The sequence below is a fragment of the Mchenga conophoros genome, linkage group LG13 (assembly GCF_057382185.1).
Source record: "Mchenga conophoros isolate Kocher_MC1m ecotype Shallow Benthic linkage group LG13, M_conophoros_male_GT1.1, whole genome shotgun sequence".
In the NCBI taxonomy this organism is placed as follows: Eukaryota; Metazoa; Chordata; class Actinopteri; order Cichliformes; family Cichlidae; genus Mchenga; species Mchenga conophoros.
The window spans coordinates 27,901,201-28,018,155 of NC_140538.1; the positions used below are offsets into that span (position 1 = coordinate 27,901,201).

Below are 116,955 nucleotides of genomic sequence, written 5' to 3' on the forward strand. Positions count from 1 at the left end.
ACAGGGCAGGCTGCCACACGCCACCATTATCTCAATCACTCTACAATAAAGCTGACATTTCCATGGAAGCGTGACAGACGGAGCGAAAAGAAGACGGAGAGAGACAGCCTAAAAGTGCTTCATTCTTATTATGTTTGAGTATGTTTGTCAAAGCTGTATTGTATAACTTTCTGAATGGGACATCACTGCAGCAGCCAGGACGGCCGGCTCGGAACAAACCTGGCTCATTTGGCTTTATATTTGAAGCTGGGAAAGATGAGAATCCCAAGGCGAAGGGTAATGTGACATCCTGGATGAGTTCAGGATCATTAGAGAACATACAGTACTGCTGCGAGCACTTGAGCACTAAGAGGGTGGTGCTGCGTGCCACACCATCTGCTGAGTCATAATGGGTTCCCACTTCACCCTGCAGAGTGGCTCAGTGGTCAGAAAGACAGGCTAATTCCCAAAATGGTTCAGGTTGTAAATGTCTGGTTAGGAACAGCCAAGTAATAATTACTTGAGTAACCACATACACTTTCCAAGTGTAACAAGCTGTAAATCAGCCTGCATAAAATAGAATATGAAGAAATTTTACACTGAGAAGCTGTCAGAGAACAGGACTGCGAGTTCTGAACGTGTCTGATGAGGCTGCAATGATGAGAAAACAAGACTGGAATGACTTAGATTCTACTTGGGAGGCTTAAAGACTGGAAAGTTTGGCCTTTGGATAGTGCCAAGAGGAAAGGCCAAATATATGTCCAAAAGAAAATTGAATAAAATCTGCTTTATTTCGTTAGCTTTATGGCTGCATGCGAGCATTTGTGTGGGATGAAAGGTAGTGTTCATACATTTTCCCATGGAAAATGTATCGTACTGGACACCTCATGATGGCCTGCAAAACAACGAGCTAACTCTAAACAGTTACAGCAGAAGTGATAGTAGAAGGACATTTAAACCTAAAACAGAAATGAATTCATTTTGTGTCCAGATGTGTGAAGATTTAATTTGAAGTCATAAAAAACTGACAGCACCTAAAAACTGTCTGGTGACCCCCTGACAACCCATGTTGCCCACTCCTCAGTAAGGAAAAATCGCTATTGGCTGTCCTAAAAGTCGCTAAATGACATCATCCCTTAATTTGCATAATTGGTCATGCTTGTAGCCTAGCTATAGGAGAGAAAAATAACATCGTAAAAAAGGAAAAAAACACTCTAAATGCATTTAGAGTGTACATATTAAATTCTTTAAGCAATTATTGTTAAAAGCGAGAAAGTAGTTTGGACGCATAGGTGTGAACATCTGCTCTGACAGCAGCTGCTTGCCATGGCTGGGGGCGACCGCTGCGTGAGGACTATCTGCCACCTGTGAGCGCTTTGACATGGGCGAGGTGCCCATGGCAGCACCCGCTGCTTGTTGAGTGTAAGAGCGATCCGTGCTTTCACGTCAAAAAGTCATCATAAACTTCCATTAACACCAGAAAAAGTCACCAGATTTGTCGCTAGTCGCTTTTTAGAAAAACAGTCGCTAAGGGGGTCTGAAAACTCAAAGTCGCTAAGTTGGCAACACTGCTGACAACCACTGGTTAGCGGTTGCTGGAGGTTGCAAAAAGCTATACAGTGTTTCACTGAAATCGTCCTTGCAGTTGCTTTGTCGTTAGCAGATTGCTGCAGTTGCCTGTAGTTTGCATGGAATAAGTGAATATAGTTGCAGACTGGTCTGCAAACATTTGGCAACTACTCGTGGTAATGAAACTGAGAAAAGTGCGATCCAAACTGGAGACGGAAAATGTTGAGTAAAAACTTTTCCGTCTTTTGAAACGTGTTGGTTTCAGCTGTAAATGTGAACATTCTCTGTTTCTGTGATGTCACTACTCGTGACACTATTGCTGGTTAGCAAATATTTGCAGACATGTTACAATCTTCAATGTAAACTACAATGGTTATCTGCTACCAACCACAGCAGTCACAGGACGGTTCTCGGTGCCTGACCCTCTTTGCGACAGACTACACACTCGATTATTGATTGTTTATTTCTTTATTTGTCTTTGTTAGCTTCATTTTGTTATTTTTGTTTGTATTTTGTTTACATGACTGCGGGTCTGTGGTTGTTTCACATGGGGGGAAAAACGAGGGAGTGTTTCTCAACTAGTTGGGGGTATAAAAGCTGTTCTTCTCACCCTACAGTACTGTATGTTTCTCTGTCTGTCCTCACACAGCTGGGCCCACACTGCTCTGGATGGATGAGGGGGTTGAGGGGCTGAGAGCGAGATGGGGTGGGGGGGTTGAGTTACATTCCTTCCATCGGGGCTGTGCGTCTGCCAACCAGGTCACTCCCAGTTCAGTCCCGGGAAATTGGGAGGGAAGAATTTCCTCTGTGCTGTCCATGCTGGACACGAGCACAGCCGCACAGAGACCTGTATGCACTGGGGGCACGTGTGTGCATGCATGTGTAATGTTTGAAACTGAGCACCCGGTATAATATAACTTGCATGTTATTTTCTTACCACGCAGGACACATGCACACATATGTGGTGTGTAAGTGCGGACATGTTTGGAAAGTATCAGATTGTGTAGGCACGTGTGTACTCTCCTTCAACTATAGCGCCATATTTTTCACAATAAGTTCTGCGTTGATCGGCTTGATGACCTCCCACGACCTCCGTTTTGACACAAGCTCAAACAAGTTGTTGTATATTTATTGTTTTTTCCTACTAGGAATCCCTGCATCTCACCTCCTGTTCCCCACTTTCACACGATGCACAACAACACACAGATGAGAGATACTCCCAACAGATTCCAAGTCGTCTGGCACAAGCTGCAGCCCAATAATAGAAAGATGGAAAGATAAACTTACGGGAACAGAAAAGGGGATGAAGTTTATTCTTTGCTTGCTATTGGTTTGTGCTGCGTTAAGCCCGTGTTGTAACAGGCCAGCAGGGACAGCGGTGTTCAATATTGCATTTGCTGTGACATGAAAAAGGCATGAATCACGTTAACGTGCGCAAACAAAAAGCGACATGTTTGCAGATAAAACGCTACGCACAGGCCTCCAAAGTGTTCACAAGCCATTTCACACACATGCTCCCAGTTACACATCATCTGCAATTTGTCAAGACTGTCACCTTCTAGTGAATCATCCTCGCCTATTATTCCAATCCACTGCTTTTGTGGACTTTTCAGGATATCTGCAGTTTGGGTTTGAACTTAAGCTCAAGAATAATGAAGCTTTTTAAAAAAGAATTTTTAGCCCACCATCACAGTTTGAGACTGTATTTAAAGGACGGACCTGAAAAGTAAAGCCAGGCTAGACGGGCCTTAAACCTGCATTCTTTTAATGGTCAGCAGGGGGCGACTTTTCTATAAATCTGTGCCGTAGTTATTACTTGATGTATGATCTCAGTAAATATTTTGCAAATAGTGTTATGGTCTCAATTGCCAGATTTCCAAACACAAAATGTCATTTGTGTGGTAAATTCTGCACTCATAGGAAAATGGCCAGTAAAGCAGCGAGTGACTGAAGCCGTTATGCTGAGTGACGTTGTGTCTCTGACGTGTTTCTCAGTCAGAGCCAAAGTCCACTCATTCAGTATTCTGCTTTGCTAAAACAAACTCCAAAGAATTGCCGTTTCAGTTTTTGTTGGGTTTTCTAAGCCTGTTTTTCAGACGACAAAACAGAAATACCAGATTGAATTAGAAAGGAAACCTTGACACCCTTGGAGTGCTCAGAGTAGAAAAGTGCTATGTAAGTATCACTTAGTTATTTCAGCTGCTGCCTGCAGAGTGCCCGGATAAACTCACTAGCTGTTTAACACTAAACATAAAGTAACAGATCCCAGAGGATGACAGTCAATATTAGACAACAACAAAATATCCAAGTGAACTGTACACAGAGAGAATATGTTGTGTCTGGAGCTTGTTCATTAAACCCCAGGTTACCACAAATGAAATTAACAATCAGCCAATGTTACATTAAAGCAAGGTAAGCTATTTAATAAAACAGTTAGTGGAAGATCAGCACAAAGCTGCACAAGAAATACATTTTTTCACAGGCAGTTCTTCTGAAGGAACTTTAGTGTCATCATCTGATTCTTTAAAGCAGTGCTTGTGTTCATGTAAGTGGTCGGTGTTATCATTGTTCACGTAAAACCTGCGTTAGCTGTTTCACATTTTTGGCCTCAGGATAAACAAGCCGTGAGCACAAAATTAACAGCTTTAACTGGATATGTGGAACCTGTCAGCAGAAGCTGGCTTATTTCCACATCCAGCCTTTGGTTCCACTTCTGGTTAAAAGTTATTTTTAGTGGCTTAAATGAAGTTTGCGAAGCTCCGCATCTGGGACGAAGAAGAAGACGTATGATAACTTCCCCCTTTCTCTGAAATATGGCTTGGAGTTTGTGATATGGATGCTCTGTGCATTAAACCTCCCAGGAGTTTATTTTTCTCCATTGTCTTTAAACAAAAAAAGAGAAGAAGAAGATGGATTTTAAGAACGTTTTCCACATTTCAAGGAATTATATTTATTAAGAAGATAAAAGGAAGTGCAACTGCAAGTAAAACACACAGACAGGCTCGGGGGGGTTTCTGGAGGGGTTTGTGGCTGGGTTGTCTGGAACAGGAAACGTGAGCTCTGAAGAGGCTTGGCACATGTGCATGCACAAATACACACACACACATAATGCAGGCAGGATGGAAGCTCTTCCTGGACACACAGGATTTGGCCCTGGCAGACGGCATGTCACAAGGAATCAAATTATATGTTAATACGCTGAGAACCCAGAACAAGGCGAGGGACTTTCTCAAGGAAAAGTTGGTTCAGACGATCATGCAGGCCTTGCTTATACAGTGAGCCATTCAATCACTCTACGTTGTCTGTTAGACTTTCCTGGCAGGGATCCTGGTCCCAGGCAGGACTACGATCTGCTGGATCACACACATGTAGAGTCCAGCATTTGAACTTTTGATTTATTGGTTCTTGGGAATTGCACGTATGGCTCAGGCCAAATGGCATCTTATAATATTACACAAGGAGAGGGCCTGCTTAGAATGTACTCCTAATGTAAACGTGTAGTCTAATAGGGCCTCTTGCATAAGCTACTTAACAGTGGATATGTATATACGGAGCACATGTACAAACAAATAGCATTGTTCAACAAATATAGCGCGTGATGAATGGCCGTCTCGCGCTGATAAAAAGCCAGCTGCTGCTCTCCAACTATGTGAGCTGTCTTCTTGCTGCCCTGTCATGACTCAGTGCTGAGTGGGACATTAGTGGGTCTCTTCCTGGTATCAGGGCCATTCCTCTACACTGGGCCTGGACTCAGTTTAGCATCATGGGAATTTCTGAGAGCAGCTGAGGGTCCCGGGAGGTTACGCTGGAGTTCAGCTGAGTTAATCCAGCTGACGGGGTGCTCTTTCAGTCGGGAGACAGTGAACCGAAGGCTGGAGGTGACCACGGAGGGGTTGGGTTTATGGAGGATCCCCAGTCCCCCACCCCCCTACAGGCACCACATAAATCCATATGAAAAAATGTTTATAATTCATGTTCAATCTTTGCCTCAACCTGACAGAACAGTGCCACCTGGTGGTCACATAGAGCAAAGAATATCCTCTTTAGCCCACATGTTCAAGTTTTTATTCCACATGTTCAACTTTCACTCAGTATATTTATTTCATATAGCTTTAACATTTTTTTTTACATATACACTTTTCTATATTTTCAGCTTTTATTAGATTTTTTTTGCATATATTCAAGTTTTTATTCCACATGTTCATCTTTCATTCAACATATTTGAAGTTTGGATTTTACATTACTTCCCAGATTTGGATGTATATATTCATCTTTCACATATTTTCAGTTTTCTTCCCATAAGGGGAAGAAAACTGAAAATTTTTGTAATTTTTGTATATATACAGGGTTTTTTGTATATATTGATATTTCATTCCAAATATTAAACTTTCATTCTGTATATTAAAGGTTTTTAATTTTATATGTTCAACTTTTTTGCTAAAGACTTAATGTCTTGTCATGTAGTCAAGTTGTTATTCTAAATACTCAACTTTCATCCCATATATTCATGTTCTTTTGCATATGTTGACAATTTTATCCATATATTCAAGTTTTTATTTTATATCCTCTCTACATATGATACATTTCTTGCCGCTTTCTACTGAAATGTGCATTCTTTACGTTCAACTTTCTTTGCATATATTCAAGTCTTTGCAATGGTGCACTGCAAAACTGTAGATGAGCATGAAGCTACTAGAACACAACCGTTGGTTTCTGTGCTGGACCAGCAGAAACATACGGTGCCTTTCACTCAACCGGCCCACCAACACAGGTGAAGGTAAAACAGATGGGTGGGACATGTGACTTTAAGTTTAGCTGCGTCTGTGTGAGGGGGGATCAGAAGTGAAGTGATGGCCCAGGTGAAGGTAGCGGGAGAGAGTGTGAGGATCCACCAGGACAGCACGGATCTTTACTCCGACATGACTACAGTCAGCTCCAGTGCAGGTGAGTCAAACAACATCCTAATGACCCCGTTCTTGTGTTCTTCCACAGCATCTACATTAAATTAGTTCTAATTTTACTGACACACGAGTCGCACATTGTATATTGTCAGCTTTGTTATAAAGAGTTAGCAAAACCACTTTATGTAAAGAAGTGGTGTTATGTTAATTCCCTTTATTATACTGTCATCCTGCTGATTTGGTTTACTTTGCAACCTTTGGATCACCTTCTTAGCTTTTAAGGCAGTATTTTCTATGTTTACCATTGATAGATTATTTAATCAGCTGCGATGCTTTGTTGTTCTCGTACTCTTTAATAAACAGAGTATAGTAGTGTTGGAAAGTGATGAACACACGATATAAAAGTTTAAAGCTTTAGAAAAATAAACTGTTATATAAAACCTCCCTACTTTCAGCTTCTCTGATTTTCACAGCGGGGCAGCTCCGCATGTTTGATTTGGCAGATTTTTTCCCCCCGCTGGTTGCCCTTCCTGACACAATCCCCCCCCGCAAGTTACCAAGTTTGCTCATGTAATCATAATAATTGCCTCTGCCATTCGACATCCAGCTGTTTTATAATGTCATCTGATACCAGCAGACCAAGTCGACTCATTTTAAGGAGATGAGTCCCTTTGCTGGTGATTGTGGTAATAATCTTGGACAAATCCTCCAGTTTCTGGTGTCTGTTTCTCACGAGCTTGTGTTTGCCAGCTAAAGCTCTCTGGCTCTCAGGTTGCCTGATGCCAGTGGGAACCAGAAAGTCGGGTAATCCCTCCTTTTTTTGAGACAGTCATTGGTGAATTGCTGCTTTTTCAGTTAAGGCTGCATTTCTTGTGTCATGTTGAGGAAGTGAAGAAATAAGACCTGGGAAATTTTTCCCTAAAAAACAAAAAAAACAAAAAAAAAGGATCCACACAACCCCTTCCCCTTTTCTTTTCTCGCCCCTGAAAACAGATATAGGAGAGTCGGTGAGGAAGGGGACATTGTGCGAGACCTCTGTGGCTGTAGGATTCAATAGACGGAGCAGAGCATACCCCTCCCCAGCCAGAAGACGTCACCGCACCACCTTCAGCCACAAACAGCTGGAGCAGCTGGAAGTGGCGTTTGGACAAAATCAGTATCCTGACATCTACTACAGAGAGGAGCTGGCTCGAATCACTAAACTCAATGAGGCTCGCATACAGGTGGGATGGTCTTCATGTTAGAGCTCTCTGACAACTGTGGCTTTTTAGGAGTTGGGGTGTGCAACTCTAAAAAAAAGAAACAGGGCGGGGTGTTTTAGGCACAAATGCTCAAAACTGCTAATAAAACAGTTCAACAAAAGAGCTGGTCTACATCTGCAAGCCACTTTGCAACCCACCTCTAGTTCAGCTCTTTTTGTTCATTCTGTATCTCACTAAATCAGTAACAAATCACTGATACCTTTTGCTTTGGGAGGACCTGGGACAGTTACAAATATAAGGGACCCTGACCTCTGTGGCGTATCATTGTTGGATGAATGCTTCAGATTTTTGTCCCAAAGTTGTGTTGCAGGAATGCTGCGTGCAACAGTCTGATCAATGATCCTGATTTGGTTCAGTCCAATTCAGTGGTGGCCCTATTTGTTGCTGAACCCACCATGCTTTGTATGTAAAAGCCTCGACTAACCCATCCTTGTCTCAGCAGGTGTGGTTTCAGAACAGGAGAGCCAAACAGCGTAAGCAGGAGAGGGCCTCGCAGAAGGTTCTCCCAGTGGGAGTGATGCCAGGCCACAGGGCGCTTCTGGGAGGCGTGCACATCCAGCCGTCCGGCATGTCTCGGCAGTACTACCCCCAGCCCCTGCCCCACATCCCTCGCCTCTCTTCCATGTTGCCCTCAGGGGCATACACCCGCCACCCGGGGCCAGGTAGCCAGTGCCCATGTCCCGGCGCTTCCACTCAGCCAACCTCCCAGCGGCAGCATGATGACTGGTACGGCTCGCTGAGGAGCAACCTCACCTCGCCCATGTTCTCGCTCACCTCCATGCCTCCTCTGGATCCCACCTCTCACTGGAGCTAAGAAGCACCAGATGTTTCCACACAGAATACTAAGAAGCCTCTTTTTCATCTTCACAGTTACACACATCCTGTTTGCTCTCTCACTGCTGAATTTTCCAGCTAGTCTGTAAAATAAAATGTATCTTCTTAGCCACACCCAAGCTTCCCCAGTCCCTTGGCTGGAAACGACTGATGTCTACTGGATTTATAGAAATGCAATAAAAGGTTCTTTGAACATTAAGGATACTTTTTTTTTTTACTTTGCAAAAAAAGGTTAGCTCAAGGAGCACACACTAGAATTTGTTTTTAATTTTATAAACCTTTCAGCTTCATGTCATGGCTTTCATAGTTCCCTAATACACCTACAGGTAACATTACTACAATCTAAAGTTGGGATGTTAAATGAAATGTAAATAGAAACAGAATGCAATGATTTTCAAATCCCTGTTTGAATTTGACAAATTCAGGTAATCTGGCTTCTTCCCACAGTTTAAATACACACAGTTAGTGGGGTTAGGTGATTCTAAATTACCCATAGGTGTAAATGGTTGTCTGTTTCTGTGTTAGCCTTGTGATAGACTTCTCTCCCTGTGACAGCTGGGATAAGTGGAAGAGGATGGATGGAGTTTAAAACTATGGTGAATGCAACAATGATGGTTCATGAGATTTGCAAATCACTGCATTCTGTTTTTCCATGTGTCCCTGTTGCAACACACATGAATACAATTCATTAGCAAGACACTATAGAACTTGCCTGCATGCTTAGGTGCCAGTTCAGCCATTTGATTCATGTTACAGCAGCTCATGAGTGAATGAACATGGTGCAATAAAAGTACTTTTAGAAGTACATTTTTCCAAACACTTACATTTACCTCATTTTACTTAAGTAGAGTTAGTGGTTGCCACTTCAGCATGCAGTCAAGTTCTATACTCTTGCTAATGACTTACTAATTTTATTCAGGTGTTGCAACAGGGACACATGGAAAAGTTGCAGGACACCGGCCCTCGAGGACTGGAGTTTGAGACCCCTGTGAGAATATCTCATTGGCATAATGCTTTCCCTAGCCCAGGGGTGGGCAACTTCAGGCCTCGAGGGCCGGTGTCCTGCAGGTTTTAGATGTGTCCTTGATCCAACACAGCTGATTCAAATGGCTAAATTACCCCCATAATATGTCTTGTAGTTCTCCAGAGGCCTGGTCACAAACTAGTCATGTGTTTCAGGTGTGCTGACCCAGGGTGAGATCTAAAACCTGCAGGACACCGGCCCTCGAGGCCTGGAGTTGCCCACCCCTGCCCCAGCCGCTTACCCCAACCATCAAAAATGAATGCCTAACCCTAACCCTCAGCCTAAACCTAACCATAACCTAACTTTAACACTAAAACCACATTTTGAGCCTAAAAAATGTTTTCAAACTCATGTGGATGGGCACTTTGTCCCCACAAGTATAGTAGCATGCCAATTTTCTGTCCTCACAAAGATGTCTAAACATGTGTGTGTGTACACACACACAGACACGCACGCACAAATCCTTAATAGCCTCGCTGCCCCTGCAGCTTTGACATGAAATGTAATATTTATTTAGGATATGAAGACGTACTTGTTGTCCCCTTAAAGGAGGTGGAGTTCCCGCAGTATGTCTATATAAATAGTTTTATGTCCTGATATAATTATAATTATGTCCTACATAGAAACTGTGGACATACCTTCTGGATCTGATAATTGAAGCCAATGCACAACACTTTCAAGCTGCATTCTTTCTAGTGGTCAGCAGAGGGCGATCCTTCTATCGTATCTTCTTTTTCCAAACGTGACCAACAACAAATAACACAGACAGCACTACATGAAAAAGGTGTGCAGAATACAGTCTTCTTTTAATATTTCACATTACAGAGACAACACAGTCGCATCTGTTATGCTTTTTAAATATTTGCACTCAGAAAAACCTGAGTTGACCGAAGAGTTAATACTAGATGGCAAAAATATAGAGAAGTCATCAACGTGTGGCAAAAAAATAAAACTACTTCAGAAGAAATCACAGATGAATTGAACAGACCTAACCTGACATATTATACTCACGTCTGTTTTAAAGGCAGCTAAAGTCTGAAGCAAATGTGTTGTGTTCAAGTCCTTTCCTGAAGGCCCGTAAAACAGAGTCCGCTTTAAAAACTAACGGCAGTGTGCGTTTAGTCTAGCTTATCCAGTGATGAAGAATCTGCAACACGCCGCTGCTTTACATTCACTCTGCGAGGACAGGTGTGCGTCGAGCTCCTGCTGACTCTGCGATTATCACGCCGGCTCATTTTTTTTGTCGTTTTAATCGGGAAGGTGTCACAACTGAAACACAGACAGTATTTCTGCTACTGTAACCTGCAGCCTCGGGCTTCACATCAAACATACGGACTGTGATCAAGTCAAGGTCACTTTCTGTTGTCATGGGAACCATCCTCACACAAACAGCAAATTAAACAGATTGACAGGAGGAACCATTTGGCCCGCTGTGTTCAGCATGAGTGTGCTTGTAAATGAGTGTGTCCGTCTGAAGCAGAACTACTTCACATAAAGGGGACCCATCATGTCATATAAATACACTTTTACAGTGTTGGATGTTCTTGGCTGTATATTAAAGTAAAGCTCAGGTTTCAGATTGATCTAAACGCTCCACTTACCTTTTTTTATTTTCAGTATGATGTCGATGAGAACAGATATCCTTAATGTGGTTGTGCAGTGGCCAATCAAAGATCAATAAGGCATATTCTGAACTCTGAATAACACAAAGCTACTCTCGAAAGTCCCAGAATAAAAATATAGAACTGGAAATGAGTAGAACAGGTCCCCTTTAATGTGAGGACACTCTATTTACAGACTGTTGTGCTGCCAGAGAGAATCAAAGTGTAGCACCACTAAAAGAAAACACTCTACCCAAGCTTTTGTACATGTCAAGGATCAGTTCACCCAAAATCAAAGGCAGCTTTGCTTAGAATACAGTATTTAGAATATAGTGAAGTCCAAGCTTCACTGTGGAAACCGGAAGTTACAGGCGGTTAACCAGGCCTCAGTTAACCACCTGCTTGTTGTACCTTAATCACTTCCTGTTCCTTTGTTTTTTTAATCCACACACTCGGAGTACTGCTCCTCCAGTCGTTCAGGGCTTGTGTGTGAATGAGGCCGCCTTAAAACTCCCCACCTGCACATATGCAGCTCCAAAAAACAGGGGATTCAGATCTGAAAGTATACTGCTAAGGATTAACTAGAAAAATACCAATTTAGGTGAACTGGCCCTTTGAAATGGCATCTACACACACACACACAAAAAAGGTCCTAATGAAGTGGAAGACTCCACCAGACTGAAACAAAGGGCATCCTGTGTTCCACCCTTTTTGTCATTTATCAGATTACTGCTGATTCAGCTTGGAAAAATCATCCGTCAGAAGTTTCACGAACGATCGATACTCCTGACCGATAATCTGTAAGAAAGAAATCAAAGACGGTCCTCTAAAAAGTTGTGCGGCTTCTCAGTTTTGGCTGCAGGTACGCTCACCCTCCAGCCTCTCTGCTGATTCCTCGCTGTCGTCGTGGACGGGAAGCAACAGAAAGACGCTCTACTCCAGCGATTTGGCGAACTCTGCGTAATCTATGTAGCCGTCATTGTTTTTGTCATCGTCCTTCAGAACGTCATCGATGAGAGCAATGAGTTCCTCCTCTTTCATTGGCTGGCTGCTCTCTCCTCTCTCCTAAACAGAGACGAGCAGAGCAGCGAAAACGATTGGACCTTTCTGTGCGCAGGAATCGTGAGGCGAAAAATGTGTCACAACAATATTTTTAATCACAGCCACAGAAATAAAGGAGCAGAAAACGTGTCAGCTAACAAAACTGTTTTTTAATCGCTTTGGTGTCACGTTGCATGAATTCTTTGTTTCCTAAGGGGTGATGGATCCGCATTGTCACCGATTTTGTCCCACACACACTTCCTGACACCTTCCTGAACATTTAAAAAGTTAGCGGGATAACAAAGATGAGGCTCAAAACCTACCAGCTAATTAAAGCTAGTAACGGGCTTAATGGGAGACAGTGTCAATAAAAGATTCAGAGAAGTCTCGGTGCACAAGGGACAAGGCCGAAAATCTGTACTGATTAGCTGTGACCTTTGTGTGTATTGCAACTTGTGCCTTTGGTGAGAATACCTTATTTGTGCAAGACAATTCCTAACACACTGTGCAAATATTCCAACAGCATGACTCCCATATAAAGAAGTCCTGGAGCTTAAAGACCGCCTGCAGTACTGACCTGTCACCCACTGAAACATCTGGTGCGTTATGAAACAAATTTTAAAAATATTATGATGAGAAGAGACCCTGAACTGCAGACATGCTGATATTCTATATAAAAGAAAAAAAAAACACTAGAGCAAAGCTAACATTTACAGAGTGCTGCTAAAAGATAGGTAAACATGCCCCTGTCCCAACTTTCTGAAACACAAAGCATTTAAATGTCTCAGTCCCATCCCACAATAAGAAGGGTATGAGGAAGTGGGAAAGTAACCGTTATGTATCCTTTTAATGCCAACTATGACAAAAAAAACGTGCTCACACATGAATTCTCACCTCTCTGTGTACATGTGAGATTGCTGTTGCAAGCTCCAGCCCGTCCAGCAGGTTGTTCCCATCGTAATCGTGCATTTTGAAATAGTGCAGCTGGAGCTCCTGGGGCGTCATGTCTTTCTCTGGTTTGTCTATGACGCCCTCTAAATGCTCCATGATGTGGCTGCCACCAGAGGAACAACAAACAAACACAGCTACTGATTAGACAGAACCCAAAGTTCACCTCGTCCTGAGTCGTGCACGGCCATGCCACTCACTCTTTGTCTTGAACCATGTTTCTATCCAGGCGATGTTGGCTGGCTGCACTTTCTACGATCTGCTGCTGATGGTGGTGGTCTGGGTTCATCTGAGCGTGAGCGCACAGAAAACAGCAGGATATAAAGAGGAGCATACCCCCCCACTGCACACTACACCTGCTGCTCCTCATTCTGCTGCGGAAAGGCAAAGACTGAGAGTCAGCAAGTTCAGGAACACAGCTCCTGAATATCTATGTTGGACATCACCTTCTTACTACTCAAATGTCCTCAGTTTAGCACCTCACTTACATCCAGCAACACATTTGAATGTCCTTCTTACCGATTAACATGTTTCTCCTGATCAAACTACATTCACACCTGTTTTATAAGTTTGATATCTGGCTCTATAAGACAACAGCAAGGTGCTACAAATAAGCACCATGTGTTTATGGCCCATTTTAACAAAAAACACCACAGACACACACAGTGCATGGACCGCACTAATAGGGATGTTTCTGCAGTAAACTGTGAGATTACACTGCTATGCTAACTCAGTTAAACAGCCACATTAAAAGAGGGATGTATGACCGTTAGCTTGAGAGCCATTATAAGATAAATACAGCAACAAGCTGCATCTCAGGGCTACGCTGAAATAACATAATTTCATGGGTCATGACTTGGTGTAACTGGTAAAGAAATAAAAAAGATGTATATGTACTTACGTTTAAATAATTTCTATCTTCACCTGTATCCGCGAACAGTTGTGCGTAGTTTGCTGCTTTAATGATCAATCCGAGCTTTCTCGGACTGAGCGGCTTTCCGTAGCTTCACTTTGACACGACAGCTCATTGTGATTGGCTGCAGCTATCCGAGAGCGCTCAACTGGGGCAAGATGATTCCCTCCACGTTATTCTGAATTCTTCGTCTTTCTCTGTCTAAAGCTAAAATTAGTTTTATCATTTTGTTGTGGGTTACAGTAAGATTCGTGTACAATTGCTATACATTAATAAGCTCAAACTAAACCTTGTAGAATATTCCGTATAGAATAATTTTATATATTTCTAGTGCTTTCCGTTTTCACGAACTAGCGTTTTGATCATTTGACAGAATTTACGAATTCATGCGACAGACATGCTGTTGAATCACCTTTAGCGGTAATAACTTGAAGGTTTTTTGTAAACTTTTAGTTTTTGTATGACTTTACAAGCCTCTCTCGTCATCGTGGAGGAATTTTGACCCCAAAAAGTTGATTCTGTTCATCTGGACGTAGCGTTTTCAGTGGGAGAAACGTTTCGTCACTCATCCAAGTGACTTCTTCAGTCTCAGCTGACTGCAGGTTTCCCCAATCTTATATTTGCACAATGACTAAAACCAGACCACTGAATGAACGAAGAGCTGTGAGGTCAGTTCCAACCTTTTGGGATTTACCTGGATGATTGAACATGCATCAAGAATTTGGTTCATTGGTCTTTGGTTGCATTCGTTTATGCACAGCTCTCCCAAGGTCCCAGCACAGCCTTTCAATTAAGTTTCAATCTGGACTTTGATCCAAACCGTCACCACTGTGCATGACACTATGAGGTGTTCGTGCTCTTATCCTGTGTTTGCTTTTGGCCAAACATCTCCAGTTTAGTCTTGAATCTCTTTAGTTCCTCAGAATCAGTAAGAATGTACTCCCCCCCCACAAGACTGTATGTGTCAGTGTTGTCTTCCCTAATAAAACATTAAACGATAGATGGATTTAAAAGAAAAATCTCAGTAAAGATTTCCTGTCACAGAGGCAGGCATATTTTCTCTAATGTTGGGTGTTTTTCACATCTCAAATATGAATATGCTTAATGACAAGTTTATGGAACCAGTGAATCTTTTGAGGCCAACCTAATTATTCCCATCCCACACAGCATTTGTGATCTCAGCCAATAGCAGCACAGCGTCAATTCCTCTCCTGTTGTGCTATGAGCATGCAGGGGTCACCACGGGAAAAAGATCCACATTGTTTCACTTCCTGACACAACCTTTGCCAGCTAAGGACTGGTGTTGTGCCAAGAAAAAAGTGATTTCCAGTATTTAAACTCTTATAAATGACCGATAACCTGTCAAATAGGGTTATGTCAAGAATCATATAAAGTCATTTTAAACCACAAGCAACTTTTCCTACCAGAAGGTAAAAGCAGCAATCAGTTTTTGGCAAAGTGAGTTTTATATATATATTATATATTTATCCAGCTAAAAAGACACATCAACATTAAAAATGTATTTTCTAAAGAGGAATATGGCCAAGAGGGCAGCAGAAATTGCAACAAATATAATGTAATAGCTCTCAAGAGATATTTTAAGTGGCCAAAAAGCACTAGATTGAATATAATGTAATTACAATAAGGCTGGATCATAAAGATACCAGCAAAACATGTCATTTCTTTCCTCTCCATATATAACCCCTCCATAAATCCTGTTGACTACAGTCTTTTTTACCAACATAATAAAATACGTTACCCATAAAAAACACACTCTCTTTTTTGGCACAACACCAGCTGAAGGAGTATACACTAGCTTGTGACCCTCTGATGTTGGGCTTTTCTTTGTCTGTCTCTTCCTTGAATAGAACCAGCAAACTTCACATCAAATTGTGTGACCCACCAAACCACGGAGCCACTCTAGAATTTGGGGTTGGCGAAAATTCCCACCGGGGTTCAGAGAGGCCTGGAGAATCCAATGATATGTCCCAGATATTTACATATGTAAAAGTATTCCTACCATAAAGTTCTAAATATCCATGAACACACACATACACACCTCCACTTAAAGAGCCCCCTTTTTGTATGCTCAAACGAAGCCACGCCCCTGGTGGCGGACCTATCTTATCGGGTCACTTTGAGTTGAGACGTTCTCTACGTCAGCAGGGGGCGTGGCCGCTCAGCTGTGAGGTCTGTCAGCACCGCACGGCACAGGGTGGTGGACACGACAAGAGGGACGAGCGTCGTTTATGTCAAGCAAATGTCAACTTTCCAGAGAGAAAATGAAGCAGCTAAGTCTCTGTTCAGGAGGCTTGAGGTTTTATTTTAATGTCATAAAGTAGCTGATAGATCCTGAGTAGTCAGTGACCCTCGTTTCCTCTGTATGTGCACCCTGTGCTGTGGTTTCATGGGTAAATGCTCACTGTGTGATTCCCCCCAGCGTCCCCCATTTAGTTGAATTATATTTTACATCACATTCCTGAGCTTGAGCTTGATAAAGCGCAATTACACCTCACAGCGCAATAGCTGTCAGATGTACTGATCCAGCGTCAGTGAACCAAAGATTTACAACAGATTTTGTTTTTCACTCATTTATTTTAAAAAAAAACAACCCACAATATGTGTCTGTACTGTATATCCTGCCTCGGCTGGGTTGCCCACTTTGCTGCAGCATTCTTTGCATTGCTGTTTCTTAAGCTCTACCTGATCCAGTTAAAGTGTTGACGGCAAGAGATTAGGGGCATGGGTTTTAAGAGGACTTCCTTCCCTTCAAACAGCTACAGATCAAGTCCTCTCCAAATGCCACACTCATTTGAAGTTGAAGGGGGGAAAGCTTTAGACAGAAAAGCAGGAATGTGAATGTTATAATAAACACGAGCAATAGTTCCTGCACAAACAGAGTGTGCGGGTTCTTGGGGCTTCCTACAGATGTGTAATGTAACAGCAATTAAACCCATGTTAACGCCTGCATGTATTTCTCTGGACTTTGCTGCTGTTGACTTTCTGTGCCCGTAATAACCCACACCCCACCCTCCACCAGTCTCCCTCCGCACTCTGTGATTACACATTTATTTCTCCTGGTCCTAGTCTGCAGTTACTCCCATCGTGTCCGGGGAGTACAGTCACCATCGGGACAGAGCGGCGATGGCATCCCGGATTTCTTTCACTCAGGCCCGGCTGGAAGCGGAGCTGGAGCGCTACCGGGCCGAGTGCCAGTGGGACAAGATGCCGGCGATAGTTGAGCAGATGCAGGCTGCGCGGATCCACGAAGACGGTGAGTTGATGGTGGTATGCACCTGGGTTTTTTTTTTAAGTTCAGGTGGCTGTTGTCACTTCCTGGCTGTTTTTTAACTGTTCATTGATCTGTACACTGTAAAAAAAAAAAGGAAAAAAAGAAAAAGTTTTTTAAGTTTCGGGAAGCTGCTTCCAGGGGAGAAGCGGTAAGAAATTCTCTTAAACAATTAAAAGTACTGAGGATTTATAGCAATATCCACGAGCTTTAGTTCTAATGATTTGCACAAAACACTCACTGAGTGTTGATCAAGCATGGACATTTTTTGCAGTGTTTTTTGCGCACAGGTTGGACCTTGATCTCTCAACACTGGCTTCTGCTTGTTGAAGTTTTTCTAAGCAAATCTATTCAAGCGTTGATATTACAGCAATAAATGTGATGTGCAGAGAGGGTCACACAGGGCAGTAGGATGGCCTCAATGAAAGTTTACAGTAGACACACTGAAAGGGTATATAAATAATTAAAGGAACTGAGTGGCCTTCTGCGTGCAAGATGAGCAGTATTGCCTGCATGCAAAACAAGATTTTTCCAACAGGTTATTAGCTGCCTGCCTCTGCCCTTGAAATCACTTGACACTGTACACGTGCTCAAAGAAATGCAAACACGCATATTGTTTCTGTGCCTCATAAAGCATTCATTTGGTAGCTCACTAATGCACCTGCCTCCAACCCTCACCTTAGCAGAGTAAATATGGGCTGAGGTCCTGGCTGATAGTGCAGACCAGCAGTTTCTCCTTGCTCGCACACGCGCTCATGTGTTAAATTAATGTGGTATTTCTGTGAGCATGCATGACTCACACTGTAGCTGATCTGTCAGGAACTGTGTGTGGAACGGTTTTTCTTTTTAGATTAGAGATAGAGGAACTTTGTTTCAAGTAAAGCAATAAGCTGTTAAACTTCCAACCAACTGTAAAACTGTAAAAAAGCAGTAATAGGTGGTGTACTCTGCTTTCAAGTTTCAAATGTTTTTCTTTGGGGAGTTTGCTGTAGGTGATGTTGTGAGGAAGATGTAACAGTCTGATTTTATCTCACTCAAACAGAAAGGACAGATGGGGGTAATGCGCTACTTAAAAACAGCAGATCTTTTAGGATAGCTACTTGGATAAGGTGTGTAAGGCAGACGAAGATTTGGAGCTTTTAGTAAAATACGGGAAGTACAGTATATTCTACTGTGTAGTAAATGTATTTATTTATTCATTTTTATTTGTGAATTTAAAAAACATTATGTGACCATTCATTTTATTCCCCACAGGTATCGCACGTATCCTTAAAGCTACTTTTTGTAAAAACCCTTTATAAATGTAATAAAAGCTTTCACCACAAGGTGTCTCCATTTTACCAGAAAGTTGTAGTGTAGCATTATATTCATCTGTGTACATCTGAAATTATTTCATATTAGAGCATTGAAATGTTGCTTCTAACTAATCTAATGTTTCAATCTCAATTTAAAAATGTCAATTTCTTCCTTAATCAAAAAAAATTGTGTTCTTCAGCTACTAAAACAGACCTCATAGTAACACAGTGTCTGGTTTCGTTAATTCACAGCAAAATCTCCAGTGTTAAATTAACACTAGAGAGTGTCTAAATGGGTCCACACCTCTGAGTGTTAAATACAACACTGTTGAGTGTTAAATTAACACTTTTGACAGTGTTATATGTTTAAAAGTAACCTAGTCAGTTTTGAAGATTAACAATGGCTAACACTGAGCAGTGCTGATTTTCTAACACTGGAATATTTCTAACATTTTGAGTTATTTTCCAGTGTTAGAAAATCATGGACGTGAGGCTTCTGAAGTCTCATTTTGAATCCTCAATATTAGCATTTTCACCATTACAGTTTTGGTTTAAAAATTCTGGGTGTAATGAGGAAAGGGATGTTGGATGTTATAAACTAAGCTGGAAAGTGTGTACTCAGGTCAAATTAGAAAGCTGTTTACCCACAGAGGTTTAGCTTAGAGGAACACAAGTTATTTTACAAAACAGGTGGCTTTCAGACATACCAGAGTGGAAGGCACGCCTGCACAGCTAACATCTTAGCAAACATTTAGAGTGGTGTTTCTGTCCACCTTAATGTTAGTGCAGTGCGTGCTATCTGTTACTCCATTTTGGTCTGCACTGACTTCTAAAGGGGTTATTTGGCTACTAAGCAACCAAATGCTCTACTACTTTAACTGACTAGCTAGCTAGTTGCTATACTTTATCTGCCTTAAATCACTCTTAGCATATTATTAGCATATCTGGTTACAGGGCTAACCATCAGCTAACCAGTAGTGTTTGAAAATTTGCAACTACCTCCACTTAATGTTAACATTAACTAACTGGATAGCTAGTTGCTGTACTTTATCTCCCTGCAAACCCTGAGTTTATAATCTTCATATATTAGCATATCTAGCTATAGGGCTAACCTTTAGCTAACCAGTAGTGTTTGATAATTTGCAACTACCTCCACTAAAACACAATGAAAAAAGTAATTTAGTAACTTCAGTGTTTCAAACAATCTTGAATGAGCTTCTTTTTTCCTTTTTTTTAAATTTTTTTAGCAAAAATAAATAAATAAATAAAATAAAAACAAGAAAGAATGCTGGCTCCCAGAGGGAGATGTCTGACAGGGACAAAGTAGGAACAGAAGAGACCAAATCAATGCTGTGAGTTTTTCATAAAAGAACAAGCAATGGGTTGAAAACATCCGGGAATTAGAACTAAAAAAGCAAACTTTCTTTGTGTTTATCACTATGAGTGACCTCTTTCATAAAGAGATCCATGTGCTACTATGAAAATATTGAAACCAGCATTATTACTCACGCTTCAAACAAAGTAAAGCTCATCAGTAATAGCAAGAAACGCTTTGATCCTATTCACAGGAGGTTCAAATGTTTATTGAAATCCAAGGAAATTGTTGACTAAAGGGGAGGTGATTAGTAGGAAATGATAAGGCTGCTCCTAAAATGAAAATAGAGAAAATCAGATAATCAGAGCAATGATGATATTCAAGAGAACTGAGTGTGAGCAAACTACAGAGTAAATTTGATCTTTCTACTTGATAAGTCTTGAAGTGAAACCAGAATGTTTTTGTTTTTTTATCTCAGTCCTTACAACACCGATTCTTGCCAAAGTCTAGGCTCCAACTTGACGGTGCAGTTATTACATTGCTCCTAATGTGGCCACGGGCTGAGACACGTCCTGGTGTTTAGCCCCCACCTTCCCCTCGCAGATATCTTCAGCCTTGACTGTGCTGATAAACCAAACTTGCAAATATGTCAAGTATATCAGGGCATAAACACTGCGCACAGAGCTGGCAGTGGTAAACACACATACGCACGGTGAAAAAGCCAAACAGGAAAGCTTTAATCGAGTGTGTGTGTGTACACAGACACTGAGGTTTACTACTGGACTGTAACTGAGTGCAAGGCTCCATCTGAAGCGGGTTGTTTTACTACACATGTAAACTTTAAATCGCTGTAGGTGGATGGGAGTGTTTATCTGCTGATACCGAGATTAAAGTTCTTTAGGAAAAATATTAGGAGAAATGGAAACTGTAGTTTCTAAACAGACTTAAGGACTCAGGCATGTTTAAACTGCTCTCCCTGGGAATTGCTGTTTTGAATGGACTGAGGGAGGTTTGCTTTGGCTACAGATACAAATGACCTGTGACCTTTAGCTCAGACCTTCAGCATACTCCGCTCACTGTGAACCTTTTTGATGCCGCCCCCTCCTTTAGATGATTACGGGACGCTGCTGATGGCAGAGGCGCTGCTGGAGGAGTGCGTGCTGGAAAACATGGATCTGCTACGCAGGTCCAAACCTTTGGTGGACAAAACCCAGCCCAAACTGTGCAAGGCCAAAAGACTCCTCAATACCATCCTTAGCCGAGGCCGTCTAACAGTTAGTCTCATCTAACTTACTTCTGACATCTGAGTTTTAGACTTTGCTCTGCTTTTTAAAAAACGACTTCCTTCATTTAATCAAACAAAGCCCTAAAGCCATTGTTTCACAGAGCACCGACAGCTTCTATAAATTCCATCCTTTTCCGTGGCTTCTTCCTATTCAGCATTTCTTTATATTGCTGTCCTGCAGCCCCGGTACTTGAACGAGGCTCTGCTGCTGATGGCCAAAGTGCACTACGTGCAGGGACGCTACCGGGACGCCCAGGGAATGTGTGCCAGGGTGGGGCTGGAGGAGCTGACGCAGGATGACCAGCCGACCTACCACCTCCGCCTGCTGGCTGAGGCGTTCGTGATTAAAGGTAAAAAATGTTTTTCTTTCCTATTTCTAAGAGTTTAATTGGTTGGTTCTTGATAGCAAAGAAAAGAAAAACTAATTTTGAAGAGAAAACAAAGATAAACACTGCAGAGAATCCAATCTGTTGCATGTGCAGTAGGGAGTGTGTAGTTTTCTGCGCATGCTCTCTGCTCAGTTTTAACTGAATATAGTTGGTTACATAATCTTTCTGCACTTCCTGTCCTGTATGGCTGTCTACTGCGTGACTTTGTTTCTTTAAGCTGCCATGATCGACAGTCGTTGCAATGGGCAGCATTAAGAAAGAGATTTGCACATCCACTTTTTTGCAGGTACACCAAAGAGAAAGAAAATCCTACAGTGTCTTGAATGCATTTAAGTTAAGAGGAGTGAGCTTTAATCTTCGTACTCACACGGTAGTGGCTGTTTTTAAGCTGCAAGGCTGAAAGGTCGATGAAAAAGCAAAATCACTGACAACACGGCGCACTCACCAGCACCAGAGGACAACGAGGGGACAGCAGGAAGCAGGAGGGCTCGTGGGAAATGTCATGGGGGAGAAACTAGCTTAGTTTGGACCAGGACTTGAGGTTTTCCTGATCATTTTTATTTAATTTTAAAGGACGTTGGCAGTAGCTCCTTTGGGATGAGGGGGGTTACAGGGCAGGTAGCTCAGGTGTGTTCCACTTCATTCTGCAGATGCCCCTCAAAAGCATTTAGGTATGTGTCTAAGTAACGATGCATATGAACCCAAGGACACGAGGTTTCCCAATGCATTTCACTGTAAGGCGACAGCGAGTGCATGTGATTCACCTCACCTTCCTGTGATTTTGACTTGTGGCCGATCAGCGTGTACCGCTAACTGCAGCCGTGCTACTGGTTCTACACTATGTCACTGACTGACAGCTGGTGGCAGCAGCGCACCGACAGCAGAAGACCGCTAGCTACCAAGGACACGTAATAATAATAAAATCTCTTTAGACCTTAATTGATTTTTTCGCACTCAGCAGCAATAACATTTCTTTTAATTTAGAAACAGGATCATTACTTAAAAATATACCTGACAGAAGCCATTAAAACTTTTTCCTCTTACAAACAGTAGACTCTACACTTTAACGCTCCACTAACTCCAGGAACTCCTCTCTCCACTCCTGAATGTGTGATTTTAATGCCAACTGATTGTAAGTGTCACTGGAGCCTGGCTGTGCCCACAGTCTTTGTGTGAAAGAGTGACGATATGTCCTTATTAATGAAGCCTGTCCCAGTGAGCTCCATAAACCTCTAAAATCCTTGGAGGCACAGTTAGTATAAAAATGTCACGCAGGAGAAATTTGACTGCTTGTTAATACTGCCAGGTATGAGTGCTGAGACAGACCCGTGGTGGTTTTAAAGAATACTTGCGAGGTGGAAAGCATACATTATATATTGCAATCTCAATGTTTTCAGGACGTTCCACCAATGTCGCATCTGTGCAGTGGTCTCACTCTAACCCTATCTACATGAAATATAATGCACTTCATAACACAGCTGACAGTGTTTCAGTATGGCTTCTGGATGTCTGCTACACCGCTGCACAGTTTACATTTACAGCACATCTCCTGCTTGTCAGCCTGCACCTTCAGTAAGCAAAAGCAGCTCTAAGAACTGGCAGGTTTCCTTGAAAAACACCAGCAGCAAGGTTGAACTACTCTCGTCATACATTTCCTTAATGATCCCTTAACTAATCCCTCTGATAGGAGCTGTTACAGCCTTAAAATCACAATGACCTTTTATGGGGTTTGGAAGTGGAAATGGAAGGGAGGCAACGGGCCAGACTGTGGATTCAAACGTTGCACGACTGGAAAACATCAGCTTGATTGGGCACGGAGCTACTATTGTGTTTTAACCTTAAAGATCCTGATGAAGCGGTGCATTTTCTTTCTATGCATCGCTGTTCTGTCCCGCAGACACCTCGAGGGAGCAGATTGGGAATAAGCTAACAACGTAAAGCTCGTCTGGAAGCTGATTTCCCACCTCTGGTCTTTGTCTTGACACGTTTTTCTACAGATGCTTCTTTTAAAAGCACAACAATCATGAGTCATACGTGAAGGGAGGATTTACAGTTAGTCACAATCACAAGCTGTCTCAAGCCCAAACATGAACGCCCCCCTCCCCCTCCATCACTTTTTATTTTGGAGTCATTTTAAAAATATGCTCTTTCCAGTCAGATACAGCCTTAAGTGTTTTGTTGTTTTTTTTTTTGCTCTAATGTGACTCACTGAATACCAGCATCATTAAAGGTCACAGATCACATTCACAGAACATTACACTGGAGGCCTGGATAATCTTGTTTCACTCATCATAATCATCATTATTACGCGGCTACACTCCCTGTTTCCTGATGATCGGATGTGACCTCACGCTCATCAAACTGGAGAGAATTTGTTGCAATAACTGTCAGATTTCTTTTGATTGCTTTGAAGCCCACTGAAGGATTGTCTTTGCAAACACTTTTAACGTAGATCAGATCCTCCGGGAGCTGCTTGTCTCCTTCCTGCACTTTTCCCAGGGTTGCTTTGGAAATGAAGTCAGATGTGAATACTTGGATGATGACGTCTCCTTATTTGATTTAGCTTGGCGTCTGGCTTGAGACTGCTGCCCGTCACAGGCCTCCTGCGGTCTCGAGAAGTTCCCCCCCCCCCCCCCTCCCACTTGTTTGTACAAATAAGTGCACTAGCAGACATCATCTGGACAGCACCAGCCTGTTAACGGCCGCTTCTGTACTTGTGCATCAGAAATGCAATTATAAGTAGAAAAAACAAACAAACAAAAACAAAAGGACAGTGTTCAGTTCAATTTTTATGTATACAGCACAAAGCTTTAAATTTTAAGGTGAAAGCCCCTCCACAAAACCAAATGGAAGAAAGGAAGAAACCTCTGGGTGAACCAGCCATCTACCACAACTGACTAAGGGGGATTAGGGGAAAATGTAGGCAGGAAGGATGTTCATGAGCATAGAAATGCAGAAAGGAACTAGCCCTAACCCTCCACAGGAAGACAATCAAAGCCCTAAAGGTGATGCCTTCGTTTGTATAACTGAAAATGGCCATGCAGACAGGATAACCATAGTTATTAGATGCTCATCCTGAAGGAGACGCTAACATTTGTACCAATTTTCCATCCAAGAACTGCTGAGATACTTCACTTGAAATCACAAATACTAACCTTGAGAGATGCTCGAGGAAAAGTCATGGGATCATCTAAGATCAGGATTCATCCTCTGGGACTAGTAAATATTGTCAGAGCTGTCCAACGCACATCCGAGTCTCATTTTAACAGACTAAACTTACTTGTATTTTCAGATCTATCTCGGTGAAGTCTGTCAGAGCAACTGAGCATTGCAAGTGCAGACCGAGTAACGATGAATGGACAAACAGTTGAAGCAGTAAAGTTTGATTATCGCCACTTTCAGTCTATTTTGTGAGGCTCAGCCTCCGTATTTCACATATACGTCACAACATTTACCCCTAGCTGCCACATTTCGAAAAACCCTGTTTGAAATGTTGTTATTAGTAATACTAATGATTTTATCAGGTAAACTGACCTCTTCCAGTCACCCACAGCTCCTGTATTACATTTTCAGCTTAACCTGACCAGCTGAAAACTAAAGCAGTTACATTTTTAATGGTAGCTTTTGTTAGTTTGTTTGCTTAGTTAGTCGCTGAGAGCAGGTTCTCGTAAAAAAGCCACGATCTCTCTCCGTGCGTTTCAGGTCTGTCTCTGGATCACCAGACGCTGTCTGCCGTGTCCCGTGTTCGTCTTTCTGAGAGAGAGGAGGAGTCCCTGTCCTGTTACCTCAGGGCCTGTGACGCAGCTCTGTCCTACCTGCAGGAGCTCGATAAGGTGGGCTTTTTATGCCCGTGTGAGAGCATGAGCGTGTGTGACCCTGTTATGGCTGTGTTTGGTTTGGCATTTTACTCCATTTTACTGTTTACTGAGTTGTTGTAATAATCTTTTGACAGAAACTTTAAATTTCATAGGGGGTTAATAATCTTGTCTGTTTTATCTCTGTGTTTTCAGGTTGTAACAACACCCCACATCAAGTCAGCCAAAACCATTTTACTTCACTCACCCAGTGATATTGAACTGGGCTACTTCCTGCAGGCTGCATTACAGAGTGCTTACCTTTGTCTGCTGCATAGGGGGTGAGGGTAGCAACCATAACAACCATATTATTTTTCAAAAGCAAAAAATAGACCAGCAAACATCTTTACACATGCTCACATGTGACAGTATAATTCCAACGTCTTTGATAAGAGTACAAGTCAGATGATTTCAATTTTGTTCTGATTATATTTACATAATTATTAAATAGAATTTGTTACATGTGTAGCTGCAGATTGGATTCTTGTTTTGTGCACTGCAGAGTTTTATTGCTGATTCCTCCTTTGATCACAAGACTCGCTCTGCGGAGCAGAGAGCCGTGTGCTCTGTCGTTTAGCTTGTGTTAAAGTGAAGAGGAGAAGAAGAAATCAAGCCTAAGCTTTCCAGCACCACTTGACCTTAGTGCACCACAGATGCATTTTTACTCGTGATCAATAGGTGGCAGTGTTGCTCTTAGACATAGAAAAGCAAGGTGCGTTTGAATGGTCACATAGGAACACCATCTCTGTAGAAAGTATAATATTATGTCTTACTCATTCATCCACTGCCCATAAATGAGGTCGCTGTCAGTAAAGAAGAGTTCGAGTGTGTTGTCTCAGTCAAAGAAAAACTTTTGCTTTGATTACATGGCAACAAACGTCCTGCAGGACTTTATCTCTGTAACACTGTGATACTAGATCGCCTAACTTCTTCTTCTGCACATTTATTTTTGTTTAATGTTACACTTTCACACCTACATGTCACACTGATATATGCTTACTGTGTGTGTGTGTGTGTGTGTGTGTGTTAGTCATCTTGCACAGGGTGCTCACCAGCTGCGTAGAGTGCTGAGGGTGGTGGAGTCACGAGGGTCTCAGAACTTCAGAAAGGTGGGCCACCTCTCACACACACGCATGCACACACACATACGCACACACACACACACACACCCACACACACACACTGCACTGTATTCTAATACTTAACCATTGTGACATACTTCAAGTCCATTTACTCGACACCAGTCGTATGCTTTCACCAGCTTTCATGCAGTTTGTATGTGTAATATTATGCATACATACACATACATAATAACACAAGAACAAGTACTAACTGACCTGCTGCCATATGATGTGCAGGTGATTGGTTCAGCACAATTTGTAATCTAGAGAGACTGTAGGCGAACGCGCCTTCCACCAAAGCCAGTGACCTGTCCACATTCAAATGTAATATTTTCTTTCTTTGGGACTGTTCCAACTCTGCACCAAATCTGATGAAGTCCAGTGTTTTGGCTTTAGAGAAAAACACTGAAAACACATCTTTATACGGGAATGTTTTCTGTAAAACGATCAGTAAAAAAAAAAGAAAAAAGAAAGTTATTTCTATTCTTATTATTATTATCATTCAAATTTTCAAGTGGACAGATTCTGCATTTTTCTGTCATGTGTATAAACTGTTACAGCGGTGAGTGGATGATCATATTAAACATGATCACATATAGTCAGATATGAGTAATCCCTGTAAACTGAAAGTTCAGGACTGTTCTTGAATCTGTATGATGCCAGTGAGAGCGGAGCTCCTAAAATACAATCAATTCAGTTACAAACTGTGGTTAAGAAGCCTTTGCGAGGGGCAGCCAATCAGGAGACAGCGCACTTAACAGGAGGGGGAAGGGAGTTAAAATAGTTTGTTTCAGACAGACTTATTTATCGTATCCTGGCTGCTTGAGATGAATAAAGATTGAGAACTGAGAATCATACAAAGTTAAACCATGAAAGCTGAAAAACAGCATAAATACAGGACTCAAAGTATCAGTATTCCACACCTGCACTAATACAGCATCTGCATGTGGCTCCATCCTAGTCTGCAGCGAGAAAACTAGCAAAAGTGTTGCTGAGCTCTGTGAGCGAGGACAGCTACTGGCCCCCGCTGGGCCCCCCACCCTCAGCCTGGCTTCACAGAGAAGGAGCCGCCGCCTCCAAAGACGCCATCTACCCCACTGTTAAACCACCACATCGCTACAGCACAGAATGGTTTGTACACTCTCTGTTTTTTTTGTTTTCATTTCAGTATTTTTGGTTTTCTGTTTCAGTCTGCTCTAGTCTAATCGTGCTAAATGCAATTACTTGAGTCATGCTAAGTATTTAGCTTATAAAGCTATACATGACTGCTATGATGGTGTTAGTTACTTCACCGTATCAGCTGACAATAGTGGACAAAGATTATCTCACTAAGGAGTGTCGCTTTAGTACTTTGAGCCCACGAGTATCTCTTTTGTCTAAATTACCCTCCTGTTAAGACCTTGGTGCTTACTGCAGTTTGACCCGAGTGTTGACCTGCTGCATGACAACCTACATTAACTCCCATGTCCACTGACTTAGCAACACTAAGATGAATTTCCCTTCCATCCATTTTCTTAACCACTGATCCAATTTCAGGATCTGGGAGGGCTGGAGTCTATCCCAGCTGTCATTTGGAGGGAGGTGGGGTACATGCTGGGCTGGCTGCCAGTCTATTAGAGACAAATGTGAAACAAGAAAATAGTTTTTTGGTTGGACACCATTAAGATGGCCCCCAAAAAACAATATTGTTCTTAATAATGTGATGCCTGTGATGGGATTTTGCTATTTTTGTCTCTTCTGTAAACACAACATGTCCATCAGTCATGGGTTCCCTCCTTTGTTACTTTCCCAGAGGCTGCTCTATTTTCTCTTTTCTGGGGCTGGGAGGGACGGTCTATATTCTTTATAGATTGTGAGATAAATTTGCTTTTTTTGTTTCCTAACAAAATTAACCTGATTTGTAACAAAACATAAGCATCGGAGTTAAAGAAGAACTATTACTTGTCAATAGTTTAGCTGAAGGTTGAACTTTTAAACAGGTTTTGTCTGGAGAAACAAAACAAATCACACGGTCTTTCAGGTCGTCTGTGATGTCTGAAGCTGATTCGGGTGGTTTTCACTGCGCCTGTGGTTCAGCTCTGTCCTGGAGAAACCACTAGAATGCCACTAGAGGTCATCACATCCCAGGCTTAATTAACACTGGCTGAAAACCTGCTTTAGAGGAGGTTAAAGGGCTCAGAGCGAAGCCAGACTTCAGTTCATTCATTAGTTCATTTCTGACACCAGAAAGCAGGCTGCTGTTTTATCTGTGCTATAGGGCGGTTCTTTGAACATAGTGCTTATATAACATAACATGTCAGCGTAGCGTAACGGCAGAAGGCAGAAGAAACCCTTGGCCAGCCCGGACAGGACAAACTGGTTATGTGCAACAGCACACAACAATGATCACCACATAGTTGTCTAGTTTCTGCCCTCTTTGCAAAGGAATCCTGCGCTTGTTGCTCGGGCCCTGCAAGCCATACTTAGTCACCGCAACATGACTAAGCTAGCCCACACTATCATAAGTGAAGATCTAAATCCATGTCTGAGATTTGAAGGAGAGAGGAGGAACAGGAGAAACAGGCTGTGCTTCGGCATTGTTCGTGGCTTTTGTTATCAGTTGCCTCCTGAAAAGGCCTCTGTGGTGTCTGGTAAACGTGTCCTTTAAAAGGACACGGAGTTGATGAGAGGGGCAAAGAAAGTGATGAATAGAAGGAAAGTGTAAGACCCAAAGAGTGTGTGTTTGAGAGAGAGAGAGAGAGCGAGAGACATCTGAGATACTACTGTATAGTGATATATCCAGGGTGGTCTGTATTATGTTACAGCTCCACAGGTGAGACAGAAACGTGACACTCACACCAGTGTACTTCTGGATGTGTGTGTGTGTGAGTGAGAGAGGGATAAAATTCCCATTCTTGGTACTATTTCCTGCTTTCTGTGTCCTGGCAGTTGCTTCTGTCCTCAGGACGTGGTGGAGGAGGCCATTTTGCTGCTACTCATCACAGAATCCATGGTGAGATGCTCTCTCACACACACACACACACAAACCACAACACACACACACGCACACATTCGTTTTCATATATTTGTGGGGACACCTCATTGACATAATGCTAACCATCCAAAATGAAAGCCTAAACCTAACCGTGACCTAACTGTAACCCCGACACTAAAACCACATTTTGAGTCAAACTCGTGGGGACCGGGATTTTGTCCCCATTAGGGCTGCTGGTCCCCATAAGCTTGGTAAAATTCCAGTTTTGGTCCCCACAAAGATATGTAAACACGCACACACACATCCACCTTTCCTTGCTTCCTCGTCTTCCTCATCCCGCGTCTCTCTTTATCCAGGCCAGCGGTGACGCGGTGATCAGTCGTCTGCCGGATCAGGCTGAGGCTCGCAAGACCAGTCTGCAGGACGCCACCTCAGTCTATGACCTGCTCACCATCGGCATGGTCAGGAGGGGGCAGTACGCCATGCTCTCTGAGGTGTTCTGACACACGCACGCATGCAGACGCACACTATGCTGGAGGTCTAAGGGGAGGCGAGCAAAAGAGGGAGAGATGAGATGTGTTAGTGAGAGCTTTGCCTTTGCCAAACTTTTTAATGAATGTCCTTATCACTTGGAGCACAGGGATTATGTGTCTTTTTCTCTCACTGCCTCTCAGTCTTTTCTTCATCTCTCACCATCCCCCACACTGCCTGTTCTTTTCTAGTTCTTCTTCTGGCTTTGAATTCCTCCTCCATTTTCTCATTTTTTGTTTAAACTGTCCCCCCCCCAGTGTGACTTTCTACCCAGATGTGGGAAGTTTAAGAGGCGGAGGTTAGCGGGGTTGTCTCAAATTAGGTTTGTCCACAAGTCTCACTGATTCATATATAGCATATGGGAGACCACACACGCTGAGGTAGTTCCACCTACACCAGTGGATCAATTTGCTGATGTATGAGGCCTGCATGGGCCATTTATTTAAAATCAGGTGTCAGCCAGTCAATACATTCCATCTTTGACGTCATGAATAAGACTGATTGCATCCTTACTGTAGCATCAGTCAGTCCATGGTGTCTCTGTGGTAAGAAATCATGTTTTAATTTCATACCAGGAATTCATATTATTGTTATGCTTTCCCTTCATATTCAAGGAAAAGGAAAATAAGCAACCTATTCCAAAGACTTGTCTATCAAAGTAGTAATACTAAGGAATATAAACGTTATCTCTTATTCATATACTGTAAAGATTTTATCTTACCACTGATGCATTTAAAAAACATAAATCTCTAGAGCTAGTTTACTCTTGTACGCATTCCAGTTCAGTTCAATACCCTTCCTGTCAGTGGAAGTCAGAGTCAAAGGTCACGGTTCTCATTTTGTGCACAGAATGTTTGTCTGAAGCACAAACTGTCACAGTCCTGGGTCGTAACCCTGTGTTTTTTCATTTTCTTATATTTTGATATTCATTGTTTATGTGCTCATGTCTATTTTGCCTACGTTGCCTTGTTATAGTTATCATCAGATTCCCCTTGTGTCTTCATCCCCTGTGTTTAAGTCCCCTTCGCCCTTCGTGTGTTTCTGCGTGGCTCATGTTATCAAGTTCGTGTCATGTCTGTGTCCCATCATGTTTTCTGTTTTACTTTGAAAGTCTTGTTTATATGTTCATCGTGCTTAGTGCTACTTTTCCCTGTGGCGTCATGATGTTCATTTTTGTCAGCTGTTTCTCCATATGTTTCCACTTCCCCTGATTACCTCCTGTGTGTATTTAGTCTGTGTGTTTTCATTCTATCTTTGCCAGGTCGTCTGTGTTACCTCCCTCACGTCTTCTCATAGTTCTTAGAGTTGAGTCACAGTTTTCATAGTTTTTCGTTTTCCCAGTTTACGTTCTAGTTTAGTTTCGCTACTGTCCTTGTTGCTTTGTTTTGCCTTCTTGTAATCAGCCATGATAAAGGCTTGTTTTCCGTTTGAAACTTAAGTCAAGCTCCGCCTCCCTTTGTATCTGCGTTTGGGTCCACAATTCACAGCTCACACAGTCTGCTCCCGCAGATCGTGACAGTAACTTAGTAACCTGAGTTGAAAAGTTCCACTCTTTGCGTGTCTCCAAACAGTATTTCAGTCTTGAGCTGTGGAGGAGAGGAAAAAAGGCAAATGTTGTACTAAATAATTGGAAATAAAGTATCTGAATTTCAGAAGCGGGACCACGCCCCCAAACATGCTCCTTCCGGTTCTCATCTATATAGGTTCCCCCAGTTCTACAAGCTGTTCGTTCTTGTTTACATGCCCCTCCCTCACTCCCCTTTTAATTCTTTAACTTCTTCACTTATATTTAGTACACGAGGATCTGCCAGGCCCGGGAGCCGCGGCCAGTCCCCTTCAAGGCCTTCCCCAAACCGCAGCTCAATTCATGCCCAAGCCATTCACCTTTATCTACTAAAACGCTATCAAACCTCAAATGAAGACGTGGGCCCAGCAAGTGAAACTGAATGATATCCCTTTAATCTGTCAAGTGGGGCAAAAAAGTATTTAGTCAGCCACCGATTGTGCAAGTTCCCCCACCTAAAATGATGACAGAGGTCAGTAATTTGCACCAGAGGTACACTTCAACTGTGAGAGACAGAATGTGAAAAAAAAAAATCCATGAATCCACATGGTAGGATTTGTAAAGAATTTATTTGTAAATCAGGGTGGAAAATAAGTATTTGGTCAATAACAAAAATACAACTCAATACTTTGTAACATAACCTTTGTTGGCAATAACAGAGGTCAAACGTTTACTATAGGTCTTTACCAGGTTTGCACACACAGTAGCTGGTATTTTGGCCCATTCCTCCATGCAGATCTTCTCGAGAGCAGTGATGTTTTGGGGCTGTCGCCGAGCAACACGGACTTTCAACTCCCGCCACAGATTTTCTATGGGGTTGAGGTCTGGAGACTGGCTAGGCCACTCCAGGACTTTCAAATGCTTCTTACGGAGCCACTCCTTAGTTGCATGGGCGGTGTGTTTTGGATCATTGTCATGTTGGAAGACCCAGCCTCGTTTCATCTTCAAAGTTCTCACTGATGGAAGGAGGTTTTGGCTCAAAATCTCACGATACATGGCCCCATTCATTCTGTCCTTAACACGGATCAGTCGTCCTGTCCCCTTGGCAGAAAAACAGCCCCATAGCATGATGTTTCCACCCCCATGCTTCACAGTAGGTATGGTGTTCTTGGGATGCAACTCAGTATTCTTCTTCCTCCAAACATGACGAGTTGAGTTTATACCAAAAAGTTCTACTTTGGTTTCATCTGACCACATGACATTCTCCCAATCCTCTGCTGTATCATCCATGTGCTCTCTGGCAAACTTCAGATGGGCCTGGACATGCACTGGCTTCAGCAGCGGAACACGTCTGGCACTGCGGGATTTGATTCCCTGCCGTTGTAGTGTGTTACTGATGGTGACCTTTGTTACTTTGGTCCCAGCTCTCTGCAGGTCATTCACCAGGTCCCCCCGTGTGGTTCTGGGATCTTTGCTCACCGTTCTCATGATCATTTTGACCCCACGGGATGAGATCTTGCGTGGAGCCCCAGATCGAGGGAGATTATCAGTGGTCTTGTATGTCTTCCATTTTCTGATGATTGCTCCCACAGTTGATTTTTTCACACCAAGCTGCTTGCCTATTGTAGATTCACTCTTCCCAGTCTGGTGCAGGTCTACAATACTTTTCCTGGTGTCCTTCGAAAGCTCTTTGGTCTTGGCCATGGCGGAGTTTGGAGTCTGACTGTTTGAGGCTGTGGACAGGTGTCTTTTATACAGATGATGAGTTCAAACAGGTGCCATTCATACAGGTAACGAGTGGGGGACAGAAAAGCTTCTTACAGAAGACGTTACAGGTCTGTGAGAGCCAGAGATTTTCCTTGTTTGAGGTGACCAAATACTTATTTTCCACCCTGATTTACGAATAAATTCTTTACAAATCCTACCATGTGAATTCATGGATTTTTTTTTCACATTCTGTCTCTCACAGTTGAAGTGTACCTCTGGTGCAAATTACTGACCTCTGTCATCATTTTAGGTGGGGGAACTTGCACAATCAGTAGCTGACTAAATACTTTTTTGCCCCACTGTATGTGCCGCAGCTCCATCTTAGTTTTATATAAGGTCTAACGTGTTTTTCCTGCTTACAGCACTGTTATGTCTCCTAATGTCCACTGTGAGTAGTAGCAGAAACACTTTCATTATAACATAAGCACCTGACTGAAAAACTTTAAAAGGACTATTGCTAATAAACTTAATTAAACTTTAGTAAATTTTATTTTTAAAATTTAAACTCTAGTAATTAATAATTCACACTAATCACTGGTGATGTCATAATTTATGTTTATTTATGTCAGTTTTTCAAACAGGAAATAATCATTTTATGAATTATACCCACTGGGATGGACTAGTGACCTGGGAGTACCCCACCCTCTCACCCAAAGTCAGCTGGGATAGGGTCCATCTCTCTAGTTAACAGGATGTCTGGATGGACAGATGGATAGATGTTTGGTCAGTCTCAGGGCTTCAAATGCTGCCCTTTAGTCGACACAGCTGGTTTCTCACCTGTACGGTGTCTCTATGTGATAGTCAGCTTGTCAAATTTTACCTTAACCCACCCAAACATTGTCATTAACCCAGTCATGTAGTTTTGGCCTGATTATGAAACCAAACATGAACTGTAGTTTCCAGAATCAATGTTGTATAATTTAAACCTCCCACCCCCCACCTGCCTACTTGTGCACTCTTTAAAGGTACACCGTGTAAAATCTCACCGATAGAAGCTTGAAGACTGCAGTCAGCTGAATTCGGTTTTCTTACCCCTCCCAGTTCAAGTGCATAATTCTGGTGGTTGCTGTAATCCAAACAACTGTAGTCATCATTCATCTATAGTGAGTGTCTGTTGTTAGACCGCTGTTTATCCCACTTTTAAATATGACTGTCTGATGACAGCGATGCTAAAGAGAGTTACTGAGGATATCCTGAACTTTTCTGTCAGTAAGAGCTGCTGTTTTAGCCGCTGTTTTAGCTGCTGTTAGCTGCTGTTTTAGCCGCTGTTAGCCACTGTTTTAGCTGTTAGCCGCTGTTAGTGAAACTTTCTTTGAAGTTAATTGAACATTGTTGGACTCTTAGTGATGTTTAGTAAATAAACTCATACGATGTGGGAATGTAATCAAGCGATTTTTAGGATACTCAAGCCTAATATTAGCCTGCATATTGTTAGCTTTTAACCAACTGTTGTTTCTTGTTTAGCCAGCCTGACAATATCTAGGAGTAACTGAAACGATATCGGGAATAAATAGTAATGTTTTTGCATGTTCCCTGACTTCAGGCATAAGGTGAATTTCATGTGGTGGGTTGAAGTGAGGAGGAAGAGGATGAAGTGGAAGTGGAGGAAGACATAATGAGAAAACGATGATGAAAACATAGCTGTGCATTTATTAGATGGTCATTATAGTTTAAAAGATTTAAAAGCTATTTGTGATATTTATAAGGTGTAGTTACGTAAGTGGTTGGAAGTTGCTGTTGGAAGACATAATTTCACACTAATGAATGAACACAATTTTATTTTTTTCCGTTACATAATTCAGAAAATTACTTACTATATCCTTAAAACAAGTGGCATCCTTGCAAACACTGTTCATAGGTGGTTCTTGAACCAGTTTTTAGAAAAAGTTATCAATTAATAATATCTAATTAAATTAATTCCATCAATTTTCTTAAACACATATGTCTCAGCTGACACATCTATCACAGGGCTAATTGTCATTCCATTGTTTGTTAATAGTGCAAAACTGTAAGCATTTAGTCCAGTTGATACAACAGTTATATATGGTGCAGCTCAAAGTACTGTACAGTAGGAGACTTAACGCACTTGTATCTTTTAACCTCTGTTATTACAATTTGGCTGAAGCTTACTTCGAGCTCTATATATTAACCCTTCTAAACAGAGGTTAAGTAGGGATTTGTAATGGTTTGGGGCCTGATTTAGCTGGGTTAACAAGGGTCAGCAATACTGCCAGTAGCAGCAGAGACAGTTGCAGCTTCATATAGCTTCATAAAGACCTGCAGTGAACCATTACATTTCTTACACGCTTCAGTTCATGTTAGAAAATACAGAGCCCATTCACGACTACAATTAGCTACATATTCCACACTCTCTTATTCAATTAAATCCTACAGAGGTTGGTATTGTGTGCCTTTGCTCTATTCAGCATGGCATCTTTGTCTGCATGTTACTTTGTGTGCAACCTTTCTAATAAGTGCACATTTTTTAATCCTACTACTTGGCAGACCTTTTTTCTTGATGTAGCTCGCTTCTGCATGACTGACAACATCTGCTGAGCGGCGCTCCACGCCATCCTGTGCTTGTCCACACACACATCACTCACATCATTATGTACTGAAACAGCACAGAGTGGGTGGTGAGCGCTGACTGACAATCGATTTTGAGCGAGAGGAATGTGACTACGAACACTGGCCATTCAGCTTTGTGACTGTAAAGGAAAACAAAAAGCTTAATGTCCACACCGAACCATCCACTCTTATCGGCGCACTCTACTTGTACAAAGTTTCATAACTTAAACATGTTTGTGTATTTGTTTTTCTCCTCGCAGTGTCTGGAACGAGCCATGAAGTTTTCATTCAACGAGTTTCACCTGTGGCACCAGTTGGGCCTGTCACTCATGGCCGCCCGGAAAGTGAGCTCATTTCTCCGTTTAAATCAAACACCACATCACACCCAAAGGAGATAGCTATCTTCTATCTATTCTATCTATCTAGGTATTCATGGTAATGAAATGTAATCTTAAAAAGGCACATTTTTTAAATGGGAGTCCTCAGAATACCTCACAGTGCTCTTTCAGTCTCTAAGTGTCTGTGTCTGCGTGTGTGTGCGCACAGAGCCATGCGTGTGACAGAAAAATTGATGTGGATTGCATGATAAAGTGACAGCAGATCAATGGTGAGATCTAGAAATAGGCTGCTCCCTAGAAGGAGAGGGACCGCCTCAGTGTTGTCAGATCTGCTTCTATTTAGGGCCCGCGGGCGTGCACGCGCACATGTGCTCACGCATGTGCACGTGCACGTGGTCCATTAATGATTGACCTACATGTATTAAGTGACCATGTGTCTAAATGGGTCTATTAGGGCTGTGTGAGGACAGTTAATGTATGTTTGATACAGTCGCTCAAAAGCGATCCATGTCATCTGTGGCTGAATGATAAGTGGCTGCTGTTTGCTCATTAATCACAATTTGTCATTGACATTTCCGTGTATGTGTGTGTGCGTTTCAGGGGGTTGGTGCTGTATCTGTATTTAAAGAGTGTGCCAGGATGAGACCAGAAGACCCTTCGTTGCCCTTGTTGGCTGCTAAAGTCTGCATTGATCAGCTGCATTGGGTAATTACACACGTAACATCTACTTGCAAAAAAGGGGGAAAAACTTCAACTTAAATACTTTCAAATAATTTCTGGCTAATTTGGCTTTTTGCAGCTGCTACTTGCGGAAGCATGATTGGTCTGCAGCTCATTCAGGCAAAGAGCTTTAGGCACGGCAAGTTTATATATATATATAGCACAATTCAACAACAAGGTGATTCAAAGTGCTTTACAGAGACATTAAAAACAAAAACAAATAAAAAGCATGATTTAAAATTTATTTAAAAAACAAATAAACAAAAAAAAACAGTATATAAAATCAAAACAGATAAAATCAGAACACTAGATAAAATCAGTAGTTAAAATATAAGTTTTGAAATTTAAGCTTAAAAGTGTGGATTTGGTGCTTTATTTAAATGCAGCTGAGAACAGGTGAGTCTTCAACCTGGATTTAAATAAACTGAGTGTTTCAGCTGATCTGAGGCTTTCTGGGAGTTTGTTCCAGATATATGGAGCATAAAAGCTGAATGCAGCTTCTCCGTGTCTGGTTCTGACTCTGGGAACTGATAAAAGACCGGATCCAGATGACCTGAGGGATCTGGAAGGTTCATACTGGGTCAGGAGGTCACTGATGTATTTTGGTCCTAAACCATTCAGAGCTTTATAGACCAGCATCAGAACTTTAAAGTCTATCCTCTGACGGACAGGCAGCCAGTGTAAGGACCTCAGAGCTGGACTGATGTGGTCCACTTTTTTGGTCTTAGTGAGGACTCGAGCAGCAGAGTTCTGAATGAGCTGTAGTTGTCTGACTGATTTTTTAGGTAGACCTGTAAAGATGCTGTTACAGTAATCAAGCCTACTAAAGATGAATGCATGGACTAGTTTTTCCAGGTCCTGTTGAGACATCAGATCTTTTATCCTTGATATATTCTTGAGGTGATAGTAAGCTGATTTTGTTATTGTCTTAATGTGTTTTTCTAAGTTTAGGTCTGCATCCATCACTACACCCAAATATCTCACCTGGTTTGTGGTTTTTAGGTGTATAGATTGAAGTTCTCTGGTGACCTGTAATCGTTTTTCTTTGGCACCAAAGACTATTACCTCAGTTTTGTTTTTGTTTAGCTGGAGAAAATTGTGGCACAACCAGTCATTAATTTCCTCAATGCATTTACCAAGAGCCTGTACTTTACTTAACAGATGTCTATGCTTCTGATCAGTTGATAGAAAAATCTATTCAATGCTTAAATAAAGGAAAGAGAACTTAAAAAAAATGGTTGAAGAATGCTTTGATTAGAATGCTGATGATTTCCTTTGTTGGCATGACATGTACTTTTAGGGGCAGATCTGTAAGACTTGCCAGTTATATAATCATAATTATTATATTTTTAAAAAATGTTTAAGTTGTTTGACTTTCGCTGCGATGTTTGGACTAAATTTCCCAGGCACACATGTTGTGGTGTAAATTTACTATATATACACATTTCTGTAGGTGGAGCTGTTTTCCTTGTCTGTTTTGCAGTGTGCTGGAAATTATGCCATTAACTATAAAGAAGTGACACAGAGATGCAGAATAACAAATATATCCTCATACATCCTGTGTCCAGGATTTCCAATATAAACATCAAAAGAAATTTGCATTAATGAAACAAAGTATGACTGATTTATTGTTACATTGACTGTTCTCTCATTTCGGTCCTACTTTTTGAACTTTTTGTTTTGCAAATCACATCTACACATGGTAATAAAAGTAAAACATGACATACACAATGCTATTATTTGATTATCAAAACCAATGCAAAATTCAAAAGCAGCAAACTAAGTGAAAAACCAAGTACAACCATATTGGACCCATAGGAATTAAAAGGGTAATTAGCAGCAATTGATGGTTTTGACCATTCAGGTGTGTGTTAACTCAATACCAAGGAGGAATCTGCAGAGAAATTTCAACCATAAACATCATAAACTCTACAGTTACAATGTTAAAGTTCATGAGTAAAATTGGAAAAAGATTGAAAAAGTATGGCTTGCTTGGAAGTGAGAAAGACATGGCAGCACTGCTCAGCTTTGTGTTGCATCTGGACAAACCACACAACGTCTGGAACAGAAGTGTCCAACTCCAATCCTAGAGAAATACTGTCCTGCAGCTTTTAGATGTATCTTTACTCCAACACAGCTGAATCAAATGATTGGATTACCTCTTCAGCATGCCATCAAGTTAGGAAAAGGCCTGGTAACAAGCTATTCATTTGATTCAGGTGTGACAGAACAAAGATGCATCTAAAAGCTGCAGGACAGTAGCTCTGTAGGACTGGAGTTGGACATCCCTGGTCTAGATCATGTTTAGCCATGATACACAGCGCCACGTTTGGCCAACAACACCTCATATCACATGTCAAGCACGGTGGAGATCTTAAAAATCAAGGTTTCTATATTCACCAAAATAACTGTGATTATTATTTTTGCCATAATGAAGCAGCCCTGTTTGCCACATGACAACGACTTTCACGTCTCTTCTTCTTAAAACGGATTTAGCAATTACATTGATACATACTAATTAGCTCTTTTCAATGAAGTCATGCACGCACCCCTGCATCTGCCCTCAAAGCTTAACATTTACTTTACATCTGGTAACATCTGCATGTCAGCACTGTCACGGTAAGTATATTAGCAGTCTGGTATTAGCATTTAGCTCAAGGCAAGGAGCAGCTAGCGTGATTGAGTGTTATTTCTTGATAATGTGAACGCTCATAACTGACAGAGATGCTGACAGCGTAAAAGGCTTGTCACACAACCAGCCTGCAAAACAGTATGCAAAAGTGTGGGACGCCACAAGCAAATGACGTAGTTCATTAGTTTTAAAATGAAACAACGTGCAGGAAACAAATCTTAGTGTACCGTTGCTTTATTTTAAACGTATTTAGAGAGAGATTTTGTGTCATGATACGGCTGTGTGGCAGGCAGGATGAGGACCCAATCGCAAAAACTCACGGACTCAAGGGATGAACTCAAAAGGCAGCTTTATTGCTTAACAGAAGATGATAGGCGATACAAAACTAGACTGGGGAAAAACTAACATAAAGCTCACCAAGGAACACAGGGAAATCCACGCAGCATGAGGGAGAACGCGACACAGAACTGAGGGAGACGCAGACATAAATACACCAAGGGTTAACGAGCGGAGTGGGAGCACACGGGGAACACAGGTGACACTGATAATAATCACGAGACATGGCAGGAGTGAACACAACACTGACGGGAGAGGTGAAACAGGAAGTACAGAGGTTCAGACAGGAGGAGAGAGAGCACGAGTAGAACACCAACATAACGGGCAGGGGAGACACGGAATAAACACGAAAGGGGACGAGGGCTCATGAATACACAGAGGGGCACACAGGGGGTGAGAGTCACAAAGGGAAAGCACTCAGGGAACAACACAACAGGGCAACTCAGGAAACAGAGCCTAAACAGGGAACTGAATACAAAGACACATGAGAACTAAGAATACTGGGCCAACATGGCCCAGGATCATGACATTTTGAGCCTGACTTGCAACCACAGCCTTTTTAAGATCTCCTCCCAAATTTTTACTGATGTTCACATCCGGAATCTGTAGGGACTAGTCGGAAAACTTGAGCTTGCGTTTCTTGTTTGTGCGTCAGAGCTGCGTTGTGAAATGGTGCACTACCACGCTCATGTCAGTTAAACCTTCTTTTAGCTAATTTGCAGTCATATGGGGGTTTTACGTTGCTTTTCTACCCAGCAGCCATGTAAATTTGTTCTTCCAGAGCTTGCCTTTCTTTTCACAGTTGTCCTTAACTGACGTTTCTTAATGCCATTTTGGAAAGTGGGAATTACAAGCTGGAAGCCATTTGATATCATTTTATAGTTTTCCACTGCTTTGTGGGTGTCAGTTAAAAACATTTTTACACCCTCAGTCAGATGCTTGAAACAGCCCATGGTTTAGTGCTACTAAAAGATTTAAGTAGTTGGAAAACAGAACAGCTTTGCTTTTTAAACAATTATAAAACTAAGATTATTGGGATAAAATGACTTTTTGTGGTTAGTTTTTTTGCTGCAGAGCTCTAGCTTTGTCACAAAAACATCACTCGACCCAATTGGCAGACCTTCCAACTAGCCATACTTCTTCAGTCTTTTTCTAATTGTACTGTCATGAATTTTAACATTTAACATGCTGGCTGAGGTCTGTAGAGTCTGAGATGTAGCTGCTGGGATTTTTGCAGTTTCTTTCCCTCTTGGGAACATTTAGCTTTGTGTTAAGAGATGCTCATACTTGCTGATGATTAGTTCATCAGGTGCATTTGATTAGCACCACCTGGCTGCTGCTTACCTTCTTAATTCCCATGGAAGCAGTTTTCTTGCACATGGTCAGCTTTGGCTAGTACTTACAAGAATATAACATAAAATCGAGTCACAGAATTGCATAGTGCATCTAATGTGCTGATCAAAAGTTGTAAGACGACATCACCGGGTCCTTAATATTTGGCAGGGGTCTCGAACTCCAGACCTCGAGGGCCGGTGGCCTGCAGGTTTTAGATGTGTCCTTGATCCAACACAGCAGATTTAAATGGCTAAGTTACCTCCTCAACATGTCTTGAAGGCCTGTTAATGAACTAATCATTTGATTCAGGTGTGTTGACCCAGGGTGAGATCTAAAACTGCAGGACACCGGCCCCTCGAGGCCTGGAGTTCGAGACCCCTGATATTTGGGATTAATGCTGGGGTCAGTCAGGCAGTTACACACTACTACTGTGAATCCCGGGCCTGCTTGGATACTCCTTCAGTGCATGATCTCAGCAGGAAAGAGAAAATAACATCAACAGTGTTATTTAGTGTAGAGGGAGAGAGGGAGTTGGAGAGAGAAAGTGGAGCTAACAGAGGCAAATGGAGAGAGCACATCTGTCAGTGGCTGGAGATCATGGCAGGCTGGAAACACTAAGGAGCTTACAGCCGTAATCACAATGGGACACTATGGTCGTAGTGCAGTGTGGCATTACATAAATGTGCCACTGTTATCCACCATCAGCTCCACTGGACAGTCTGGGCTGATATTTACTGCAGCCAACAACGTTACGTATTTTAACATTTTTTGCTCTTTTCTGTGGTTTTTCGTAGGTTTCTTGTAGACATATCTGAAATCCCCCAAACCAGTGACATCACCATGAACTGTGGGACTCTCGATCTTGCACGTAAAGCTGCTTTTCTAAATTCCTGAAGAGCAGTTTTTTGCAGATTCAAGGTTTTCCACAGACAATGGCGACGTGTTCTTTCTCCACACTGTTCAAGGGGAGGAGAAAAAACAAAACAAAATCATAATCTGCCTAAAACATGCACAGACAGGGTCCGCGTGTAAATGGCTGGTCTATTGTGCGCAGGCTTTAAAAGAGCGAGGGCTGGATTCAGAGGAAGGGAGAGAGAACAGAGGAGGAGGATGAAGGGAGGAGGAGGACATGAAGCGGAGGGGGGGGGGGGTGTCAGAGCAGTTTGCTTGCTGTTGCACTGGTGTGCTGTCAAAGGCATTACCCCCCCCCACCTCCACCCACGCCCATCTACCCACCTGCCTGCCCGCCACCAGCCATACCTCACACGGAGTGACACACTTTTTCCTCAGCTCAGAGCACCTCGGCTCGGCTCAGCCACACACCGCCTGCAGTCTACTGCTGTGTGTGTGGGCGAGCGTGTGTGTCCTTCAGCAAACTCTGCGCTGTCCTTCAAGCAAATCTGTCCGGACTGTCCTCGCACTAAACTCACGTCCCTCCCCACTGCATCGCAGACACATTTTGCTGGACAGACTGGCAAAGTTTTCAGCTCACTTTACAGTACCTCACAATTCACACAGCAAATATAGATTTTTTTTATTTTTTATTTTATGAGTTTTATCAGTCTTATCCATCATGCTCACCCATGAGGGAGGCATGTGATTGATCCCAGCTTCGCAATCAGAGTCTCAAAGAGCCACAAAAGCCCCAAAAAGAACAAGAAGTCGACTGAGTCGACTGTAACAGATGGTATGGCTTCTACAGAGCACTGATCTCCACATCACAGAGTCAGCTGGGGATTACGCAAAGAGATCGAGGACAAAGAGACAGTTCTGCGCGATGCTTCGAACAGCCCAATCTCCATGTAGCTTATTGTTTCACCAAAAATTGATTCAACTTGGGTGTTTTTCCTCGTCCCTCTGCCGCATATTCATCCCAGCTAACATCCTTCAGAGGTAATGTGTTTATGTGTGTATGCAGATCAAGGAGGCAGAGGCTCTGTCCCAGAGTGTGGTGTCTATGGGGGAGGAAGCAGGAGAATTTCTGCCTAAAGCCTACCTGGCTCTGGGACTCTGCTGCAGTCTGCAGGCCTCTGATGGTAAATCTAACCACACAATCTGAAGAAATATATGGAGAACATCCTATCCAAAATAAAAACAATACCACTGGTCATTTGTTTGGAATTCCCTGAGAAAAGCAGCAGTTTGTGGTCATGCAAAGAAGAAGGCAGCCAGCTACAGAACCTTGTAATGAGTTCAGGGCTGATGTTGGGTTCACTTGATTTCCAATGGACACAGTTTAAATTGTGTCCACTGCCAGCAGGAAATAGCTTAGTCGACAAGTGTTAACTAGATCTTACTGTCTATGGGACTTTTTATTCTGGGTCTGTGAGAGTAGCATTGCCTGATTCAATAATTCATGTTTGCCTTATATTAGACTGGACCTTTATAAAACCTGTCAGTTCATCCACTCTCTGAAACAAGTTTATTTCCTGTAGGTGAAGTGTAGGTGAAGGCAGCTAGCTAGAAAACCTTGCGATGAATTTGAGCTGTTCCATAGGACACAATTTACCGTATTTTTCTGACCATAAGGCGAACCGGATTATAAGGCGCATTAAGTGAAACAAAACAGTCAGATAAGTCAAACTTTACTCAACTCATTCTTCTTGCTTCCTCCTCTTCTGTACCATTGATCCATTAATGTAGAATTATCTCACAGCTGCTCTATTCCCATGTTGTTGCTGTATATTAATGACTAACCTCGTATTGTGGATGGATTATCTCATTTGTTCTCCCGACTGAAGTTTGATCTGTTTACAGCATCCTGCCACGTTAACTTTTATTGTGATAGCAGAGCTGTAAGTTTTAATGTTTCAGAAATCTCTCAGTCAGAACATGGTATATTATATTAAGGTAAAAAATAGCGAGCTAACTTTCTGCTAACTCCGTAAAATTTCAGAATTTCCGGTTTCATGGATGCCTGGATGTTAAACTTAATTGTTACACCTGGTTAAGCAGCAACGCTGATCATTTTATTAAAGATGAAAGAAATTAGACAGTTTTTAACTCTCAGTGTACCGCAGTGTTTGTTTGACTTTGGGACCTGAATATGACGGAGTTTTGGACCCAGATTACTCCTCGAGGCTCCTGACTACGGCAGCCGTAATGCTCCGGCAAGCCATCAGGCGGTGCGGCTTCGTAGCTTACCAAAGTCGTACTAAAACATTATTTGACTAAAACAGATTTTTGAGCGCCGTGTACCACATAAAATTGGTTCAAGGCCAGTAAGCACAACCAGAATTCATACATGTGGTGCACCGGATTATAAGGCGCACTGTCGATTTTGAGAAAATTAAAGGATTTTAAGTGCGCTTTATTAGTCCGAAAAATACGGTAGGTCTCATTTCTGGCTAATAGGAAATAGTTTAGTCAACATCAACAATGATGGACTGTCTAAGCTACTTGTCAAGACACAGGCCTTCATATAACTGCCCCTGATTCCAACTCTTGTTTTAACTTGTTTGAACCGTAGTCCATCATCAGCTTTTATTTTTATCTGAAATTGTAAATTTCCCATTTTTCCTGCAGCTTCTCTGACCACAGACCGAAACGACTTCAACAAAAAGGCACTAAATGCTTTGAAAAAGTAAGTCAGGCTTGTTTCATTCTCTATCACGTGTTTCAGCCACGCAAGCGAGCCACACAGTTCAACAGTCCACCCTCACTGAGCTATTTGTCTTCCCTCTACAGAGCTCATTCACTGGACCCTCAGGATGCGCAGATTGCCATGTACCTGGCTCTGCAGCTGGCCATCGTACGCCAGGTAAAAGCAAGCCAATGGAATCAATACTGAAGCATATTTTTTTGGTTTTTTTTTGACAAACTTGTTTTTTTTCTTTTTCTTTTTGACAAATTTGGTGTTTATCTGGCAGGTATCAGCAGCTATGGAGCCCCTTCAGGCAGCTTTATCTCTCTGTGGGGATGACTTACACTCCCTCCACCTGCTCACTCTGCTGCTCAGTGCCCAGAAACACCACCGTCATGCTCTGGACACCCTTACTTTGGCCCTCGGCCAGCACCCTGACAACTTCAAGTAAAACCTACTATGCCATCCCACACACACACATGCACACACGTACGCAACAGAAAATGTTGGTGGACTGAGGATAATTCAATCGATCGCTGCACTTCTAACACTTTGTAGATTGTTTTTTAAGTGTGTGTGTAAGAGAGCTCCAGAGAGCGGTGCAGCCAGGTTCTATCCTAACACCAGTCCTCTCCGTAGGGATAGGGTGTCTGCTCCGCTACACAAAAGGCCAAGCACACACCACACACACACACACACACACACTTGAAGCCTTATTTAGACGTGCCAGAGTGGAAGTCTGCATTGCGGTACCGATGCCCCTCATACACCCTTACCCTTTTAACACTGCAGCTCTGACCCAGACCTAAGCACTGCTGTCCTGGCTGAGCTAAGACATCCTAACACATAAACCCACCTGTCCGCTACGCTAAGCACACACACTTTGACAATTAAAGTGAACTCATTTTGGGCATGGAGGAAAGTAGTGATGTGAAAGGACATGTTGCAGGTTTAAGGGCTTGAACCTTTGACCTTTGGCTTCAGGGCTGGTATTACTAACCATTTCTTCACCTTTGTGCAGAATCATATTCGACCAAGACTTTTAAAGTATACCAGAGTTAATAGATAAAGTATTGTAGTAGGCAAAGTACGCAAGATCATAAGTATGAGAAAGTGATAAGAACGATTTTTAATTAGAATCCGGTTTGATTTGAAGCAGGTTGGTTGCAGCATGAGCCCATAGCTCTAGTTTCTTTCCTAACAGTATTTCACTCACATAATTCTAGTCATCCGGCACAAAAACATCTAAAAAAAAAACAAAACATGCTCATTAGCAGTGGGAAAAGCTCTATTGTATCTGACACTGACAACATTAACTATCAAGGCCAATTATTTCACACTAACAATAATTTGGAAGCATGTTGCATCATCTTTCTGATGTGTTTTCTTTCTATCTCAAAGCCCAGTCAAGCATTACAGAGTACAGCCATTTGGGGTCAGTGTTGGCCTCCATGGTCGCAGAGCAGACAGATGGGGTGCATCCATAGATCAGGAGGGAGAGGAAATGCAGACAAGAAAAAAAACAACAAAACTGATCAAACAGCGAAAGGAAGGAAGGACACGAGAGCCTGACAGAAGGAGAAAAACACAGAGTGGGAAAATCCAGGAAAGACACTGTTGATTACAGAACTGATTTACCGATCTGTGCTGTAGGTACAGTCGGTAGCTCGCATTCGTTCTCCCACTGTCTCGATGCACAATCACAAACTCTTAGACACACACACCTCCTTCGCAGAGACACTTGACTGCTTTGACCCATTTAAGAGCTCTTTTCCGGGCTCAGCCAATCACATCACTCTCTGCGCCAGGAATCCCCATCGCCCCGGTAACCATGAGGTCATATGGATAGAGCAGGCAGCATCGTTGTTGTTTCCAAACTGTTGTTACAGATCACTACCAAGACACTGAGTCAGAAAAAAAGGAAAGAAAGAAGGAAACATATCTTTTTGTTGGTAGTTTCCTGAAAGGAACAAATGAACCATTAATCGAGGTTTGCCAGATGTATTATTTGTTATTACCTGTAATAATAATTTACTGTCAAGTCAGTAACACATTGAAACTAAGCCATCAGATTAGTGGAGAGAGAGGCATACAGTAGCGATGTGAATAGGCTGGCTCTAGTTGCTTAAGCCCAAACTATTAGCCAATCAATAATCATGAAGTGCATAATAGCATTAAAAACATTATAGCTAAAGTGATAGCTGGTCTAAGTTGGATTACAAAGATAAAGTTATGAGCAGGGCACTGGTGAATATTTTTTTTTTGCATTAGCTTTATACTGAAAGATTTTCTAGTGTCAGTCAGTGTTGCCAACTTGGCGACTTTGTCGCTATATTTAGCTAGTTTTCAGACCCCTGAGTGACTTTTCTTCTAAAAAAAGTCGCTAAAAAAAGACGTGAAAGTGCGTATCAACAAGCTGTAATGCAGTCAGTTCTTCTTTTACTCTTATGCTGTTTTGTGGATCACAAGGTTTAAAACTACTTATAAACACACACAAAGTAACTCCACCAGAGTGCCTATTTCGGGTCACTTTTGCCGGTCCAAGCCCGGGTAAAGGAGCAGGGTTGGAATTGTGACATTAAAAAAACAACAATTGCTAAAAGAAATTTAATTTGTAGTTCTAAATAAACTCTAAATGCATTTAGGACATTTTTTACTCACTTTATGTCTCTTCCACGATGTTATTTCTCTCTCCAACAACATAGGTTACAATTAGATTAGCATGACCAATTATGCAAATTAGGCGATGACATCATTTAGCGACTTCTAGCGACTTTTAGGACAACCAATAGCAATTTTCCTTACTGAGGAGTTGGCAACACTGGTGTCAGTGTGTTCCCTTCTGCATCTCCCTCAGCTGCTCTCTTAGCAGCTGTTTTAGCAGCAGCAGCTAGCAGCTGATTAGCTTCTTGATATCCTCTTTCTTATCCTATTTTTATTTGCAGTAACTGTTTTTAGGTTTTTTTAAGTGATGTATGTGAAGCCAGTCAGATGAAGTGGAGCATTTTGGCAGCTTATGATGAAGTAGGTGGAGACCAAAAAAAGAGCCAAAAGAAGAGTCACCAGAAGTGCAACTCAAAATGCTAGTTGCTAGCTGCTAGTATCTGCCTCAATCGGTTCATTTTAACTATTCAAAATTGAATCTATGAAATAATGACAACCTTGTAATTCCCCTTTTCCTTCTTTTCACTTTCTTTCTCACCCTTAGCCAGCCAGCCTTTACATAATAAATTAGTGAGGAAAGCCAGATAAATTTAGTTTCAGTGCTAGCTATATAGCTAGCAAGTTGTAACCTGGTGGTGTTATTGAGTTGTGTGGATATGTACAGGCAAGAATAGCTTTTCCTAAAAAATTAACTAAATTTCTATGCAGATGACACTGTTGTGTGACTGTGTGGCAGCAGCTTTTTAGCTCACTGACTGAGCCATCTAAGGTTTTTCATAGGCACACCAGTGTTAAATCTCAAATTTATATAGTAATGCATCAATGTCTCCACCTGAACCTACAGAGTATGCTTGTTTCCATACTGTCATGCAGACAGAGAGGAATAGTCAAATATTATGACGGACTTTTGCAAACACTGTATCACTGAACTTGCAATGCAATGCAACCAGCCACTGCAAACAGAAACATGGTCCTAAATCCATCCTAGAACATTCTGGACCATCTGGACTGAGGCCCATTTTCAGACCTCAAAGTCAGAGAATAAAAGATCCAAAAGACTTGGTGTGAAAGGATGTGTTTTCTCAGTAACGAGCTCATTGAATATCATTTGCTTTGAAAACGTGAGCGAGCATCTGAGATCAAAGCTCGCATTCCGCGACAGTCGTGCATGTGTGTGTTTTGTGTGTGTACTTGTCTGCTGTGGAGGGGGCGAAGAGGATGCGACCGTGTGTTTGAGATCGTAATCTTGCTCACGCATGTTTGTGTGTCACTGCATGTGTGCATGCATGTGTGTGATTCTTGTTTGCCACTGCCTCTCTGCACCACAGCAAACTGTCAGCTCACTGTAGCATACACAATTTCTCCTTCCTCCTTTTTCTCCCACATCCTCTACCCCCGGCTTCTGCCGTCTTCTGTCTCTCCGTCTCATCCTATCTCCTTCTTTCTTTCTCTTCCTTTTCTTGTCTCTCTTTTTTTTTTATCTTTCAGTCTCCATTTCTCCCTTTTCTTTGAAATTTTAATCACTCAGTAAAGAGGCATGCATTTCAATGTGAAATGGGATTCTGCTACAGATTGAGAGAGCTGAGGCAATACAGGGACGAGGGGGAGGGTTGCATGTGTGCATGTGTGTGTATGAGAGGGAGAGAGAGGAGTAGAGACAGTGATTGTGGTCTCACAGTTTGTACTAAAGAGAATGATTAATCCCAGCCTTTGATTCTGCATTCATCTAACGGGATGTTGCAGCAGGAGCGTGTACTGCTACATGTGTGTGTGTGTGATTCTGCACAAGCATGTGTTAGCCTGCACATGCAGGCCTGGATTACTATGTGCTCTGAGCAAGCATGGGTCTTGCGTGTTATTCTCTATGGATGTGCATACTGTATAACTGTATACTCATTATATACTCGAGTGTGACGCACACGTGCACTTTTCTGTGTGTGTGCGTGCACCCATCTGCCTGTAGAGTATCCGCACTCTGATCTGTGGGAGTGCAAAATGAGTAATACTGTACATGTACCACTTTTTCTAAGGAACATTATTAGCTATTTTTATATGGAGTTTACGCTGGTGCTCACCGCTCTTAGCCAGCCACCACTGAGCTCTTACTCTGAGCTACACTACTCACTGCTATGCATCCTCAAACACTCCACTCTGCACACACCAGGCTCACTCCCAGGAGGCTGGAAATGACAGCCTTTGTAATTTCATGTGCAGTTTTGAATGTTGTAATCTTGATGAAATCTGTCTGTTGTGGAGCTGTGAGGGAGAGCACTGATTGTAATAGAGGAAAAGGCTCTATCCTTGGATGACTTAGATCAGTTGATATTTCTTTTTTATGTTCACAGTGAATTAATCGTGCAAAAACACGCTGTAGAATGAATATATGACTTTACTGTGCTATATTTTCAACAAACTTGTTTTTTTTATTTTTATACCTTCTAATATGCCATATTAGAAGCCCTATATCAGTGACGGTGACATCTTTTCCTAATTTTACCAATTTCATATGCCGATGTTCCTGTTTTCTGATTGCTACAAGAATAAAAATGTCTTGAATGCAAACATAAGTCTTTTTCAACCTTTCCGTTGTAACAGTTTGCTTCACTTTGCTGTTTTTCAGATGACGTTCATCATGTTTGATGCTACTGAAGCCTTTCACTAACCGAAAGGGCAAAACACATCCCTTTTTAAGCTTTTAATCTGAAAGTATATTCCAGCTGCTTTTACTTTTACCAACAAGTAAAAGATATTGGAATTAACTAGTAAATGATGACAATATTTGTACATAAAAGATGCAAGTAATGAAATTAATTGAGCTTTTCCCATCATTTTAGCTCCAGTTTTTATCAAAAGTAGTGCAGCCTAGTGAAATTTAGCACTACAAACATTATTCAAAAGCCTTTCAACACTTTCCAGAGGTCCGAAAACTCGCGTTTGATTATTTGTTACAGTATCAGAATATAGTTAGAAACTGGCATCTAGGGAATGATGATGGTCTAATCTAGCCATGAAGCCTACAGGTAGATGCCGGGGTGGTGGATGGGTTGAAAGAGCAAGCAGCAATGCAGGGCAGTAGTGGCAGCATTGACATATCAGCGGGAAATATGGGAAATTTACAATTAAATAGACCAGCAAATCGGGATGGTGTGTTTGCCATATTGTATGAGGGGAGCGAGGCGTGTAATTCACCATCCGCTGTCTCCCAAAAATATTTTTTTGATGCAACATTGCACCTAACAATGTCTGCAAAAGGCTCACATATAGTGGGAACTCAAGAGCTGAACTCATAGTGTTTATGCAGAGGAACACTTGAAGCTCTACAAATAAGATTTAGTTGATAGAAAATGACAACCATCTTCTTGAAGATGGTTGTTGTTGTGGGTGTCTATGGCTCCAGAGGTGGAGCAGGGTATCTACTAGTTTGAGGGTTGTTGGTTTAATTCCTGGTTGTTCTAGTCTGCATGCCAAAGTATTCCTGAAGAAGATACTGAACTCTGAGTTGCTCCTGATGAAATCATCAGAGAAAACACTTAAATATAGGGGAAAATTCTTGGGTTAATGACACATGTTGTATAAAGCACTTTAGGCGCTTCAGTACAATGGAAAAGCGTTATATTGAGGTGAGCCAGTCCTTTGAATATTCTAAAAGATGCAGGATATTAAAGCAGCAAGAGACATTTCTTTTTAGTTTTATAGTTTTATCGTTCATTGGATTATATTGTATCCATGTTTTCATGTTGTTTAGGCCAAATTGTGACGCTACCATCATAATGTTGCAACAGAGCAACATTTTTCCAGTCCTCTGTGGTCCAGTTTAGGTGAGCCTATGTATATTGTAGCCTCAGCTGACAGGAGAGGTACCCGCTGTGGTCTTCTGCTGCTGTAGCTTGTCTGCTTTAAGGTTTCATCTCTTGTGTGTTCAGAGATGGATGCCTTGGTTGTGGCGATTGGTTGTTTGAGCCCCTGTTTCCATCCTATTAGGTTGAAGCACTCTGGCCAATCTTCCCTTGGATCTCTGGTATCAACAAGGCATTTTCACCATTCCCTGCAAAGCTTAGAGATGGTTATGCGGGAAAATCCAAACAGATCAGCAGTTCCTGAAATACTCAGACCTGCCCGTCTGGCACCAACACTTAAATCACCTTTGGCTGATTAGAGAGTGATCAGTGAGTGTGCACAATATACAATAACTTGAACTTCATTAAATTAAACAAGGGATTCAGAACAACAGGGTATCTTTGCTGATTTCAAAGCACTTTTTTAGTTATGTAGCTCCATTAACCATATTAATGGCCTCCTATGAACTCCAGTTTTCTTTCAGTTTCAGAAGAAACTTGCAAATTTATTTCTTTGCAAGCTCTTATTTTGAAATTACCATGAAGGAGTGGGTTTCATTAATGACAAATTGAAACTGACTGGAAGAAAAAAGCAAGATTACTGTAATTTATCTGTGAATGAGTATGAAATTTATATTATTTGTTGTACAAACATTACACAATATAAGTTTTACATGCTCATTTGAAACTCAGCAGCTTTATTAGAAAATAATTACAAACTTTCAGGTTACACGGTTCTTTGTTCACGTGAGAGACACCCACACACACACTTTGTCACATCTTAACACTTAGATGGGTTTACATCATCACAAAGCTTCTAAACGCTTTGTCACACCGGTAACGGGGAGTCTAGAGAGATGCACATAACCACACGTACACACTCTGGTGGACTCCTACTGGCAGGCGTATCCTTAACTCAGCGTCCCTCGGCAGCACTTGTCATCTGCATGTCAGCAAATCCAACCCCGTTCCTCCCACACTCGTACATTTTTTTCTTTTCAAAAATCCCTCCATCATTGCTTCACACCCTCCGCACACACTCCCTTCTCCCAGCCGTGCACCGACCCGTGAGTCAGTAACGAGGCGCATTTCAACAAGAGTTTTCTCCCCTGACACGAACTCCTTTCGCTCAGCCATTGATCCTCACCTTCCCTCCATCACTTCATCCACCTCTTCTTCATCCCACCGCCTCCCCCCTCCAGACTCCCTCCCTCCCCCTTGACAGGAGAGCACAGAATAATTGGAGGAGCCTTCAACAGAGGCAGTGGACAGCTTGGCGTCAGATGTTGCAAACACCATAGTCTCTCTGCCTCTTTCCCTCTCTCCCTCCTCACACTCATGGATGAGTGATGCCCATGACAGACCCCATCCTCTGAGAGCCCCTTCTGGCAATTACTACACACACACAACGGCAAACACACACAAACACACACACACACAAACACACAGACATACAGACTTTCACATCAGAGACTCCCACATCACTTAACCAGTTGTCTTCAACTAAAAGGGCCGAGCGGAAACACTCTACAGCCTCCTCTCATCAGCCTCTCAACACACACACAACTCTTAAAGGTTGTTGTTGATGACTATCTTTACTGTCTCTGCTTCTGTTGATCCATATGTGCATTATTCTACATGCAATATGTTTATGGGCTCTAAGCTCCCAGGTACTGCACTAGCACAAACACACATGCTTGCATGCAAATTTATGTCTTGTGATGTGTTTTCTAACTCTTGTAACCAAATAAGGTTAAAGTCTGTTGCAGGGGATAATAGCTGGTAGCTTTTACATCCCCTCCAATCTTTTATGTAACAATAAGAACTGTTCAAGGCTTTCAATCTCATGCACTCAGTTTACAGATTAACGTGCATATTAGTTAATCTTATATGAACAGATGTTCTGGTTATAAAAACAAAACAAAACAGTTCAAATTTAAACAAAAATGCATTGTGGCTTTTTCTTGTTCCAGTTTGCTGTTCACAAAGGTAAAGCTTGAAGAGGTGCTGCTCGGCCCGGCTGCAGCCCTGCATACCTGTGAGGAGATGTTGCAGCACTGGCAGAGCCGCTATGATGTCAGCCGCTCCAGGTGAGCATGCACAAGAGAGATAAGCATTGGCGCTACTTTGTTTATCGTGCGCTGCAAAATGTGCATTACCGTTTAGCTCAAATAGTTTCTGTGCTGTTGTGCACGATGAGGCTGGGAGGGGGCGGCTGTCTCTGCTACGGTGTTATTCAGTGTGTGTGTGTGTGTGTGTGTGTGTGTGTGTGTGTGTGTGTGTGTGTGTGTGTGTGTGTGTGTGTGTGTGTGTTCACGCATTAATGCTTTTTCTGATATAATGTTCTACCTGTGACCTGAGTGCTTTTGAGATGTTGACCTTTTTCATGTTTTGAATACCAGAACTGACATACAGCAAAGCTCATTATTACCCTTCATAATAACTGAACACTAAAGGCACTACCAAAACCAATACAAAAATACAAATATAAAAAAAAACAAATGCAAAAATTATATTTATTTATAAATGAAGGCTGGTAGAACGATTACAGACAAAAATTTGCATGGAATTTGTATTTTCTTTGTAAAAATTTCCCATCTAACTCTTTATTTTCACATAGTTCCTGAAGGAGCTAGGAGGATGAACAACAAATATACTCTTTGACCATTTCTTAATCAGAGTTTAGCATGAAGTCAGTTAAAAGTTTTAGCTCCTTCATGCCATTGCTCAAGAGCTCTCTCTTGGTGGTGGGTCAGTGAAGGTCTGTAGAAGCGTATCTGAGGAGAGACACACAGGCCTTACAGGGTAGGCATCAGCACCCTGACTGCCATTAGGTATTGGGTTAAAATTCTGGTATGGTGGGTCCTGTGTTTCTTTTGGTGCACAGCAATTCCTGGACTCATGTGACGAGAGTATGCAGGCAGCTCCTGGAGCATGAAGGAATTGATACTGTAGAATAAGTATCAATATCCCAATATTCTGAACCTTAACAATACCAACGACTGTCTCGTGCTCGCCTGACCAACATTTGGACAAAAAGTGGTGCACTAAGTTAAAGCATCAGCTAATGCTAGCTAGTTTGCTAAGCCAGGTACCTCCATAGACTCTATTTATGTATTACACAAACAAAATTATACCTAATAATAAATACTAAATGTTGACACATTAGAATTTCACTGACCAGAACACAAGAAAAAATAATTTAGATGGTCCATACCTCACATCAGGTGATAATCATTGCATCCAGTACATTGGAGAGGGCCACTTCAATGACTCAAAGTAGCTGATGACTGACTCTCAGGCATAGCTTCCACACTAAACTCCTTGTAGACGTGTGTGGGTAACACCAGTAGGTATTTTTTTGAAATCTCTATTTAAATTAGAATAAAGCTCATTTTAATAACTCCAGGTTTTAAAAAACTACATCTACTGACTCACCACTTGAATCTGATTAAAAACGGCTTCACATTTTATGACTTTTTCCAGAAATAAGGTTTCAAATATCTTTTCCCCCTGAATGTTGTGCATTTACTATGCATCCACAAAGCTGAGGCTTCACTAATGGCTCAGTCAAGTGGTTCTTGAATAAATGGCATGCTGGAACTTCAGGAAGTGCAGTTTCTGCTACAGTAACAAGTATAATGCTCGACATCACACTGGTTACACTGTGAACCTCTGCATGGAAGCATGCATTAGTGTTGCTACACAGTAGAGCTGGGCGATATGAGATTTTTTCATATCACGATATGTTTTTTTCATTTCAGGCGATAACGATATCTATCACGATATAAGCCAAATAACTATATTTGTAAGATTTAAATGTGCCGTTGCTCACAAGTAAAATGTGAAATAATCAGCAGCTTGTTTTGATTTAAATATTTATTTCCCATAATAAGTTCAACAGGGTAGATGTAATTAAGGAACATGAGACTTTTTCAGATAAATAAAGGCAAATATTGCAAACTACACAAAAGGCAGCCGCTAAAGCGTTTAAGTTTCAAAATAAAACAAACGAAACAGACTACTAAATTGTCAATTCCACTTAGAAACAAAATATTAATTCTAAAAATAAATCTTAGTTTGTTTTACAGAAGAACAGACAAAACTGACTAACTTTTGTCAATATCAAATAAACTGAGAACTAAAAGGAAATTCTCAATCTCTCCTTGTTGTATAGCTTCGCTTTTCAAACAGTTTTAACAGTTACTTTAGTCTGACAAAAGCCGAATGACGAATTAGTGCTTCCAGTCAGAGACTGAGCATGCACCGGTTTATTGTATTTCCAGACTTGCTTTCAGCACAATTTACAGTGCACGCTACTCTGTTTGACTTGAAATAGCCGAAATACCTTCACACTACGGAACTTCTATGGCTCTTCCATTCGACAATCTCTCCAGCATTGGAACCATCATCTGTTTTCTCTTCGGTAACCTTCAGTCACGCTCTCGGTTGATTTTTCTAGTCGGCACACTCATTTCCTCCATTACCCAGGCGGCACGGCGGCTGGCTGCTTCCCAAACAAATACACATGTGCGGCTTGGCACTTGTGCTGTACGTAACAAGTCACGTGACGTGACGCTGCGGCTGTGATTGGTTCGGCTCTGCGCTACTTAATTTGGATTGGCTGTTCTTTTTTTTTTTTCTTTTTTTTAAGAGGACAAGAGCAGTGAGGCCTATCGCAATAGTTTAATTTTTCTATCGAGAAAAATTTATTTCGCAATACATATCGTTATCGTTCTATCGCCCAGCTCTACTACACAGTTAGCTCGCTAGCTCATGTTTCATTGGCTTTTTTCTTTGACCTCTCCTTCTAACTTGATACAGAGAAAAGATGCAGGAGGAAAGAACTGAGGAAGCTAATAAACTTTAATGTGCAATTTTTGAGACTGCATTTATTAAGGAAAAATGTTGTACAAATATGTATTTTTAAAAATGGACAAATACTTTTCAGAACAATGTAATTTAAGCTAGCCTAGCCATTTCAAAATGTTTAAGAATATCTATCTATCTGTTGACCATTTCCTGACTTATTTTTCCTTTATGCTGCCTTCATGTTAAAAGTGAGTCATTGATACTTTTTAGCTTTAGCATAACCTTTAGCATAGCAAAATGCTAAAAGCAGAAGGAGGACCTGGCTATTGCACACCTTTGCTTTTCCTTTTCATTATTAGCAAGCGAGCTGTAATACACAAATTATGTGTATTAAAGCCAATTTATTTAAGATGGACTTGATCTTTAATTTCAGTCACAGGTGGAATCTCACGGATAAAAACAAAAACAGTACATGTGAATGTCCTCTCTGACGTGTTACAGCGAGACAGATGACAGCAGCAGTATACCGATGCCTGAGAGGACAGAGGTCAGCCCCAGCGGCAGGAAACCCTCCATCCACCTCATCCTGCCTGACTTCCAGGACACCTCCACTGGTCTGTTCTCTCGCTTGCTCAAATCTTTTAGAAACGACATGTCACTGTGCATATTTGGATTGCAACATGCCGAATTGATTAGTTTAAGTTAAACACATCCTGCTCTCTCTATGGCTTTGGGTAAATAGCAGTGAGAAAGGTGAATTTGTAGGTCAGTCTAAATCCCCCAGCTTTTGACCTATTCTGGATTAAAAGCCCTGTTTGCTTGTCTGCAACCCAGTTCCGGAAACCAGATGTGCTGTTTAAATATCAATGATGTGACTCACACCTGTGTTTAGAGCAGGATCTGCAACCTGCACATTTAGTGTTCAGGGATTCAGGACATTATAGTTACTGGCTTTGAAATATTTTACTTTTTTTTCTCTACGGAAGAAAACACAGTTTCTGTCTGCTTCTCATCAATGCTAACATATGCATATTCATTGTTCAGGTTGTAAATCACCACTTTAGTGTTTAGTTGGTTTAATGTGCAAGATGAGGAAACATTTGCAGCACTAACAGCTCCCATTTCTTACCTATGATCCTGCTTCAGGTTCACAGAGTCCTTCGTCAGTTGCACTATCCCGTCTTGAAGCGGCTCTGTCCGAGGTGTCAGACCTCAGCTCTACCCGTCGCCATGGGCCCACCTATATTTGGACCATCCTGGAACGCATTTGGCTGCAGGCTGGTATGAGAGCGCACACTTGAATGAAAATGATATTTCAGGAATTATTGTGGTTGGGATCTTTTGGGATTTGAACCTCTTTTCATCCTCATCCGAGATACAAGGTCAGCCCATATCGTGAAACCATGTTGGGGTCCATGAGCTTTAACTTACTGGTGAACTAAAAATGAAATAAAGACAAAGCTTGCATTAACTTTGCTGGACAAATGAATCAGATTCAATGTTTTATCCTAGTGATCTGAAGCCCAACAGTAAGAAACCATTTTAGTCATCCAGTTTTTTTTAAATAAAAGCTATGAAGTAGACAACGAGGCCACAGCTCAGCAAAGCATGACAGTGTTTTCATGAGCAGCACCCGTCTGCTAAAACACCATGCTAACACGTTAGCTGATAGATTACCTTGTTCACACTGCTGGTTCAGTATACTGGCATGCTAATGTTTATCAGTAAGCACTAAAGCCAGTCTGCAGTTCATGTAAAAAGATTGCAAAAAGATTGTGACTCGAGTCACTAAAGCCCCTTTTCCATTAGTACCTACTCACCCAATGAGAGTGGTTGTTGTTATAGTAATGTGTCCGTGCGTCCCGTGACGTAATTAGCGTGATCCACGAACGCTTAAACAAAGGTGGATGTCGACGCAACAGTATACCTGCTGGTTGGTCTGTAGCTTTTTGTCAGACTCGGGGACCACGGCGTTGTTGGTGGTTTTGATTTTCGTGAAGGAGACGCTCTCATGGCTCACTGAGTGATTCCCCGACCAGCCAATTGTTGGCATGCAGTCTGATGATGTCACATTTTAGTACCTGCTCAGATCGCTTATAACCCCGGCCGAGCAGGTACTATTTTAGTATCTGGTACCAGGTACTGTTATCTAATGGAACACCCTTAAACCGTAGTGAACCGTGCCGAGTCAATCCGAGTGGGTACTAATGGAAAAGGGGCTTTTAAGCAAAATGAATGACTGAAGCAAATTACTGGTAAACTGTTTGATAGTTATTGAAAACCTAAAACTTACATTGTTGACTTCATGCTGAGGCAAATATTAGGGGACCTTCAAAGTAAGTAGTCTTCATCCTGTGGCAACCATAAAAAATTCTGTGGTAGTCCTTTCAGTGAACTTCGACCAATGTCATAGATCTGCCTCGCTTTCTGTACATGATATTGACAACAGAGAGCGATCACATCCACGTCGAACGTGTGGAGATTTTAGTTCCTTTATGCTACTATACACTGTAAAAGGAGCATTTGAGTTGTAGTTCACATAATGTAGTGTTATAAATAATTGTCCATGATGCTCTGTTAATTTAGAGCAGCTTGTGGCATAAATCATACAGTGTGTGGCAGTCTAAGAAGTTATCTAAGCACTGTGCGTAGGTCTTTCTGGTGATGTCACAGAGCAGTACCAGTACCTGATACCACAACAGGGCATACTTTTCAAAATAAAACAGGAAGTAACTGGAAATGGCAACTGAGTTAACTCACTCAGACACCAGATGCAAATGTGTCTTTACAGTAATTGCCTCAATAGCTACTGAAACATTCGACTATGTGTCAGTGATGCCGTCACCAAAGAAATCCAGGTAACCCTACAGTAAATACAAATACAATCTCCGCTGGCACCTTTTAATGAATGTGCGATGTTGCAGTGAATGAAAGCTGTGCAGCCTCGCTGTCTTCCAACGCCTTGCTGACCTGTTTATCAGCTCAGATGAGTTTCAGTCGCTCAAGGGAGTGAGACACTGTTTGTGCGTTCGGTTCATTGTGAGCGTGCGTTTTTGTTTCGGGCACAACAGTCACTGAAATTCTCAGAGAATATTAATTTTGCTACATGCGAAACCCTGGAGAACGCAGCGTTACAGTATAGCAGATTTTTGGAAGAGAATATCTATTTGCAGGCTTGTTGGTGTTTAAAATGAAATAGCTGAATAGTTGACACTGACGTGTCTCAGTGCTTAAATACATTTGGCCACTGCTCTGTTAAGGAGACAATGCTCAGTTATCCACATTGCTGTTGCCTCCACCCTTCTTCAGCCTACCTGAGGAAGTTCACATAAAAGAGCAGAGCATGAGCAGGAAATGAAGGCCGAGGATCTGTTGCACTTGGCTTGAGTGGATGAGCCATGAGAGGCAAGAATGGAAATGCACACAGCGAAGATGCCTTTGCTGTATTCGATGCTTTACGACACAAGAGGGGTTGAATGGAGCCAAGCGGTCACGTCCCCCGTGGCTTTGTGTAATCTGAAGGTTATTTTCTATGTGTAACCTCTGAGCCTCTGCTATTCATCTGCTGAGAGCAGTGTGTGTGTGAGAGAAACCAAGGGTGTGGCCCCTGGCTCAAGGCTGGACACCAATCCCCCCCCCCCTTCATTCTTTCATAGCATTCCTCTTCTCATCGGTCACTTCCTCTTCTTATCTTACATTCTCTTTGGCCTAACAGAAACACGCACACACACACACGGCTCTTTAAAAGGAATACATTTAGCAGTATGCGAGACTCACATACTTAGCTCTAAACATATAAATATTCTCTGTGCATGCAGGCACTGATCTAACAGTTTTTTCCTATGAGCAGCAGGAGAAAGTCTTACATAATCGCTCACTGAAACCTTTTTCCCCAAAATGAAGCCATGAAAAGGAACCCTGAGGCAGCTGAAAAGGGTTTTTGTTTTTTTTCTTCCATTTTTTTGTTTTCTCATCTCGCAGAGGTAGCATGCGTGCACTAAGTATTTCCCATCTGTGCATCTCTGAGACACAGGTAAACAAACAAAACATCCGCTACCAAACACACACATGGGTTCTCTGCACTCGGGAGCAGACGGCTCTCTCGATGTATTTGCACAACAGCCCTCTCTGTAACACGTGCGCACAATGCTGTCAGTGTTTTAGAGCTGAAGGGTTTCCTTCTCAGGGTTTCTCTGCCTGTTGACCCAATGTCCTCTCACGTAAATGATTGACAGGTCTCGCTGAAGCATCCGGTCCGCACATTGGTCTGCTCCAGCTGAGGGGGCAGGTCCTGTGGTCAGCTCTTATTTTTGAGGTCTTATTGGAGAGTAAAGTGCTTGTGGGCGTGATTCTGACTTTGTGTGTGTGTAAACATTTGTGTGTGGGGTTTGTCCTCATCTTCCCAGCAGCAAAGAAAGGAGGCAGGCAGCTTTAATATGTGATGGCCATATTAGGCAACAGCTTCATGACTTTCAGCCACTACATCGCTCCGACTCTCACTTTCATGGTTTGCGTGTGTGTGTGTGGTTGTGTGTAGTATTTGAGCACTGCACAGATATTATTTTTACATGATGCTGCTGAACTCACAGCAAAGTTCATCACAGTTACTGTCACAGGGTTACTCAGGGCATTAATACTCTTATTCTCCTCTTTTTCTTTCTCTGGCTCTCCATCTTTGCTTCATCACTTCCTTTCTTTTATTGTTTTCCCTCCTCTGTCATTCTGTCCTTTTTCTTTCCCCCCTCCACCTCCTTTTCCTCTCTTGACCTTTTCACCTCCTTTCTTTACTTCTCTCTCCGTGTCATCCTGCAGGAGAGCTGTTCATGGCAGACAGTCGGCTTAAGGAGGCTCAGTTCTGTATAGCCGAGGCCAGTTCGCTCTTCCCCAACTCTCACTCTGTGCTGCTGCAGCGGGGCCGCCTGGCCGAGCTCCGGGGCCACCTGGACGAAGCCAAAGGCCTGTATGACGAGGCCCTGGCCATGCATCCTACAGGAGAACGGATACTGGTGCACACGGTGAGAGATAGCGGATGCTTTAGAGGCTGCAAAATTAAGTTAGAACTTATGTAACGCTCTGCTCTTTCAAGTGTCACACATGCAAACATGGTGTTCAGTATCCTCTCTCACACACATGCACACAAACACATGATTGGCTACAGTGACATGTTTAAATGCTATAATTTAGTAAATTAAAAATTCAATCAAAACTGACGTAATATGCAAGCGGAACATGTGCAAACACTTATTTGATGTCTGCTAAAAACACACACACACACACACACACACACACACACACACACACACACACACACACATATTAATGAAGTATTTGCAGTACTTCTAGTTGACTGAGCAAAGTTATATAAAAGTGTACTTCACGCGAGATCTTTTACATTTGGACTTGCTGTGGATTAGCTCACACGCTCTGACTCAGACAGTGTAGGGCTGTTTAATGAAGTTAAAAGTTTTCTCAAATTCACCAAGTTAAATTACGTCACAATTAAATTGCATCAGCTGCCTTCAGCCTTCATAAACACGCCTCCCAGAGAGTAGGAAAAGGCTTTCCTCGCAACAACAACAGCAATACGTGTAGATAAAAGTACATTTCAGGGGACTTTTGTCAGTCAGACTAAACCATGTCCCACTGTGGTCACATGTTCTTATATACACAGTAGCAACATGGCAGTGTGCGCACACATTTTTAATTTGATATTTAAACAATTTTTTGAGTTATTATATAGATTTTAATCCATCTGATCAAACAACTAAAGACAGCACTCAAGACACAGATGAATTTGAGCTCTTAGCACTTTTATATTCAGTTACTGTATTAAACTATAACCTATACACTGTATTAACAAAAGTAATCACTCACCCTTCCAAATCATTGAATTCTTGTTTTCCAGTCACATCCACTGGCTGACCTCATCAATGTGCTTCTGGGAGAACGGTCAAAAACTTCAATAAAGCCTTCCCAGATTAAGCTGTTATATCACATTTCGACATCATTTTAAACTCTATAGATTATGAATGTGACGTCACTCAAGCTCATATGTGTGTGAATGCAGACCAGTGAATACTTTTGCCAGTATAGTGTACATAAAATGAAGCGGCTGCGGATTTACTTTAAACCTGCAAACCAGCAGGCGGCGACTGCTCTGAATGCAAAAATGAAGACAGATTCTGTTGTGGTTTCTCACAGGGTGCGATTTGCACATTGCATGAGAGCTGTCTGCCGTGCTGGATGTGGTACAATCACTGGCTGATAGAGAAGAATGTGCATTTGCCCGACTGGTTGGCAGTGGTTCCTAGAGGTTGCTGGCTCTCACTGGGTGAAATCGGATTTAAAGAAGGTGCTCCACCAAAAAAACAAAACAAAAAACCCTACAGTGATTGCTTTGGTTGCTAACAGATTGCTACAGTTGGCGTTTGTCTGCAAAATCTTGCAAACTACTAGGCGAGTGGTAGTACAACTTAAAGTGTGGCACAAATCAGAAATGGAGAAGGTTCACTTTCAAAGTAAAAGTTTTGCTCCACAGATACAGTCATGTTTAAGGAGTTTTACTTCTTAAACACGACTGGTGAACAGTCTCCATTTCCTGTTTGTTTTGCACTTTTCACAGTTTCCTTAGAGCTCGGAGAGTAGCTGTGTTTGTAGACAAGGACTTTGCTTCCATTCAAACTACAACCACTGCATTATGTTAGCAAGCAAAGCAATAACGAGGATGTTTTCACCAACCCATGCAGGAACACACATTTCTCCCTAGTGACAGATGGTTGCCAGGAGGAACACTTTCCATCTCTATGATTATGTGACTTCCTAGCGACTCCCATCAACCTGCAGCAACCACTTGCAATCATTCAAGGAATTTTCCCCTTGTGATGGGTGCTTGCCACATACTCGTGGACCTGTCTGTACATGTTCTCACTCCCAAAGTGTAACATTTTACGCTAGGTGACAAATCGTCGATATGTTACGCTTCCGGGCACCCAACATGTCCCTATATTACGAGATCGGAAAAATGAGGAAACATGAGAACCGTTTGGAATGAATCTACACATGCTTGTTCATTTTACTTAAATCGCTTTGTAAAACACTATCTAATGTCATTAAAGTTCTGGTTAACGTTAGGGATAAGGTTAGGGTCAGGGCTGGAATACATGGCTGGAACGAGTAGAGTCATTCTACTGGATTTCATCCATAACCAGGCGTGTAGCATAAAAACGCAGAAGGTTTTGCGTTCGCCTCTGGAGTGACAACGGGCTGGTCTGTAGGCCAGTATGACTGGCTTTTTCTTTTCATTTGAGCTTAAATAGTTGATTGTCACATGTCAGAAATGGTGGAAGAGTAACGTCACGTGGTTAAAGGTTATGCGTCTGCAAAACCTAAGAAGGAATCTGTGTGAAAGCAGCCCTCAGCTTCATCTATGACCTCAGAACACTTTTCTGACGAGTTTATGGTCTCATAGGCACAGCTTGAAGCTTCACAGCAGGACAGCAAACCAGTGGGTGATGTTGCCTTTATCATAAAGGCTATAATTGTAACAGATGCTTATTAGCTGCTAATATTAGCAATGGTAGCTTCTTTGCTCTTTTAGAAGCAAAACAAATCCCTCATGTTTCAAACGGCTGTAGATTATATTAGCCTCAGAAACTTAGTTGTACTGCAAGTTAATTTGGAATTTTCTTGTTTAAGCGCATTTTTTAAAGTTTGCCATGTGCTTCTAATAGTACTTACACTGTTATAAGTATAGTACACTTATACTGCCTCATACTGTTCATACTGTAATCGTGTAGTCTTTCTCTCCTCTGTGGCGTGCTGTACTGTGTCATTGTCAGAACTCTGAGTGGTTCAGTCCTGTTTATCGCAGTGCGTTGCTGTCGTCCTCTGAGACGTGCCAATTTGTTGCAGGCAAACCTGAAATTTCAGAAAATAGAAGCAAACAAATTTCGCTCCATCACCAGCAAATGAAAAATAGCGCTTAAAGACTCACTCTCTCTTTCCTGATCACTCCCCCACATTTCTTTCATCCCAGCAGATCCTCTTTCTCTCTCACTGCCGCACTGTAAAGATCCTCTCTCGCCCACTTCCACCCACTCCCTCGCTTCTCTCTCGCTCTCTCAGTCTGTCTTCCAGATGATCCACAGGATTAACCACAGCTCTTCTGACCTTTGAACTGACTCTGTTGTCACAGTGAACGAACCAGAGAGGGATATTCCTCAAATCCAAACGCAGCACTCGACACTCACACACACACACTCACACACAATGACTGCGGTCTCCATAGTGACCGGAGATGTGCTGGCTGATATCACTTTAGCCTTCTTGTGACCACATAAGGCTAGTGCTTTTGCTCCTGCAGCGCACTTTTGGATGCATGTGCGTGTGTCTGTGTGCGTAGAAGTGCAGTCCCACTGGGTTAGACAGAGGTACGCTTCTCTTCCATATTTGGCCTGTGGGAGAACCAATCCCAGGGGGTGAGAAGTTGAAACAAAGCCAGCTGGCAGCGTCCGTCTCTGGGTCTCTTACAGGACAGATGTGTTCTCAGTCTGAGTGTTTGAGTACGTGTACGCATGTGCATGTGTTTAGGCATGACTGTGTTTGTGTATGCCAGCCTTCCTCCACGGATTTGGAGCACATGTGGACTACTTGGGCTTGCTTTTTTTAAGTAAACTATATGTGTACACTTGGACAGAGGCACACATTGTAATAGACACAAATTGACCCAAATACAAAAATTCTGCTTGTAGAACACTAAAGTTTATGGACTATACTATGTTAGGCATGCTAATGGAGGCTTGCAGTAAATAACTGCATTCTTGCATTGTTATGGAGCCTGTGGGACAATGTGTGGGACATTTTATTTGGAGCTTCGCCCATATTTGTGACTTGCATCAGCCGGCCAGAAATGAGCCTACAGTTACTCTGTGGTGCTGTGCGGCTCTGCGTTCATCCATTTATTTTTACACAGTATCTGCTGTGGACATTTTGTGTGCCAGTGGCCCATTTTCTGCTGTGCCTTAAGGGGAATTCTTAAGATATTCTTGGTAGATATTCTTACACCTCAGTTATTATTCTGCAAAAGTACCTACTGTACTTTCCATGAATGTCCTAAGATGTTTTCATGGTAACTATACTTTAAAGATGTCACCTTTCTGTGGCTCAACAGTTAATGTGATCTGATATTTATTGTGGAAATGCAATTTCATTCGGAGCCTGTTTACAAGTGGTTTCCGTGGGCTTATCATGCGTGCTCAGTGTGTACTGCACTGTACATTGCTTTCACTAGAAGATCGGGGGCCTTTCTTAAAGTCATTTAAGCTGCATATAAACTGTAAAAGATACGTTGCTTCCAGATTTAGGAGTGAAGCCAGTGCATAACTACCTTAAACGTGTAATGTTTCTTACATCCAGTTGGGGGAGACTCATCGGATTGCAAGAAGCAGTGTATGTTTAGAAGTCAACAGAAAAACGGCTGCTGACTCGATCTATCCTCTCAGTAAATGCTACCTTGCTAGTTTCACGTCTTATTTAAAACAACATGATGTTAATTTTGTAAGCTATAGTCTGTTTTTTAAGTTAAAAAGTGTGACAAAGCTCAGAAGCTAGTGTCACCATTCAGCAGTCTTCTTGAAATGCTGCAGGCGTTGTCTGAATAATTTTCATTTCAAAAGTCACTGACATTAAACTGTTAGCTTCGATACAGTTCAGTTTAGTTCAGTTTTATAGATATAAAGCCAAATCACAACAACAGTTGCCCCAAGAGCCTTTACATTTTAAGGTAAAGACCCTACAATAATACAGGGAAAATAATCAGACGACCCTCTGTGAGCGAGCACTTTGGAGACAATGGGAAGGAAAAGCTTTTTTTAAAAAGGAAGAAACCTCCAGCAGAACCAGGAGCAGAGAAAGGTCTAAGTCTCCTAACAGCCTGTGAGGTTTCCATGGTGGGTTCTTGTCCTGCCTAATTGAATCCTACAGCAAGGCTTTGTGAGTCTGATGTTCCATTTGAAATCACATTTCCTCTTCAAGGAATACTTTTGTGAAAAAAAGTTATACTGTTAGATTTAGCTAAGAGCGTCAGGCCCAATCCACATGCCTGCGCATTAAACCAGAATTGAAAGGTGATTATGTCTGATTAGCCGAATTATCCAAAAGCCACCAAAGTTTTTCAAAGTTCTAAGACATTTTCTTTGACATGAGTCCTTTATAACACAGCATCGTGTAGATTTTCCACTCTACCCATGTTAGACGGGGAAAGGGAAATGTGAGTAAGAGAAACCCATTACTGGAATCGATGCAGAAGCTCACCAACCCATGCAATGTGGCTACCATCTTCCCTTATTCACCCGCACACTTCTTTACTCACTGCACTTCATGTTAGCATCAGCTGTGTCCACATGGTTTCTCTGTAAGAGAGGGAAAGAAACAAAGCCATCAGACGGTGACTCACTGCTCTGGTCAGCTGCTGGTTTTGGAGTATTTTTGGATGGATGGAGGGTGCGGTAGTGAGGGAAACCAGTATATGACTATAGTATGGTGTTTGTAAGTGTGCAAGTGTGTGTGTGTGTGAGACCAGGATTTTCAGTTTAATTTCTCGATCGCTGCAGTCCACTGGCTACAACTGAGCATGCATTACGTTTGTCTATCATGGGAGTAGCTATTACACATTTGTCTGTTTGTGCTGTTAACCTCATTATGGTAAGCATTTGGTCGACTTGTGCGTATGTGTGGCATGTGCGCGTGTGTGTTTGTGTTCTGACAGTTAGCTGATCCTGAAACATGGCCCAGCCTTGCTTCCGGCGCGGTATGCAATGAATCTGACCCACTCCCATCATCCTCCACATCTCATCTCTCCTGCTCTGTAGTGGAGCCTGCTCTGAGTCAGCCGCACACAAACGCACGCTTTACTTTCGGCCCTCTCCAACGAACCCATATTCGTACACAGCTTCACATATGCATGCATACTCTCAAGGACGAAGGCTTTGCGCTCAATGAATTAATCGCGTTCCAATTATCAAATGCCCCCCCATGCCTGTCTCACTCGCTCGCACTCTCTCTCCTCTCTGCGTGTGGGAGGGGGTGGTTGTCAGCTGATTAGATAATGCAAATACATTATTTATATCACTTTGCTCGTTCTCGCCGCTTTATGGGATTGCCTAGCAACCAGGGAAATTTATTCTATTGAGCACGACCTCTGATAACCATGGAGAGAGAGGGAGAGAGAGAGACTGACTGTATGTGAGAGAGTGAGAAGATGGGGTGGGTGAGTTGATGGTGGTGGTGGATGCAGGGAGGGGTGCAAAAAGAAAGACGATTGGGAGTTGGCTGGTGCCTCCGTTGCTATGTATGGCTCATCTGGGCTCACTTATTTTTTCCTTTTTCTTTGACGCCTCTCCTTTTTTTCCCCTTCCCCCCCCCCTCTCTCTCTGTTCATTGTTCTCAGTTTAGCTCGTTCTTGCTCACTCACACTTCTTTCCTTCCTCTCTTTCTTTCTTTTCCTTACTTCTGAGACTCCAGTATCAACTCTGTCCTTCATTCTTTTCCTCTTTCCAAGTCGGTACGTGTGTTCGTGCAAGTTTGTGCGTCGGTCTTTGTTCCAGTATATATTTATATAGGCGATGTAATGTGCTGTAAGGTGAGAATGTACTTGAAGGAGTCAACCGTAGCCACACTGTATGTGCTGCTTTTTCCCCAAACAAACACACACAAACATGCCATCCAGGTGCGTGAAGATTTGTGTGGTCATATCACCCCAACAAAAGTGAAAGTAATTAATTAAAATGTTTTAATCTCGGTAGGAGTGTGTGTTATGTACTAAATTCTCCTGGACATCCAAATTAACCAGCGATGCCAAACAGATCAGGATGGGACAGCAGGCCTTTTGTACACTTTGAGGAACACCTCTACCAAAACTTGCTTATTCCCTTTCTGTTTGAGAGCTAGGAACAGGAATATTACCGCTCAACTACTTGAATGCTGAATATAAAATCACAGCCAGTCGGTATGTAGATTATCATGACACACATGAACCTTTTGGCAACCTTGAGTCAGAATATTTTCTACAGTTCTCAGTTCAAGGAATACTTGTGTGAAATAAGTTATACTGTTAGGTTTAGATAAGAGCATCGGGCCTTTTGACAGTTTCTTGAGTGTCCTGTCAGACACTCAAAGCACAACAGAAAATAGTCCAGCTCAGATTTTGCACTACAGGAAGGTGCCTGGATAGAGGGTGCAGGAAGCACCTCTAGGAGAGTATTGGCGCACTTTTTGCACAACAGCACAATCTCACATCGAATAGACTGTAGTGAGCTGGGAAGTTAAAGACCATCTTGCGTCCGATCCAACTAGACATTTGCACCTCTGTCAGGTATCGCCGTTGAAAAGTTCCCTAATTATCGCACTGTATGTTGTATTAAAGGTTAAAGTATCTCGAGACAGCCGGGGGTTAAGAACCCACTGTGGAGGTCCTAGTGGGACTAGATACCTTCTAACCCTTTAGTACCCAATGCCTTCAAAATATAAAGAGATATAATGGCTGGCCAGCAGTTGGCAACACAATGTCACCCCCCGTTTTGGACGTTTGAAGCTGTACATGTTCATTCTACGTTGGTTTGCCAAGTGGTGGATGACTCTGAGCAAGCTGATGGGATCTGTATAAAGAGTTTCATATTTCACTGAAGTCATAGTTCTCCACACATCTGGACTCTGCCTTCGGTTCATTTCTCCACGTATTGTTCTTGGTGTTTATTTACTGTTTGTTTGTTTGGTTTTTTTAAGGGTAACATTAAGAGCTCTTGCATACCAGCATTAATATATTTTCTAATGATAGGTGCACACACTACATTCACCATCTCATCAATCAACATACGTTTCCACAACTCAAAGCTCCTCTTCTGCTTTACTTTTGCTCTATGAAATAAACACTGAAGAATGGCGGTACGTCTAACAACCTCGAAAAGCTGCTTCAACTTGCCTCCCAAAATACTGAGCTGTCAATGGAAGAAACAGTAAACTTAATATTACTGCTGTCAGCGTTAATCTAGTTAAAATGATATTAACGCCATAACCGCATTATCGCGGCAAATCTCCGTTAGCTCGTTAACGCGGATTGCCGCGTGTGAGGGCTGCACGGCGTCAACGCTTTAGCGCGGTTAGCTCGTTAACGCGGTTAGCTCGTTAACGCGTTAGCGCCATGCAGCCCCATGCACGGGGCGATACGCGTTAACTCGCTAACAGAGATTATCCGCGTTGATGCAGTTATGGCGTTAACGTCATTTCAACAAGATTAATGCTGACAGCACTACTTAATATTAATCCAATAGCAGTCAAAGACAGGTCAAGCCAACATAGCAGAGGTAAATACTAGAGATGGACTGATCCGATATTACGTATCGGTATCGGTCCGATACTGACCTAAATTACTGGATTGGATATCGGAGAAAAATAAAAAATGTAATCCGATCCATTAAATATCACGAAAGCACCTCACAAAACTTGCAACACGCCATAACTCGCCTCAGAACGTTAGCACGTCGAGCAGTATGCATCACGTGATAGAGCGGCTGTGGCATGCGGGACCTGTCGGTGGTCTGGATAGCATGTGGAGCTTCGCTAGCAACCCGGCATTTCATCTCCGACAAAGTTATCCCCGAGAGAAGTAAAGCAAGTGTGTAAGTCCATCTTTGAATGTAAAGCATTCCTGCATTAAGCTTAACAAGCGATATATGGAGCGACTGCCTCTTCTTGCTGCTACTTCAATCATGAAACTGCTTAATGATCAGCTGATCGGCTTTTCTGTCGCGAGTCCGTTTCTCTTGTTTGTTTTTGGCCCACTTTGCACCAGAAAGAGGAAACCAGCGGCTGAACAACAGCAGCACGTTTAAGCTTGATCAGCTGTTGTTAGAATTTATTTATTATTACATTCTACTCGAGGATCTTTTTCTACGTAGCTGACGCTGGTAACTGTGCAGGGGCGGATCTAGCAAAGTTTAGCCAGGGGGGCCGATAGGGCATTAACAGGGAAAAGGGGGCACAAAGACATACTTTTCTTTCTTATTCTCATTTAAAATGAGCTTTTAATAAGCTTTTAATAAATAATTATCTGACACCCAAAGTTTTAATTTGATGTAAAATGAATAGAAGTCAATTACTGTATATAGTGACTATTAAGTCTAATATATATACCCTAGTAAGCTATAGTACTTTTTCCTTTGGGAAGGTACCATCTGTGCAGTCTGCAATTTTGTTGAAGAAAGATGTTGAATCTATTTAATATTTCCTGAAAAATAATTGATTTCTGTGCATTTTTTTTTTCACACTGCATCAAATTAAGGTTGATTACGTCGATTAAGCATCATGAGGTGGAGCGTGAGGGGTGGTTCCCTATTTTTTATTTATTTATTTTTGTTGTTGCTGGGAGTTGGAACCCTATTAGTTAGGTTGCTTAATATTTACGCTAAGCACTCTTTAAAATACCAAAATAGGGAGGATGGTGTAGGTTTAAGTTTATTAGATTGATCAGTATTGCTGAACTATGAAATATTTTTTTTTGCATACAGGTATAACAGAATAGCTTTAGTGTAGTTGTTGTTTTAAACTTGAGTATGAACTTATACAAAATGCAGCAAGATATTTAAAAAAAACAGTTTTGTTGACTAAAAAACACTATATCGGATTCATATCGGTATCGGCAGATATCCAAATTTATGATATCGGTATCGGACATAAAAAAGTGGTATCGTGCCATCTCTAGTAAATACAATAATCTTGGCTCACTGTGCCCATACCTGCCCGTCCAGACTTGACTGATTAAAAGTTCAAGTAAAGTCTCTCGTCTTGGTTGAATGCGAGGGTATTATGCCATGACTTGTTCGTGTGTAGTTGATGTGTATAGATCAGCAGATGGTTTTGAGTGCTATACCAAACTGTAGGATCATTTAATTCTCTCTAGATCAGGTCTATATAGCCACTTGTACCTTAACTTCTAATTTCCTGGATTGTCTGGACAGTCACAGCTCTGTAGGCGGCACGGCTGACAACAGCAGATTGAAAATCCAAATTTAGAGTTCATCTGTCTCTCCGCTGTCTCAAAGACGTTAATTTTTTTATTCCTTTTTTTAAAACTGTGAAAATATTCATATGATCATCTTATCCCAAAATGATTTTGTGTTTATGCCCTTTAAGTATGTGACCATTATTCTACCTTCACAAACCTTTTTAATCTATGTTTGGCTTAAGAGTTAGGCTGCGTTGTATCCAAGTACTTTGTATGCAAACTACGATGACTACGGACAATTGAGGCAGAAAAAGTTTTTGGTAATGAAGAAGTTATCGAATGAATATTATTCTTAATAAATCTCCGGGGAGCCTGCTTAGCTGCGGTTGGTATGCTAGAGTATTACAAAAACCTCTTTTTGTCTTTGTACTGTATGGAATATGAATAATATAATAATGCTGACACCAAAGAACAAGAACTCATTTCCCCAATGCTAATCAATTCTATAATCAAATCTCTGTTGGTTGTGCTTGTTTGCGACATCCAGGAAGCCTTTTTTTCCCCCCTTCTCTTCAGTCTAGTCGAAGGACGTTCACTTAATTAAATGTTGTTTGTAGTTTGAAGCATTTCAAAAGTTTGCTTAAAAAAATTGGCTTGAAAGACTGATGAAAACACCAGTGCCCACTCGTAGAGTTTGGCTCAGCTCAGTTCGGTTGTGCTTAAACGGCATGAAAAGAAACAAACCTGTGCTGCCAAGCTCACTGAGATCAGCTTTAGGTAAAACTGGAGACAGATGGCTGGGAGTAATTAAAGACCAACTATTAGATACCAGTTTTCTCCACGTAATGCCAGAAACATTTGATGGCAATTGAAATGCTTTTGAATTTGTTTGTTCTCTCTCCCACTCACTCACAATATATTATTTGTACTGGCTGAATTTCTAATCAAATTTGATCCAAAGACAGACACACACACACATGCACACCAATGACACTGGGCAACAATGGCTTAACCGTCAGCATTTTTCACTGTGTTTTCCTCAGACAAGTGGACAGCAGGAGTGTCGGCCCTTTGATTAGTGGATGTCCTGTGTCTGGATTTCTCTTCTTGTAATAATTCAGCAAGAATCTGTCCTCTTCTTCTTTCTCTAAAATTATTTCTCAGTTTAGTAGTTTCATAAACATGCATTTGCTTTCCTTCCAAGGACATTAATTTCAGTCTCATATCTGTGCATTCATTGCCAAAGAAGATGTTGCAAAATGCTTTCTTAAAATCTTGTCTGGTCAGTAGTGAACAGTCACACTGGGGAATATAGTTGTTGGAGACTACGGTGCAACCAAAACCCCTGCGAGCAAGTACAATGGCCATGTGATCTTGTTGGCTTTGTAATGCTTGCTTCAAAGATGGGGACCAGGTTTGTAAATAATTGCAGCCAGTTGGCATCTTCAAAGCATGTTTGGTGTGTCAAGATGAAGATAAAATATGATGTCAGTCTACTATCAGTCTGCTACCGGTCTGCAATCAAATGAGAGCTGTTACCTGTTTAGGATAAAACAGTGATTCACTGTGATAAATTGGCAGAAATTGCATATCTAATCGGTTATGACTTCAGAGATTTAAAACTTAAATTCAGAATTTAAACTTAATTTTAAAACTTAAAAAAGAAAAATGACAGTGATTTAACTTCAGGGTGAAATATGAGATTTGCAAAAAGTCAGAAACCAGCAAAGAGATGCATGACAGCTGAGTTGCACTCATTGTCTCCAATTAACTCAGATTGATGCCAATGCGTTGACAATTTGTCTAAATGTATGAATGAAATAGCAATTATTTCAAAAATGTGTTTCCAGTCAGTCTGAGTCAGACTGCAATTATTTGGCAACAAGTTACCTCCCATCAAAATACCTGTTCAATTACCTTATTAATCCACAGTGGTCACCATTTGTCATTTATTCCATTGCTGGTCAACCTCTGTGCAGTAAGTTTGTCACTGTAACTGTTTACAATCAGTCACAGAAAGAAAACATTTCAGACACTGATTTTCTTACTTGTCACAGGTGGTTGTTGTTTTTATTCTACTGTGACTGAGACATAACTAACACTGTTGTGAGCCAGATGCTGGTGCTAATCATCTCTTGAGTTTGTGCCAGTCACATTCTGTTTTGTTCTCAAGAAACGTTATCGTTTCCTTCACTAGAAAAAGAGGGGAGCCAACTAATTGCTAATAACTGTCAATTAGCAAGCTCTAGTTTTGATTTGGCCTTCTGGTCCTGGAATCACATCCATGTGCTTTTTTGGATGGCTCAGTATCCTAAGTGTGAATGTTGTTCTTTCCCCTTCTGTGCTCGTCTGTTTTGAAGATAAAGGCTTTACCAGACTTGTTATCAGAACTACCGCTGCAGTAAATATACATTTTACCCCAGAGACCGGAGGTTTCCAGCCGATTGCATTGTTTCTAGGCCTGTTTCGCTACAGCAGTGAGAACACTACTTACTACAGCCTTAGTTAAATGATTGCATGTTCATTTTTTACTGACAATACATGAATTTAACTGGGCTTACGTTCTTCCTATATATTGTTATTCTGACTTGAGGGGAATTGAAGTTCATATTTCATTTACTCCATGAATGCACTATAAACCATCAGCATAATATGTCCTAAATGTTGAGTGGATGGGGCTCATAATCGTTATGATTTTCCTCAAAAAACAACAGCGATGGGATGCAATTGGTCAATTTGCTCAAAAGTGGAAATTCAGCTTCTGGTTTTTACAAGCAAATCCAGCATTATGTTGTGTCTGGATCTTAATGTTGTCACTATATTTATTAATCATATTGACTATTCACCCTAACTACTGTTCCCTGCTGCAGCCAGAGTCGCCACACAGGAGTGTCCTTGGTTTCACAGATAAACTGTCAACAAGCAGCTTAGAAACATACTTCCTCTAAATCGCCTCATACCCCTAAGTTAGACATTTCCCATCTGTTATTCTGAGCTTACCACATTCCACAAGCTGCCCTTTTATCTTACTTAAAGAAGAAAAAACAGTTTTTCAGTGTTTTACAAGAAACACTGAAATTTACTGGAACCCAATGTCTGTCAGTTAAATACGGAAATGGCTTCCTGTAAAACACAGTACTGTATATTAAGTACAGTACGGTTAAGCTGACTGACCTATAAACATCAACTTTTCCATAGTTAACAGCCTAAAAGATATAGGTTACAGTGGAAGGCTAAGACTGTTGGTGTGTGTGTTAGTCCAGTAGTCAACTGTTAATACCAAAAACATGTTGGAACAATGTAGCCAATGTGAGTTTGGAGACAAGGGCACAGATAGTGAGATGTGGAAGCTAGTGACCAAACCAGCAGCAAGGACTGTATCATACATCCCTGCACATGTGTGCACTGATGCACACGTTTGTACACACTTTTACAAGCTTGGAGACCTGTGTGCACATCCTGCATTTCTCCGTACCAACAGTTTTGTTGTTTTTCCATGTATTCCACCCAGCAGAAGTGAGAAAAAGGAGAGCAGAGGAAAGAAGGAAGGCAGAGTGTGCACTCTTATTGAAAGTTGCATCAGAGCCCCTAGACAGCTTTGTGAATTTCAGCCCAATTAATCTCAAGCTTGTGAGCAGAGACTGCATAACAAGACTCGTCTGTCTGACCTCAGGCCATCTCAGAGTATGTGTGTTTGTGTGTGTGTTTGTGTGTGTGCCTGTGTGTGTGTGTAACAGATAGAGTAAGTCAAGGGATGATTGTGCAAGACTCGTTCCCTGTTGTCACCTTGAGTATGCATGTGACACTGGAGCTTGTGTGCGCGCCTTTAGACGATACTTATATGTGAGGCAGATTTGACTCTGTGCAGTTGGTCAGTTGCATGAGGTTGTGTTGTGTCAGACTCCCCATGGAGCTGTGCTACAAAACGACAAAACCTAAGCAGTGGTATGATCTTTAACATGGTGACAACAGTTATCATCCACAATGTTCTTCTCTTTTGCACATACATTTTTTAAATATATGCACATCAGTGGTAATGATCTTACAGATTACCAAAAGTGCCAGCTATAGCTCATTCTTTCCTCTCCTCAGCTTTTTGTAAAGGAAAACCGTGGATTGTTTATGAACATACTGTATACATAGTATATAGAGTATGTTCATGAAGTGCAAAACCAGTGGGTGCATGCATACCTACCACAGTTCCTGGTCTAGCCTCAGGTAATAGTCACCCCCCACTGCAAATGAGCTTTTTGGGAAAATAACGTTCTGTACAGGACCATACCAATGTCTTTGAATGTTCTGGACAATTTAGTACCATCTGTGTAAACTTAAAAATTTGCCAAAGTTTGGAACTTGTGAAGCTTAAAGAGTTTTTCCTTATTATTGTTATATTTCCTTATTTTTACATAACAACATGACCGCCCAGTATTAAATAATAGAGATGGACCGATCCGATATTACGTATCGGTATCGGTCCGATACTGACCTAAATTACTGGATCGGATATCGGCGAGAAATAAAAAATGTAATCCGATCCATTAAATATCAAAAAAGCACCTCACAAAACTTGCGACATGGCGTAACTCGTCTCATAACCGTAGCACGTCGGAGCAGTGTGGTCACGTGATACAGCGGCTGTGTGTATTTGTAGTCTCGCTACCAAACCAGCATTTCATCTCCGAGGAAGTTATCCCAGAGAGAAGTAAAGCAAGTGTGTAAGTTCCTCTCTGAATGTTTGTAAAGCATTCCCACGTTAAGCTTAACAACTGATATATGGAGCAAGTGCCGCTACTTCATGAAACTGCTTAATGATCAGCTGATCGGCTTTTCTGTCGCGAGTCCGTCTGTCTTGTTTGTTTTTGGCCCACTTTGCACCAGAAAGAGGAAACCAGCGGCTGAACAACAGCAGCACGTTTAAGCTTGATAAGCTGTTGTTAGAATTCATTTAATATTACTTTCTACACCAGGATCTTTTTCTACGTAGCTGACGGCTGGTAACTGTGCAGGGGCGGATCTAGCAAAGTTTAGCCAAGGGGGCCGATAGGGCATTAACAGGGAAAAGGGGGCACAAAGACATACTTTTCTTTCTTATTCTCATTTAAAATGTCTAGCTTTTAATAAATAATTATCCGAATCTTACACCCAAAGTTTTAATCTGATGTAAAATGTATAGAAGTCCATTACTGTATATAGTAACTGTTAAGTCTAATATACCCTAGTAAGCTATAGTACTTTTTCCTTTGGGAAAGTACCATCTGTGCAGTCTGCAATTCTGTTGAAGAAAGATGTTGAATCTATTTAATTATTCTTGAAAAAATAATTTATTTCTGTGCATTTTTTTTTCACACTGCATCAAATTAAAGTTGATTACATCGATTAAGCATCACAAAGTGGAGGGTGGAGGGTGGTTCCCTATTTTTTATTTTTTTTTGCTGGTAGTTTGCAACCCTATTAGTTAGGTTGCTTAATATTTCTGCTAAGTACTCTTTAAAATACCAGAATAGGAAGGATGGAGCAGGTTTAAGTTTATTAGATTGATCAGTGTTGCTGAACTATGAAATATTTTGGGCGCAGTGTACTTTTTACACACAGGTATAACAGAATAGCTTTAGTGCTGTTGTTTATTTAAACTTGACTATGAACTTATACAAAATGCAGCAAGATATTAAAAAACAGTTTTATTGATTAAAAAACACACTATATCGGATTCATATCGGTATCGGCAGATATCCAAATTCATGATATCGGTATCGGACATAAAAAAGTGGTATCGTGCCATCTCTATTAAATAATAGGGATTATTCACAACAGTGAATCATGCAAAGCTACTGTAGTAGAGTCCAAAAATCGTGGAGCTGTAAATAAGCAAAAAAGGGACATTTAAGATGACTAATGACAGCGATTGCCAGTAATGGCCATAACATTGTTCTGAATACATGAAACAGTGAATCTGATATAAGCTGGTCTCTGTGTTTTTGGTAAAAAGTCTTTTGTTGAGGCTTTGATAATATTAGTAATGAGTAAAACTTACAAGAGACCAGTGGAGGATGCATTTACCAGTGGTTTCACTTGGAGTGCACAGCTTCTTGTGTGTAGTGAGACGTAAGCATGACTAACATCAGTGGTATGTGGCTTGACCTCGATTTTTAAAAAGTATGTTAAATATATTTACAAAATAAAAACTACAGCTGAATTGAAAGACTTGAAAACTGTGTGACATGGTTAACCATCAGTGTGTACAGGTGGATTAAAACGATTACTGAAAAATGAAAGTGGTATATTAACAAAACAGCTGGTTTGATCTTGTACATTCAGTCAAGCAAGTGATTTATGTTAATGTTAAAGTGTTGGTGGAGTCTTTTGGCCTAGGTAGATAGTAAGAACAAACTTATCTGTTAGATTCATAAATCACAGAGGTTTCCACACAATGGCCAGACGGTAACTGATCTCGACAGTGAAAGCAGAGCTAACAGCAGCTTGTCTAGCATGCTCGTCTCGCATCAGTTTCCTGCCAAAAACCAGACGTTTATCCACGTTGTGCATGTGCAAACAACCAGAAAAGGCTGCCGGTCTCCTTTTATTGGGACCTGGATACGGCCTGTGGGTGAGACCATTGTGAAACGGAGTTAAATTTTGCTTCCAGAGACAATAGGCAACAAGATAGTAGTTATTTCAAGGATTGATGCAGACCACTCTTTAACATGAAAGGAGAAAGATTCCTTTTACAATGGCAAATTTTAATGGTCTGTTATGAGCTCTCGTGGGATGCCACTGGCTAACAGTGGTGGTAAGCAAATACTCCTAGTGTGACATGCTAGCTGCATTGTAAACCTTTATCTTTCCCTGTAACCTTTTACCTACAAAATCTATCACATACAGTGGGGCAAAAAAGTATTTAGTCAGCCACCGATTGTGCAAGTTTCCCCACCTAAAATGATGACAGAGGTCAGTAATTTGCACCAGAGGTACACTTCAACTGTGAGAGACAGAATGTGAAAAAAAAATCCATGAATCCACATGGTAGGATTTGTAAAGAATTTATTCGTAAATCAGGGTGGAAAATAAGTATTTGGTCACCTCAAACAAGGAAAATCTCTGGCTCTCACAGACCTGTAACGTCTTCTGTAAGAAGCTTTTCTGTCCCCCACTCGTTACCTGTATGAATGGCACCTGTTTGAACTCATCATCTGTATAAAAGACACCTGTCCACAGCCTCAAACAGTCAGACTCCAAACTCCGCCATGGCCAAGACCAAAGAGCTTTCGAAGGACACCAGGAAAAGTATTGTAGACCTGCACCAGACTGGGAAGAGTGAATCTACAATAGGCAAGCAGCTTGGTGTGAAAAAATCAACTGTGGGAGCAATCATCAGAAAATGGAAGACATACAAGACCACTGATAATCTCCCTCGATCTGGGGCTCCACGCAAGATCTCATCCCGTGGGGTCAAAATGATCATGAGAACGGTGAGCAAAGATCCCAGAACCACACAGGGGGACCTGGTGAATGACCTGCAGAGAGCTGGGACCAAAGTAACAAAGGTCACCATCAGTAACACACTACAACGGCAGGGAATCAAATCCCGCAGTGCCAGACGTGTTGCGCTGCTGAAGCCAGTGCATGTCCAGGCCCGTCTGAAGTTTGCCAGAGAGCACATGGATGATACAGCAGAGGATTGGGAGAATGTCATGTGGTCAGATGAAACCAAAGTAGAACTTTTTGGTATAAACTCAACTCGTCGTGTTTGGAGGAAGAAGAATACTGAGTTGCATCCCAAGAACACCATACCTACTGTGAAGCATGGGGGTGGAAACATCATGCTATGGGGCTGTTTTTCTGCCAAGGGGACAGGACGACTGATCCGTGTTAAGGACAGAATGAATGGGGCCATGTATCGTGAGATTTTGAGCCAAAACCTCCTTCCATCAGTGAGAACTTTGAAGATGAAACGAGGCTGGGTCTTCCAACACGACAATGATCCAAAACACACCGCCCGGGCAACAAAGGAGTGGCTCCGTAAGAAGCATTTGAAAGTCCTGGAGTGGCCTAGCCAGTCTCCAGACCTCAACCCCATAGAAAATCTGTGGCGGGAGTTGAAAGTCCGTGTTGCTCGGCGACAGCCCCAAAACATCACTGCTCTCGAGAAGATCTGCATGGAGGAATGGGCCAAAATACCAGCTACTGTGTGTGCAAACCTGGTAAAGACCTATAGTAAACGTTTGACCTCTCTTATTGCCAACAAAGGTTATGTTACAAAGTATTGAGTTGTATTTTTGTTATTGACCAAATACTTATTTTCCACCCTGATTTACGAATAAATTCTTTACAAATCCTACCATGTGGATTCATGGATTTTTTTTTCACATTCTGTCTCTCACAGTTGAAGTGTACCTCTGGTGCAAATTACTGACCTCTGTCATCATTTTAGGTGGGGGAACTTGCACAATCGGTGGCTGACTAAATACTTTTTTGCCCCACTGTATGCATTCAGACAATTTGCAGTTTTTATAAGGCACCATTTAGCGTGGGAGATGATTAGCAAAATCATACTTGGTAGAGCAATGTCATTATAGCGGTAATACTTAATAACTCATGAATTAAACCTTTTCAGGTAACTTTCACATCAGTGAGGATCCTTTTTTTTTAATGCTGCTTAAGGGGAAAAACTTAAATTTTTTGTCTAATAGTTATTGTAGTGGTGGAGATGAGTGTCCTTCAAAGGGTGGCTGGGCTATCTCTTAGAGATAGGGTGAGGAGCTCGGTCCTTTAAGAGCCGCTGCACCTCCACATCAAAAGGAGCCAGCCGACTTGGATGAGTAGGATGTCTACTGGATGCCTCCTAGGCGAGGTGTTCTGAGCATGTCCTACCAGGAGGAAGCCCCAAGGCAGACCCATGACTTGCTGGAGAAAATATACCTCTCAACTGGCTTGGGAACGACTCAGTATTCCCCTGGATTAATTGGAAGAGGTAGCTGGGGTGAATAAAATGTCTGCGTCCAAATGGAGATAAGCGGTAGAGTATGGCTGGATAGAGTTACACAGCATTCTGGGAACATGTGACTGTTGTTATAATAATAAAGAGGTTCAAATGAGTCCGCAATAATTCTGAGATTTCTCACGGACTTCGATTATCGGTGTTGGGCATGCATTTGTGCTAAAAAAAAAAAGGTACACAGATGCTAAACAATACAGTTTTTATTATTTCCGTCTGAAAATATTTTAATTGATAATTATGTTATGACAAACCCAAACCCAGTAAAACACAGTTAAGTCATTCAAAAAGTGACAGTCTGCGTTGGCAAATCATCTGCAGGAAGAGCAAGTAACTCGCATCTACTTAAAGGATCCCTTCAGGCCGTCTCTCTCGCTAACCCTAAGCCCGCTATCAGTTTTCATCAGCGTATGTGTGCGCTTGTGCACGTGTTACTGTGTGCACACTAACATACTGCATCATCTTTCTGCAGAAGGTCGCTCCTAATCTCATCATTTGTGGATTTTCTCCCTTCAGCTGTACAATCCCAGCTGAATACATTTTTGTTTTTTGTCATCCTGACTCGTCTGCAGGACAGCAGGCATTCTAATCCAAGATTTGGGTTTTTAGCAAAAAGCCACCATCTGCTAGCTTGATCTTATCATGCCATAAAGCGTTTTGATGGTAGACATTTTGAGTAAAAACATAATATGAGCAACTAGGTACTAAAATTAAATGTAAAATCTCCATTCTGTGAAGAGTATGCCAAAGGTCATCTTTTATCCTCCAACTTTTTGAAAGTGATTATTATTCAGTTTTAATGTGTCAAACCCAGCTATCTTAAAATAAAAATGTAAACAAGTTTACTCGTTAGCAATGTTCCCTCTAAGCTGCTCACGTGCGCAATTGCGCACTGTTGGCACGGTCTCTGCGCACAGAAAATCTGCGTTGTGCACAAAAAAAAAACTAACCTGAAATGAAATTAAAATTAATACTTCAACAATCATGTTTTGCAGTGTTAGTCAGTAAGTGACTGGCTGCTCCCATATGGGATTAGAACAATGCCACCTTATCCCATAGTTCAGCCGATGCGTATATACGCAGCCAATCAACGTCATTGACAGGCTATGACAGCGTCCTTATGTGCCGACACCGGTGTTTTAGTTAGCAAAGCGGCGTGGCTGATGTGGAGTGAAGCCACGTTAATGACAACGTGTACAACCATTGGAGATGTGAGCAGGACAGACGGAACAACTGACGGAAAAAGTGTGGACTTTATACCAGTTTTTAAATTGTGTTGATAGGCCACGTAAAACCAGAGTTGTGATAAAAATATGCAATGTTTGGTTTTCTTCCTGAATACTGTCGTTGTTTATATTTACTGCGGGAAGAAACGGTAAAAACGGCGTTTTATAAGCAAAAAGGCCTGTGAGCAAAAACACCCCCCCCCCGTCCCCGCCTTTCCTATTGGTCCAAAAAAGTACCATGTCGACCAATCAAAAAATGGTATGGCAACGTGGCATCTTGTTGTTAAGAAACGGGGGGAAGTTTTAGGAGTGACGGCGGTGTTTTGAGATGTGAGAGATTTGAGACGTTTAGCACAAATCTTGTGTAGTTAGTGTGTAGTGTAGTCAATAGTTTTGTTGTGTGTGTCAGAACAACGAGGCGACTGCTGAATGTTACAGGTGTTACAGCAGTGATACATCTCCTGCTGTCAGGCCTGCAGGTATCAGGCTGTTGTTCTCCTTTATCTCATAGTGGACAGAAATTATGTTTTGGAGTGGCACAAATAATTTGTGTGGCATCAGATTTGATGCAGAACAGCTGATTGTTCTGTAAATAGTTTGAAATGTTTATTTTAAAAAACCGCCTTGGCTGCATTTAGAAAAATAGCTGCAAAAACTTTGTTGTTTGCCAAACTGAGTTACTTTTTTGAAGAAGTAACTATATAATTAATTGCCCAACATTGGTCATCATATACTGTATTTTGCAGACAGAGAGTTACAGGACTCTCTCCCAGACCACAGACTCATACTCATAATACAAGTCAGAGCTTTATAAAAAAAAAATTATAAAAAAAAAGTAAGTTGTGTTTTTACTTCCAATAGTGTTAACATACTACACAGTTCATGAACAAGATTTATTTATTAATTTTTATTGTAAGTGGGCTAAAGCAGTTAATTAAAAGTAGTCTAACATAAATGTAAGTGCACACGTCTGATGTCGCTCACATTGGTCAAAGGGATCGCTCAGGGAGTTTGTGTGTTCGCTCAGACACGTGAAAAATTAGAGGGAACATTGCTCGTTAGTTACTTTTTTCCCCAAAGGTTTTAGAAAAATCCAGTTTTTGTTTTCTAAGCAGGACACTTCTTTCTGTGCATAGAGAGTTTTAAGGTTTTGAAAACAACTTATGAAGTGTGACATTAATGCACGTAAATGTAAAACAATTTTTTCCTGCACCTCTCCATCATTCTGTTCATTTAGGGCCGTCTGCTGGTGAAAACTGGGCGTGTCCACCTAGGCGAGAAGGTTCTGCGTGATGCGGTTCAGATCCACAGCACCTCCCACGAAGCGTGGAGTGGACTGGGTGAAGCTCTTCAGTCTCGGGATTGCAACCAGGCCCCCGACTGCTTCTTGACAGCCCTGGAGTTGGAGGCCTCCAGTCCCGTCCGTCCCTTCACTGTCATCCCCAGAGAGCTCTGAGATGACGGCCTTGCAGTAGCATGGAGGTTTGGGTTGGGGTGAAGATTTTGGCTAAAATCTAATGATGAGCTGACGAAAAGACAATGGAAACATGAGCTTTAAATCAAAAGTTAGTTTTGGGTATTGGGTCTGTTTTCTTGCTGTTGGGGAGAACAGACTGGTATCACTCATGTATTTACAATATTTGAAGACAAAATAAAATAAAATAGTATCTATTTCCCCAACTAGTTGGCAAGTGGTTGCTGTAAGTGGCTGGTGGTTGCAAGCATCTAATTTGTTTCAAAGAGGTAAATTATGCAGCATGGAAGACCTTGATTTGACTGATTTGGTTGCTACCAGGTTGCCACAGTCAGGTTTGTAGTTTGAAAACTTGTCTGCAAACACTTGCCGAGTGGAAGTGAAACTGAAAAGTTCAACACAAACAGAAGATCGAGACTGCCCGAAGTCGAAGTAAAAGTTGTGTCTTTCATGCAAATTACAAACAACCCGGACAAGATAATGATGACAATCAGGTTTTTGGTGCAGCAGCCTCCAGCAGCCACTTGCCAACTGGGGCTTTGCAGGACTATGTTAATTATCAATTGTGGGAAAAGTAAGACTTTTTTCAACCAAAAGAAAAAACCAAGTTGACCAAGTAAGTGCACTTGGTCTGGAGAATTCCCAGTTAACCAAAAAAAAAAAAAAAAAAAAGAAAGACCTCCAGCATAACCAGTCTCAGGAAGGGTGCTTCCATCCCTGTGTGCTGCAGTGTGCTGCAGGTCACTAAATTGAAGATATAAGTTTTCATTTTCTGAAAAATATTTATTTTTATTTATTTTGCTGTTTTGGACTGAACTAGGTGAGCTGTCTCCTCGTGTTTCATATTTTTCTTAAGCGTGACTTCAGGTTTAAGGGACAGAGGTTTGAGTGGTATTTATTTACTCATCTAACTCTAAGTTTGTTTTCCAAAATTTTAGCCATTCCTTCATCAAGTATATTTTAAAGAACAAACCGTTTAACAAATCACTTTTACCTCAACTTGAAAAAGTAATTAATCTCAGCAACTTTCTTTGTTTCTTTGATAATCCAATTGTTCAGTCTGACGTCACTAGCCGTGTCTGGGCCTAAACTCCGCTGCAGGTCCATATATCAAACGATCACTATGGCATTACTGAGAGTTGAAAAACTGTCTAAAGTCTTTCATCTTTAATAAAATGATCAGCGTTCTGCTCTACCAGGTGTAACAATTGAGTTTAACATCCAGGCATCCATGAAAACGGAATTTATGACATTTAACGGAGTTAGAAGTTAGCAGGGAGTTAGCTCGCTAGCTTCTATCTAAATACAATATAGCATGTCCTGACTGCGGGGTTTTGGAAACAAATTAAAACGTACAGCTCTGCTATCACTTCCAGCATAAATGAAGACAGAAAACTAAACAGCAGTGACGTTTGTAGGGTTACTGAAGTTGGGCTAGCTGGTATATAATGATGTGCTACGTGACCACTAGCGACTTAGCTAGGTTAGCATAATATAAACAAGCTAACTTTTTTTCCCACTCGATAAAAGTTAACGTGAGTGTTCTCGGTGGTCAGGAACAAATGTAATCACATGGCAGGATGCTGTAAAAGGACCAAACTTCAGCCAGGAGAACAACTGAGATAATCCATCCACAATACGAGGTTAGTCATTCATATACTGCTGCATGGGCTGTGCTGTAGTTACATCCTAAGGTTTAAAAACTGAGCTTAAATAAATGATTAGCGGTAATAAAAGCCGAGGGAGGTCAACAGGGATCACTGACTGTTTTAGGAGCTTTTTGAGATCAAATAGAAGAAAATACATAACATTAAACATGTTAACAACACAAAAGCCATATTAAACGCAGACTACTTTAGGCCCGGAAGTAGGATTCGTCGCATCATCACTGAACAACCGGATTATCAGTTTAATAGCTCCATAGTGTTAGAAGCTAGCAATGTGAACATTGCTAGCTTCTAACACCACCAATTGTATTAATGCAGTTTGTGCGGATAAAGAAAGAGAGGGCTTTAGGTCTTTGCATATAAAAAACGGCTGTATAGAAAGTTAATATTTTAGCATAAGTAGCGTTCTGTTGTAAATCGCCTATGGAGTCTATGGAGGGATATTTTTAATGATCGCAATCACCGGGTTCATAAATTCAGAGATGTGCCAGTTACATCTTGACATAAAAAGCATGTTGTTGTGTTCTGATACATGTGGCAGTGCAGATAGGTGGATATTGTACATGCTGTTTATCACAGCAGCAGCTCCACTTCATTATTATTTGGACCTTTGATGTATTTTTGATGATGGCCTTGACTGGTGTAGCTTTTTATGCAGGCACAAACACTCCCTCCTGCTCATCTTCAAAAGAACCAGCATGAACACGTCATTCCATATGGCATCATTATATGTGTGTACATGATGTATTTTAATACATGTGTATCTGCTCCCTCTGAATGATCCCTCTGGGATGTTAGCAATCTTCTGTTTGTACGGTACAGTAGGCCCTCATCCATGCACTTATGCATGGGTGTGTGTGTGTGTGTTTTGGGGGGTGGGGGGGGGTGCTTGACTCATCTGTTCATAATGCCGTCCATTATAAACAACAATGGCTTTTAAAAATCACTGCTGGATTTTGTATCTTCACCTGCCTTGTCACTTGTGACTAATGGGCATCACTTCCGAGTGCCTAACCACATAAATGTGAGCAGTGGGACTGGGCTGCTGGCTTATGTAATACTGCCAGCACAGTTTTCTGCCTCCAAACTCCCTCCTCCTTTCCCTCCCTCTTTCTATTGCTCTCTCTTGCTCTCTCTCGCTCCCGCTAACCCTCTATGTCTCTTGCCCTCTCCCAGCTTGGCTGATGTGATGTGATGTGGCTTCGTTGCCTAGCAGCCATCCCCTTGTTTGAGTAACTGGGGAAGTGGAGAGAGATCTGGTCCTCTGAACAGCATACATATACAGTGGGAAGACACAAACAGTCACTACACACACATACACACAGATGCACGACGTGTGGTTTTACAAGTTTGACAGTGTCTGTTTGATGTCTGCTGCTACCATGTGAGGAATGAACCAGCTATAATCAATGTCTCGGGCTGGTGTAAATTGATTTGTGTTATGGGAAGAGTCCCTGGCTTTGCTTTTAGAGAAAAAAAAAGCCGTCTGTTCTTCTCCCTCCCTGCAGCGTTGCAAGCACCAATCTCTACCTTCCCTGTATTCTTTTTTTTTTTAAAAGAACCGCCCACGCCCCGATCGCTCCTGGCATGAAAATCCCTCATTCATCAATACTTCGATTTTTGGACATGGAGGTTATCTATCACTATCGCCTCTTTTCTGCCATCGGAATAGTCTATTTTTACTCTCTCTCCCTCCTCACTCACCGACTCTCCCTTGTTCCGTCCTCTCCTCATTAGCACCGTGTGAGACACCTACACAGGGGCTTCGGGAGATGAATGGTCTAATCCTCAAGGGGAAGGAGTGAAGTATTACATGGTGCACAAAGATACACACATACTCTGACAATGAGAGACATGCGATGAAGTCATTTTGAGGTACAGCACAAGTATATATGCTTAAACATATAGTATACACACACATGTACACACATTCATACTTACACTGTCACTGTGATGCCACCCATGCACATCACTCTGGTGTCACTTTCATACCTGAGCAACACACCCTCCACACCTCATGATAAACAAACGTACATGAACCGCGGTGACCGTTTTGGGGGAGGTTTCTATGCAAGCGTGGTATTCAGGTCATCAACGTGGATGCCAACCCGGCAGGGGCACATAGAGGGCACGGGCTGGGCTGGGCGGTGCTGCTGCTGCGGGGCGCCAACAAGGAAACTGTAAACCATCACTGTGATGACCAAACAAGGCTGGGGAGTCATGGATGGGTGAGGGGTGTGATGGAGGTTATAAGGATCAGATGTGGTTTCATAATCTCATTTATTAATAAAATGACAGATGCGTCGGAGTTGATCCCCAAGGGGAAAATGTGTTCGAGCATTTTCAGTGTTCACGCGTTGACATAAGAATGTATTCAAAATGCTGTAAAAATCATTTGTAAAATAAAAATGAAAATGTTTTGATGATTGAGATGAATTTTCAGTTAAAAAACACTAACAAAAAACCTCAATAAATGTTTGCCTGTAGTTTTACTATGAGTTACACTATGGTGCTGTTAATAGCTTCAAATTAGCATCTGCCTGAATCAATATACTTTTGGCTATAATGAAAATGTATCATCATAAAATCCACAAGTGTCATTTTCAAAGGTTGGCTAAAAGGCAAGGCAAGTTTATTTGTATAGCACAATTCAACAACAAGGTGATTCAAAGTGCTTTACAGAGACATTAGAAACACAAACAAATAAAAATCATGATTTAAAATTGATTAAAACAAGCAAACAAACAAACTAACTAATTAACAAACAAACAAACAAACAAACAAAACAGTATATAAAATCAAAACAGATAAAATCAGAACAGTAGATAAAATCAGTAGTTAAAATGTAAGTTTTGAAATTTAAGCTTAAAAGTGTGGATTTGGTGCTTTATTCAAATGCAGCTGAGAACAGGTGAGTCTTCAACCTGGATTTAAATAAACTGAGTGTTTCAGCTGATCTGAGGCTTTCTGGGAGTTTGTTCCAGATATAAGGAGCATAAAAGCTGAATGCAGCTTCTCCGTGTCTGGTTCTGACTCTGGGAACTGATAAAAGACCGGATCCAGATGACCTGAGGGATCTGGAAGGTTCATACTGGGTCAGGAGGTCACTGATGTATTTTGGTCCTAAACCATTCAGAGCTTTATAGACCAGCATCAGAACTTTAAAGTCTATCCTCTGACGGACAGGCAGCCAGTGTAAAGACCTCAGAGCTGGACTGATGTGCTCCACTTTTTTGGACTTAGTGAGGTCTTAAAAGACATATCTAACATATCTAACATTTTTTCTCATGACTGCGTGCTTTCTGCAGACTTACTGTACTAGCTAGTAGGCAGTTAGCTTGACCTAGCATAAAGTTTAAGCTAATAGAGGAAAAGGATTTTTTTTTTCTAAAGGTAAGTAAATCTGTTTACTGTAACTTCAAAAGGTCGATATTTAACACAATGTGTAAAGTCCAAAGTTGTGGAATTTATGCCATTTTTTTTAATAATGCAAAATAGATTTTTGTACTAAGCTATGCTAGCCTTAAATTTACATTTAACAAACAGATATCAGAGCTATATTTACTTTAGTGCCATTCCACAATTCTGACTCTTATGTTACAATTCCCAGTGTTACAGCCTGACAAAAAGTGTTTACAGGTTGGTATACAAGACATTTTTGCCACTGCTGATAGACGGATGCCAACACTGTTAGCTAGCTATGGATACAAGTTGCTAACCTTTCTAGTATTATTAACTTAGCCCTCCACCTTCCTGTGTGAATAAGGTCAGTTGTAGCTCTGAAAGAATCTACATGCACCATCTAAAATCCTTTGCCAGACACTAGAATATCTGATATACCTGCTTATTGATATAAAATAGGTGTTATATTACTCTCACATTGTTGCCACCCTGCTGCCAGCCTAATATTTTGGACATGCTCTGGCACTCATTTTTATGAGGCTGAAATTTTCAAGCAAGCAGGCCCAATAACGCCACAGTAAACAGCAGCCTGGCCAGCAGTTTGTTGTCTTCCATCAATCGCCAGATCCAAAACTTGATAGCCCTCCAGCGCTGTTGGTCCACGTTCCACACACTGTGCGCCAGCGCCAGCACCATTACCCACTTATACAATGACCCCCTTGTTCACTAACAGTTGCTCATTGGAGCTGATTAAATTTTTAAATGTCATTTAATAGAAGTGTAATGTACCTCCTTTGTGTCTGTCAGCAGCTTGAGATGGGCGGTGAAAGGATACCTAGTTAACCTCCCGGTGTGTCGGACCGCCTGCTAAATTCCTTGGTCGTCACCCTTAGTGTAGGGCTGTAGTGTTGAAAGTGAATGAGCCTGAAGCCCTCTGAACATAAACCTGCAAATCTCTTTGTCTATCCCCACTCCTGGTGTTTCAAGGTGATGTGTTATACAGATGGAGCAAGATGGAGCTAGTACTGCAGGGCCATTTTAACTCAACGCAATGTCAGTGAAAACAATGGCTGCACTGTTCAAGGGTTTATTTGTTTGGAGAACTTTAGCTGGGACTTAACAAACCAATAAGAAGTCCCACACCAGTGCTGGATTAGAGTATTTTTAAGTAACCTCACATTCTTTGAAAATTCCAGTGGTCTGCCTTCGTCATCGCTCCGAAGCTGGGTCACATTTTCTCAGCATGTTGTTTAGTGTTAGCTGTTAATTTGACATCCTCAACTCTGGCCCAACGGTGGAGCTGAGTAGCACGGTCAAATCTTGCTGTAAGCTGCCAAAAACACAGATTTATTCCAGACGTTCAGTGATGCGCTGCATTGCTTCCTGAATGGCGACCGGATCTCATTAAGCTGTTCCCAGAAAGAGGAGTCAATGTTTGGGCTGCTTGTACGACTTACCCTGGCACCAGATGTTCTTGTACCCATTAAATGAGAGAATTCCACTGTGCCAGCGCAACTGAAATCATGCTTAAAACACCTTTGCCGCCACATGAAAAACTAGCAGAGGTAAGAAACAAAAAGAAGGACAATGTGTTACTTTGATGTTTGTACTCATCATAGATTAAGAAAAATTGATATGTTGGATTATGTTGATTCCCCACGGAGCCTTTAAGAAATGAGTGTGTGTGCACGTGCTCGCAGGTTTGCGCATCAGTTTGCAAAGTGCATTTTTAAAAAGCAAAAGATCACAAGCACGTGTGCATTCGCTGCATTGCATGGATGTGCAAGTGTTTATTTTAATGCACCGTGCATCTACGAGGGTGAGCTTGATTGACAACAGAGGAGCGGGTGCCTGGCCGTGCCTGTGGTCAAGGCAGGCTGTGGGAGGTGGAGGGTGTTAAGTCATCAGTATGAGGCATATGTCAGAGATCAGTGCTGTACTGCGGAGATCATTTAGATGAGAAGGGAGGAAGGGCACCAGGGGTTGACGGAGTCAGAGATTACTGGCGGCTTGGTGCCTTGACCGCAGGCCATTCTGGCTGTTTGTTACACACAAACACGCACACATATCTCTCCTACTGTATCTTCCTTGCAAGTGCTGACTGTGGAGATCCAGCTCTCCAGAGAGTGTATGCAAAGCCCCGTGTTAATAAGATTGCCTTCCACTCTGAGTGGTAGTGTATCCTCTTTTGTCTCTGGAATAATGACAGGGGGAATAAGAGACTGGCCCTTCAACCTCATCAAGCTTTTAAGTGTCAGCAACTGAAGGAAAACAGTGTGTGTGTGTGTGTGTGTGTGTGTGTGTGGGAGGGCTTTAACTGTTAATCTAAGTAGATGTGCTATGATAGTGCTGCACAAGACTTCCATGACCACCGTCCCAAATAGTCATGTCAAGACCGTGGCTCAGGGGGTTGGGAATCGCATCTGTAACCGGAAGGTCGCCGGTTCGATCCCTGGGCTCTCTGTCCTGGTCATTGTGTCCTTGGGCAAGACACTTTACCCTACTTGCCTACTGGTGTTGGCCAGAGGGGCCGATGGCGCGATATGGCAGCCTCGCTTCTGTCAGTCTGCCCCAGGTCAGCTGTGGCTACAACTGTAGCTGCCTCCACCAGTGTATGAATGTGAGATTGAATAGTGGTATTGTAAAGCGCTTTGGGTGCCTAGAAAAGCGCTATATAAATCCAATCCATTATTATTATAAAAGATTCAGGCGGATGCCTCAGAAGTAGTTTGTAACCTCTTCCACAGCAGCTGGCTGAATTGTCAGTGGTGTTTTTTGTTACCTCGCAGATGTTTATTGTCTGCTTGGAATGATAATGTGAAAAATCACTGTGGAAATCCTCCATTTTAACATACTGAACCAGACCTAGTGAATTAGTCCCACTTCATGGATTACAGCAGTGAAAGATGCATTTAAATGGGTGTTTTTCTAGAATCATTCGGTCGTTCGGTAAAACAATAAGCTGTAAATGCAACGCTTAGATACAATCAGCTGTACTAAATTGAAATTGTAAGTTCAATTCAATTCAGTTTTATTTGCAAAGAGCAAATTCCCTGAATGAGCTCTGTATTGTAAAATAAAGACTCTACAATATTAGAGAGGAAATCCCAACAAGTACACGACCACTTATGAGCAAGCACTTAGTGACAGTGGGAAGGAAAAACTTCCTTTTAACAGGAAGAAACCTCCAGCAGATCGAGGCTCAGGCAGCATCAGCCATCTGCCGTGACCAGTTGGTAAAAACAGGGATACCTATGAAACTCTAGTTGTCTGGACCAGCGGTCCCCAACCTTTTTTGCGCTACGGACCCGTTTATGTCCGATAATATTTTGGACTGGCCTATAAGGTGTTGTGGATAAATACAACAAAATAAAAACAGTACCGGTACCCCCCCCCAAAAAAAAAAAAGATTTGTTCATAATACACGGGAAAAGACACAGGGAAACCGAGTTAATGATAAAAACTATTTAAAAAAAAAACAATAAAAACCCTGAAAACCATACATTTCACACCCGAGCCTTAACTCTCGTGGCCCGGTACCAAACGGTTCATGCACTGGTACCAGTCCGTGGCCCGGGGGTTGGAGACCGCTGGTATAGTTGGTCTCCAATGACTCTCCGTAGTCTCTTTTTACCTGCTGAAAGTTTCCCTGTGAATAAATCAGCCAGATAAATAGCTTGTAAGTCTGCTGTTTGGGCCTACACATAAGAACGAAGCAAAGGGCTGAAAAGCCCTAAAATATTTCACACAGATGAAGGAAGATGCGATTGCGTGATTACAAAAATCCATTTGATCCCCCATGAATATGAAGAGTATAGGTGAGTGCAGCTTCAGTGTTCAACTAGCAAAGAGATTAGGGTATGCTTTTTTTAAAGTGAGGTAGCTACTGGTGCTCAAACACTTGATGGGAAATTTACAGATTCTGGCCGATTTTCTTTTCTGTGAATCAGCTTTAACATAACTGTTCTTCGTCCTTACAATATTACTGTATGCGTTGGACTCAGTGTTGGTCAAGTTACTTGAAAAAACTAATCAGTAACTAATTACTGTAATCCCGTTACTTTACTGATTACTTATTTTCAAAAGTAATTAATTACTTAGTTACTTGGTTACTTTTTAAAAACACGATTTACAAACTGAATAGGTAATAAAGAAATAGATCTTTCAGCCCAATTCTACTTTTTCTGCATAACCCATCCATCCATCCATCCATCCATTCGCTTCCGCTTATCCTTTTCAGGGTCGCGGGGGGCGCTGGAGCCTATCCCAGCTGTCAAAATGTAATCAAATGGAAACATCTCTTTTTAAAACTTTAAATCCGTTAAATTTATGTATCAAGCAAAAATTTAATTATATGCAACATTGTCTGACTGGAAGAAATTTGTTTAAACCTATTTTCTGCACATTCCAGCACATAAAAGAAAATATTTTTTTTGTGTTTACACTCACTCTTTCAAATAGATGTAAGTGAAACACAGCAGAAAATAAATAAAATCAAAGACTCAGCGGTCCTGTTGCTCTATTTTCACCTGTAAAGCAGGAGTAGGGTAGGCAGAGGTTTACCCTGATGCAGGTGTGCCGCGGCGGTCAGTTGAAGAATCCGCGAGTCTCTCTGTGAATTTCCCATTACGTCGTAGCTACTCGGTGCTTGTTGGAAGTTTAGGGGTCCTTTTCGCTGTAAAAGAAGTTTTCTTCCCACGCACAACGGACGCTAATGTTTTTGTCACTTTTTATGGAATCAAACTCAAAGTAAGGTCAGTACTTCCACGCTTTAAACGCTGCACGCTCATACTCTCTCCCACACTTGATATATGATCCACTGTTGATCTGCACACAGCTGTTGTCACAAACGTCGCACTCGCTTACGTCACTGTCATGAGACATTCTCGCAAAAAAAAAAATCACGGTTTTAGTAACGCAGTAACGCAGCGTTCCTACGGGAAAGTAACGGTAATCTAATTACCGTTCTTGCAATAGTAATCCCTTACATTACTCGTTACTTGAAAAAAGTAATCAGATTACGCGTTACTGCCCATCTCTGGTTGTACTTAACACAACACTCAAATACTTAATAAAGTGGGCTTTAATCCCTGGATCTCATTAACAGAGTCTGGCTGGGACGAAGAGCTGAGTACACCTCAGTTCCCTCAACAACTCTACAATAAAGCAGTGCATGCATGCTCAGCAAAAGTCCTGTCTGGGTAAATAACAGTGTCCAGATTCCTAACAGTAACAGCTTGTTTGTTATATCTGTGCCTATCCCATATTGCATTGTAATCTACAACAGCATTATGTTCACTTAGAGGCGATTCCTATCTGCGCCGCTCTCCGTGTCCCAAGCTTGTTTGTTTCGTTGAAAGAAAGAGCGAGTATGTGGAGTAGGTAGCGATAAGAATAGCTGTTTTATTGTGTGCCACTGCCTTGGCCTCTAATACCGAATGTGTTATCTGAGGGTGCAGCATGCCACACTAAGCTATGTGCATGTGACGCATGGCTGAGCAGCATTCCTCCTCCTGAGTGCATCGCAGGGCAGAGATAGTAGGAAGGCAAAGGCAGCCTGACTGCCAACAGAGAGGGAAAGAGGAGCGAGAGAGGGAAGAGAGATGAAGGGAGGGCGCAATACCGGGAACATGTAGTTAAGTGGAATGAAGTACCCTTTGTTGTAGATAAGATCATTCTGCTTCCCTGGCCGGCGTCACTAAAGCAATTTGAGCACGACGAATGTAGCTGATTATGTTGTTGGCAGACCACAAAATCCCTCACTGACATGCAGATAAACGTTGCTCCAAGTAATAAAAGACCAAAGGTTTCCCCTCTTTCATGCAGCCATGATTTTACTTTTATCTTATATTTAAAACACTGGATTATGTGACTTCACTCTGTAAGTTGAAACAATGACTAAATGCAGGGATGCTTGTATCATGGAAAATTAAGACGGCTCCTTAACATCTTTGTGCAAACGACTTCCTGAAAGGATCATAGGCCCCCGGTCCTGGAGTGTTCTGTGAAATACACAAGTAACTGTAATTACTTTTCAATTTATAATATATTGTCAGTTTGTAGCTTTTCTAGTATGAATTCAAATAATTCTAAATGCTGTAACCTTTGATTGCTAACAAACAGGAGACTGCAACCAAAGAAACAAACAAAGTGTAAGCAATATGGGGTCTAAGCTTCAACACATCTCAGTATTTAATATCCAAGTACTCCAAACACTACAGGAAGAAGGGAACGCCATTCATTCAGAAGATATCCCCTCAGTTGCTGTTTGGTGCAGAGCGGTTTCTATCACATCCATCTAAAAATTACCCATGAGTGTTCAGCTGAAAGCCTAATCATACAATTCACACCATTAGCTTTCTTATAAGATCGTTCAGTGAGACTCTACGGCCCATGGACGGAGGCATTGTCTTCCTGAAAGAGAGCACTCCATCGGAATGGAAATGTTCACAGTATATAGATTATAAATTAGAACAACTTTGTATTGATCCGCAATACAAAAGGCATGTCTGTGAGAATCGTAATGTATGGATGTTACTACAGGTTGAACCCTAATGTATCTGTAATAATTTATAGACTACATCTACTCTGCTGAAACAATCTGATAGAAATAGTTGCTCTTTTATTCTATATTCTGCTCTATGCATACTGTTACAATGGTCCATACTTATATGCAATAAATAAATATGGTCAATGTTTCAAATAATGAGAATACCTGCGAGCCAAAACTGTGCAATGCATTAAATTGTCGGCCATATTTCCTAAATGCAGCTGTTATTTTAGGCACTTTCCTTACTGAAACACTAACCAGTTGATCACTATTGACTAAATATCCTGCCATCTGTGCCTCAACCCTTGTTACGACCCGGCTCAAAAGCCGCAACATAAAAAAAAAGGAGATGAATAACAGAGTGTGGGTGAGAAGAGGTTTCATCCTAAAATGGAAAACCAGGTTGGCTAAAATGGCTGGTGCCACCAAGGCAAAGACTAGTGCACTGCCGGAAAGCTTGCCTCAGGTATGCTTTTATCCACACCTGACTAGGTGTGGCCAATTAGCACCAGCTGAAAACACTGAGACGATTAAAAGCTGCAGAGGGACGTAACACCTCCTCCCTTAAAAGGGTTCCTCTAGGACCCTTAAATTTATTAAAAGCCCCTCTGAAGCCTTCAGTTCCTTGACCCACAAACCTGGAATAAAAGTTAAAGCTAACAGAAGCATAGTGTTCACGTTATAGTTGGCATCTCTAAGCATGGATGGGCATGAGGATTTGAAGTTGCCACACTGAACAGAAGTGCGCGATTGGAGAGGGGCGACCGTCGTCGGGCCGTCCCCCAGCCCAGTCACGAATGGCTCTCCTTCACCGGCGGGCCGGCTATCCGAGACCAACCGAAGATCCACAGCGCTACGGTATCACTGCGTGGATCGAGGGCTGACTTTCAATAGATCGCAGCGATTAGCTGCTCTGCTACGCACAAGACCCTGACCCAGAATCAGGTCGTTTACAAGTTATTTAGCACCAGGTTCTCCACAAACATGCAAAAAGTAACATGTGACCAACACAAAGGAGCACAACAGTCACAAACCCAAAATGATTACCTGATCTGCTACAACACAAAACCAAAAGTAGCAACAAATAATCACAACCAAGTGATCTGTTGTCTCCACCACACAAACAGTCACATACAAGTGGCCCTATACCACAACAAGTTACTTTAATCCAAGAAGTTCAGTAAATCAAGCGTACTAGTGACCAACCACAAAATGGAGAGCTATGGCCACACAATGATCACATCAAGGGTGGCTCGGCACCCCACAGTGTTATTGCCATCACCTGGCCAACAACACTCACAAGTGATCCAACAAAATAGCCATATTCCCCACAACACTAAAGGTCACAGCACAAAACACTCACCTCACAAGGATCTCATTAGCATCCATCCACACTGACATATGCACACACAGGGTGTGCACACAATGCCAACTTAAAAACAGCCTACCTGCCTCAGCTACAGACCATAATCAAGAATGGTCTCAAACCTCCTACCAAGTTTGGTGCCACTGATTTACTATGTGCAACTCCCAGCCTAAAACACTAAAAACAACAAAACCCTTACTTTTCCTACCCTAGTCTTCAGTGGTGTACCAGGCTCGAGGCAACTTTAAACGCGAACTCGAGAGCAGGCAGCAGACCAGAGATATAGTCTCCTACCAAACTCTGAAGCGTACCCCCACCCAGGATAGCCACCAAAAACAATAAACTAAAACAATAAAGCAAAACAACAAACAAGTGCTTCGATGGAAGGGCAGCACAGCCACCCAGCTGAAACACACTAAAGGGAGTTTGCACAATTACAGTGACCACCATCACTCACCCACTTAAAAGCAAAACAAACTGACATTCAGTCTCCACTAAAATGTCCAAATATCCCGGACGAGCCCCCACTTATGTTACGACCCGGCTCAAAAGCCGCAACATAAAAAAAAGGAGATGAATAACAGAGTGTGGGTGAGAAGAGGTTTCATCCTAAAATGGAAAACCAGGTTGGCTAAAATGGCTGGTGCCACCAAGGCAAAGACTAGTGCACTGCCGGAAAGCTTGCCTCAGGTATGCTTTTATCCACACCTGACTAGGTGTGGCCAATTAGCACCAGCTGAAAACACTGAGACGATTAAAAGCTGCAGAGGGACGTAACAACCCTCTATTGAAGTCATTTAGGACTTTTCCTCCTGCAGTCTTATGCAAAATTAGAATCGTCCGCGCCTGCTAGACTCATTGTTTTGCTTTGCATCTGCTTTCTCTTTTAATCTGTCTCCAGTCCGTGTTATCCGTGCCCCATTAAATAAATTCGGTGTGTGTTTGATTTCTTTATCTGTTACATAATCTTGTGATGTTATATTTTATTTACAGGAGTTATCTAAATCCCGTTTAATAACTAATCCCTTTAAAATCAGATGAATTTCCATTAAAAGCATGTAAAAATATGATCATCATTGAAACAAATTGAAAAAGCACCTAATAACATAAAAATGTTCTAATGCAGCTAATGTAAAATACGAAGTCTTAAATTAGTAATTACGGCATGTAGAAAAACACAAGAAATGTAAATAAGACTCACTGAGTGCACACCGTGTAGCCGCGGCAACGTGGATTTGAAACAGGAAGTGATGGCTTTAGCTGGTTTGGTCTGTGGGTTGTAGTGGCATGGAGCAGGGCCATCTTTCTGAAGGAAATAGCAAGAAAATATTGATGTGTCTAGCTCTGTGATTAACCTCCAGGGTGCTTACCCACCAAGCTTAGAGCAAAATTGTCGAAGACTAAATAGAAGATGAAGATGTAGCACCAAGATGGCCAAAATGCTCCAGAACAAGAAGCTTCACCAACTAAAGGTTGATATCAGCCATTTCTATCTTTTATATACAGTTCACAGGTTCATGGTGCACTACTATTGCACACCATGTCCTCTATCATTTTTAATTCCTTGGCTCTTTGATGTTTGCTCATGAAAACCTGTTGTTGTCCCAGTCTGATACTCAGTGATCTGAAGGATGTGCTAACCATGTACACCACTTCTATTTCGAGGTCTTACATTTAAGACATACAATATATCAATTCAGTCCTGACTTTTTAACCTTTGCCAGCAGATGTGTGGTACACAGATTAGCAGCGCGGTCACTGGTTCAAGCCCTGACTGGAGCCTCTCTGCGTGGCGTTTGGATGTCCTACCTGTACTTGTGTGGGTTTCCTCTTCTTCCCACATTCTAAAGACATGTTAGGTTAACTGGTGAGTGTATATGAGATAAAGTGTATGGAATAAAGCACAGTATGAACTTATGGCATTAGTCACACGTGTCTTGGCTAAAGAGCTTTGAGTGGTCGCTACAACAAGACAAGCACTTATATAAATATCAGCGCATTTCATCACAGGTACATTCAAGGCTAGTTTCTGTCAGAACTCGGTCAGTCCTTCTTCCTCTCTGTGCCTTTCACTTCTCCTTTCCCGTTACCCACTAACACACATACTGGTCATCACCAGCGGCGTGCCATGCAGAAATAGCATCACCCCTCCTCCGCTCTCCTCCCCAGACATAAGACTGTCGTCCTGTCCCTGAACACAGGACGGGCCTTTTATTTTCCATCCCTCCTTGATTCTGACAGAAGAAGACAGGATAGTGCTTTTTTCCCCTCTACCCTTCTCCTTCCAGCAGTGGCTACTACCATTACATGCCATTTGATTCCAGTTGCCAGCTCACTTGATCCTCGGTACCCTGCCTGCCAGCACCTCGGCACGCCTGCCTCATGCTAACAGAGGTGCTAATGCAGGTGTATTTCATGGGAGTCATCAGGCAGCTGTGAAACTCTTGTGCATGTGTGTTTGGGCCAAAGCACTTGGCATACTTTCCTGCTGCGGTACAGTGTGTAAGAAAGGCTCTCCTGGGCGACGTAGGTACCTGGCATATTCTGCAAATGTCTGTGAAACTTTTAAACTTTGACGTCTTTTTCCACCGGTGCCTTGATATTCATTAAAGTTTTTAACCTTTCTAAGATTAGGTGAAATCAAAAAAAGAAAGAAATATCTCTAAAAGATTTTCTTAAGGAAAGTTTTATAGAACTTTGCAGTTTTCAGTTGTGTAGTTGAAGGTATCACTACTTTATGGGAAAAGTACAAATGGAAAATAATAATAACTCCACCCACTGGGTAGATCTCAAATATGTTCAGCCGATTAGAAAAGACATGAGATTTCTTCCTCTGGGGGTCCTAAATGAATGCCACTGCCAGCTGTACAGTAGGCCACATTAACAGATAACAATAGAGAACATCCACATCAGAATATGTGCAATTTTTAAATGAATTCAGGTGAGTTTAAATCTCAAGGCTTAAATCTCAGGTAGTGCAGTTAAATCAAAAGAACAACATATAAATCTGAGACGCAAAATTTCACCAGAAAGGAGAAATTAAGTCAAATCAAGCTAAATAAGTAAATTAAATAAATATACTCCATGTAAGAAAGTCAGATTCGTGTTTTTCTGAGTTACAAGTGGAAAGAAATTTCACACCGACTTCTTCATCACATACCATTAAGACTCCTCAGCTTTGATATTCTAATGTTTCCCACATGCAGCTGCTTAACCTTTGACAAAAAAATCTTGTCTCTGAGTTGCTTTGACACCAGCGATGGCAGAAAACTGCTCCCAGCTCTGTAGTAATAACACCCTCGGGATTTCTTAGCGCCTTTCCTTCTCTGTCAACACTCAGCAGCTGCCAGCGCAGCTCAAATATCCATCGGCTACCAGCACCGACGCTGCAATTTGAACCAAAGCTGACTGGTCAACCAGAGCAGTGCCATAACAGGCCTTCAAATGGGGGAAAATGATACAGTCAGAGCGCCCTGGGATCGGTTTTCTTCAACCCTTGCGGTTGTCATAACTGCCTTGTGCACATTAGGTCATAGCTTGTAATCAAAACCTATTGAAAGTGTATTGTAAGGAAACTTTTTGTGGACAATGGAAAGACTGAATGGTGTTAATAATTGGTCCTGGCGATCAGATCCTACTTACAGGCAGAAAGCTGATCCGCTGCACAGTCGAGCGAAACATCACATGCCTGCGAGAACAGGAGATAAGAGAAGGAAGGGGGCAAAAGAGCAAATAACAATAAGGAGAAAAAGTGAGAGAAGAAATGGATAAGGAAGTTTGTGATCGACGGCAGAGGAAAGGAGAGAGCAACCTGGTGATTGCTCCTCCATCTTTGAGCTGCATGGAGGTGAGAGAGGGAACCAGAAAGCCGGATGAGGAGGAAGGATTTCGCGATCAAGGGATGATTCATGGCTTGTCTGCGCCGCTGTGATCTGAAAGTTAAAGAGTGGCTGTTTGTCGAGCGCTTACTTGCAGGGAATCTTCTCCACTGGTCTCGCTGTCACATTGTAGTCACATGGCGAAGTGTTTATGTGCTGGCAGAAGGAGAATAAGAAGATAAAGATGTTTTTTTTAATATATACACCAAAGTATCACCCTGAGTTTGTTTTTGTTTTTTGAGGGGGGCACCTATTGTGCTTTAAGTAAAGTATGGATGATAGCTGATTACATCCAAACAGACTTCCACAACGGAGCAGTGAATAAATATTGCTGAAGTAAATTACACCCCTAGGCTAGTGAAAGCAGAAGTCTATCATTCAAAAGTTTCTGCTCATAATGACTTCAGTCTCTATGGGGAGGTTCCCAGGTTTGACTCCAGGGCCTGAAATCTATACCTGCTAAACTTTACTGTTAGTATATGTGGCTGTAAAATAAAAGATTTTTCTCTTTTTTATTGTTTTAACAAATAACCATTTACTCTTCCACGCATCAATAACCTTGACTTGCTGTATTTATTTTTAGTTGCATAAGAGCCAGATTAGTTTGATCATATTTTCTTGTGCTGTGTGGCACGAAGTGAATTCAGCTATGTGAAGGAAAACGTTTCCACTGGACTACATGCAGTGCTATGGAAAGCTAAGTAAAGCCTTGCTGTTTCTATTGGATTTAATGGGGCTGGTAATGTGGTCTAATGTCTAATCAGATGCATTTGATTGATTGATCATTAGCAAACGCAAGCATTTCTAGTTTGCTCGTCTGGAGCATTCATGTGTGTGTTAACTGCAAATTCAGGGTCAGACCGTACAATGCACAGAGAAACTGCAAAAAACAAAGGGTTGTCAAGCTAATATGTCTTGTTTTAAGTAAAAAAAAAAGGCCAATGAAACCAGTGAAACTTCTCCAGTTTTTCTCTAGTTTCAAAATTCACTGTTTGAAACAAGTTCCTTCGACTCACTGAAATGTTGCCCTGTAGCTGATTGTGTCTTCTTTTAAGTGTAATGAGATAATTTTGACTAGAAAATAAGACAAATATATTTGGTAAGATTTTGAGTTTTTGTAGTGTAGTGGACAGCGCTGTGTTTGGCAAATCCACACAGAACATATCAGCACAAACACCTGATACCAAGTGTCAAGGACAATGGTGGAGGGCTGGTTATTTGGGCTTGTTTTGCAGCCACGGGACCTGGGAACCTTGTACTCATTGAGTCAGCCATTAACTCCTCTGTAGAGTGTTCTGCAGTCAAATGTGAGGCCCTCTGTCCAACAGCTCAACATTGGCCCAAACTGAGTCATGCAACAGGACAATGATCCTAAACACAGCAGCAAATCCGCAACAGGATGCGTTAAAATGTCTCAGAGTCTAAACTGAAATGCTGTGGCAGGACCTTTAGAAAGCTGTGTATAAACTAATGCCTTTAAGAAACTGATAGTCGTAAAGAAGCTCCCCACCTTGATTTGTTGACATCATACTGGGTTATTTAAGCTATCTCAGTGATTAAATGTTAAGTATAACTTCTTCACGCTAAAAGAAAGGGGAACAATTTAGAGGTGCACCTTGTTTTACCGGTTAGTAGGTAGTTACTGGAGCCACCTAATATTGAACTGGGCTGTACCTGACCCACAATGTAAACCTTTGTTAACTCAAGAAAAGAAGCTTCATACTCAGCAGCAACTGGTTGGTTACACATGGCTTCTGTCTCAAGTGAAAGCAAAACTAGAAAGCAAAAACTATGAAAACTTTCAAAAAGGATCAGTAAATGAGTCTCAGTGCTACCTTGTCTCTAATTCCAAGGGTGAAAATGTCGGGTCGGGGGCAGTTCTTGAAAGAGTAGGAAGCCTGGTGCATCAGGACTTCCTGGGTGGAGTCTGTATATTCATACGCTCCAGGCAGCAGCAGATCCCCCTTACGCACACCCAGGGTCTGAGTTTTTCTGCCCACACCTTTGAAGCCGTAAGTTTTTTTCACAGGGTTCAGGTCAGCCTCCTCAACGAAGTCTCGGACGTGGTAGGTTCCCGGGATGGGTGTGTCCTGGAAGAGTGGGAGCATGGGGAATCTCTGACCCACGTTTCTTAATTTCATAACTATTTTACAACAGTTCAAAGTCTGACATTTTGGAACAATGCAAGAGCAATGCTGCAGTAAGTTCATGGATGGGTGACCTCATGAGAGACAGCTGTTGAATTCCACTGAAGATGCCAATTTCACTCAATTTCCAGCAACCAGAATGATCGAAATCATTGATTAGTTGAAGGTTAATATTAATGTCATTATTTTCTAATGCCTGTCGTTGTGATGTGTCATTTTACTCATGCATGTAAGTGGCATGTGGGTTTTGGGCTGTGCTGAAGCACACACTTGGTTTCAGAGAGTCCGTGAAACCAAACAGCAGTGCGACACCTACTCTCAGTGCTCCCAGCCACCAGCTCCCCCGGCCACACAGCTCCACCGTGTCATCACCCTGCAGATAGGGACGAGGCACAGGTCACACCAGACTGCTTCTGCTATGATGACATCGCTATGCCAACGATGTGTTGATTCGTCTCCCACCTTGTCCTCATGAAACCACACACAGAGTTATGAGGGTTTTAAAGATAAAGCCTCACCTTATCTGTCCTGTGACCACTCCGGGACATGTCACCGGCTTCAGAGGCGACTTTGTTTCATCGTCCTGCGCCGCGCTCGCTGTCGTTCACTATCTGCTTAGTGGGAGATCCAGTGACACCTGACCACCATTAAAACAGGGATCGTTACTATAGCAGCAACTCCACTATCGATCAATTTTTCAACAAGCTGGCCTCGCAAGGGGAGCTAAATTTAGATTGGCTAGTTTGGCTGAGAGTAAGACACATCGGTGAGTCAGCACCGAGTTGCTGTAGGTGCTGCAGGTGGTTATGTGGTTGTCACTGTCTGCATCCCATCCATCCATCCATCATCTTTCATTGTCCAGTTTCCATAATCATAGGGATGGCAGTATTCAACATGTGATATATGGAGGAATACTGTCAATTTAATAAGAATACACAGAAAACAAAGCAAGACTGCATCTCTTCTTCATCACTGTCTGCAGGAAAACTGTGTGTGTGTGTGTGTGTGTGTGTGTGTGTGTGTGTGTGTGTGTGTGTGTGTGTGTGTGTGTGTGTGTGTGTGTGCGCGCAAACGCTCACACCTGAGATCGTACTCCAGGATGAACTCTTCTTCCCTCTTTATTTCAGTACAGCAAAATTCAAGACCGCCAGCTGAAGCGAAAATCTCACTCTGGGAACAGAAAGCGCTACACTCGGCCCGGTTGCCAGGCTACATGCAGCACATGGCTGGAAGGAGCCAAGAATTCATGCTTCCGCTGCTTGTCAAGGAAGTCTCATGTGACACCACAGCGCACTAGGAGACATACACACATCTTCACCCTGACTCCCTCATGTACAGTCATCTCCAGTTCGGACAAGGCATGAATGCAGGAGACAGCTTCAGCCTAGTGTCGCATGTGCAGCGTAATTAACAACTTTTTTTATAAGCAGGCTGCGATGACACTTCATCTGTGAGGGTAATTTTTTTTCTTTTTTAAAAAAAAGTCTTGTGATAATTGGTTTTAACACGATCAGAGTTTCTTGTGTGATCGATTCACACCTGAAATCGCCGTGGTGTTCCTTTTCGTTCTGTGCCTTGGAACTGCAGCTGGTGCCGCGTGAAAGCAAGAACCCACTCATTTGTGTCACTGCACATGACACGAGACGAAGCAGAGTCAGATCGGGGGGTAGTGCAGTTACCTTTTCTGTGTGCTAGCTGTTACCTCGGTGCATTTTGTAATGCTCTAAATGTTTAAATGTGCTTCCACAAGGGAGCTCTGAGTATGCATGATTGGCCAAGCCACAAACAACTGCAGCCTGCACTGCTCCCGGGGGGGTGGAGGTCAGACCCTTCACATAACTTCACACATAAGACAAGTTTCATCCGGTTCAGCATTATGATAAAAGCTACAACACCACACTTGGTGGATGTTCATTCAACTTTTACAGCAAATGAACAAATCACCAGTACAGTGCTGTGCAAAAGTCTCGAGTCTTAATATTTTGCTGAGAAAATGAGAAATAGGTGCAAATTTAAATAGAAATTCAATGTATGAGGCAAAAAAAAGACTTTGTACAATTCTAATTAGCTTGAAATTCAATATGACCACCTTTGTTGTTTAACTGTAGACACTCAGTGCTGTACCTTCCTCCTGACATCTTCCACACATGTTGATGATGATTTGAACCAGAGATTCTACATTTGGATTCATCACTCCATGAGACCTGTTGCTTCTGATTTTCAGTCTAGTTATTGTGTAATTTGGTGATGCAGCCTTTTCCCCGTTACCTTTCCTTGAGAATGATCTTCCGACAGCCACCCACTCCACTGAGGGTATTTCTGATGAGGCCTCAGTGAAACATAGATGGATCAACCAAAGCACCAGACACAGGTCTCAGGTCTGTGTCAAGTCTTTGCCGGGTTTCTATTTCCTAAGGAAGTGACTTTCAGATCCTCGCCACATGCTATTGATTTTGAAAGCTGCCACTTCTTCCGTCCCCGACTTGTCTAGGTTTCTCAGTTTTTCAAGGACACACTTCACACTGTCAACAAGTTTTCAGCTTGTTGGTGCAAAATAGCTACTTTATGCCTGTCAAACATATCTTTGACATTTTTCATAGATTAAAAGTACAAGTCTGGATCATTGGACGTAAAATACAAATATATAAGGAGCGGTTCCAGACATTTGTTCAGTACCATATGACACAAAAATACTTGTACTAAATATTCAGGCTTTCAGGTACATGCATCCAGCAAACTCAGTTAAATTATTTTGATTCGTCATAGATATGGTTGGAATAAAATCAAGAACAAGATCATCCCTAGTAATGAAAAATTAAATTGTACGTTTGGGTTTTTTAGCTTAGTTTTCTGACCTGACACTTTCCCATCTACCTGTATGTGTTACTTTTATAACCTTCATTATAAAAGATTGGGACCTGATCCAAATTTTAGACAGCTGAGAACACCCAGCATCTTCTGTCAGTCTTTGGATTCCCTACTTGAATAGGTCGTCTGATCATCCTATCATTTAACCTGTCAGCGCTCCTGTTTGGAACATGTTTCCTTTCAGTCACCCAGTTGCAGCAGCTCATTAAGGTATGCACACTGTTTTAAAATGTATTTGCATATTTTGATTTGTGCAGATATTTGTATTAGAAATGCAAATTACAAGGTGATTCCTTGACCCCTACCACCAGTGGATTCAACAACAATAAACTTAGCTGTATGCAACATCACATTTACTGCAACGCTGCAAAAGCCAGATGCACATCTTCAAAGTGCGGTGATTGCATCCCCCCCCTCCCAAAATGGGCTGCAAAAAACAGCAAACAAATTTCACACGGGAGGCAGCACAGAGGTCCACAATAGAGCTTTATTTTGTCATTCATCAAAATAACAAACTTAGTATCTCTGCAAGCTACTGTAACAAACTCATCAGAAATAAAACAGAAAATAAGAGTCCCACACAGGTACACCTATTTACACCATGGTTTCTGATACATGTTCAGTCACCCACATCTTATGATTGGGGGCAAATGCCACGCAAGACATGAGGCAGTCAGGTCCTACATGGTGCTGTGCTGGCTCTAACACACGGCCTATGCAGTCAGATGGGCGAGCTGGACAGTACAAGGCTAATCTAATTTCGAGTACCATTGTGTGTACTTCAAAATAGAAGCCTTTGATCCCACTCAGTGCTTTTATTTTAATGACAATGCACATCTGACGTGAGCTTTTCTGAACATTAAGAGGCATTGGCTGATGCTCCTCAGTGCTGTGGGGAGGGGGGTTAACAGGGGGACTTAATTGGTAAACATCTCATGTATTCCAAGCAACAAGAAGAGAAAGAAAAAAACCAAACCTATCAAAACTGGAGCATCCTGTCTTCAATACAAAATGGGAATTATTACAGGGTATACAAACTCAACAATCCATAACCGAAAACAAGACAATTTTCAAATATGGGTAGATTGTAAATTTTATTGGAAAAAAAAAAAAAATATACAACTTGGAATGGATTATTTGACCTGTGGTCATTTTAAAAAGAAGAAAAAAAAAAAAGTAGTGAGTAAAACATTAAAAAGCATGGTAAAATTTGTCATTTTTCTGGTATATAGAACAGCAGATACAAAAAGAGTTTGTACGAGTACCTAGGAGATACACCCGTGTCATTTTTTTGCAGTAGTGCAATGCTGAGATTTCCATATATACTTTGTCCGTAGTCCATGCAGAGTTTCAACTTCTCTACATCGTTTCCATGCCAACAGTGTTGCCAAGTGACAACCAGCTGACAGGTTTCCAATGTCACCATGCGTGGAGGGGGCCCCGAGCACATAACAGGAAAATTCCAAGTTCTCCAGCTTCCAGGGGCCTCCACGGCATCTGGTTGTATGACCGTTCTGTCACTCCAAAACACCATGACAGCAAAAGAAAGGGACATGGGGACAAGAGCCTATGCAGTTTACATGCAGTTCCTTTGGACAGCAGAAGGGGCAGGGATGAATAGGGGCTATTAAGATTTTACAGATAAATTACACAAAGAAAAAAGGCAAATTATTTATATACGAAATCTGTACAAGGCCTTCACTTCGCCGTCATCATTTGTACGAACTCTGCAGGGTTGAAGAGGGGGAAAAAATATATATATATATAAAATTTTACATTTAAAATGTCAGCCCAAAATTTTTCCAAAAACAAAACAAAACAAACACACAAACAAAAACAACAACCCCCCCCCCACTAATAGAGAACTATATACCAACCTTCATAGTTGACCTGTCCATCCCCATCAATGTCTGCTTCTCTGATCATTTCATCCACCTCTTCATCAGTCAACTTCTCACCAAGGTTTGTCATCACATGGCGCAGCTCAGCAGCACTGATGTAGCCATTCCCATCCTGAGAAATCAGGTCAGTCAGTGAGCTCCCCTTCTTACAAACTACAGTGCATATGTACACTAGAGCAGCTGGATGCATTTACCTTGTCAAAGACACGGAATGCTTCTCTGATCTCCTCCTCGCTGTCTGTGTCCTTCATCTTCCTGGCCATCATGGTAAGAAATTCTGGGAAGTCTATCGTTCCATTTCCTGAAGAAAATAAGTTTTTAAGAAGCAGCACATTTGAGCTACTGACATCTAGCACAGTGACTGTAAACTGCTGGAAGCCTTTGAGGTTTGATCGAGTTCTCACCATCAGCATCCACTTCATTGATCATGTCCTGCAGTTCTGCCTCTGTGGGATTCTGGCCCAGAGAGCGCATGACTGTGCCCAGCTCTTTGGTTGTGATGGTGCCATCTCCATCCTTGTCAAAGAGTGAGAAGGCCTCCTTGAATTCTAGTTGCAACAAAGAGAGTTGGCTTTTTAGTGGGGAAAAAACAAAACAAAAACCACACCTGTAAAGCAATTGGCAACAACTGGCAAGACACCACAACATCATGTCAAAGCCCACTTTTAAGACCAAGCTCATAATTGTATCATTAAATGTCCATATAAATCAACTCCGAGATACTGATGAGACCCTCTTGAGTTCCAACTACAAGTTTCTGGCTAAACAAGAGCACCGACCGCGAGGCGGAGCAGCAGAGGGCAAAGTTGTGCTACATCAACGACAAATGACAGCCCCGTGCAGCTTTGGTGGAGCCCTGAGGGATGACGAACAATGACACACTCATCAAGCGTGATGAGGCCAACGGGAAATGTGTAGTGGCGTGCAGCAGCTTGTCAGTGTCAGGAAAACTATGAACCTGCCCTGCCATTTCCAGGGTCAAACACATAGGGCAACACCCCTTTTTTGTTCTGACAGAGAGGGCCTGCTGTGCACAGCGGGAATATCAACAGGGACCGATTTCCGTGGGACAAACCGCAGGTCATGCGGGAAGGTATAAGGAAGCCACTAAATCGTATGAATCATCTTTATAGACTTTACAGGCCTGCATTATTTACATAACACCTTATTGTAGCATACCAGCGCACCAAGCCCAGTATACTACCACAAATGTTCTTGTAGCACTCCCATTTCATGAGCAAGTACCTCACACCATACGCAAGCATATAAAGGTGAGCACCAACAGCTCGCCAGAACGCACAGCTCTTTCAGATTACATCATTTATTACATGGCAACCATGAAAATGCAAAGTTTTCCATGAGGGAGTCCTTAAGCGCTCCAGTGCCAGTAAGCAACAGCGGTTTCTTTCATTCCAGTTTTATGACCAGCAGGCTGCTCTGTGGAACGCCTTAAAAGGCAAAAGTATAAATCCACTGCAATGGGATGCAAAGATCCATAAGGTAGGCCACTTGCAGTTATGAGGAAAAGTAGAAGATCAATGCAGCCATGTCTTACCAGCAATCTGCTCTTCTGTAAGTTGATCAGCCTGCAATATACACGAACAAAAAACAGCTTTTAGTATGCCAGACAAGAAAAATAAAAAAAATATACACACGCCTCGCGTTACACTTAACCCCCCCATGCTGGTTTACGTGGATTCTCTCAAATCTACAGCCGCGTTTTGGCACAGCTGCTACAGCTGACGAAAATTATGTTATTACAACAGCAATATTTAGTACTACCAGTAAATTTGCACAAAGGCATTTTCTTGACTGTAAGCCAACACTTTGTCCTACAGAAGAAGGAAAGAAAAAAAAAAAAAAAAAGGATCGCCACGCCATTGGCAATTGCGCGAAATATTGGCGCGATCTTCGAAGACCCCAAATTTGCGGTATAAAATTAATGTTGTACAATTTGGCGGTAAACGTTAGCTAGGCAGAGCCGCACTTAGCTAGCTACCATTACATGCCGGTTCATCAACTCAAGACAACGCCACACACGTTCAGCACAATGAGTGACTAATACAGCAAGTAATACCGCGTTTAGCAAATAGTCACAATACAGCTTACTCGGTTAAAGGATACTAGGCGGGACACTAGCTAGGACGCAGCTGAACTGCCATAAAAAGCAACGTTATTGGGACACTCGACGCACATGCACCATTTTAAGTGTAAATGCGTAAACGGTGCTCAACAGACGTTATACTTTCATTCAGACTAAACAGAAGCTTCCTCGGACGGGTTAGTTTTGCCTATCTACTGTAAAGAAGACGTTTACTCGGCTAGCAATGCGGTAGTTACAGCAGGCATTTTTGAGTTACGTTTTATTTCCGTTCATTCCGACCGAAAAAAAAAAATAACGGGTTAGAGGTTTACGAACGGATCCAACCCGCAAATGAAAGCCAGTCTTATTTCCCTTACCATTTCGATGTAGATGTAGTGGCTGGTTCACGACAAATTCGTAATAACCCTAAGCCGAATAAGCTTTCAACACTCTCTATGAACACACTGACACAGAGGCAACTGGGCTCGCCTTTAACGGCTATTCGAAACTCCTCCTCTTTTTTAATATCAATCCGCCAACTCGCCTCTTCTACAGGTCCCTAATTATTATTATTTTAAAAATCGTAATCGATATCTATACAGTAAGAACAAGAAACAAGTTAAACATTCATCTATGAATGCTGTGAAGGTTTCGGCTCTGATATTTATAATCACACCGCGTATCCCCTGCGGTCTACATAACGGCGGATTAATACTTTCTGCTACTACGTGATGGGGCACAAGCTGTAGCCGAAAGAAATCGCGCTTTCTGATTGGTTTGTTTGTACCTGCAATGCGTCACTCCCATGGTCTGCGCTGCCGCTGCATCTTATCCATAGACATCTCAGTCAGTGCCACAGGCACAGCAGACAAGCTTGTTGCATAGTGTGTATACATATGGGCAACGTCTTCAGAGAAGCACAATAACACAATTCTGATAAGTAATTAGCTACCAGTAAGAAAAATGATTACTTGTAAATGAGCTAGCACTGACCCAGTTTGTGCTTCTATTTATTCTATTACTGCAGTTTTCTCATTTCTGATTGCATTACTTATATTTTATTAGTGTGCTGATAGCCATGCTGTTTTAAATGGCTGTTACAAGGTTACCCCAGACTGATCCTGCGTTCCTCCTTTCTGCTGTGCAAGTGTTCATCACTTTGAATTTTATGCATAATTAGATGCAGCGTCAGGGATGGAGTGTTTGGGTCTAATAGTTAGGTGTTACAGCTCATGCATGTGTGCGAGTGTGTGCACTGTGCACATTTAGATGTGTAATATGTAAGTGGGTCTGTTGCTGTCAGATGATGCTCGGGTCTCATTGTGCTGCTGCTGGTGTGGATTGGAGTATCTGATAGCCTGATTGCTTATGCCTGACTGCTCTCCTGTCTCCCAGTGACCACCTGTCTCTACCCTGGCCCCGTGGGAGACGGCGGGGAAGAAGGTGGAGGAGGGTGGACAGAGATGTGTGAGGAGAAAGATTTGAAGAACAACTCTGGAATGTACTAGAATCTCCAATGTGCCTAAACAGCCTCAACCCCCTGCCTTTCTCCCAGTTCTTCTTATTATTAGAGACGAATGTCACACTATAAGCATAAGCAGAATTTGTCACATTTATATGGAAGAAATGATGACCCAGAGTGCTTTCCGATTCCATCTGGGCTGTTTACAGAAGTGCTGTTGATCGTGCCCTGTGAGCCGCTGAGCAGCCTCAGAATGAGCCGGCCAAGCCCACTCTACAATTGCGAAACAAAAAGTAACTAATCTGAATCGTACTGGATTCTTTTCATTGAACTCTGTTTTGTTATTTTCCCCTATTGAGGTTTTTGTCACTGTGCAGATTAGGCAATGCCAGAGGTGACGGCACAGAAGCCTGAATCGGTCACAAGAACCAGTTAAGCTGATCCATGTGCGATGACTGTACACTGAGGTGTACGAATTCACTTTGCGTCTCCTTAAAAACACTTGGCAAACAGGACAATGTGGACTTTTATGCACTTTTGTCAATGCCGCAGACATTTAACTGCTTTCAGCTCTCACGTTATTAAGGAACGTCAATGGGGAATTGCTCTAATAAGACCTTTTTAGACACAATGGTACACTGTTGGGCCATAAATATTTCAAAAACATAATAGCTTTCCACTTTGGCCTCCCGCCCCGGTTTCTATAGCTACACTTTATCTAATGTGCAGTATCGGCTGTTTGATTGGTTGATAAAGTGACTTTCAATGCCCCCCAGGTCTCAGAGCGCCTCGTTCCGGGTCAAAGGTATGTACGGGCTGGATTTTAATAAGGATTGGGCATACTGGAACTAAAGAGGTGTTACTTAATGGTCTATAAAACTTGAAACCAGGCTCCATGATGTAAGCCAAGCAGGCTTTAAAATGAACACTAGGCTTAACATGGAACACTATACAGTATTTGTTGCAGGCATGTTTTGGCATTATGGATGTTGGGTATCGTGTTAACTCCGGGGTATTATTTTTTTTTATTATTTATTTAGTTGCTCAGATTAATCACAATGCTCAAACCACTGCAGGGCACTAGCACATATTACGTCTCCCCTCTTCTTATCAGCTCTGTGAATATGTAACTACCTCACGTATTGCTTTCTTATCAAACGCTGCCCAGCCCAGAGCTTGTTTTCTTTTTATAATACTGCAGTTTTCATTACTGTACTGCAGGGGTCAAAGTTCGCTTTAGTTCAGTGGAAATCAGCTCAAGTCAGCCCTCCATCTTCATTAATACATTGCTTCCCCCAACACGTTAATGCTCCTTCCCACTGACAGCAGTTAGCTTTAGAGGTGGGTGGGTCGATCCAGATATTGATGGTATGGATACCAATGCTGCTATTGGTACTGGAATGATACCAGTACAATAGGAGGGATACTTTGTTCTATCCTCTAGGTTCAGTATGCAGCCCACTGAATTGTGTTAAATAAACTACCTTATTGGAAATGCTATTTATAGCCTATAGCATGTTTAAACAACAGAAGCGGACCCAAAGCGCTTTAAGAGACAGCCATTTACATCCTATGTGCTAGCCCTGCGACAGACTGGTGATCTCTCCGAGCTGTACTCCGCGTCTCGCCCTATGGTAGCTGGCATAGGCTCTCAAACAAAACAGCTTTCAAGCAAGTTGTGCGAGGACTTTGAGGGATGTGAACCGCGGGTGACAAATATGAGACGATGTTTACCTGTGTAACCGAAAGACGCGGGCGCCATTTTTAATGGATGAGGATTTGTAATGCACCTGCTGTTTCAGTGCCAAGTGAGAGGATTGCCTTTCATGGCAGAGAATGGCTGTTAGCCGTGTGTCAAGCCAGTAGTGAAAAGAGTTTTTGCATCGTGTCAGCAACGTACACATCGGGCGCTGCACCTGTTTGCTTTGGAGAGCGTGTTAGAACATCTGAATGCAACTGTGTATGTTGACATGCAGGGATGGTCAAACAGCAGGGGGGAAGGGTGCGTTTTGTGCATGTATGTATTTTATTTTATCTTCTTATGAGGAGAAAATTCAAGGGAAAAACAAGTATCTCAACAAGGTGTCTGAAATAGCTTCACTGTTCCTTAGCACTGATTCTCACAGTATGTGGCTCTCTGCTGGAGGGATGGAGCACCATTTTTCTATAGTGTTTTGGTGAATTCTCTCCCAGAATGGGAGGCAGAGCCTTCACCTTTCAGGCCTCTCTTCTGTGGAGCCAGCTTCTTTAACTTTAGGCTTAAACTTTCCTTTTTGATAAAACAAGTAGTTAGCGCTGGATCAATGACTCCGAACCCTCAGTAAGTTAAGTCTAGGCTTATATGCTGATATAACGAGTGGTTCTTCTTCACTCACCTCTTATTGCTCACTATGCATATACATCACTTTGCACTTAATCATTAGTTACTATTACTCTGTCTCTTTTTCACAGCGTATCTTTTGTCCCGTCTTCCTCGCCTCACCCCCAACCAGTTGTGGCAGATGGCCGCCCCTCCCAAAGCCTTGTTGTGCTGGAGGTTTCTTCCTGTTAAAGGGGAGTTTTTCCCTCCCACTATTGCCAAGTGCTTGTTCACAGGGAGCTGATTGTTGGAGTTTTCTCTCTATTATTGTAGGGTCTTTATCTTATAATATAAAGTAATTTGAAGTCACTGCTGTGATTTGGTGCCATACAACTAAAACTGAACTGAACTGCATCACTGGGTGTTCAAGCGGGTTGAGATCGGTTTCCTGCAAAGATCATGACACATGGAAGGGACCGCTGTTAGCAGGATAGAAAGAGAAAAAAGGTGACTACTTGGAATATCTCTCTATTGATTTACAGCATTTCCCTCTAATTAAAACCCTCCCATGCCATAGGTACATGTCACTGTACTTTGACCCCTTGTTAGGAACAAAGGTTTGGGTTTTTCCTTTAATCTGTCACCTGTCTGTACATCTGACCAGCCTCTGCAAATAATTCCTGATTACTAGCAATAGTTCCCAGCACACAGTGGCCAGACATCTGGTCCATTCAGTAACGCTGGAAACCACTCCCTGTCAGCAAGAATGGCTTTATAGCCATTCAATAAGGGTATTAGCCATATAAGGTCTAACAATGGGCTAGCCGCTCATGAGTCAATCCCATAGGGCACCCTGGCCTACCTGTTACTGAGAAAAGACTTGTTTTTCAAAATTACATCATGAGGCAGAAATGATTAATGGCTTCAAATCGTATAAGAGGATATAGTGTTAAGCATGCACTTAGTTTCCTACCCCCTCCTCCCGAAATGTGTTACTGTTTGTAAAGCCTGGCACTAAATCAAGTGGAATGCACCCCCCTCCACCAAAAAACAAAACCTGCACATGCTAGTAGTTTTATTTGATAGGATCTGAAGGACAAAACCACTTACTGGCTGTCACTACAGTCACTACAGTTTATCTTTACTCGCTGGCTTTTTATTTTCCCTCCTGCAATTCCCCCACCCGCCCGCCCCAACACAAACTCTTTCCTTGACTCTGTCTAACTCTGCCCTTCTCCCTTCCACCCTTTCTCTCACTGGCTCGCCTCCAGGTTGTCTGCTGCAGAGTTCAAACACTGCAGCCTTCAGCAGCACAGTGCTGCTTGGAACCATCCAGAAAGGTGGCACTACAAAGCTCCGATGCCAAGGTGAATTCATCCTCACAGGTGCTACCCGTGCTTTCGCACAGGGGTCGCAGGGGTCAGGAGCTCAGCTTGTTGTCTGTGCTTCTTTCTTTCCAGAAGTTCCCCGTACAAATGTTCTGTGTAGTGTGGGTGTAATCTCAGTTTACTCTCTCAGTCAGCCCTGTAGAAAGTGAAACCAGAGGAATCAACGAGCATCACAGAGGTTAGGCAGGGGCATTTCTGTGCACGAGCACCTTCTCTGGTGTGCAAAAGAAGTGACGGGGTAGAGAGTTGCAGCAGCTCTCGCGTCCTTGACCCTTGCTGGAGTGCGGGCCAAGTCTGTCTCCGCAGTGGCAGGGACCTGCAGGGCTGCCTCGCTCCGTGCCCCCTTTCAGATGATCTCATTCTGCAGGGGGTAGCTCTCTCTGCTGCATGCTGCAGCCGCTTCCAGATGAAGGCTGCAGAACAGGTGTCAGGCTGTCTGTGTGTGCGTTTATGTGAAGCTGTGGGAGTGCTGTTTCTGCTCAGACCCAGCTCGTAAACAAATGTGATTGAGCCAGTTTGTGTGGAAAGTCTCAGCTCTGACCCCTGGTGGTAGGAGCAGGAATTGCATGAAGCGTTGTGAAAGGAATACTAATCAAATGCAATCCTGGAAAATAACTGTCTATTTCGCTAAGTGCTGTATAGAAATATAAGTATGAGGTTACATTTAATTTACATTAGGATACAAAGATATAGTTAATAAACAGTCAGAAAGGGAGCATTAAGCCTGTAAGTACTTATTTTATTTAAAGTACACTTTGTGGATAATACTTTGGAACTTTTACTGAAGGTTTTTACAAAACTTTATGTACATGCAGTATTACAGAGTACCTCTCCTTTCAGTTCAACATATTAACTAACAAGCATACAAATCTTTTAACTGCCGATTGGTTGAGTAGGTGTGGTTCTTTGTTACAGGCAGCAAAGATTAAACTGCTACAGGACTGTTGTGGTTGTTTAGACTGTCCACTTGTTTAAATAACATAAAACCCATGTCCCCAAAGGCTGACGCCCTTATTACCATCCATGGCATAAAATACATAATCAGCTAAAATTTAGACCTTTTTTGACCAACACTATCCTGCTTATACGCTAATACATAATGAGTTGTTTTACTCTGAAAATTCACTCATAGAATTCAAATTTAACTTACTTCCATGAACACTGTGAATGAAGAAAAGCTCATTTTCAATTCTCCTAACTGTGCACACAGGCTGGACAGAGTACTTCCACCACAGTTCAGATGCTTATTGATAACTTAATGACATCTCCTAATTAACTGGCACTGTTGCTTTAGCTTTGAATGATGCACTAATTGTAATTATTTCAATGTGATATGGTGACTATAATGGCTAATGTCCTCTTTTCTCATAAAGTGCTTGATTTAAGAATGTGAGCAACCCGCCTATATTACCTTTAAATGTTTAAGGAAACACTTCTTTTCACTTCTTGTTTTTCCCGTCTTCCTTCTCTCACCCCAACCAGTCACGGCAGAGAGCCCCCCCCCCCCCCCCCCCGAACCTGGATCTGCTGGAGGTTTCTTCCTGTTAAAAGGGAGTTTTTCATTCCCACTGTCGCCAAAGTGCTCATAGGGGGTCATATGATTGTTGGCTTTTTCTCTGTATGTATTATTGTAGGGTCTACCTTAGGGTCTACGTTGCCTTGAGGCAACACTGTTGTGATTTGATGCTGTATAAATAAAACTGAATTGAATAATTGAATTCTATTAGCACGATCCAGCTGTCAGCAGCTTCAGTATGACTCGTATCAGCTGGCAAGAGGATGTTTGCACATCTGTACTATCCTTAGCCAAACAATCATTTTGTACCCAGCATTATAAAGTGACATGATTGATGCAATAGCAAAATTCATTGCATCCACCCTTTCCGCTCTTGAAACAATATCACAGGGTTGCTAAAGTGGCATTTTATTTAGACTTAGAAATGGTTCTTACTTGCAGAGTCTGGGAGGTTTTACGACTGACAGCTTCCAGCTGCAGCACTGAATCACTCTTGCTTTGTCAAATTTATTGGGACACAGTCAATCAATAAACAATAAAGGGTGTCACTTTCACAGCAGATAAATACCTTTTAAAAAACAGCGACATCTACTTTTCATGGATTGAAGTCTCGGCAGAATAATAACACAAATTGAATTCATTGTGTTTTACTGGGTATGAGTGCTGCTGGTTTTGCCAGTAGGGATTAATTTTACTTAATTTATTGTGAGCAGATCCTGACATCGGGTATTCTGACAAATGCTAATGTTGCTATCAAACAAGCTGTTGGCGTTGGATCAGCTGGAAACCAAGGACCACTGCAGTGGTTTACTTTTCATCAGCGTCTCCAGCCAAGAGGTTGTCGAATTCTGCTGGGTAAGACTCTGACTCTAAACTGTCGATCTTGGCACATCCTTCACTGGATCAATGGAGAGGATTGGAAATAACTGTCTTTTAAAGTCACTCGGGTTTGATTACTTCTTTGTGATGGGATAAATCAAAATCTGTCATCTCAACATTTTTAAACACCTAATGATTAGCCACAACATTAAAACCACTGTTAGGGAAAGTGACAGCCCTCTGGCATCCCTGGGGCGTGAATTAGTGATGTTTATCATACAGGACTAATTTGCGCTCATTCTCCTTTGCATGGATGCCTTGACGCATGTAGCATAAGAGACACTGAGCAGCCATCCCCTGTTGCTCGTCATGTGTCAAAAACATAGCTGGGGGGTACGTTTTAACCAAAACCACCATCTCTTCCTTAACCCTAACCAACCAAGTTGTTTTTACAGAATAAACTGAGTGGAAGTGAAAGCAACAAGCACGGAGGAACAAATAAGTGCAAAACCAGCGCTCAATTACACCTCATGCTTACAGTGCATCAAGATGAGAAGACACTAGAAATGAACAACATTCTGCCCCAGCACCTCACCGACGGCAGCCTCCTCCCCAGCAGAAAAATACACCATGACTTCACAGCAATTTCTTAAAGATAACAACAAAAAGAGGCTGACCCATAGTTTCATACTCCACAGA

General features: G+C 42.0%; 5 protein-coding genes across 6 annotated transcripts; 2 read left to right on the top strand and 3 right to left on the bottom strand.

Annotated features, from left to right (window-relative positions):
• Positions 1-5,945: 5,945 nt before the first annotated feature.
• prop1 (PROP paired-like homeobox 1) lies at positions 5,946-8,709 on the top strand. The gene is made up of 3 exons (XM_085295846.1): positions 5,946-6,492; positions 7,443-7,672; positions 8,154-8,709. Exons 1-3 carry the CDS (start codon positions 6,399-6,401, stop codon positions 8,523-8,525), a joined length of 696 nt encoding a protein of 231 aa, XP_085151972.1. The 5' UTR covers positions 5,946-6,398; the 3' UTR covers positions 8,526-8,709.
• A 1,640-nt stretch (positions 8,710-10,349) lies between these two features.
• mcfd2 (multiple coagulation factor deficiency 2, ER cargo receptor complex subunit) lies at positions 10,350-14,214 on the bottom strand. 2 transcript variants are annotated; one of them, XM_085297593.1, is made up of 4 exons: positions 14,061-14,214; positions 13,360-13,530; positions 13,106-13,265; positions 10,350-12,235 (listed from the first exon to the last, which is right to left on the bottom strand). In XM_085297593.1, the coding sequence occupies exons 2-4, from the start codon at positions 13,527-13,529 to the stop codon at positions 12,104-12,106; spliced, it is 462 nt and encodes a 153-aa protein (XP_085153719.1). In that variant the 5' UTR covers position 13,530; positions 14,061-14,214; the 3' UTR covers positions 10,350-12,103. The 2 variants fall into 2 exon arrangements, with proteins under 2 accessions (XP_085153719.1, XP_085153718.1); XM_085297592.1 differs by having other exon boundaries at positions 13,360-13,533; positions 14,061-14,207.
• A 2,077-nt stretch (positions 14,215-16,291) lies between these two features.
• ttc7a (tetratricopeptide repeat domain 7A) lies at positions 16,292-87,027 on the top strand. Its single transcript, XM_085297594.1, has 21 exons — positions 16,292-16,389; positions 17,160-17,346; positions 21,082-21,245; positions 21,438-21,606; positions 25,348-25,478; positions 25,656-25,780; positions 26,530-26,608; positions 27,582-27,751; positions 29,549-29,612; positions 29,951-30,088; positions 36,225-36,308; positions 36,903-37,007; positions 43,244-43,361; positions 44,851-44,908; positions 45,013-45,085; positions 45,195-45,355; positions 53,382-53,498; positions 56,722-56,834; positions 57,367-57,501; positions 61,033-61,235; positions 82,674-87,027. Exons 1-21 carry the CDS (start codon positions 16,333-16,335, stop codon positions 82,890-82,892), a joined length of 2,670 nt encoding a protein of 889 aa, XP_085153720.1. The 5' UTR covers positions 16,292-16,332; the 3' UTR covers positions 82,893-87,027.
• A 6,817-nt stretch (positions 87,028-93,844) lies between these two features.
• stpg4 (sperm-tail PG-rich repeat containing 4) lies at positions 93,845-103,218 on the bottom strand. The gene is made up of 8 exons (XM_085297596.1): positions 103,002-103,218; positions 102,439-102,557; positions 102,237-102,293; positions 101,609-101,863; positions 99,865-99,929; positions 99,538-99,583; positions 97,097-97,201; positions 93,845-93,981 (listed from the first exon to the last, which is right to left on the bottom strand). Exons 2-8 carry the CDS (start codon positions 102,466-102,468, stop codon positions 93,922-93,924), a joined length of 618 nt encoding a protein of 205 aa, XP_085153722.1. The 5' UTR covers positions 102,469-102,557; positions 103,002-103,218; the 3' UTR covers positions 93,845-93,921.
• Positions 103,219-105,255: 2,037 nt separating this feature from the next.
• Positions 105,256-109,292, bottom strand: calm2a (calmodulin 2a (phosphorylase kinase, delta)). Its single transcript, XM_085297597.1, has 6 exons — positions 109,150-109,292; positions 108,245-108,275; positions 107,094-107,237; positions 106,884-106,990; positions 106,666-106,801; positions 105,256-106,515 (listed from the first exon to the last, which is right to left on the bottom strand). Exons 1-6 carry the CDS (start codon positions 109,150-109,152, stop codon positions 106,487-106,489), a joined length of 450 nt encoding a protein of 149 aa, XP_085153723.1. The 5' UTR covers positions 109,153-109,292; the 3' UTR covers positions 105,256-106,486.
• Positions 109,293-116,955: the final 7,663 nt, after the last annotated feature.

Bases quoted from the DNA above. Each gene is read 5' to 3' on its own strand.
- stpg4 (XM_085297596.1), bottom strand. From the start codon at position 102,468: ATGTCCCGGAGTGGTCACAGGACAGATAAG. The intron at 99,930-101,608 runs GTAGCACTGAGA...TCCTTCTGCCAG, and splicing joins CCCTTGGAATTAGAGACAAG to CACATAAACACTTCGCCATG. The intron at 97,202-99,537 runs GTAAGTAGGATC...TATTTCCTTCAG, and splicing joins AGCGGATCAGCTTTCTGCCT to AAAGATGGCCCTGCTCCATG.
- ttc7a (XM_085297594.1), top strand. From the start codon at position 16,333: ATGTCAACTTTCCAGAGAGAAAATGAAGCAGCTAAGTCTCTGTTCAGG. The intron at 30,089-36,224 runs GTGTTCTGACAC...TTCTCCTCGCAG, and splicing joins AGTACGCCATGCTCTCTGAG to TGTCTGGAACGAGCCATGAA. The intron at 43,362-44,850 runs GTAAATCTAACC...TTTTTCCTGCAG, and splicing joins CAGTCTGCAGGCCTCTGATG to CTTCTCTGACCACAGACCGA.
- calm2a (XM_085297597.1), bottom strand. The intron at 106,991-107,093 runs GTGAGAACTCGA...TATTTTCTTCAG, and splicing joins CAATGAAGTGGATGCTGATG to GAAATGGAACGATAGACTTC. The intron at 106,516-106,665 runs GTTGGTATATAG...TCAACCCTGCAG, and splicing joins TGGACAGGTCAACTATGAAG to AGTTCGTACAAATGATGACG.
- mcfd2 (XM_085297593.1), bottom strand. From the start codon at position 13,529: ATGAGGAGCAGCAGGTGTAGTGTGCAGTGGGGGGGTATGCTCCTCTTT. The intron at 13,266-13,359 runs GTGAGTGGCATG...CTCTGGTGGCAG, and splicing joins AACATGGTTCAAGACAAAGA to CCACATCATGGAGCATTTAG. The intron at 12,236-13,105 runs GTGAGAATTCAT...GTCTCTGTTTAG, and splicing joins TCTCACATGTACACAGAGAG to GAGAGAGGAGAGAGCAGCCA.
- prop1 (XM_085295846.1), top strand. From the start codon at position 6,399: ATGGCCCAGGTGAAGGTAGCGGGAGAGAGTGTGAGGATCCACCAGGAC. The intron at 6,493-7,442 runs GTGAGTCAAACA...CCCTGAAAACAG, and splicing joins TACAGTCAGCTCCAGTGCAG to ATATAGGAGAGTCGGTGAGG. The intron at 7,673-8,153 runs GTGGGATGGTCT...TTGTCTCAGCAG, and splicing joins TCAATGAGGCTCGCATACAG to GTGTGGTTTCAGAACAGGAG.